This window comes from Helicoverpa armigera, chromosome 27 (assembly GCF_030705265.1).
Source record: "Helicoverpa armigera isolate CAAS_96S chromosome 27, ASM3070526v1, whole genome shotgun sequence".
In the NCBI taxonomy this organism is placed as follows: domain Eukaryota; kingdom Metazoa; phylum Arthropoda; class Insecta; order Lepidoptera; family Noctuidae; genus Helicoverpa; species Helicoverpa armigera.
The window spans coordinates 2,165,142-2,309,320 of NC_087146.1; the positions used below are offsets into that span (position 1 = coordinate 2,165,142).

At 36.5% G+C, this 144,179-nt stretch overlaps 4 protein-coding genes and 1 long non-coding RNA gene across 8 annotated transcripts in view; 1 reads left to right on the plus strand and 4 right to left on the minus strand.

The window, feature by feature from the left end:
- Positions 1-2,690: 2,690 nt before the first annotated feature.
- Pio (piopio) lies at positions 2,691-58,756 on the minus strand. The gene is made up of 10 exons (XM_021331108.3): positions 58,410-58,756; positions 23,986-24,063; positions 20,838-20,988; positions 18,128-18,269; positions 7,030-7,223; positions 6,548-6,626; positions 5,907-6,049; positions 4,863-5,019; positions 3,485-3,613; positions 2,691-2,987 (listed from the first exon to the last, which is right to left on the minus strand). Exons 2-10 carry the CDS (start codon positions 24,053-24,055, stop codon positions 2,790-2,792), a joined length of 1,263 nt encoding a protein of 420 aa, XP_021186783.3. The 5' UTR covers positions 24,056-24,063; positions 58,410-58,756; the 3' UTR covers positions 2,691-2,789.
- Positions 58,757-66,604: 7,848 nt separating this feature from the next.
- LOC110373761 (serine proteinase stubble) lies at positions 66,605-85,390 on the minus strand. Its single transcript, XM_064042129.1, has 7 exons — positions 84,733-85,390; positions 81,185-81,364; positions 69,663-69,840; positions 68,442-68,634; positions 67,852-67,956; positions 67,288-67,395; positions 66,605-66,784 (listed from the first exon to the last, which is right to left on the minus strand). Exons 1-7 carry the CDS (start codon positions 85,094-85,096, stop codon positions 66,605-66,607), a joined length of 1,308 nt encoding a protein of 435 aa, XP_063898199.1. The 5' UTR covers positions 85,097-85,390.
- A 13,436-nt stretch (positions 85,391-98,826) lies between these two features.
- LOC110373758 (uncharacterized) lies at positions 98,827-106,082 on the minus strand. Its single transcript, XM_064042152.1, has 9 exons — positions 105,867-106,082; positions 103,440-103,647; positions 102,524-102,854; positions 101,999-102,161; positions 101,441-101,580; positions 100,825-100,963; positions 100,061-100,282; positions 99,428-99,592; positions 98,827-98,967 (listed from the first exon to the last, which is right to left on the minus strand). Exons 1-9 carry the CDS (start codon positions 105,981-105,983, stop codon positions 98,842-98,844), a joined length of 1,611 nt encoding a protein of 536 aa, XP_063898222.1. The 5' UTR covers positions 105,984-106,082; the 3' UTR covers positions 98,827-98,841.
- A 991-nt stretch (positions 106,083-107,073) lies between these two features.
- The window catches only part of LOC110373784 (cullin-1), a 43,374-nt gene continuing 6,268 nt past the window's right edge, over positions 107,074-144,179 (minus strand). For 3 of the 4 annotated variants that reach the window (XM_049844411.2, XM_064042006.1, XM_064042007.1), the window contains exons 3-21: positions 132,130-132,218; positions 129,718-129,829; positions 129,115-129,210; positions 128,493-128,639; positions 127,724-127,870; positions 127,069-127,248; positions 126,024-126,158; positions 125,244-125,402; positions 122,729-122,858; positions 121,997-122,130; positions 120,881-120,988; positions 114,279-114,350; positions 113,826-113,978; positions 112,302-112,420; positions 111,447-111,567; positions 110,606-110,706; positions 108,641-108,746; positions 107,792-107,905; positions 107,074-107,200 (exon numbers count right to left, since the gene is read on the minus strand). In XM_049844411.2, coding sequence (XP_049700368.1) covers positions 107,120-107,200; positions 107,792-107,905; positions 108,641-108,746; positions 110,606-110,706; positions 111,447-111,567; positions 112,302-112,420; positions 113,826-113,978; positions 114,279-114,350; positions 120,881-120,988; positions 121,997-122,130; positions 122,729-122,858; positions 125,244-125,402; positions 126,024-126,158; positions 127,069-127,248; positions 127,724-127,870; positions 128,493-128,639; positions 129,115-129,210; positions 129,718-129,829; positions 132,130-132,218 — 2,304 coding nt within the window. In that variant the 3' untranslated portion in view covers positions 107,074-107,119. The remainder of the gene's footprint in view (positions 107,201-107,791; positions 107,906-108,640; positions 108,747-110,605; positions 110,707-111,446; positions 111,568-112,301; positions 112,421-113,825; positions 113,979-114,278; positions 114,351-120,880; positions 120,989-121,996; positions 122,131-122,728; positions 122,859-125,243; positions 125,403-126,023; positions 126,159-127,068; positions 127,249-127,723; positions 127,871-128,492; positions 128,640-129,114; positions 129,211-129,717; positions 129,830-132,129; positions 132,219-144,179) is intronic. The other variant, XM_064042008.1, reaches the window with a different exon arrangement.
- On the plus strand, positions 115,163-119,951 carry LOC126056352 (uncharacterized). The gene is made up of 2 exons (XR_007512002.2): positions 115,163-118,977; positions 119,066-119,951. It is a non-coding gene; the product is annotated as an uncharacterized LOC126056352 (long non-coding RNA).

Consider the following 144,179-nt stretch of genomic DNA (forward strand, 5'->3'; position numbering starts at 1 on the left):
ATCAAGTCAGTATATTGTTAAAAAAAATTCGTACACTGTCTTATCAGTCGGTATCGTTCCAGATCCCCATTGCATTAAACTAGTTACAAATTAATATAATAATTAGTCGAAAAGTAAACTAAAATAAACAAAAAAACAATGGGGAAGTATGAAACGTATATCGATTATTCGTTGTTACTAAACATACATACAAAAACCTATAAAAGAAGGTATTGTCCATTGAAGTTTTAGGTAATTGAAAAAACCGCCATCTAGTGACGAAAATATGTAACTAGAAAAACAGTTTTCAGTTTTGTTCCATAGACTTAGGTTTCTACTACCATTTGATAGATCGGCAATGCGTGACAGATAACATACGTTATAAGGCCAAAAAAAGGACACTAGAGGCCCGCAATATTTTGTAAACTGTTTTTAATGCTGTACAATAAAAAAACACTATTTAATACCGATTCTATAGTTGAGAAAAGCAACTCATATTTACTCTCACATGAAAAAGTCACTCAACTGATACATTTAATTTCTTCACTACACTAAAAATCACTCCATTGCCAATCTATCTTCTTCTATATCTATGTTTTTTTTCAATGGACAATAGCGACAGTAACAAGCAAATTAAAAGCAAAAATAAAATAGTAAAGATTACACATTAAAATAGCACCGATTGGACGGAATTACTGGCGGAAAATAAACTTAAAAATAACTTAAAAAATATGGCATCCATCTTGTCCAATTACGTTTAAAAAATTTCAATCCACGACTAGGTTAACTAAGTTTTTATTCTGCGGTTTCTATAAGCGATCCATCCGTGGTTAGAGATTGAAATTTGACATGTATGCTAATGTTATAGAGGCAAAAAAAATATTTTGTTTGTAATGGATAAACTCAAAAACTAGTGGATTGATTTCAAAAATTCTTTCACTGTTGGAAAGCTACACTCTTCCCGTGTAACATAGGTTATATTTTATCCCGGTATGGTAATTGATTCCCACGAGACGCGGGTGAAACCACGTGAAATCGGCTTGTAACTTATGTTGAATTTCGAACCACATCAAAGGAGGGGTCGGTTATAGAAATCCACATTTAATTAACTTATAAGTCAGTGAAATAAAATTTTCATTGAAAAGAACTAGCCCGTCACCTTTACAGAAAGATTAAGGCCTGTTAGAACTAGAAATTAATATTTTTATATAGAAACACTGGTACTCAGCTGTATCCGGTTAGACTGGAAGCCGACCCCAACATAGTTGGGAAAAGGCTAGGCGGATGATAGCGTAGAAAAATAGATAATAACGTTTTTATTTTATTGAATAAAATAATTCAATTATTTAATCTAGTTCTGAGTTTAGCCATAGTGCGCAGTATTTTTAATTTAAATTACACTTGAGGCCAAAGAAACTGAGTTCCTTTGAATATTTTTTTGAACCTTTTTAAAATTACAATATATTAAAATCTAGTTGAACAGGCCTTTAAAACACCCTAAGAAATGACCATTTGTCATCAATTTTAATCTAAATCTTTACGTAATGCAAGGCAACCAGTATATTACTTAAATTACATTGTTTTCACATAAAATATCGAATCACGACGCATACGAATAAAGGAATTATCACAAATTCGTTATTAATATAATTATAGGAAATGTGGTTTTAAAACGTTGAATTCGAATAAAATTAAATTCAATATAGAATAATATTTATTTTTAAATTGCGAAAAATAATATTATTTCTTCACTTTTTTATATTTTTTTATTAAGTCGCGTATTAAAACCACATTTTTTTTACACTATTGCTAGTTTTTTCGGAGTTTGATATTTGTTATTAAATAATTTTAATTGACACAGATGCACTCCTTTACAGTTTTTTTTAATGTAATGGTAAATTTAATACACGTGGTTAAACTAAAAAAATCTAAATACTAATATATGACTCACTCGTTGTGAAAATTGTCACAACTTAAAAAAAAATGAAAAAAATATTTACTCACTGTAATTCGATTTTCACCATCAAATTGGCATTTCGATTTCCAAATAATTTATATAAAAATATATCCTAATATTTAAATTTTTTATGCGAGATTTACTTAATAAAATGGCGATGAATTTCGAAAATAAAAACTTAAAATTTAAACACCTTTACTTTTAAAATTATTTAAAAAATTCGCTGTTTCTGAAACCAATGTCTTATTAAAAGATTCATTTTACATACATGTCCAATACTTAAATGGCACTGAGCTAAATGACATACACTGCAGTTCAAATTTTGCTTTTTTCTTTCTCAAATAAAAATCCGATAAGTAATTTAATAATTTGTAAATTGTTCAAATGAGAATACTCAAGTTTAAGCACTGCTTAAATCTTTTATCCTTTTACTTTATAATAGCGAAAAAAATACTTTTATTGCGAGTATTCAATCACTGGGTGAGTTGCACCATTTAACTATAACGATAACCAAACCATAACCAGCCGTATACTTGCCGCCCATTGGTCAAATCGGCGACTTGACAACTGAAAATGGTTCGTTTATCGTTATAGTTAAGCCTACGCGCATACTGCAGAGTAAACAGTCGGCCGACTGGTAGGAAAAACTAAAGTTTTTAGTCGGTTTGATACCGAGAAAATATCTGATCGTTGTTACGTGTATACTTCCATTCATCTTCATCCCGATTTATGAGTCCCAAGCCAACTATCGGCCGACCAAAATTAGTCGTTTGCGCTTACTCTTAAAAGGTGCAAATCTCCTTAAGTTTTAGAAGAAAATGGTGTACATCATTTGCAGTAAAAACCAACTAATTTAACTGGTATGTGAATACCCAGTGTTGGTGTATGGTCCACTGTACAAAGAGCTGCCAGTTCGCGAGTATGTCTTGGGGTTTCGTCTCCTAGCGAGGATATAGGCGATGGCAGCTATGACGCAAATCATCAGAATAACTCCAGCTATGCAGATGCCCATAGCGAAGTTTTTCTGGGATATGCAGATTTCGTCTTCTTTCTGAAAAGGGGAAAGTTATACATTAGTAGGCTTTCTATCATTGCTAACGATATAAAGAAAATCATCATGATCATCCTTCTACTCATACTCTAGTTCTAGTTTTATACCTCTATGTGGTCGGCACAGCATATCCTACTTCCATATTTCTGTCACAACATTCTTTTCAGCCATATTGTCTTTCACACAATCAATCTATCGATTCTTTGGTTGTATCTCTATAATTTAGGTACCTTCAAGTTTATGCTGAGGAAATTATTTATACTTTAGTGCAAATAGATATACATATAAATGGATTGCGGCAAATCTCTCATCATCACTCTAAGCAGTCTTAGCTATAGACAGATATGATAGTGAAAGAAATCTTTTTTTTTTAATATTCTCTTTTTTATTTTTGTTTTTCTACCTTGAGACCATTTCATGAAGCCATTTTTTCATCATATTAAAACATCCATACCATCAGAACATTTTTCAGTCGTAATAACACAACAACACTTCACCTTTTCGCTGGTAACCTCATCGTTATCAGGAGAGTCAGCTTCGTTGACGTACAGGCCTTTGAAGAGTTCCACCGTAGCTGGTGACCCTTCATCATCACGACGCACTCGCCTCTTGTGAGAGCACGGCTCCTGTGGATACAAAATATAAGAAATATTAAAGATCTGTTTCTGAAATTAACATGAATACAGTTTTATGACCACAAAATATAAGGCAGATGAGGATATTATGTTGATGAAATATGAATGAGACTTCGCGATTTTCGTGGCTGCGGCATTGTTTGAAAGAGTTACCGCGGCCCTGGCCAAGTTGGCTTTTAGTCAGTAAGAGTCTGATACTCCCTCACGCTGCGGCTGCACCCACAGCGGGAGGCTTCCAGACTTAAAGCTGTTTGTAATAGTTTCTTAAAACAAGGCTATTTCGGTCTGACTCGGAAAATCGAACCCAAGTTTTTTTTATACTTTTGTTCCTGAAATGTCATCAGTATTACGAAATTCTAGCGATATAGTACTAAATAGGTGTCATTTGCGTTTAAATTACTAATTACGTAGGTAATCGGCTGTCCGCAAAATTAGACCTTAAACAAGGCAAGTTTACAAAGATTACCAAGATATAAAACTGTCGGTAAACGACAAACGATTAGTCGGCAGTTCTAGCTACAAATTAACCGCATCCGCTACTAATTTGCGACAAAACGGCGGTATTTTTGTTGGAATTAAATAAATAACTACTTAAACTCTAAAATTGGAATCATTACCTAAGTTAATTATAAGATGAAAAATTCCTCACATGGATTAAAACCACCGACAGCGTTGTAATATATGGGACTGTTGAAAGTAATATCCATTCTTTTATTATAATGCAAAAGTAACTCTTGTCTAAATGTCGAGCTTTCAAGTCAAAACTACTGAATCAATTTAATGATATTGGTACACAGCTAGTCTAGAGCCTAAGACGAAGTTCTTCCCCTTTCACTGTTAGAGTTCTCCAAAAACTAAACTACTAAAACGATTTGATTTGAAATAATAAGTTTTTTTTGAACTGTTGAAACAGTGGTTGTAAAGCTACACTATATTTCCGAGCGACAAAGACTACATTCTAAATAGGTAGGGGCAACCGTTTACCCTATATACGAGCTTTTAACAATTCAAAATTAACATTAATTAACCTACTGTTTTTGTAGTACCTATAAGGAGCTCGTTTTCTTCTTCCTCCTGCCCTGTTCCCAATTTTATTTGGGGTCGGTGCAATATGTCATTCTCTTCCATTTTCCCCTGTCACTCGTCATACTGACACTCACTCCCACTAAGGAGCTCTTTTTATTGTACCTATATTCTGTGCAAATAAATAATTATTTCTTTACCATTCTGTAATACTCACACAATCAGTAGGATGCTTCAGATCGCACAGTTTGACCTCACACGTGTAATACACACTGGCGGTGTAAGGGAACTTGTGTGCCGGGAACGAGACGCGAGCCGTCTGCCTGTCGGAGGAGTACTGGAACTGTCCCATTATCTCGCCGTCTAGGGGGCAGCTGGGGAGAAGAAGTAGAATAGTGTTAGGGAGAAGTCAGAAGAAATACAAACAACTTGAATAAAAGATAAAAAGTTATTCAAAGTAGGCTAAAAATCAGCACTGTTGTAAGTAAGGACTTTACAAAAGACAGCCCCCAAAACGCCCGCTCTTCATCACTTCCTATGTGTTTATATTGAATACCTAATTATTTTATTAGCAGTTTCCTAGATATGTTGGAGTCTTCTTGTAAACCGACGTAGCTGAGTCCTTTTCAGTTCACGCCAGATAACTTTGGAATTCTGAAGTTAGCTATTTGAGACTAGTTGTCAGGCTTCCTACTGTCCCACTGCGTCTTATGTATAATTACATAGAGCAGCTATCGGTTTTTTAAAAAGCTGGGACAAACCATGTCTTTCGTCTATCAGTGTTACTTTGACAAACACCACGAGGCTCAGGATGTCTCCTATGCGTACATTGACTTACCCATCATCAGCTATGAGGCTCTGCTCGGCCCAGCCGAGGCCGTCCCTCACTGAGCACTCGGAGACCAGCAGACCGAACTGTCGCTGCTTCTCTAACGACACCACCAGGCTCAGGATGTCTCCTATGCGTACATTGACTTACCCATCATCAGCTATGAGGCTCTGCTCGGCCCAGCCGAGGCCGTCCCTCACTGAGCACTCGGAGACCAGCAGACCGAACTGTCGCTGCTTCTCTAACGAGACCACGAGGCTCAGGATGTCTCCTATGCGTACATTGACTTACCCATCATCAGCTATGAGGCTCTGCTCGGCCCAGCCGAGGCCGTCCCTCACTGAGCACTCGGAGACCAGCAGACCGAACTGTCGCTGCTTCTCTAGAGAGACCACGAGGCTCAGGATGTCTCCTATGCGTACATTGACTCACCCATCATCAGCTATGAGGCTCTGCTCGGCCCAGCCGAGGCCGTCCCTCACTGAGCACTCGGAGACCAGCAGACCGAACTGTCGCTGCTTCTCCAGAGAGACTACGAGGCTCAGGATGTCTCCTATGCGTACGTTTGATGCTACCTGGAATTTTAAATAGATAGATAGATTTTTTTGATAAATAATGATGGCGTCTTTGTTCATTGGGTCATTTTGTAAGCTTTTAGTGAGCTCATTAACAAATGTCTATGTATCTGTGGCCTATTGTAACTCGAGAATTTTTGGAAACCCCTTTGCAGAGAAAATCCTTATTCTCGAAACATTAAGAATTTATATTTTTACCCAACTGTCACCAGGGGATATTATTTTTTATTCATTTATGTAACCCTACTAATAAAGTGAAGGTGAGGAGTTTGTGTGGCATTTTGCTTGAACGAGATAATTTTACAAAAAACTTGACGAATTGAAAGTTTTTTTGATAATAGCCCATTTGTCTAGGACGGCTGTCGGCGCACCTCATCGAGCAACCGCGATGGATATAGGCTATGTATATCCGTATGTGCGAAGTAGCACCCTCGTAACGCGGATGATGATGTAGTTAAACATGTTTACTACAAAAACAAATATAGCAGTATTAGGTACCTGTTTATCTTCAGGGTCTCCCTTATAAATCTTCATAGATACGGAAGGTAACAGTCCTGAGTCTTCGTCGAATTCGTCACTGAAAAGCATACAGAACAGATTTCATTATACATAAATCATCTTCTCACGTTCTCCAATGATTATAAATCGGTGTTCGTTTAAGTCTCCCAAAATCTAGAGAATAACTGGACCGGCTTAATTTGATTTTTAAATATCTGTGTTTTAGAAGAAGTCCAGGGAATGATTAATTATAAATAATATGAGCCGGTAAGTTACAAATCAGTGACTTCATGCAGAGATTTCCCCAGCATCATCTTGTTCTTAAATCCAATAACTTAACGAACTTATTACTAGAACAATTTCCTTTCGCATGTATGCTGGAAGAAAAGTCTTTAGATATAAGTATTACCTCTGTAAATTCTTTCTTTTCTATCGTATGTCTTTATCATGTGTGTAGAAAAATTACTTGAACAAATGCATACCTGGTATGATCACTACTAAAATCATCAGCCAGCGAGTTAGTCAGCCGATCAGCGCGCGGCCGGTACAGATGGAAGTGCGTGAGATCCCGGCGGCGATACCTGCAGCGCACGTGGTACCCTCGACCCTGGCCCGTCACCAGGCGCAGGTGGGGCTGCACTATTATATTGTTGTAGTACTCTACTGTGCCGTCCTCCTGGGAACAAGAGAGAGAAAATGTTGACGAAGATTGATAAGAAGGACATCAAAAGAATATTAAGAACATAAGAGGATTTGGTTAAGTATATCAAGGGAAGGTTTGGCGTTTTGGGGGCTGTTTCTTTGTCTATCTTTTGTAAACTTTGAGGCTCAAATGTGCTATTTTGCAGCTAACTTTGATTTAAGATTTTGTGTTGCCGTCGACGCCACTATATTTCTGCAGCCGCCGGCAGCAGCACAACACTCAAGTATCGACACAGGTTGTGTCCCATTCTAAGGATCTATCCCACTATCTTGTTATGTTTATTAGGTACTAAAGACACACCAGCCCAAGTTCATAAACAAACATGAACGTCCGTTTTTCTTAAAACAACTCTTTACTTATTTTGAAAATTGAACGTAAACATTCATAATAAACATTTGTTTTAAGAAAACTGATGTTCATGTTGTGAGTGAACCTGGGTCTTATTTTAAAAACTATATTTGAAAAGTTTATGAATAAGTTCTATAACAATAGCGAAACAAATGCATAATTATAGTATAGTAGGCCATGGACTCATAGTATCAGTTTGACACACAGTTTGTTGCAATCTGTACACAGTTGCTACACTTGTGTCCACGATACTTTGGTAGTGTGACAAGAATATTTAGGGAAACTAAAGCTATTTATAGACTTTATTGACTGGTCCGAGTGTACGATTATTGATTATCAAACACGAAGATCCAACGATTGGCAGCTATTGAATAATTTCAAAATGTTGTAGGTACATGAGATTTGGGATTTAAGGAAAACGGTTATTATTAATTTTAACATGTGTAAACAGAAAGGTTTTTATCACGTTATTTACCACGTGAAAAATTGGTAGGATTAATAAAAACCGTTTTTCTTTTATAAATTTCAAAGCACACCGCCCACTCTTTCTATTTTCGTTTGAATACCTAACTCTTAAATTATATGGACCTACTTTAAGAAAAAGAACTTTAATTAGTTCCTTAACAAAAAAAAACTATAAAACCGTTAATAAAAACAAAAAACGATCCAAATTCGAAAACCACGATTCAAAATTCGAACATGAGCGTTCCTCAAAATCGTGCGCCCGCGCCGGCTGTCTGGTTGTAAGGGAAGTGACGTCATTTCCCCCTATTGTTGTGTCCCGGTGGGCTTGGTACCCAATGACCCTACCATACTTGGTATTTTATTTATGGTAATATTTTGAGTTCATTTTAAAAGAGGGTTAGTTTTTTTTTGCCGTGTCGCTTTGTCGGGAGATTGTATGCTATTTTTTTGTTTTAAATTGTTAACTTTGCAAATTAGTCTACAAAGACCTCATTTTCTCTGACATTTCCTATTTTAACTTCTCGTTAATTTTCAGCTTAAAACTCCCTTTAACCAGCCCTTTAAGTATTTCAATAAATACTAGGTATTTCAATAATAGAAGCTTTAAGTACCAAAATTATAAGTTACTTTTTATCCATGTGCGCGGACAATTACACAGGTCTCGGTATGCGGGTGAATGCGCGGGCGGAAGCTACTGCAAGTAAATATATTTCTAAAAGAGTTTTATTGTCTTGTTGTTGCAACCGTTTCAGTAATTCTGAAGATTAGTTGGTACATACCTAACAACCATACCTACTGAAATGTCAAGATTTGACGAAATATTAACAGCTAACATTAACTGTTAAACCGTATCTGTTATGTCGACAGAAGCATCGATAAATGCATTCACATCGCCACTTAGATCATTCAACAAATTGGAGAAGACATTGCTGTACTTATCTCATTAAAAGCCACGAGAGAGTCCGTAAAATACTCGTATGTACCTTTGTGTATGATAATACCAACCAGTGATATGTACCTATGCCCAAATACAATAAGACCGAAATTCGTCACCGTAGTCGAAGTATAGTCAAGTGTCCTCAACTCAACAACGCGATACCCCTATGTGTGACTGATTGTCACTTTCTGGCTTCTGACTACACGTAACGACTGCCAAAGATGTTCAAATGACAGTCGAGACCCGACCATTTAACGTGCCCCCCAAAAGGTTGCCTTAAGTTAAAGTTTTTGACAATATTGCCGTTTATTAAGTATGCGTGCGTAACGATGTATATGTCTGAGCGGGCTGTCATTAGTTGTTCGTTGACACATGTATGCCACTCATGGCGGTCTCAGTTGTTTAAATGATCTTAACCATTATGTCGAAGCTGTCGAGTGATTGCCGATTGTTGAAATTTTATCGATAAGTTTATATGGCAGTGTTCATTTTACTCATAATGAAATCTCAATGACTTTGCTTTTAACAACAGCCTACGTAATGTAATAATTTATCACTTATCCGCCAGCGGATTCAACCATGTGCTAAGGGAATTACTTCACGTACCTAGGTAAAAAGTAGCAGATAGCTTTCCTCGATAAATGGGCTATCTAACACTGAAAGACTTATTCAAATACCAGTAGTTCCTAGGATAAGTGCGTTATTTATAGCAATGTCAAATGTTTAATGACATAATTATAAACAACATTAGTCATTAACTGTCGTAGTCTTACGAACTCATGAGTTTGCCTTGAAATGAAACATTAAGCAGTTTTTTCACCTCTACCATGCTTGATAATATGAGTACATTGGTAAAAACTTAGTTTTACAAAAAAAACTATTATTAATATGGTAAAGAGTTTGTCTGTTTACTTGAACACGCTGACTTTAGGAACTACCTAATGATCCGATTTGAAAAATACTTTCAGTGTAAGATAACCCATTTCTTGAGGAAGACTTCTTATCCAGATATGCGAAGTAGTTCCCACGGGACATGGTCGAAACCATGAGGCGAAATCTAATTATCTAATCAAACAAAAACCAATAAAAAATGCAAAATCGCCAATCAAAAACAGAACGCGCGCTTTCAAATGTCAAAAATAATGACAGCTATAATTTGACATATCAATCTTTGACATTTCATTACGCAAGATACACAAATTACCACAGATGTTCTGCACATCGAATTATAAGCAAGCAGGTTCGTATGTTTAAAATGGCAGAGAAAGACCAGTAACCTTTGAAATGACCTTGCGGCTTGTCCGAAAGGCGTGAATGGACTATATAAGGAGTTGAATATACTTACATTACCGTGGGTTTTTAAAATGGCCGCGAGAGACGAATGTTTTGTTATATGGAAGTGTGACTCAACGGTGGTAAAAAGAAAATATAGCTTTATGAAAAAAAAAAACTATTTTTGTTTTTATTTTTGTGACGTAGGTAAATGTCGGCCCTGTATCTGATCTCTCTCCGGTGGTGTCGGATTGCCGTCCCACGCGCTATGAGAGTGACGGAATAGTGAGTGCACCTGTGTCTGCGCAAATGCTTGTGCACTATAATATGTCCTGCGCAGCTGGCCTATCTCCTTAGGGAGATCAATCGACGATCGCTCTGAACGCCAGTCATTTTCTCAATTTTTCAAAGTCTTAAATTAGCACATCACGACATGATCATTATAATTTAGTCTTAAACAATTTTCATATAGGTAACTATTACAGTAGGTAGGTAAGATGTTTATCAATACTTCTGCCTACACTCTAAACACAAACAGTCGTGAAGATACCACGTATTAAATCATATAATAGCACCTGTTTTTGGCAGGTCACCTCTCTACCAAAGAGGCGGTTGATTGCAAAACTACGTAAGATGGCCAACTGCAATTCTTTCAAAGTAATCCTTATGTAATTTTTGAAAGGCAAGATGGTAATATAATTATCGTGTATGCCTTATATGTATGTATTGGGTTATTATGATAATACTAGGTGTTACCCGCGGTTTTACCTGTGTCTCGAAGAAATATAGTTTAGGTAATATAGGTTATAGGTTTTGTGTGACTGTCCAAAAACTACTGAAACGATTCAAATGAAATTTGGTACACAGATAGTCTAGAGTCTGAGAAAGGATATAAGCATTTTTTTTTAATTAATCCAAGGGATGTAGTAGTTTCTTTGTGTAGCTAGTGAAACTTCGTTCGAAATCCAGCTAAACATAATTATAAACTACACCAAATGATTATAAGTACATTGATAACGAAAATTAATAACTGTATCCTACTAATCCTACTAATATTATAAATGTGAATGTTTGTGAGAATGTATGGATGTGTGTTAGGTATTCTTTCACGCAAAAACGGCTGGACCGATTTGGGTGATATTTGGTATGCAGATGATACCCTGGATTAACACATAGGCTACTTTTTATCAACACAGCACGCGGGTGAAGCCGCGAGCGGAAGCTAGTACTTAATATCTGTGGAAAGACAAAGACTTACAATAACAAAATAAACAGTATTAAATCAGATTTCTTTGCCTTTTTTTGTAACACCTCATACAATTAAAATCCTGCTTAAATTAAAGTTTTTTTTATACAGCTACTTCTTCGTACAAAGGTCATTTTTTGCGCTAAACGCTTCAAGCGTACATAGAGACATATAAAAATTATAATTATTTTTAATCTCAGCTTCACAAGGAAACAGAAATTAACAATAGATGCAAAATAACTACACAATAACTCTACAGCATTCATAGTTTAGATTTATCAGTAATCAGCTTGTTGGTTACTACAATCTCTTAAGAACTTAGATTGTATTATTCACTGGAGCCGACATAGGCAGTATTTGCGAAAATGTTTGCCAATTTAGGTAGCGAGTCAATGTAACAAAATAATGATGGCTCATAGGCTCATCATGATCAGTCTTTTTATCGTTTCTCTCACACAGAGAAGGATTGAGCGTTAACCACCACGCTTGCTCAATGTCCAGGTTTATAGCCTATAGTCCAGGTTTCCTCGAGATGTTTTCCTTCACTTTAATTAAACAGTCATTGGTGTCCAATATATACTTAGAAAGTACATTTTGGTCAGAAACGTTGATAGCATATTGGTCAGTAAAGTTGATATCTCACTCATGCGTTTTCGATCACATTATTATCTACCTAGGCACATCATGCAATTGACAAACCAACGCATATACTTGACACACAAGATGAGTGGTGTTTTCAAATCTTTGGCAATGGCGTCTCCGGTGATTACATTATCCAAGCTTATAATTATTCTACTATTTATAAGTTGTGACCGATGCGACCTCCGACTTTGTGTGGGCAGGCTGTACTTAGATATCGTGAATTATTCATTTAAATAAGAAAAATCTATGAAAAGATAGATATACATACCTACTAATATTGTAAGAACTGGAAAATGATTGACTTATCCTAACTTTTTTTAAATTGGAAAATCATCAAATTACCCCTCCGGCTGTGGGTTAGCAGCGTGAGGCAGTGTCAGACTCTTACTGACTAAAACCCATCATGTTCCTTCTTAAGCCCTTTATGTACCAGCGCCGCGGTACTCGCGCAAACAGTCCCGCAGCCCCGGCGGAACTTATCCTAACTTAGGATCGCGAGAAAGTTGAGAATCTGATTTTTTTTGACCGATTAAAATAAAAGTTAGGTACATAGATAGTCCAATGCCTCAGAAAGGGCAACAGCTACATTTTATCCGAATGCAGGAAGAAGCTCGCTTGGGACATAGGTGGATCCGCTGGCTAGACCGAAACTACAGCTAATAATTTGTTGTTTGTTGTGTCATTCAACTAAGTATACTTAATATGTTTACTTGTATGTATGTATGTCATGTAGGCGTCAACTATTAAGCACAGAGCATAAAATAATAATATAATCAGCTGCTGTTTCACAATATTCTAGCTCGTTTAGTGTCGGTTTCCATATGCGAAATGTCACATTTTTATTGCAATCTTTCTCTAAAAGGGTTTTTAGATCAATCGCTTTTTAATTTTGTCATTTCATCCCATTTTATTACCTACGCAGTAAAAAGTTTGAAGTGGTCAAAATTAACTGTAATGTGTCTAGCCTTTTTCGAAATATGTTGGAGTCTGCATTCAGTCTAACCGGATGCAGCGAACAGAGGAGTGCCGCTTGGGGCCACTGTTTGTCATCATCATCTCCCGTGTAGTCCCGAGCCTTTTCTCAACTATGTTGGCGTCGGCTTCCAGTCTAACCAGATGCAGCTGAGTACCAGTGCTTTACAAGAAGCGACTGCCTATCAGACCTCCTCAACCCAGTTACCCGGGCAACCCAATACTCCTTGGTAAGACTGGTTGTCAGACTTTCTGGCTTCTGCCTACCCTTAACAACTGTCAGAGATGTAGTCACAATTTTACGTGCCTTCCGAAACATGAAGGAACTGATTATAAAATTGCTATAAAATCCTGGGCTATCTGTACTTTACGCTTATGAACACTAAATTGGCTAAAACCTACTATCACTTCCGTGTAAAACCGATTCAAATTAATTATTGATTCGTTGTTAGTTATGTGCATAAATGCCAATTTGTATTCCTCACGATTTAGACATTTTGTTTTTGATTGCAGTTTTACAATTAATGTTTTATATGGTATGGTATAGAATCTCTTTACTCATTTTTATGGCCTTGTTAACAAAGTTATCTTCGTGTATTTTATTCTTCATACCTAGTTTACTGAAAAAAATACATTGATATCTAAATCAATTGGCCCATCATGATTGTTCCTCTGTCACGAAAAACTAAGTACTGACTGGATTTAAGGAAACTTGGCCGTTAATAAGATTTTATGTCAGAAAAACATACAGGCTACTTTTTATCCCTGTCCGGGAATTAGTTACCTCGGGACGCGGGTGAAACCGCTGGCGGAAGCTAATACCTATGGTTAGATAGTATATAAACTCATACATTACATAATTTTATCCAACGAGGCCTCTTGAGTTGATAATGAAAATAGCCTTCAGCCACCACTCGTTTTATTATATAATTTACATAAGAACTGCCTATATAAACATAATAAGTAGTATGTATTGACTGCCTGGAAGTTGGTGATTGATACACCCGTGCATCGGAGAGCACGTTAATGTCGGTCCTGCGCCTGATCTCTCTCCAGTTGTGTCGGATTGCCGTCCCATCGGGCTACGAGAGTGAAGGAATAGTGAGTGCACTTGTGTCTGCACAAATGCTCGTGCACTATAATATGTCCTGCGCAGCTGGCTGGTCTCCTTATATGACAAACGTACTCTTTTCTGACACATTTTTGTATGCGTTTCTTATTCTCACCTTCTTTTGTTTTCTCGTCATATTTTTGTTCAAACAACTCTGACATAGAATATTATTATCTTATTTCTATTTGTTTAGGTTCTAAATGTTTGCTTGTTTGAAGTAAGTATTTATATAACTTGTATGTTTGTTGGTTTGTTTAGGACACATTTTGTATGCTGTATCATCTATCATAAATTATAATGTAGTTATTTAATATTTTATTTTGCTCTTTAACTGCATTATGATTTGGTTACCTACATATTTAAAATCTAGATCTGTACTGAATTTGTGTGGGTTTTTATGCAAATGTAAATTTATTTAACACTAAAATTCTACTAATATTATAAACTAGCTGATCCCGCGAACTTCGTATCGTTTAAACCTTCCCTGGACCTCTATAAACATTTTAAAACCAAAATAAGCCAATTCGGTTCAGCCATTCTTGAGTTTTAGTGAGACTCACGAACAGCAATTCATTTTTATATATAAGATGAGGAAGTTTATGAGTATCATGTTAGACGCATTTGGTAAATCCAGAAAGGTTCCTTACTAGGTTTTTCAATCATGACAGTACTGACCCATAGATATTTTAACTCATCGCTGATAAACGTAATATTGTGCAACGAAGAAATCTATACTCTGCAATTAACTCTGGTAAATAAAAATAAACCTTAAAATATAAAAATAAAATGGAAATAAATAACTAACCATAAAAATAAAATTCCTCTAACTCCCATTACATTTATAAAACCAATCAATACTTCTATTACCTTCACTCACATAGCTTAGAACATCGTGATAATATTATTACTGAGCATAATGTTAATATCCTTACATAGTCGTGGTATTACCTCACTCACTGACGGAACTGATGATGTCATTCATGTATAGTATGCAGAACTAGTGTGTATGTAAGAGATAACTTACTGTGAACTTAAGTTAAACTTGAAAGATTGGTATGAGTGTTCGTTACTGTTTCATCCGGAAGAAACGATTTTGATCTTATGTAGGCTGTAACAAAGTGGTCATCTAGTAGTAAGTACAGTGGTACAAGCTAGTTTTCAATAATAGTTAAACCACTTCAATCTTTGCTTTGGTATTAGGATCTGAGATCTGATTTTCATCAACTCTTATTGCATCGAGAGTTTTTGAAATGGCTGGTTGTCAGGCTTTCTGGCTTCTGATTACCCGTAACGACTGTCAAAGATTTTTAAGTGACAGCCGAGATATGAAACAAAACGCGGAGGATTTCATTATTTCATAGATCACCCATCCATGTTCCGACCACGCCAAAAGTAGCTTAACCTTATAATCGATCGACCCATGGGGCTGTTACTTAGCCACGGGCTATTCAATACTTTAGAAACAATGTCTATAAAAAATATGAATATTTATACATTTATTCCATTTTTTTTGCTCTCAGTACTAAACAGACCTTGTGGTGATGCATCATACTTCATACATAAGAAATCAATAAGACGATATGCCTACGATAATTGTCTTTGTACATAAAAGAATATAAGTTTCCTGTTTGTTCGTAACGACCGTACACGATTTATCTATGCTTTTAATCACTAATACATGTTATGTACTTAAAGTTACGCAGCGTAAGTACACAATTTTGTGGACTATCAACAGTGAAAAATTGTTTTTGAAGCATTGAAATAATTTGCTTGCAATGGTTTCGTGTATTTATTTTATTTTCATGTACCTATTATATAATTCATTATTATTTCCAATGATAACCAAAAACTCGCATTCGCAATTGGCATTAGTAAACCTATACCTAGTTATACGAGTATAATAAAGAGGAAACAATTTTGGTTTGCTTGTACTCTAAAGACTTCGAAACTACTGAACCGATTTTTTCAATGTTGGAAAGCTAAGTATATTCTTCTCGAGTAATATAGACTATCGGTACGAACAGTAATTCCCACGCGGGTAATTTCGGAAAAACGGCTAGTAAATTATAAAATTAGGATAGGAATGGATCGCCTATTTAAATTGAAAATAGAAACTTATTTAGTACTTTTGGGTTCTTAACATCTTTTTATTTCAAAACACCATTAAGAAAAAGGCACAAAAAAGATACGTATTACCCAATAAAAATGCCGTTACAATGCAGCCTCACGCACAGATGTGTATCTTGCATTCACAAGTATAATGCGTTTAACACATCGCATGCAACGCCTTTCCTTGCTTACGTAATGTGTGACTAAGCAATTATATGTAGTTTTAGTTAAATAAAAACTACGCGTATAAGATGTTTGAGGAAAAGGTAAGAGTCTTAATTACAAACTTATAACACCCCGTCGTTTTTGCGTCGGGGGTTAAAAATAGGCTTTGACAACAGAGCGAACGCGAATTTATGTGATTGTGTGAGGTCAACAAAATAATGAAAAGAAATGTGTAAATTTACGATTTTAAGCTGTCAAAAAGTCTTCAAAAAGTAAATAGAGTAGGTATAAAGAAGTCTTATTGACTCTGATTTGCAACAGGGCATAGGGCAGGAGTATTTTGAACGAATTCTGTCTCTAGTCAAGCAAATCTATAGATACCTACATAGGTCATAGAAATACGCATAAAAACAGTATCATACTTACTATCCAAGTATATAAAATGCATACTTTAATTGCAAAGTACACCTACATTCATAACCCTATATTACCAGGCTACTGCACAATAAAACGGTAGCCATATAATATATTTTTCATGACAATGACATCAGTAATTATACAGCCAAGGTCTGTGTGGGATGCACCTGAAAGTGGCATACTGCAAACTTTTAGTCGGCCGACAGTTTGTTTGGGCTCATAAATCAGTCATCATCATCGCCCGAGCTTTTTTCCTGCTACATATGTTGGGGTCGGCTTCCAGTCTAACCGGATGCGGCTGAGTACCAGTGCTTTACAAGGAGCGACTACCTACCTGGATTCCTCAACCCAGTTACCCGGGCAAGCCCTTGGTAAGACTGGTTGTCAGACTTACTGGCTTCTGACTACCAAAGAGGTTCAAATGATAGCCGGGACCTACAGTTCGTCGTGCCCTTCGAAACACGGTCAGTTTCAGTCAGCTAAATACCTGATCTTTGTAATGTGCGTACTACCATTCATCTTCATACTGATTTATGAGCCCAAACAAACTATCGGCCGACTAAAAGTTTGCAGTGTGTCGGTATAAAGGTACGTGTGATACAGACAGAACAATGGGTTAGGGAGAATTGCAGTATGAAGTTAATATATACGTGTATGTAAATGATATAGTAGGAGTTGGTAGGACTTTTGAAGTTGGATTTGTAAAGTTTTTGTATGAGTAACCTAGTCTGATATTATAAAGAGGAAAAGTTTGTGAAAATACAAGGGGAACCTCAGGATCTAACAGAAAACCGACCAAGTGTTAGTCGGAATCGTGAATGAAGTTCATTATATTGTACCTATTTATTTTATTCTACTTTTCAGTTAAAGCCTCTATTCACATAAATACATTATCTGTGAAAGTTTTAACTGCCTATATGCGAAGTCATAGATTTAAGGTAACCCCTTTTTTCGTGGGAAATTGTCAACTGACCCCTTCCGCGTGAGGGAGTGTCAGACTCTTACAGGGAGTGTCTGACTTAAACTCACCATATTTCTTCTTGAGCCCTTTATACACAAGGGCTGCGGTAACTCACGCGAACAATCCCACAGCTCTGGTAGGTTTCAAAACTAAGGGGCTCAGAGTTCCCTTAGGCATGGAATTTGCAAATACCTACATATGGCTATCTTCAAAAACTAGCATAAATACTCACATTATCATTAGACATAGTATTGCACCCTCTCAGAGGGAGCGTGTAGTGCAGGTCCCCCTTCTCCGACACATACTCCCGGAGACAGGAGGAGTTGCTGCCCAGGCCTGCTGGGTACACGATGCCGTTGAACGTGTCGTATATACTGTGGGAAGAGAATTGAGTATTAGTAAATGGTTTTGGTAGGAGTCGTGGTAACCTAGTGGAGCCAACTTTTCTAATTACACTTGGGTTGTGGAATCCAAATGCCTTAAGGACCTTTCCAAACGACTTGTTGCGCTACACATGACTTCGACAAAGGATTGCCATTTGACATGGCGTGGCTGTCAGCCTTTTGGGCAGGGTCCCGGTTGGACAGCGACGAGGAATATTTTTTTGATGCTTTTTAGCTTTAGTGTAAATATCTCTATTTATATTATGATACTTTTATAAGCTAGGCATATGTATTTTTTGAGAACATCTTGGACTCTATTGAGTTAAGGTGAAGGAATACATGTTAAGGAAACCTGGCCTAAAATCGCTAGTCCGCCTTGAGAAATCCTGGAGTTTTTCTTCGATTATCGGTGGAGAATAGCCCCGCCCCGAATTTAGTGATCGTAACGTAAGCGTGACCACCGCGAGATCTTGAAATCGATTCCTGGGTCGGCCCAAAATCACATCACGGGTTTACCTATAGCAACTTTTTCAAAGCAGACCGGAGTGTGAAGCTATTTTAGTTATGTTTTAAAGTGTGTAAGTATGTCATTCATCTTTATTACCTCACAATAAAGCTAACCTCGATGAAACTAATTATACAGAAACATTATAAACCATGATTACCGACGAGTAAATTATTTATAATGAGGAACACACAATAGAAATATAATAACACTTCTAACATGCAAATGGTTAAATTTTGCAATAATTGTTATGAAATAATATAGCTGTTAGGAAACTGGGCTAGACTTAGGTATACTTACAATTAAAATATGTGGACTTTTAGGTGTATTAAAACAGTTTAACAGTTTGAAAAATATTTTTAAAAAGTGTAAAATAATATAATTGTACTTTATTATTACTTAACTAATGTTTCATAAACGACGTAGGGTTTTCGCATTTACATATATTTAATTGACGAGTGATGAACCGTATGGATGATCCGATTTTGATTATCTTTTTTCCATAAAACAGTATTATTTTTAAATAATAGGGTAAAGGCGGGATAGATGCCCCACTTTTTGAAATATGCTTATAATTTAATAAATATTGGTACTACATTAATAACACCTATGAATGTAACTAGTTTAATCCTTTATGTTTATTTGTGATTTGTCTTTTTGGACCTATATACTACACGTTTTGCAGATTTTAGCTTTTTGTAGACCTCAATTTTTGGGGATAGATGCCTACCCCTATGGATAGTTGCCCCACCTTGAAAATACTAGCGAGGATAGATGCCTACGGTGCGGGATAGATGCCCTTCATACTGTTTAAGCATATTATATTAATAATATTTATATATTTTTTGACTTTAATTTATTTGAAATGAAAAGTATTTTGCAGTTTTTAAAATCTTTTTATTCATTATCAGAATTATTAAATTTAACACAATAAAATTCTAAAAGTATTTGTTCAACAAAAATAATGTATTTTATATTTTAAACCCTTATTATAAAATATTAATTATTTAGTTTCAACATGCAAAATCATAAAAATCATTCTTTGTTAAAAACTAAAATAACACAATATACTTAACATAATAATATTTAACCGGACAGTGCTTTAAGTTTTCTACATCTCGAGCAAACATTTCTGAAAAGTGTACAGGTTTCACGTAACCAGCACTGACACATTACACATTGAATGCAGTCGGATTTAGACTTTGTTTGTTCATAGTTTTCAAAGCATTCTATGCAGTTATCTTTATTTGTATCTTTAGGCTCATCCTGTCCATCTCTTTTAGTCTTCTTCACCGGCAAACCTTTAGTTTTCTACTCTTTAACTTTGTTCTTAGGTGAATTGTCTTCATCTTCACTGTTTGAACTGTAAATCATTCGTAATCAATAAAAAGTGTAAATACCTATACATAAACACATGAAAATTAAAAAAAATATATGTTCAAAGCACTTATAATACATTCAGGGTACACGTGGTGTATGGAGGGATAGATGCCCCTAGGGGCACCTATACCGTAAAAAATCAGGGCAACTATCCTTTTTGACAGGGTCAGATGCCCTAGTATTTTTTTAAATAAATAAATACAATAGAGCAACTATTTACATCAAAATGTATACTTCATGAAACAATATACATACGTAATAAAAAAATTGATGGAATTAATATCTACTTATAAAGTTATACAACAGCAAATACTCACCTTTAAAAATTTTACGCTCGCTGTAAGTTCGCCGCGGAGATGAATTCACACACGAGCGAAACGCGACCTCACCCCTTGATGGCGCGTGGCTAATTTAGGTCCGGGGTGCTTGTGGCTTCTAGTTAAACGGTTGTTTCTTAATCACGAGCATGGGAAGTTAGGTTTTTTGAAAATGGGGCATCTATCCCACTGCGGCATCTATCCCGCCTTTACCCTAGTTATGTTTATGCTGAAATGAGTACCCAATATTAAAGTACCCAATCTTAACTCAAAACCTAGCATGAATCCTAAATCTCTCGAAGGACATGGTGAGCTTGTTAAAATAAAACTCTCAAAACTATCTCCGTTATCCCTCACCTATTCCTGCCGTGGCTACTGGACAGCGACACGGTGACATGCATGCTGTCCTTCTCGCAGGACACAGTGAGAGTGTCGAGAGGGGCGACGGAGCTCGGCCACGCTGTGGTGTCGGCTTCTGTCGCTGTGCCTACTGTTGTCGTTGCTAATTCTGTGGGCAATAGAATATTTATGTGAGTTAATTTTCGAGGCTTAAAAAATATTATTTTGAAACTAAAAATTTGGCTGAATTGAGAATAATAAACTGAAAAGGAAGAAATAAGTGTAGTAATAGGCTAGGTACGCATAGATTTCGATAATTGGATAGGCTGGTCATTATTATTTCTTCCTCTCTTTGCACAAAGTCCGAATCTAACGCGGACGAAGTTGCTGGCAGAAGCTAGTCTTTGATAATACGGTAACCAACAAAATTAAAACCAAATCATAAAACATAATTAAAGGGTTAAAAACTAACGAACTGGATTATAACACCAAATCACATACTATGTAACACTTACAAAAGTATTCAAATTTCAACTCTATCTGTAACGTTATAGAGTGCAATTTCACTTAGCAAAGAAAGTCATTATTTACGTAAATTATGATAGATACATAATAAGTGCGAAAGCAGAAAGCATGACAAATTATATGTGTATGTAATTGATATATGTAAGTTAAGTATATAAGAAATATAGTGCATAACGGATCTTATATGTAAGAGCGGAACTTATGTTTTTTACGGTTTTGTGGTGAAGAAAAACCGTAACATCATAGATTTTACGATTGAGGTTTAAGTTTCAAAATTTAATGTGCCTAGGCTTGTCGACGCTTCGCGTGACCAGAGGGCTGGCTTATTCTTTGGACAAAGAATTAGCATTGCCATTCAACGTGGCAATGCAGCCAGTCTTCTGGGCACGTTTCCGGAGGACAGTGATGCGGAGGAATACTTCGACGCCTGATCGATGCTCTTTTATATATGTTTTATGTTTATATATATATTGTATATAGTATTATATGCCTAGCCTTTCCCAACAATGTTGGGGTGGCTTCCAGTCTAACCGTATGCAGCAGTGTAAGTGTGCCAAATGGAGCTGACTGTCTAACTGACCTCCCCAACTCAGTTACCCGGGTACCCGATGGCAAGAATTAATAAATTTTATGGGGTCTGACTATCCGTTATGAAAGCCAAAGATGTTCAAATGACAGACGGGACCTACAGTTCAACATGCCATCCTAAACACGACAGAACTCGCCAAGAGAAGATAGTCACCCATCCATTTACAGCGATTTCCGGATTAAACTAAATAAAAACAAAAAACAAAAACGCGGAAGAAAATACCCACAAGTCTACATGTCGTTTAAGAATTATATTCTGGTCCTTCCTAAGGATAAAAGGACCAGTTTTTGCAAATCCTGCCACAATCCTGCAAATGTCAGGAAACACTTCTCTTAGGTTAGTTTCTAGTTCTTTATAAGGATCGTCTGTCCGTAGTAATGAAATTTTATTTATCCTGCTTTTTATAGTATACTGGAATCCGCGGTTTCATCCACGGAAAGAGAGTTTTTACGTACATGGATAAATAGCAGCCTATATGTTATTGAGATATACAAGCTATATTACATATATTTTTGCCAAGTTTCTTCAAATTATATTAAGTGGTTTTTGCTTAAAAGAGTAATACACACACATCCATACATTCTTACAAACTTTCGCATTTATAATTTGTATATTAGTAAGATACATCTATATTGCAATGAATTGCAAAGTGCATTGCACTCTCTAAAAAGTCTATAAAATATATCTCACATAAAACCATCTTCACACCAAACAATTCGCCTTAGAAGGCAAAACAAACACATAGGTATTACTGTCTCCCATAATACCGTCGCGTCGCGTTGGATGCGCCCGCGCAGGGTCAATGACCTCCCACCGGACAGCGACTTATACCAATAAATATAGCTTGGGTGACTTTTTATAATGTAAAGCTAAACTCAGTGGAATAATAGGAGAGACTTACCAGTGATATTTTTTCAGGCAATATATAGTCGTGATTGAATATTTTTTTGGCAGTCATATTGTTAAATGGGTCTTTGAATGGATTTTCCTGTCTCGTTTTGCGAGTTTTTTGTCCTGTAAGCTAGACATTTGTTCCTTTGTCCTGTAAGCTAGATTAGTTGGTCACGGCAGTTTTACTTATGTCTTGGGGAACTACCTTCTGTACCCGGATAAAATATAGCCTATGTCATAAAGAGATAGTGTAGCCTCTTAACAGTGAAATAAACAATAACTTTTAATACTGGATCAGCAGTTTTTAGGGTAGGTACAAACAAACCAACTTTTTCCTCTTTATAATATTAGTTAAGGTGAATGAAGAAGGCCTATATTGACGTCCTATGGCTGAGATGATGATGATGATGATGATGAATGAAGAATTGAGAACATCATCCTTTTTGCTAAGCTAAAGCTTTGTCACACAAAGAAATGAGTATTATTCATCATGTTTGCTCATCGGGTGTTGGCGTTTAAAAGTCCATTAAACTCAGGGTTTTCGCCATTTTTGTAAAGCTTATTTATAAGGATTTAAACTCCATATCTGTCAAAATGATTCGAGATAATGAATCGGACACCTATATGCAATACTAAAGATGTCATTAAGGCTTTGCCTGATATTACATTTATATTAAAGTATATTGTATTCATGAATGCTTTCGTATATGGCGGGTGGGTCCCGACCAGTTGTCATTTGAACATCTTTGGAAGTCGTTAAGGGTATAGTCTATGCACTTTCTAAGTATATATATTGGATACCAATGACTGTGTTTCGGAAGGCACTTGAAATTCTTTGGCAGCCGTTGCGGATAGTCATAAGGCCGAAAATCTGACAACCAGTCTTATCAAGAGCTGTCAAGTTGCCAGGGTAAATAGGACGATAAAGTTAGATATATGCAGTCGCTCTGTGTGACACACTGGTACTTAGCTGGATCCAATCAGACAGGAACTAGACAGCTGACCCCAACATAGTTGGGAAAAGGCTCGGAGGATGATGAGATGATGATGGTGCCAACATAGTTGGGAAAAGGCTCGGAGGATGATGAGATAACGATGGTGCCAACATTGTTGGAAAAGGCTCGGCAGACGATGATGGTGTTTCTGCTGTTAAATGCTTACCGGTGGAGGAGGGTAGCTGTTTGGAACGCGCGGTCGCCAGGAGCGCTGTCATTACCAGGAGTCGCCACATGATTCAGTCTGGAACAATACATGAAAAACATATTAGTCATATGAATATGCTATAAAATATATTACTTCTTTTCTTTTTACACTAACTGTATCTCTTTGCCATAACGGGCCTGCTGGACGAGATTTCTCATGAAATAAGCTGTGGCCCTGTACTATGTATTTGTTCTATTTTTCTTCTTGCCTGTTAGTATTCTATGTGTAACACTGTACATAGATAAAAACATTTGTTCATATTAGTTAATAAGTTATAAGTTATTGGTCCTTCGACAAACTCCATCGATGCTGACCAGCTCAAAATGTTGTGATAAAAATGGTTGTAATGTAAAGAAAGAAATCTAAGGACATAATCCCATATGAACTGGTTTGTGAGTCAACTCAAGAGGTAAATAAACTGTAAACATAAATAACAGTAATGGCCATTAAGACATGCAAAATTATTATTTTGAAAATGAACTAAATAGTCAGTCGAATAAAGTCGTGGCAACTATATCGCGCACCCGGATAAAAAGTAGTCTTTAGAAGTTCTCAGTCAATAAATGGGCTATCTAAAACTTAAAATCGGAAAAGAGTTTCCTGAGATAAGCGCGTTCAAGCAAAAAAAAATGAAAAAAAAAAACTGTTCAATTTAGTAACTATAGATAATAATAGCATTTTACTTAATATTATTTGTGAGATGACGGCAGACAGAAGTCGATGGAACAAGGATACCTGCTCTGCACTAACCCCAAATAAAATTGGAATAAGAGCAGGATGATGAGTTAAAAATAGCACCTATATTGTTTGTAAGTCATAGCTTTGTTTTTCTAATAACGAAACCTAAAGGATTAATTTCAATAATAACACCATAATATCACATAGAGAACTAGTTAACAACAATAGTTATATAACAAGGTCGGCTCGGCCCTTGCAACGTGGCGTGGGTGAAAGGACCCAGCCTTGTTCAATAAGGCGCGTATTTGGTCAACTTAGCTTTAACAATATAATGATTCTGTTTTGAACAGCTGTTTGTTAAAACTTAGCATATGATACACAGACTTAGTATAGTTTATGATATATAGCATGCTATGGTCGGGTATAGTTTTGCTACGTGTTTTAAAGTCCTCAGCCGCTTGACTGTTCGTGATAAAATTAAGAAAGATTCAATTGTTTTTCATGCAATTTTCACTGATATTTAGAGTGTCCAAAGACGAGAGGGAGTTTGAATACTATAATAATTTTAGGAGTTACCCTCGGAAGCTACTCAATCGATTTTGTTTTTTTTTTTACCAATAACAATAGACGTGCTATTTGGAAGTTTTTTAGGCTGTTAGATATTTTATTTGGGTACGGGAAGTAAATACAGTTTCACTGGGACACAACTCTACATAACCACTTATAAATACATAATGGTAAACACATTTCTTATTTTTAACCGACTTCCCAAAAGAAGGATTATATAGTTTTTTTAAATCAGTTTTTAACTTTTGACTAGGTATTACCACTGTCAAAGTTCTGATAAGAGATAAGGCTACAAATTAAGAGTGAAAGGCGCAAAACCTTGTCAACTACAGCTGTCACAGATTTATCAACTATCTACTTAAATATTCAGTTTATACCAAAATAACTCAGTTTTTTGGAGCTGTCTGTTGTTGAGGTAATACCTACATTTATAGCCAAAAATAATAGTTATGTCATATTATTATTTAATGTAAATTGTATATAATATGGAAAGCTTATTTCAGGGTGAAAAGAGCGAAGGACTTTGCTATAAAAATGGTAAAATTTCCAATTTGTTGTTATTTTTTTCCAAAAAAATTTTCAATTCATTTCCAAAGCAATATGACATTTCAACCACATTTAAATATAAGTACCTAAGTATTATCTAATTATTTATTTAACTATTTACGTATACAGGTGATGCGACAAGAAAAAAGAAGAACAAACCGTACAAAGACTGCTTATTTCTTAAAAAAATTCTTTCCGCAGGCTCTCTATGAGAGTGTTACAAGAAAAAGGGCTAGACAGAGTTTATGATCAATAGTTGGTCCTATGCCCAAAACATTACAAAATACATAATTCGAGCACTATGCAAAAACATCACGTTGTCAGTCAAGGACAATGAAACGGCAACAGAACGTGCGCGCACGCAATGTGCTTGCCAAAGTAAACGGACGATAGGTGTGGGTGCAAATCACATTTATCTTGGAGTATTTAGAGGTAGTTGCAGTTTCTAAGCAAAAATAGGGAATATAGATTTATTGGAATGGAAAATTAACTTATACTACTACATAAAAGTAACTGGCTCTCGCCCATGGTTTTACTTAGAGCATGGGTATGGGTGCAAATCAAATATATCTCGGGGTATTTAGAGTTAGTTGCAGTTTTAGAGCATGGATAGGCAAAAATATTTTTTTGAAAAGGACTATAAGTATGTAAGTTACTAGCTTTCGTCTCTGGATTTGCTTGGACGATAGGTGTGGGTGCAAGTCAAATTTATTTTGTGGTATTTACAGGTAAAGGTAGTTTCTGGGTATATGTAGATAGGGGAAAATAAACTTATTGAAAAGGAAAACATATTAGTTACTTAGCTTTCGCCCATGGTTTTACCTGAATTGAGAGGGACTAATTTCCGTATTCGGATAAAATATAGGCTATTATGTTATTCTTATGTATAAGCTATATTACTGTCAAGTTTCATCAAAATCCTTTGGGTAGTTTTTGCGTAAAAAAAATTCTACGGCTAGAAACTTTCGCGTTTATAATATTAACTTCTACATTTATTTATTAATTCAAGTTTCCTGTAAAATTCCTTTCGTACTCAAATTACTTTAAAAAATATAGATTTAGTTTATTGTAAAATATAATGTACAGATTTTAAGGTACATAACATTTTTGTACAAACATAAATAACTTGTTTCAAATATTAGTTGTTTAAACAATTGATATACAGTTTTGCAGCACATAATCTAACAAATACACATTAAGACAACACAAAAATTCCACTTCTATGTAAAAAACAAACACGCTTTAATTCCATATTTGACCGAAATGTTACAGTTTTACATAACCCCATTCACTGCACTTGTACAAATAATATAATATTGCATAAGTACCAAGTAAAAGTATTGTAATGTATGGGACAAATAAACGAACGGTTTGGCAATGAGCTACTTAGCTTTCTGGCTGTCACATAACTACAATACTGTAGAAAATACTCAGAAGTATTAGTGTTCAAATGGAAATGCACATACCTATGTATTTTTCTTGAAGTTATCGACAGAAAACTTGTCAAGTATCAAGTGGTAAAATCTTAACGTGTCGAGTTGACGACATGATAAATGTTAAAATTTTGAGTTTCACCATGTGGACCCATTCGTGGTGAGTTAAGTGTGTCGAGATGACGAATGACCAACGCAAAAAGAGGGGTGTTATATGTTTGACCGCTATGTGTGTTTGCGGCATTGTAGCTCTTGAAACGATAAACCGACTTGGATGAGGTTTCTGATATTCCAGCGGCCATTTATATCGCCTCAGCAACTTTTAAGTTATTAACTATCTTTTCAATTAAACGGTAGGAATCATAGATGGTTACATTCGTTCACTTATTAGTAAAAAACAAAAATTACTTTAAAAACTTAAAAAAGTAATAATAAAAAATGAAAAAAAAAAGAATAATGTTTTATTTGAAAAATGAAAAATGTTTTATTTGATAACAAGATTGGTTTTAACATTTTGTTATCAAATAAAACATTTTTCAAAAAATTTACTTTTAAAAAGTAATAATAATACGAAGAGCTGTATTTTTAGGGCCCGGGTATCTCTCAGTAGAGTATTATAGAGCAATGATAATTAAGGATGGTAACTAGACTGACATTGTAAGTCTTCGGTTTATACTTTGCGTGTATTGGTCCTTCTGACTACTAATCTGTATTATATCGATTCTAGTTACTAAGTGAAAAGTATTACGTGAGATTTAAGCTGCTCTGCTTAGGTTTGAAAAAAGAAGATTAACATTATGTCATATATGTCAAGCCATTCGCTCAGCTTATGTATGTAACAAGTTTTATGTAATTACAATTAATATAGGCTACCTTTTATCCGGGTGCGAAAAATGTAAGTGGAAATAAATAAATAAAAATTGTTATAAGTAGTTTACCAAATTTCGGTTCTGTAGTTTTGATGTGAGTGAGCGACAAATAGAGTAAGTAGCTTTTGCTTATATATAAGACTAGCTTTCGTCCGCGGCTTCCCCAGCGTAGAGTTCGGTTATATCGCGTTTCCAAGAGAATTCTTCAAAAGTCCGAGATAAAAACTATCCTATGTTCTTTCTCAAGGTCAACTCCATCTCTGTACCAAATTTTATTAAAATCAGTTCAGTGGTTTAGATGCGAAAGCGTAGGTAACAGACAGACGGACAGACAGACAGAGAATTATATCAAAATTGGGCCACAATTTCTCATTAAAAACAAATAGGAAATTACTATTTACCTAGCTGGTTTTCCTACTAGGCTTGTCAAACGAAATTTCGTTATCAGTACACTCCGTATTTGGTCCAAATACTTAAGCTACAGCTGTTACGTTAAGTAAGTAGTTTAAGTTAGTTTAAGTTGAACTAGGACACACTTGTGCCTATACGGATCACTTATTGCAACACGTTTTAGATCGATTTAAGTTAAGAGAATTTGTTCTGAGAGGTTTTAATAGCGGTTCCCTGTCTTATCTCATATCTTTTTTTTTTCAAATGCACTCATGCGAATTAAAAATTATAGTAGGTACCTATATTGTTTTTTGATTTTTGGATTGTTGACGTTTAAGATGATTAAGCCAAATTATACAGAATGCCATATAAAATGCAAGTATCGATGCAAGTTATATAAGTTTGTATGTCCTTTCCAAGTATATCTTGGACACCGCAATGACCGTGTTTCGGAAGGCATGATAAACTGTCATTTGAATATCTTTGGCAGTCGTTATGGATAGTCAGAAGCCAGAAAGCCTAATAACCAAGTCTTACCAAGGTATCACTCTACATAAAACACTGGTGCTTAAGCCACCCTCGACGTAGTTAGATCGGGTCATTGTAAAACACTGGTGCTAAATCGCTCTCAACATGGTTAGGAAAAGGCTAGGCAGATTACCAGCCAAATGAATTCTTTGGATATCTTCCAACCATTGCACAGTTTATGAAGAAACAATAGACTCTTAAACATTTCCTTTATTACGACCCAATATCTAAGAGCACACTGCAAACTTTTAGTCGGCCGATAGTTTGTTTGGGCTTATAAATCAGTGTGAAGATGAATGGTAGTATGCACATTACAAAGATCAGGTATTTGGCCGGTATCAGAAAGACTGAAAACATCAACTATAATCAAGATTTTACCTTATGCTGGCTGTTCTGCGCGGTGTCAATGGCGTCCCGTGGAGTTGCCACTTAATATTGGGATAAAATATAGCCTATAGATGTTACTATACTCTATCCACGGAAGTAAGAGCTAAAGGTAAAAGAGACACTTTTCACAAACCGACCGATGACAAAACGTCACATTTTTGTGTAAAATGTTCGCAGTATCTGTGATTTTGTCATCGGTCGGGTTATACCGCCATCTTGAAAAAGTGTCATTCTTTGTTTACCTTTTAGCTCTTGCTTCCGTGGATAGAGTATAGTAACATCTATAGGCTTTCTATAGGCTAGAGCTTTTTGAGTTTATCCATTACAACAAATAAAATATATTGAGTTTTGAAAAAAAAAAAACAAAGTTCCTCTTTACAATACTAAAATTGTCAACAATCGGTCAAATGTCGGCCGACTGTTTAGTTTGCAGTTTGCTGTCTCTAAGCTAACGACAAATAGAAATGACCTAACCCGCACATAGTTCTCTCTTTATCTTACTATTCTAGTTTAACTGTTGTGTGACAGAGACAGGGTTAGTGTTAAGTCTAAGCACGTGGTAAGTAACTTATATTTGTGCGTGTCTGTCTACAGTTATGAATAATATTGAAATGTTTGTTTGTTATGTTGTAAGAATGAGTTTTTATAAATATTATGGTCTACTAAATAAGTTAAGTATATGTACCTGTTAAAAAACCTTTAAACTAGGTAATGGATTTAAATTGGTCATTTTATGAAAAATTGCTTTTGATATTAGGCTATATTATAAGAAGTAAAAACTAAAACCGATTTCAATAATATGAATAAAAGCTCATAAGTCTGACAAATACTATACTAATGACAAAATACAACGCTGAAACACCTCAAAATCGGTCTTACCAAACTTGAGATAATCGCGCACAAACATACGTATGTACATTCAGATCAAAACAACAACAAGGTTTAGAAAACTGAAATAATCGAGACGACGCGACGGTACTGGGTGCTAATAATAGTACCTAAGTATTACAATATGCATTTATATCTAGACTCAGTCGCAGTGAATGTCCGAAGCTATGCAACGCTTGCATAAGAGCTTTGAGCTTTCTCCGCTTAAAGCTAAAATGACGTATTTGAGTGCGTACTGAGAGAGACCTTTATGTAGATTTGCACGCAGGTTACCACGTTTTGATTCTTATCTATAGCACGATTTTTTTTTGTATTGAGCCATAGCAATGTACGTATATATTTTATTCATCTATGCCTTAAAAATAATAAAATATTTACTACTAGCCGTTTTCCCGCGTTTCATCCGCGTCCCGTGGGAGCTACTGCCCGCACCGGGATAAAATATAGCCTATGTTACTCGCAGATAATATAGCTTTCTAATGGTGAAAGAATATTTAAAATCGGTCCAGTAGTTTTTGAGTTTATCCATTACAACCAAACAAACAAAGTTTTCCTCTTTTCAGTATAGATTGTTGATTTCTATATTTATTGATTTAAGTATTTACTATTGATTTTTAATTATTAAAAAATGGTTTCTGTACTATAATAAAGAGGAAATATAATTTTGTTTGTTTGTGCAAAAAAGGTTTCAAAACTACTGAACTGTTTTGAATAAATTATTTCCCTGTTGGAAAGCTACACTCTTCACATTTCACAATCATTTTTATTAAAACTTTTCAGTCTGATTTATGACCCCGAATGCACCATCGGCAGACTAATAGCAATGTGCTGTCAAACACCCGGGTATCGAACCTACACCAGTAATTAAAACCGTCACTTCTCCGGAAATAGGAACTGTCGATCAAGTGAAACGAAACGTGCTTAGAAATGTGATGCCTTCGTCACATCCGCCCCGTTATGTGTCTCCCGTGGGACTTGGGTAATGGTGACTTTCAATTTTATTATATTTAATAGGTTTCACTTTGTTTTTAGTTATCTGAGGCAAAAGAAAAGCAACTGTTAAATTTCAAGTTTTTTCATTTAGATCCTGCAGTCTAGCCAGCCTAAAAGAATCATTTGCCAAGCCTTTTCTCCAACTATGTTGGAGTCGGCTTCCAGCCTAACTAAATGGGCTTGAATATCAGTGTGCCACATGAAGCGACTGCCTATCCGGCCTAATCAACCCAGGTACCTCAGCAACTCGATACCCATTGGTAAGATTGGTTGCCAGACTCTTTGGCTTCGGACTACCCGTAAGGACTGCCAAAGATATTCAAATGACACCATCTCGATATTTAACGTGCCTTCTGTAACACCCTTTGACAAGATATAGCCACCCAAAGACAACACGTCATGGCAAGACGTAGGTAGTCACCCAAAGACTATAAACCATACCTACTCTATGTAGTCACCCATCCTGACACAGACTGCGTCAAACATTATAAACAGACCATCACAACTTAACGACGATGGGAAAACAGCAAAAAAATATTCAAGACGAACAATACAATAATACTTAATACTAAAACACAGAACAATAGTTAAAATCGTAGATTTAAAATTGATGTCTTCACGCTGCTTAGGCTCACAATGTCATGTTTTTGCTAACCAAGTAAAATTATACGTGTTGGATTGAACCCGGAACTCTTCAAGGTCCGTCAAGCGTGACATAAGATGTTCACTAATGATCGCTAGGTACACTCATATATTTATGTACAGTTTGAAGAATAACTTGGTATAAAGTCGTCGTGTCTATGTCGAAGCCAGCTGGTTAAAATAGCCATTCTATCAAGAGTAGAATAGTGCTGTTAAGTTAACGGCCTAGCTGTTTGATTGAACGGCTTTTTCAATAAGTCAAAACGCTAAACATACATATATTTGCTAATAGCTTCCGCCCTCGGCTTCGCCCGTGTAGAGTTCGGTAAATATCGCGTTTCCAAGAGAATTCTTCAAAAGTCCGGGATAAAAACTATCCTATGGTCTTTCTCAAGGTTAACTCTACCTGTGTACCAATTTTTTTTTTTTTCAATCAGTTCAATGGTTTAGACGTGAAAGCGTAACAGACAGACAGACAGAGTTACTTTCGCAGTTATAATATTAGTAGGGATAAAAAGGTGGAATCGTGAGGAAGCACTAGTCCATATTTGCATAAGCTTTTTCAACTGCTAAGAGTAAATGTAACACATTGGTAAAACCGACCATTTATTCAACATTTTGTTACAATATCAGTGACTATTGACAAGTAGGCCTTTTTATGTACTAGTCTAACGACACCTGCTGATAACAGCAAGGTGAGGTAACCAGTATGTAGGTTTAGAACTATTCTAAGGTCATTTGTATAGATACCGGCACGGATATTGGGCTCTCGGCGGAAGAGTGGGGATCGCTTTGCGCACTGTACGCATATGGCAATAAAGCAATAAATTGCTTCTGCGCAGGTGAAGGTCACGGCTCAATATCCCTGCCGATAACTATACTAAATGTAATGTTTTGTATATCAACGGTTCTTCAAACCATACAGACAGAATTATGTTGCTGGGGACTTTGTTCCACCACTTCTTCTTCCCAGCAAAAACACATAAGAATCGGTGAAGAGTGGGCGTTTTGGGGGCAAGTTTGACCTTCAAAAAGTGCTGATTTTCAGCCTACTTTGCGTTACTTTTTATCTTAACTTTTTATCTGTAAAGGCGAGATTTGAGAGGAAAATGAGTAAGCATCGCATCGGCTCGAGTCCACTGCTAGCACGTGTTCGCGAACAAAGGTTGCAATTTCGAGACATTTTATAAATGTTCCTGCCAAAGTTAGGTAATGCTTGAGTTAGAGCGAATAGACTAGAAGACACATTAGAGTGTTGCACACTGGTGGAATTACGCCATATAAACAACTGTCACCTATTGATAACAGCAAGGTAAGGTGAGCTAACCCACTATGTAGGTTTAGAACTATTCTAAGGTCATCTGTTCTAAATGTAATACGTGTTAGTAAAGCCTTCTAAAATTATTATGCGTAAAATGAACACGTTTTTCTAACAGCACGTATTACGAGATAATGTATTTTTGCAAAAGACTAGCCATTTTCCCGTGGCCTGCCATCACCTGCGTCCCGTGCGTACTCGCGCCCGTACCGGGATAAAAACTATGCTATGAAAGAGTGTAGCTTTGCAACAGTGGAAGGATTTTCCAAATCGTTTCAGTAGTTTCGGGCTCTCTCACGGTGCACACACAGTGGGAGGAGTCATTTTATGATTTCGCACCAGAAAAGGACTTTCGTAGGTAGGTACACTCACACATCTACATATCAAAATTTGTTCCTTTTCCTAACTGCCAAAGATATTCAATGACAGCCTAATCTAGTCCAAAAGTACCTACTATGCAATAACTTACTTCTACTTACTAAGTGGGTAAGGTATAGTTAAGTTGCGCAAGAGTTGAGTGTAACACTTTCGTTGATCTTAGCAGTACTCGTTTATTGAGATTAATTGCCTCTTAAGTACCAGTTATGTTGGTACACTTGTACATATGTTTTTTAAATGTAGGGCTATAAAAATAAGTACTTATGTAGGTGTTTGGACTTAGCTGTGTAGGTATGTAATTGAACCTGTTCTATAAAAAATATAAATGGACCATAAAGCATGTTTGAAGATGTTTATAAAATGTCCTGTTTTTATATTTTTTTTGCCATAGGACATAATTTTTTAAGTTAAGCCTTCCACGGGACACTATTTTTGCAAAATCTATACTTGTGGTTTAGTAAAAGCTCTCATTAAGTAATATCGTATAAAACAACCAAAAGGTTGCACCTACTTACTACCAAGTAATTAGATTAAATAGTCGTTATGTATTGTTCAAATACATGTTGTATTGAAATCCAATACTAACGTAATGGATTTTGCAAGCAAATCTAAAAAAAAACCCAAACCTTAACTCGTACCAATTCTTTAAGCAGTGTATTGATGCAACAAAATTACCAAAAGTAAAAAAAATATGCATCCAACCTGTTCTCTTCAGGTCATCTTACATCATTGAATAAAGAACCCTAACCCCTTACAAATAAAGTCCAATTTTATACTTGTAGATACAATGTTTTTTGCTAATACTTTCAATCTATAGTGCTGAATACAGAACATTGTAATGTAATGTCGTCTCGATACATAATTGTAGGAAAACGATTGCTAATGGTTACGTCATACATTGCTTTATCTGTCTCAAATGCGGGCGATTCTCTGTACATAAAGAGGCATTGTTTGAACTCGTGTATTTGTTGTTATTTATTTAGGTAGAACCATGCTGACTGTGTTTCGGAGGGCAGGATAATCAATAGGTCCATGCTGTCCTTTAAACATCATTGGCAGTCGTTATGTCATTAGTTGTAGCTGACTATCCGGTCAGGCAGTAAGTCTGACATCAGTCTTACCAAAAGACATTGGGTTGCTCGGGTTTCTGGGTTGAGGAGGTCAGACAGGCAGTCGTTCCTTGTAAAAGACTAATAATAATAATGGCAAATCATTAAATCACAGCTTCAGCTGTGGGTGCAGCGTGAGGGAGTGTCAGACTATTATTGACCAAAACCCACCTTTTTCCTTTCAAAATCAAGTTTAATTCCAGTCCTTTATACAACGAGAATTACCATACCATACCACCAAAACAATAAAAATAAAATTATATAATATAAATATTGTTATAATTGTTATAATCTTATTATCATTATTTTTTTAACGTGCTTGTTAGTGATCCTAAGTTGTCTGTTACTTTTTCAGTTTCTACCCGTGAGAATCTATAATTGGCTTACTATATCATATAGAATTGTTATCCCTTTGTTACAGCTGTTGATTCTCCTTCTAGTAAATAAATAAATAAATAAATAAATAAATAAAACATCATCTTACAGAAGCTCTTACCGGCTTAAATTAATCCCCTATATGGTCAAGCCAGGTCAACTGGTTCCCTCACTATGGTACGGAGAATTTCGTGTTTCACCTCAGGGTATATCTGACCTGTTTAATATGGTGTACTGTTATGAGTGGTCCAGGTTGGGAAGGTGAAATAATGTGGTAGTTTTTAAAAGAGAATTGGGTGTAAGAGTTTGTATTTACGGGTACATTATCTATAGGTTCTTATATTATAAATAGGAAACGTTTTTCAAATCGGTTCAGTAGTTTCAGAGCTTTTACAAAAAAAGTGTTTCCTTTTAATTATAAAAATTTGTGAATGTTAGAATTATTACGTAATCATATTATGTGTGTGTAAATTAAAACCTAGGATTTAAGTTTCATTGAGTTTCATTTGAGCTGCAATTTTTTTCTCAACTATCTAGAGGTAAAATAAACTAAAAAAATACCGCCAGTAAAATTAACATTTTAGTTTTCATACTAAAAAGTTTTAAATAAATAATTAACGGAACCAAAATCAAAAGAAATGTAAAGAATGCCCCACATAAATAGGAAATAGTATACTTACCTACATAAAAAAATACGATTAGACCAAACCAATCCGTTACAATTTCCTGTCTTCATGCTCACATTTCAAGATCAACAGACGTGCTATTAAGGCATGGCTACACTAACATTAAAACACCATTTAATGGGCTCGCCACACGCGAAGATATCCGATGTCGTTATTTCTATCAAAAGAAATATATCAGAAAGTTTACTTTGTAGTATGTGTAACAATTTTCATGTGGTAACTTGATTGGCTTGTTCAAACACACAAAGAGTTTGTGTACAACTATAAATATGATACTAGTATATAAGTATATAGATTTAAGTACATTGTCATACTAATTTAAAATGTAATTTTAGTTTTTTGCCTTTTCATGCAAGACTGCAATTCCAATTTTTTGCGTATTTTTTTCGAGTTCCTAAAAAATTAATGCATTATCATATCAGAAGGACAGGAAACACACAAGTTTTTGCCTACCCGTCTTACTGAGAATATGTAGTCATTGTATTTTACAGTCTGACACCAGTCTGACATCATGACATTGTCACTGACAATGTTAGATTCTAGTACCCCTGCAATATTCATGGCTATATAACTATACTCCATTTAAAATAACATTAGAAATTTAAGTAAAACTTTTTTACTGTTTGTTCAACCGATTTTGGCTTCTATTGCGTTAGTAGTATGATTAATGGCGGCTGCAGTAAATACTTGGTATTGTAACCACTATTTTGCTTTCAATTCCGTTCTTTTGTCTACGGAATAGAAGTCAAAATCGGTTGAACAAACAGTAAAAAAGTTTACTTAAATGTCTAATGTTATTTTGAATGGAGTATAGCTGTTTCCTAATACAACTACATACTTTCCGCACCCGGATAAAGAATAGCCAATGTCCTACTGTAACGACTGCCAAATATATAACTGGGACTGGGACTTAAACGATACCTTTTACAGACCTTTATAGATACTCATAGTAAGCGAAGTGGTACTTCTGCATATCTTTTTATAGTGTAGCGCAATGAAAAGTAATTCAAAAAGCTGCGACTGCGCCTATGTCGACGGCGTCTGGTATGTCGAGCACAAAAGTGTTAAGAAAGTTCCACTAAGAAATAATTATGTTAATAAATGTTCAGATATATTGTCGTATGAACTTAACTAAATTAATATCAGAATTGTAATGATGTTTCTACCTATATTTATACACAATTGACTTGATCTCGGTGTATGTCTCGGAGCGATTCCTTATTTCTTTCCCAATGTTTCCGCTGGTTTGCACCGACCGATAGATATATTGCGATTGACCACAGGTTATTTAGGACTGGGTCCCGATTGTGTACCAATAGGTGTACTGCAGGTCACAAAAATTTACAAACATTTAGTAATAAACCTTGTCGGAAAACTTAAATTCATTGGTTTTCTCATTTTTTTTCGGAATCGTGATTCTTCCACGTCTTAAAGTAAATCAACCCAACACTTGTATCCACGACAGTACAGGTCTTGCGACTGGTTGCCGGTTGCACAAGGTTGCGGTGACGTAACCATGTGTTTTCGGCAACCGTCCACCACGGTGCACCCAATCTCCTTTAATAGATCTCCTGTTGAGTAGACTCCGTTATAATTTTGATGTTCTTATTTTTTTGTTTTATCTTGTTATACAAGAGGGTTAACTGTATATTTTGAGGTAACTAGTTATATATATTTTTGGGTGGTTTCGTTTCTCTTGATTTGAGTCTATCTTCATCTACGATAACACTTTACTTGATATGTTTAACACTTTGAACTGTTTCTCTTTAAAAAATAAGGAGTAAAGTTAATCCAAGTTTGAACCAATGAAAATGAATGGTTATTATTCCTTTTTGACTACTTGGTGTAACTTTTTGACCCCTGGAGGGTAAAAACCTTATTATGTACGACTTGTTTTTGATTTTATAAGCTTGAATACTTAAATATCAGATAAGCAGAGAGTCTACAGCCTGAGAAAGGACATAGACAGAAAAGAATACTACTTCTTTTTACCCGACTGCCAAAGAAGGAGGGTAATGTTTTTCGAGTGTATGTAAGTATGTATGTATGTATGTATGTCTGTTCCTTTGTGACCTCCTGTAGCCTAAACGGCTTGATGGATTTTGATGTATGAGGTATCGTTAGATTTGTCTTGATTACGGGAGTGTCATAGGATACATTTTATCCTAAAAGTCCTACGGGATATTTTTTTCTAAATTTCCCTTTAAAAAAATATGTATGCGGTATCATTAGATTCATTTCAATCACGGGAGTAATAATTAATATAGGATACGTTTTTTCTCAAAATTCCCACGGGAACATGTTAATTCTGCGTCAACGCAAAGCAACTCATGCGTTAGCAAGCAAAAAGATAGGGCGTGGCCTGGCATGCGGCGCGCGGCGCGGTGCGGAGGGGGATATGCTCGAGTATACAGCCGATAATCATAAGTAACATCACTCGTAATCTAAAGCCAAATGTCGTCGAAATAATTTAAAATGGTACTTACATATACATAGTCTTCTACATCTACAACATTTTCGTTAAATAAAAACAGCTAAAAAGTTATAAATAAAAGAATTATTATTAAAAAAACAAAATACCCGACTGCACACTAAAAAAAGAGTAAAACAAGCCCCACAATAATATTGATCAATCAAATGCTAAATATTGATGGAAAGCATCGCAGGCGGGGACCACCTTGACCGCCACCAACGAAAATTCTGCTAAATGGTGCACAACCGAAATGACTATAAATAAGCCTCTGTTGGTCCCCGCCTGCGATGCTTTCCATCAATATTTAGCATTTGATTGATCAATATTATTGTGGGGCTTGTTTTACTCTTTTTTTAGTGTGCAGTCGGGTATTTTGTTTTTTTAATAATAATTCTTTTATTATCCAAGTACAGGAAGTTGTGGCTAAACAAATGCTCTAATGGAATTTTGAGAAGCATTTTGTATTTTACACGCATACAACACATTAACACCAAATCTTTCAAAAGTAAAGCAATAAGGTCAAAAAGTATTCAAAAAAACTTTTGAAAACCGGTACAAAAATCTACCCTGAGGGCGTTGTTAAAATTCCAAGGCGTACACATGATTTGTATGTCAATGTCACATTTAAGTAGAAGTTGTACCTATAGTTATCTGAACGATCTATTTCCTTGAAAACTGTGTCTAAGTTAGTAGGTAGAGATGGATCTTATCTAATGCGTCACTTGATACTTTTTAAGGTTTTATGGGATTTTTTCTTTCTCAGAGTATTACCATAAAACAAGTAATTTTATCTACTTACCTAACATAGGTAAAATACAAAATAAGTTTTGCCCCCTATTTGCCCTATGTTACGACCTAGGTAAAGTGTAGGTTAGAAAGTTAAATATAGGTAGGTACTGAAAGACTGATGATCCGTTTATAAAGGTGACCAATGATTTTGCGGTCGGCTAAGCACACAAAGTACCTATTTAGCCATAGTTTTTGGTTAACATAAGATAAGAACTAGGATAACTGGAATAAACAAGCAGTACTTAATATATCAATTTAATTACCTTACTTACCGTGCAATACCTTTAATTAGATTCTTACTATTGAGTCATAAATAAAGAAACTACAGCTAATTTATAAATAAATATAAATAAATAAAATAATTAATAACGATTAATACATAATATAGAATATTTATAATATAAATTAATAATATATAAATAAACGAATATAAATTTAATAAATAATATTAAGTAAAACGTAAATAAATCTACACAGAAATAATACCTACTCAAATATCTAAATATAATAAGATTTTCTACATTTAATTCAATATTAATATGTTTAAAAAGCGCTCTTCGTCCTCTCCTCTAAAAACTAACTTTGCTGTGCCCGACAGGGTCCATAATTGTTTCTTTTAATTTTACCCACCAGCCTGTACACATTATGGAATGCAATAAAGTTATTGAGTATTGAGTATTGAGTATAAGGTATTTGAGCTTGCGTATCAGTTCCATCTAGCCTCATTTATTTACTTTATTAGAAGAAACTTAACTTTATTAGAACTATTGAATGAATAAATAATATCAGTTCTAACACATGTTTTTTTTTCAATCTTACAAAGAAACACAGATAACCATTGGAGATCATCCTCTCAACAGCTACGTCTAAAACTACACCTGCTTCCTCAGAATTCCAAGCTATTCTGTACGTCAGACGTGTCTAACAAGAGCTGCTCGACAATGATACGCCATCTTTATAAAGAACGTGCCCATAAGAGGCGCATAACGGGTAACAGTACCGTTACACTTAGTGTTGTGTAATCACTCGCCGGTTATGCGTTGTGAGGAGAGAGGTTCGATTCCTGGGAGGTTATTTTTGGTTGTACTATTTGAAATTGGTCTATATTAAACCTTAAGTAACCTTGTCTATGTTAAGGCTTAATGGTTTAACCTCCACAGGGGTTCTAGAAGAAGAATAGTCATACACATAGAAATAGTAAATTGTAACTACTTTTCATATAATATTTAGGTTTTTAAGTTCTTTTAATTTTTAAGTTACTTTGATTTGTTTTTATTTATCAAGTAATAATTGTAAATTAAAGGCTTTTTTATTTTTTTTATTATGTGTTATGTAGTGGTAAACAGCCTTTTTACGTTAGCGGAATTTTCGGTGTTTTTGAAACAGAAATGATTTTTAACATCATTTTTGTACCGGGAGTTGTCAATTGTTTGCTGATTTGCGTATACTTTCTGGAATATTGGTTGGAAAGTAGTTTTAAAGCAACCAGTGTAAAGACGATTGAGGTAAGGCACCTGTCAGGTAAGTAACAATGTAGGTATTTTTTCTAGGATAGGTATGTATATGTAATTTCAAGGTAAACGAAAACCTCTTGAGGAAACCTGGATGTTGCCAGTTTTTTTCATGTTGATCGGAAATCCAATTAAACAGTCTGATATTTGTAGGATATTTTATCGCAGTAATGTGCACACTAACATTCATCCCCATACTGATTTAAGACCCCGATCAAACTATCAACCGAAACATTGGCACATTACATAAGCCGTGACATTTGCATCAATCAAGCATCGTGTTAGCACACACACACACACACACAGTCACAAATGAGTGCATTACAAGTGCAGAAGGTCAATATCGATGCACATCGCTGGGCAACCTATTGTTGACCATAACTAGTGCAAACTAGTTTATTTTGATGCCAAGTTACAATAATACTGGCGTTTAGACTGTAAGTCAAAGCGTGTAAATCGACTTCTGCTCTTCAATAAGATCATTCAGCTGCACTCAGGATATCAAGGAGGTTGGTCCTTCACCCACTGAGCTACCACGACTTTTCATCAGTCTAAATCTTATAAAATAACATTAATATGTAGGTATTTAGCGACACTTAAATCCGATTGGTCCTTGCTTGGCTTCCTTGTGGGCGTTCAGGCAACTATTTCTTAGAACTGTATAGATTGTACAATATTACCCCATTCGATTCATTCAGCTGGATTATCAAAGAAGTTTTCTACAGTCTCTCTCTAGTGAAAAAGTGCCTATGCAAATATTCAAACACACGTACAATTTAAGGCGAAATTGAGATATAGGTGTGTAAATATTAAACGACTGCCCAGATGTTGGCTAATTAATAGGCCTGTAGCTAATAACATGCGAAATAAATAATCCAACCTGATTCATCATTTACGGAACAGCCTCGATAACACCCACTTGACAAACCTCATACTACTTTTAATCTACAAGGTCGGGTAAACCAATTTTGCATTCTACCTATAGAAAACCACACTACCAATTCAGACGCAAAAAATCTCATCTCACTCTTATGGATTAGGTAATAGAGTCGAGAATCAAATGAGCTTGTAGTTAAAAAGGTGTAAAAGTAAGTTTGTTTTTAAGAAATGACTTTACATTGGCGGCCGAAACCCCATTGTTTTATGGGAATGTTATGAAACCTTTATTTTGTAATAAGAACTGCTTTTAAAAGCGGTTACAACCTCTTTTCAGAGTAAATGGATATAGCGAATGAATTATATAATAGGTATTATCTTGCTTGATGTATGATAAAATCTTTAATTGGTAGGTATTTTAAATACATCTATGGATTGTTATTCAATAAGGGTTATCTTATTATAATATCCAGCAGTGGACTGCGATAGGCTGATGATGATGATGATGATGATGATGAAGGGTTATCTATATATTATTGCTGGCTATTAGGCTGTCTAACTGGGCTATTTATATGCATTTCGTAACCACCAATGGTAGATTTCTACTCTTTCTACAGCCTAACTGTACCTAATAACTATAAAAAATAAGTCTGACAATATAGAAAAATCGGTTCAGACATACTATATTCTATATACTAATCGCGCACTTACATACATACATGTCAAACGGGAAACCCTTATTTTCAAAGTCGGGTTCTAAAGATTAACTACCTACCTATTTAATATTTCAAGTTTAATTGGCTATTTCGAAAGAGAATCGTTGCCAATAAAAAACTAACCTACTACTTGGCAAAATGTATCAAGATAGTATCAAAAAAGAGAAAAGAGCCCTGTCTGAGAGGCTTACCAAGGTCAAAGCAAGGATGGGTTGCATACGCAGAACTTGTTATAACCGGTTTCGCGGGTGGTCCGAAGTCTGAAAGCTGAGACTTTTATCAGTTTATAATTTCTCAGACTCATTCATCTGAAGAAGTTAGCTGTATGAATAAAAATTGACTAACATGTTATTCTGATGTAGGTAGGTCTAAGCTGTGCCACAGCTCAGTTTCATAAAAACCGTTCATCTCTTTTGCGTTGAAGTATAACAAAGCAGCCTACATGTTATTCTGATGTATAAGCTATGCTTGTGCCAAGTTCTATTAAAATCAGTTCAGAAGTTTTTACATTAAAGGAAAACCACGTCCCGTGGGAACTTCTCTACTCATCTGTATAAAAGTAGGTATATGTAGTCTTCCTTGATAAATGGGCTATGGCACTGACGGAACTTTTTCAAATAATACCAGGAGTTCCCGAGCTTAACACCTTCAAATAGATATGATGTGATGTTCATCTTTTATCCTTAACACGTCTTCTTTTCAAAGAATTACTTACCTATATACGTTAACATGGTTTCTGCAACCTTTTGAAATGCTAATCGGAAATATTGTTCATCATCCAACAATTGCGTCATGTCAAGGAACTGGTTTTCCCAATGAAATAAGATGACTATAACTATACATACAATACACACACATACAAGCGTAGCCATTCCGGTTTTTATGTAAAGGTTAGAATATCATTGAATAACTGGTTCAAAGATTTCATCAAATAACTTTGCCGTTTTGACATTGCCTACTAGTGACTGCATCATCATCCACCGAGCCTTTTCCCGGATGTAGCTGAGTACTGGTGCTTTACAAGGACCGACTGCCCTAACTGACCCCCTCAACCCAGTTACCCGGGCAACCCCTTGGTTAGACTGGTGTCAGACTTACTAGCTTCTGACTACGCGTAACGACTGCCAAGGATGTTCAATGACCGCCGGGACCTACAGTTTAACGTGCCATCCGAAACACAGTCATTGGTGTCTGTCGCTTCTTGTAAAACACTGGTACTCAGCTGCATCAGGTTAGACTGGTAGCCGACCCCAATATAGTTGGGAAAAAGCTACACAGATGATTATTTTTTCTCTGAAGTCCTAAATCGGACCCACTCATACTTGAAAGGTTGGTTCTTTACCCACCACGATTAGAAAAAAAAAACCAAAGTAATTTAAAAAAGACCCAAAAACCAGGAAAAAGACCACCAAAAATATTCAAGGTCTACCTCTTTAAAAACTAATTAAATATTCTGAACACTAATATATTTGAACTGAATGCTCTATGCGACCTCCGACTGCTGACCTTAACAACGTGGTAGCGTACTGTCAATTGTTACCTTTGCTTATGTAACGTTTAAGATGTAGGTGCTATTTGTAATGTGTGCTGTTTTTGTTGTTATTGATGATATAAACATTTTGCAGTAGCAAATATTATTTATTTTTGTGAGGTCTTTGCTGCACTTTGAAGTGAATTCGCGCTTTGGTAGAGCGATGTTTTATATTGCATTATGAACCGAATAAAAGTTTTATGTTACAATAAACACCCTATGCCATATTATCAAACTACATAGCTGTTGTCCGCAGTTTTGAAAGAACTACTTCTTGCACCCGGTCAAGAAGTTTATGCTTCAAGGCTTTCTTTACATGTGTACCTAAGTTTCATCAAAATACATTCGGTTGTTTTTGAGTGAAAGCCCAAGAAACATCTGCATACTGCACATAATATTAGTGTTATAAAATATAATTCTCTGGTCACAAATTATCTAAACTGTGCAATTAATAACTCATTTTAAATCTGCAGTAATAATACATACTTCATAACATTCATAAAACTGTCGGCTAGTATGAATGAAAACCCACTACAAGTTCCTATAAAATTTTGACATCTGAATCACAAAATGGCCTCCAATACCTGTCAATTGTTTTTCTACTTTATGTAATACACAAAGACAGACTTGTCACATTTAACATTGTAACGTAAAATATGACATAATGCAGTGACTTTGAAGATGATTTTGAAAAGATTTCTTCCTGTTTCACGACATTGAAAATAACGTAAATTATGTTCGGTCGTCTGCTGGTTAATTGCACGTATTTTTAAGTGGGTTACTTTGTTTTGATGTTTAGCAGTTTACTTGTCAATTGATATTAAGAGCGTGTACGCTCGGCGCGCGATGTCAACTTTAGGTAATTCAACGCAAAAAACCGCGCAGACTAGCGTCGCGGCTGTGTGCGTGCCTATCATACTTCACGTATAGTCACACAAACCATTTTGAACCTTTCGAGTGAAATTGGTAGAACAAAAAATATATTATTTAGTGAATAGTTAATAGCGGGAAAATAGTGTAAGTCTATGGATGTCTAAAATATAAAAGCATGAAAATAAGTCGTTAATACTTACACTCTTTTGCAAAAAAATTGGGCACCTATGAAAACCTTGGTTTTGAGGACTTTCTGTATATTACATACAATTTTCAACAGTACTAAATAGTCGACTGATGATTAATGACAATGTTAAGAGTTTCTGTATTTTAACCGATTTCAAAAAAAGAAAGGAGGAGGTTTCAATTAGATTGTTTTGTGATTGTTCTCAATTTGATTGTTCTCGATTTCTCAAAGACGCCTGGACCGATTTGAAAAATTGATTGTTAATATGAATGGTCCAGTCCATCCAGACCGAAAAATTGTGGTCAAATAACAACAATTGCCGGAAAGCCAAATATTGGTGAAGAGCTTGGGTTTACCATTGCAAATAAAGTTTTAAGTTATCTATCCTATATGCTTCAAAATTTGGGTACATCCAAAATGAAAAAAAAAAAAAATATAGCTCGATTGGTAACAGACATCTGCAATAAGTGATTTCTAGCCTAAGGAGTCCGCCATATTGGATTTAGACTCGCGACACATTTTTTTTCGAGTTATTCATAGCAAGCCCTTTCATTTGATACCCATATCGTAGGAATGCATTAAAACATTTTTTCTCCATCTTGGGTATACCGCCATATTGGATATAGAATCATACATTGTCATTAAAACTGAACATTCAAACAAAATTTCAACTCAATCGATAAAAAAATATGCTTCAAAATTGAGCTTTAAATAAAATAGTAATGTATCAAGATTTGTTGGTCGCGCTTGAAATGTACTCTATTCTCGGTATCCACGGCAGAGGTTATTCACCCTACGCGATGTGACGGAGCGACACGTCCTCTCTCTGTGAAGCCTTGCGGCGGTCTGGTTTGAGTTGACTCGCGTGCAGCGTTTTATAGTAGTTTTAAATAATTTATAAAAAATAAAACGAGAGATTAAATTATAATATAAAGTTTATGTTTTAAAGAAAGAGTTATATTACTATAGTAAATAATTGTTATATTAAATTAAGTAAGATAGATAGGTAAAAAAAGCATTTGAAATTCACAATTTTTCACATTGTTAAAATATTTTTTTCTGAAAGATAGAGACCTAAACCAAAAAATGTTTTCAACTAACTATAGGCATGGGGATTTCGTCTATGAGTAAAAAAATAAATATGATTAGATTTGCCACTGTTTTCACATGAATTTAAGCTTCGAAATAGACGCTGAACGGGAATTTTATAAAACATCTGTTACGTTATAGGGGTTTTAAGTATTTAAACTACACAAATTGAAATTTATGTTCAATTAACTATATAGACAGTGAAATTACCTTGCGTTATTAAAAAATAACATAGTTATAGGATAAGTAGTTACTGAGAAACAGTGGTTTGAAAAGTACCATTTTAGGCCAAATGGCGCGCGGTTGACGTACACGCTCTTAAAGATATGTACAGACTTAGCTTTGTGCAGTTTATCTTTTTATTTTTATAAAGCCTTACTTAGGTATATAGTAAAAAAGAACCGTTAATTATTGCATTAAAATAGACTTTTCTTCATCTTTAAAACAAGATAACACCATTAATCTTTCTTAAATAATAGCTTGTGTCAGCGGTTTCCGTCATGACCAAAGAAATTTTTCCCGCACGTGTATAAGAAGTCTCACTGTCGAAATAAATGGCCTATCTAAAATTGACTTAGAATTTTTCAAATCGGTCCAGTAGATCCTGAGATAACCGCGTTCAAGCAAACATATCAACTTTGTAATATTAGTATAATAATGTACATTCAAAGCATTTCAACCTGCCCCATTTATGTCAATGAAATGAATACTTAAATCAAAGACTGATTCCATTCACTAAGCAGACAAACCATTTGTCTATAATGTTTGCTCGCAAGGATTTGCCAAGTTATTGAAATAAGTCACGTTTTCGTTACTTATAAGGAAAATTTGAAAATCAATGAATTTATTCTTTGGTTGGTTTGAATATTTTGAATTCTAAGGTTATTTTGACTGTGAATCTTCACAGAAAAGTATGTATAATACTAATATATTTTTTAATAAGTCTTTCTGTCTATCTTGCAAAAATGTGTATTTTGTTTATTTTTTAATAAGTCTGTTTTTCTATCTAGCTTGCTAATACTACTGAATCAATATGAATGAAATTTAGTACACATACTTATGTACAGCCTGAGAAATTTATTTTTAACCAGAGAACGAGAAGAATAGATAGAGAGAGAGAGAGTGTGAGAAGGTAACTTTTAACCAGATTGCGAAAAATGGTTTTCTCGAAGCCGCTGGGAACAGCTGGTCTTCTTATACTCTACAATTTAAACACAATTCCACTTGATTTACCTCAAAAATCAAGCCTTCAAAGGACAAAATACATACCAAAAATCGTCTTTAACATACAGCCTACATCGCAACTCCCGCGCATATGAAATGACGTCACAATGACATCATGAGTTGTAGGCTTAACCTACACTGTGTCAATAGCTGTTTGTCAATTATGTGCGGGTGAATGAAGGTTTTTACCTTATTTGGGGTTAGATTTGGAAATAACATGACTTTGAAAAGACGACGACATTAATAAGATTAGGACTCTTTTACTACATTTTATGCAAATAAATGAAATTGTTATTAGTAAAAAAAGGAATACAGAAATATGTTTGTATGTCAAGCTTCCAGTGGTTTCACCCTCGTCCCAAGGGAACTACCTTCTCGGCGAATCCGGGTAAAAAGCAGTGGGCATTGGCTGATTCTCTGATACTCATAAATGGCTTCTGCGCAACGACTAGTGTAATGTTCTCTGTGTACAAAAAGTTTTGCGAGAACTACTTACTCATAGCTTCCGAGAAAATACATAGGTAGGTACCTAAAATACTAATTTAAGTAAACATTATGACCATATATAATGTATTTTTCTACCTGTAAAATGTTTGTAAGATATTTCCTTCGGAATTTGTTTCGGAGGGCAAAAGACTGTAGGTCCCGGTTGTCATTGAGCATCCTTTGCAATCGTTACGGGTAGTCAGAAGCCAGTAAGTCTGACACCAGTCTAGGGCAGTCAGATAGGGCAGTCGCTTCTTGTAAAACACTGGTAACCAGCTGAATCCGGTTAGACTGGAAGCCGACCCGAACTTAGTTCGGAAAAAGGCTCAGAAGATGATGAAAATGTTCGTAAGATCATTAATATAATAAATCACAAGCCTCCATGACTCAATATCCGATGATCCTTAATATTAATAAGTTTGCAGAAGAGTGACGATTACGACCGGCCTCGATTCGAGGACGAGCCGACCACGACACTAATACATCACACTTAACCCTTATATATAAGGCCATAAGGCTCAATTTATTAGTCACCAACTCCGTCAATAAGTTGGTTTTTGAGTGAACCTTATTGGGAGGAAATAAGGTTGAATTTTGCTTGGTTTTTGATGATAATGTGATTTGTAATGTTAATTTAGTGATGTATTGTTATATAATTGTATTGTGAAGCGAGATTTTCATTAGCGCCGTTAATAGGCTTCGAGATGGTAAGTTAGAAAAGCAATGCTTGGTTCGTTCAATACTAGTTAGTTAATGTTCACAAATCTATACCAATCCGTTCTGACTGAAAATGGGCTCATCTATTTTGAAAAGAGACCACCAAAATGGCAAATTATCATCAGTACACTTGACACCTTCATTTTAATCAGAATTGAATGTAAAAAAAAATCCTAGAGTGCTCCCTACGTTTCCAAAGTATGTACCTAATGGAAATAACAAATATGCAAATGGAACAGTATAAATATGTATATGTATTTTAGAAAATAACAAGAAAACTTACAACAATGACAGATCCGAGTTACGGACGACCATAGACCACACGAAGTCGCGTATATACTTCTTTCAGTACATATATCAGTCTAGTAGAAACATCGATATATATGTACTAAGAAGTATGTCAGTCAGTCAGCTTCTTCTTTTAGGTACAGGTAGGTATATCAAGGACAGTCAGCAAAACCCAGCGAGGTCCACCAAGGCCATAAATTGGTACATAAAAGGCTCCAGAAGGAACATGGTGGGTTTTAGTCAGTGAGAGTCTGACACTCCCTCACGCTGCAACAGCGGTAAACGTCGTTTGATCATTTCCCATAAAAAAAGGTATATACCTATTAACTAATTTTCTCTTCTTTCGCCATGTTTCAAAAAACGACGTTTTTATACCACTTAACGGATAACCAATGACTAATCTAACAGCCTATGTTTGTAGAACATGAGCGAATGTGGGCGCGTTAAGCAATATAGAGGTACATATGTATGTCGTGTATGCCCTTGTATCCACATATATGGTCCACGGGGGCATCTCAGATGGCCTGACGAGTAATTATAAGCGATTTCAACAGATTACGTGATGATTGCAAGCTGAGGTTCGAAGGTAAAACTTGTTTTTTGTAGGCAGATTTGTGGATAAAGTTATCGAAGTTACAATAGGCCAGGCTCTTGTGAATCAATGAAATATTGGTACGGCGAAAATAAATATTTGATTGTAAAATCTACGATAGACGATTTTGTTTATGGAAAAAAACTTTGTCGATGGTGAAAAAAGTGCTGAATTTGTCCCAGTAAAAATTACAATTACCTACATATAAGTTAAGAACAACTGCCAACGATGTTCAAATGACAGCCGAGACCCACTAATTTAACTGCCTTCTGAAACGCGGAGGAACTCGTCATGACGAGAGATGGTCACCCATCCTCATTAACGTTACGATCGATTGACCAGTTTGGATGTTACTTAGCCACGAGTCCCACTTATGGCTATTTAAAATCTATGCAGTGACAATTCTAATAAATATTCTTAACCAAACAAAGCATAGATATAAAGTTGAGTAACAATATTAATCGAATTGCTCGTTCTAACACAAGGTGATTCAGTAAGCAAGTCCTTCCATTTTAAGAATATCAAGATTATTTGCAAATATGTATGGAAGGATTAATGCATTTCGTAATATGTATGATGACATTCATTCTATTCGTACCTATGTACTATGTGATAGTTGGATATCGCGACTTCACCAACACCATTTTTAAGTACTTCAATCATCATCCCTTTTATTGTTCCACTGCAGGGCCTTTTCATGCCTTTTCTTATGCAGAGAGAGAATGAGCGTAAATCATAAGATCATCAATAGGTTTCAGACTAGTCATACTCAACGATGTTCTATTTCATTGTCATATATTGGTGTCTAACATAATCTGGAGAGTACATAGGTATAACTAAGAAAAGTCAATACATCAAATTGGTAATTAGATTTACTCAGAGGCACACTTATAGAAAGAAAGATAGAAAAACTATTTATTTTTACAAAATGATAGTGTTTTGTTCATAATTTTTTTGACTGCTGTAATGTCAATATTGGCGAACACAAAACCTCCAACTTTGTATGCCACAGCTGACCAACATTACATAAAGATGCAGAAATATTTAACACTAGCTAGCGCCCACGTTGAATACATAATACTTGCGTGTTTGTATGTTTGTCTGTTTGCCTTCCCAAGACACTTTGTTCACGTAGTGACATGAACCTTGGCGTATGACGTGTTTTTGAGTCAGAATAAAATTGGCTATACAAGACGAATATAATTTCCTTCCCTCTATTGTAAACGGATCCCTATTACTGAGACTGTGCGTCTGTCATCAAGCTGTCTTATGAACCGTGATAGTTAGACGATTATAATTTTCGAGTTTGATGGATTCCCTTGAGGAGGTCAGATAGGAGTCGCTCTACGTGGTAAACTAGCACTCCGGTTAGCCTTGAAACCGACCCCATATATACGGGATAATGCTGGGAAGGTGATGATGATACGTGAATCAGACGTGATTTTTGTTTGCTCGATTTATGAACGATATAACGGGACCCTGCGAGTTGGAAACCCCGAATTTGACTAGCTTTTTATAGTCAAAAGAAGCAGTGTCAGTCAAGTATAGGAGTTTTATTAAATATTTTATTGATACTTCCCTGCGCCATCATACGATATCCTGCTCATTAACATAGCATAACAGAGTCAAGCCCCTTTCTTTTTCAATCTAGATAACCATATGCCAAGTTTCGACAAAATGTTGCATAAAATATAAAACCTCTTTATTAAAAGTTGAAGTGGACCGTCAGTCCCAAGGTCCTGCGTGTTTTTATGTAAAACTGTTCGTAGGAGTGAAGCCCACGTTGTCATTAGAGGGGACTGGTGACGCGACGTTAAGCGTTTTAGTTACCGATAATTGCACGTTTAAGGCCGTTGTTTTATTAATGGAGATCTGGTTAGATGTTACTGTAGTGTATTTTGTTGGTTTGTGGGTTTGCAAGTGTAAAAATAATGCCAGGTTCAAGATAACCAGCATACAAACATGTAATGAGCAAGCGTGGTGACTAGCGCTCAATCCTTCTCCGTGTGAGAGGAGGCCGCAGCCCAGCAGTGGGACGATAAAAGGCTGATGATGATGCTGGTGTCAAGTTTGATATGCTTTTATTGTTTCAAAATTCCCTGGGAGCTGCAGTATTAAAATAGGGGTAATTATTATGTATAGCAAAATTCATAAAGTTATTGTCCTCAAAAATTTACTGCATTTTTTACTTAACCACTTTCAACTAGAGAGTCTATTATATTTAATGTACCATAACATTAATGATATTAAACATTTTTAATTGCAAAAGGCGTGGTTTAATTTGTACCTACCAGGTAATTAATTAATCACGCACGCAAAGATTTCAATTATGATTAACTAAATCATCCAATTAAACATATTAATATGCCCCGTAGCCATGTTAGAAAACTAAATGATTATTTTGCTTTTCATCATCCTATCATATCCCAATTTTATTTGTCGTCGGCACAGCATGTTTTCTCCTTCCATACTCTTCTATCTGCCGTCATATCACAAGTAACATTCTGTCTTACCATATTAATTTGCTTTTACTCGTCATAAAAAAACTAAAAAAAAGACAATTTTGAACATGCTTTCTTTACTCAGAAGCTATAGATACAGCAATAAAAACAACTTAAATGATTCTCTAGAAACTCCAAAAATATAATCGAAAAAGCAATTTCAATATCTATCAAATTGCCTATCTAAATCTTATAACAATCAATCAATTGATTCATTATAACTCTAAATATAGGAATACTCCTTATTAAGGTTTTCTCAATCAAGATAAAGCTATAAACTAATCGTTGTAATTAAAATCATCGATTAAGCTTTATATGATCTTTTGTTAGGTTCACTAACCTGACACTTAATTATCTAATAGTGTCTCTTGGTTTCCTATTAACTGTATGGTAACCTATTCTCTGCACTGTTTTTATTTTTATTTTTGCGGAGTTCTTCATCACACACTGGCCGTTTTCCCGCGGTTTCACCCGCATCCCGTGGGAACTACTGCCCGTACCTTGATGAAATATAGCCTATTTTATTCAGGGATAGTGTAGCTTGACAACAGTGAAATAATTTATCCAATTGGTTTAGTAGTTTCGGAGCTTTTAGGGTAAAAACAAAAAATGATTTATCTTTATTATATTAGTAGTACTAGCTTCCGCCCGCATCGAGTTCGGTAATATCGCGTTTCCAAGAGAACTCTTCAAAAGTCCGGAATAAAAACATTCCTATGTTCTTTCTCTAGGTCAACTCTGTCTCTGTACCAAATTTTATTATAATCAGTTCAGTGGCATAGACGTGAAAACTGAACAGACAGACAGACAGAGTTACTATCGCTTTTATAATATTAGCAGGAATAGACAAGTAATAGGTAACTAAGTATATTATGTATACTTCACAATATAATTCTACATAATATAAGTACATAGAATCTGTTTTGCAAAACACCCACATGCATACAGTTCATCTATTCACTTGTTTTTGTTCAATCTATAGGTAGTGTTGTTACGACATACGTGTAATATGGAGGCGGGTTGTTGCTGTTTTTTGTCTAATATTACAGTTTGAACAATGGTTTATCACTTTTCATTTCGAGGGAAGTAAAAGTAAGTAAGAAAGTGATATTATTGTAAGGTGTTTGTTTATTATGACTATGACTGCCGTCTCTGTTTTGAATAGAGTCCTTTGACTTTAAATATAGTCTGAGTATTAGGAACTATCTTCCAGCTGTGATTTTGACTGCATATCGAGAGAACTACTTTCCACATTGGGATAAAAAGAATTCACACATTATTCTGTTGCATAAGCTATATTACTGCCAAGTTTCATCAAAATCCATCCTATAATATTTCCGTGAAAGAGTGACAAACATCTTACAAACAATTATGTTTACTATATTAATGTAGGTGTGATAAAAAAAATCAAACATCCGAATAGAGAACCTCTTCCTTTTTGGGGAAGTCGGTTAAAAAGGGCCTCCATCACCAGTAATTTTATAACTTTAAACTATACCCACATTTAAGTGGTTAATGAATGTAACCCTCCCCGGCTGTCGCTCGTTCCTTATTTTGATCTTATATGAATTACTAGCTAACCTAACTAGGTTATCGTTTCTTTCAGTATTTTCCAAACTGTGTTTTACTGACATTGGGTATATTCTTCTTTTTTCAAAACTCTTTTACATACCTAACCTACACTACATATTTGAAGTCATTCTCAGTCAGTCCAGCATACCAATATACCCTTGCCCTTCAAGAACATCAAGTGAAGTGTAGCGCAACGGTGCGCGCGCGCAAGGCCACGCCCACTGCCCGCCGACGCACGCGTCACTGCCGGAACTCGGCGGTATGTAACTACCCTAAGATTTGTCATCCATTTGGTATTTTGCAGAATTAGTTGTGATGTTGGTTAAAATAGGTATTAAAGTTTGTCAGTATTCATATCAAGCCTTTTTACTGTATCATATCATATCGTTTATTGCATTCCATTATGTACATTAGGTTAAAAATATAAAATTATAGTAACAATTATGGACCCTGATGGGCACAGCAATATAATTAGAAGAGAGGAAGGCGTTTAATGTTAGATAGTAGTAATATACTGTTATCATACCTATACATTTACATTATCATAATCAGGCTTTTTAACCGACTTAAAAAAAGGAGGTTTTTAGTTTGACCTGTATGTATGTATATGTATTTGTACGCGATTATCTCACATTTGGATGAATCTATTTTGATGCAGTTTTCAGCATAGTATTTGTCACATTTAGAAGGTTTTACGGTAGGTATATTACTAAAGTTGCTTTGTTTTTTCTAAAAAAGTAACTAACTTTAGAAACTAGAAAGGTTGCCCCGGTAAATGGGCGAACTGAGGGGCTGAGGGGGTCAGATAGACAGTCGCTCCTTGTAAAACACTGGTACTCAGCTGCAGTAAGACTTGAAGCCTATCCCAATATACATAGTTGGGAAAAAGGCTTGGAGGATGATGTTTTATTGTAGGTAATCAAGTATTTTGTTTTCCAAAAGGGCTCCGTCAACAAAAAAGCTTGGGAACCACTCTAGATACATACTGCCATTTCCAAAAAATTGCACCCAATTTATTGACCATTAACAAAAAAACTAAGAATATGCCTAACCTCCTTTTTCTTTAATCAGATGAGTAGAGAGGTAATGTGTTGTCGCAACGCTTAGTTACGTGTTGTGTGTCTGTTACGAACTCTTGCGCACTTGTTACTGGCGTAGCCTGGGAATTCGATAAAATGCGCAAATTGTGGGTAAGTGGGGTTAAAATGAGATAGTGCTGTTGATAAAGAATTACAGATAGAAAAGAAACTGCGTTTGTGGAAGTTCCAAGTATTTTTTTGATACTCTTATATTACATACATAGACAAAAATGTATAAAAAAATTATACAACATTTTAGATTTTTTTCAATAGTTAAACCAAGATAAAAAAATGCTTTTGACTTGATTCTAGAAGTCAGTGGCGAAATATACATACATAGCAACATACTGCAGACACCGACTTCTAGAGTCAAAAGTTGTATTTTCTGAGTCAATGTTTTTTAATAATTCGTTATACTCAGAAACCAAAACGCTTTGTATTTTTAAATTTTAAGTAATTGCATCAAGTGCAGTAACTGTACAATGTATTAAGATCCGTTTTGCCAAATATCGAGTCGAAAATATCTTCTTCAATGAAAAAAATACAGTACTTTTTACAGAAAACTAACTTAGCAGTTTCAATTTGTTTTCTGAAGGAACTATCTGTCCTGCACCTGGATAAAAATACCCTGTATTTGACTGTCAATTTTCACCAAAATCTGTTCATTTGTAGTTCCCTCGGAACACGGGTGAAACCGAGAGGCACAGCTAGTCTTTTAGTCTGTGCCTAGAGAAAGCTTTCTTTGCTGATTGTCACAAGAGAAAAAAATAATACAATTATGGGATTGTTAAACAATAAAATTAACTTTCGAGAGATGAAACTTAACCAAAACTGATTGCAATCTAGCTGAGTAAGATATAACTACAATGAGCTTATAAAAAATGAAATCAAATCATGTGTTGAAATCATCTGCCTAGCCTTTTCTCAACTATGTTGGGGCCGGCTTCCGATCTAAAAGTATGTAGCTGAGTACCAGTGTGCCACATGGAGCGACTGCCTATCTGAACTCCTCAACCCAGTTACCCAGGCAAACCAATACCCCTTGGTAAGACTAGTTGTCAGACTTACTGGCTTCTGACTACCAGTAACGACTGCCAAAAATGTTCAAATGACAGCCGAGACCCATCAATATAACGTGCCTTCTAAATCTCGTATCTTCTTGTACACAAAAGACCATTATCATTTACCGAGCCTTTTCCCAACTATGTTGGGGTCGGCTTCCAGTCTAACCGCATGCAGTTGAGTACTAGTGTTTTACAGTTTTTACACAAAAGATATAAATAAGCGTTCTACCAGTGTTTTACAGGTTTTTCTTATACACAAAAGAAACCTAATAAAGACATTCAAACATTAACTTAAAGTTGCAACTAAGTTATCTTACCGATCGAGTGCTTGCTCCACTTAAACCTGTCTGCAATATTCGTAAAAGGCATTTATCATTACGACACAGCATGTTTTATTTACACTGATTGCTTTATAGTCAGGTTGGTAGAAGTTTTTTTTATATCTAATCTAACTAGCTCTTTGGTCTTAATATTAACGTAACATGACTGCCGTGGCCAAGGTTTTGGGTAACATTCCCGAATCGGGGTCCCTTTGGGGGTTTTAAGAAACTTTTACAAAGCAGCCCTAAGTCTGGAAGTTGGTGATTGATACACCCGTGCATCGGAGAGCACGTTAATGTCGGTCCTGTTTGTGATCTCTCTCCGGTCGTGTCGGATTATCGTCCCATCGCGCTATGAGAGTGACGGAATAGTGAGTGCACCTGTGTCCAAGCAAATGCTCGTGCACTATAATATGTCTTGGGCAGCTGGCTGATGTCCTTAGACAGAACAGCCATCGTGGCAGACTATTCTACACGCCACTATTATGATTATGTAATATGTAACATTTAAATTCAGTCTTTTTTCTGGAGGCAATCATCAAATGACTAATCCCGCTGAGGGTGCCGCGTGAGGGAGTGTCAGACTCTTACTGACTAAAACCCACCATGTTCCTTCTGGAGCCCTTTATGTACCAGGGCCGTGGTAACAATCCCGCAGCTCATTGAAACGAGGCTTATATAATTACATTATCTACTACAATTTAGCGAAGCATTACCCACTCACGCGCAGACGTCATTGATTTAAAACCAAACAAAGAAAACGATTGTTATAACCTCTACAGTACATTGATTATTTATTTTGTCGGTGAAATAATGATTGCATTCCTGTTTTGTGGTTGGTAGCGACCAAAATATGTTGGTATCGTGAAGTTGGTACAATATTTATTTTATTTAAAAAATTGCGGTTTAAGGAAAGGTCAAAGTTTGATGATTTTTGAATGATTTAAAAATCTGCGAAATCGAAGAGGAAAATGTCCTGGATAAACGCTAAGAAGAAGAAGAAGATAGTTAGGTTGTGGGTCTCTGTCTATCCTTTTCTCAAACTATGTTGGGGTAATCTTTCAGTCTATTCGCATCCAGGTGAATATGGCATACTCCAGTGTGCGACATGTAACGACTGCCTATCTGTCCTCCTCAAACCAGGTAAGTGTACTGGAGCAGTTATCAGAAACTAAAAGTCTAACAACCAGTTCTACCTAAGGATATCGGTCATATAAAACATAGGCAATTACAACTATCACTTTTTCAGAAAATACCGTAGGTAGAAGTTAGAATAGATTAAAAAAGGATAGCGAATTAAAACTTAATCATCACGCCATTTATAATATAACTGGCTGTTTTCCCGCAGTTTCACCCGGATTCTGTAGGAACTATTGCTCATACAGGGACAAAATATAGCCTTTGTTACTCGGGAAGAGTGTAGCTTTCCAACAGTGAAAGAAGTTTTCAGATCGGTTCAATAGTTTCAGAGCTTTTTGGGTAACAAGAAACAAATGTTTCCTCTTTAGGTATTATATTTATATAGATAACGTCATCGATATTTATATGAATTCGCTCTGTTATTCACAAGAATCATGTTTAAAATCTTATTAAAGAAACCAGTTTTTACTTTATTTTGTTTTTATTCATAGATATTAATGATTGTGCTTCTAGGTAGACATAATAAAAACAAATGAGAATAAGGATCTTAAAGTTAAAAAGGAGTAAAAATATTTTATTAGCTTTGTTCTGATAGGGGTGACTGATTTTCATACCTACACTAGAAGAAGGTAGGTATTATTTAAATAGGAAACCAGACTAGTTATAGCTGACCCAAAAAAGGAGGAGGTTCTCACAATTCGCATGTCTGTATTTTTCAATACCAATGAGCTAACATGAAAGGTTGGTGTTTTTGGAGTTGTTTCATGTAATTCTGACGTTCGAAAAGTGCTGGTTTTCAGCCTACTTTGAATAAACGATGTTTGATTTTGAGACATGATAATGTAGTAGAAGCCTAGGTAAGATTCTAGTATCTTATAGACCTGAATATTACGTCACCCATAGACAATACTAGGTAGGTACTCTACTCAGGTGTTATTTCGCTTTACTTTTGATTTTAATTCAATATACTTAGTTTTAGTTAAAAGATTTACGTGCCTACCTAGTGTGAATTTTTGAGGCGACGTGTTATAGATTAAATGTCATTTCTGATGTCATACAACTTTTGGTAAAATTTTCCTATGATTCATAAACTACCAGCTATCGTATATATTTTCCTTAACATTGTAACCTAACCTTAGTACAATTTGTGTAAGAATGTAACCCTTATACTGGTTGCTAGAACCGGTTGGTCCTCGTCAACCTTCAGCTACTCACAATGACCAGAACTATTACATTTTCGTAAATACTCATTTGTATACAAAACTCTATCAAACGAAGCTCGATTCTACAGAAAAAAATAATACGAAAGACAGTCGGGTATACCAATTTTATAGGACAGAAATTTTGGGCAGTCGAGTATACCAAACAAAACAGACTACGAAAATAGTAGGGTTAAGTTTCATTCTTATCGTAGTAAAAACTTTATTGATTATAGCAAAAAGTTAAGACAAAAACATGAATCAGTCATGCCATGCTCTGACCTTACGATTATATCAAGCCTTTTTTTTAACCAACAATTATCAATGGCCAGATGTTTCGTAAATTATCGATAAGTTACAATTCTTACCTTTAAAACGATTCGATCCCACACAAAACCTCCGAGGTTGTCACCTCATTAAAAAAAAAAACAATAAAAAATCACACAACACTGGTTTTGTACATGGACACTACCACATTCCACATGAAGAAAAAAAGAAAAAAAAAACAAATTCACATTATTCCAATTTTGAATTTGAGACACACGTTCGATTTTTACAAAATACGTTAGAAGAATGGTTAATTTTCAAATTGAGAATGTTGATTCGTGTTCGTTTTTTAAATTGTTCGTTGGCTGGCGCATTGCGGCCGCGCGTTTGACGTCGGGTGTTGCACTGACGGGCTGCGCGGGCGCAGAGCATTCGACCTTAGGCAAAAAGGTCTTATGATCGGTGTGGGCGATTTTAGACTTAATCGTTTGTATGTAAAAGGATATTAATTTTGGTTTCGTGATCAAATGTAATGGGAAGTGTAGATAGACGATAAAAATAAATAAATAAAATTCTTGGAGTCGCGTGACTGTGGACAATTGGAAATGAGCTTGAAGTGTTTTTAAAAATTATCGATTTTATGAAGTTAAATATTATTTAACTCAATATATTTTGTATATTTAATTTAATATTATATTATGGAAGAATGGAGAGCCTTCCTAAATACTTATATTTCGGTCGGCTTTAGTCTTAAATATGCTCAAAATTATAGAGTACATTTTAAATAGCTTAGAATACATACATTGCATAGAGCTAATTAAATAAATGTGTAAATTAGAAAAAAAATATTTTCATTATGATATTTTCATCTCAATACATGATCGTCGCACACTTTGATATCATTATTCTTCCCTGTCGTCGAAAAAAAAATCGTGTTAAGACTTTTTTATCCGACAAAAAATAAGGGATGTTTGTTATAAAAACGTGTGAATCTTTATAGTATTGTAAGCCTCTTTTCAAAGAAATGAACCGATTTAGCGTAAGTGTTTATATTGGAATCTAATGTATTTTGTGTAGACTTTTTTAATGAAAGTTTTCTTATATTTTCAGCAAAAATAATCATAGTAGAGCTTTTTAATAACAATCCCCTTTCAACCGACTTAAACAACCCAAAAATAAAATATTCAGACGAATTGAGAACCTACTCCTCTTTTAAAGTCGGTTAAAAAGAAGGAGATTCTCAATTCAAATGCTTAAATGTACTTTTTTATCACTTCCTACAAAACACATGTCCCTTTTGATCCACTTATTACCTGAGTATGGTTCAAAACAGGTGTCTATGACACCACCTGTCATTTTGAACTAGTGACGTTGTGATGTCATGTCATTCAATTGTCATTCATTCATTCATTCACTTCTATCACGATTGAGTAAGATGTTACTTTACTTGTACATATTAATTGGTAATTAATTAAATGGTAATATAAAAGTTTTGTAATACTCAGCAGCTGTGGTTAGAATTTATTTATTTGATAGAGTGATAGTGTGACTTTTTTCTTTGTAATACGGTAGTTCAATAATAGGTAGTGGTTGAGTATTATATCTTGACTACTAATATAATGATTAAGCTCAGTAATCTTGCTCTACTAGTTATTTATGCTTAATCGATTTATAAAAACAAGCAACACTCACTTTTGTAACGGCTCAATAAAAAGAAAAAAGTCTGCATTGATACCAAAAACATATTTTACATTCACCGACTTTCTTGAAAATCATTACTTTATATCATATGTATGTAAATAAAAATATACAATACATGGGTACTAGCCATTTTCCTGCGATTTCACCCACGTCTAGTGTCCGTACCCGGATAAAATATATCCTATGTTACTCAGGAAGAGTGTAGCTTTCCAACAGTGAAATAATTTTTATAATCGGTTTTGAAGTCTTCGAGCCAAAATCCTCTTTGTAATTTCTTGAGATTTCTTGCAAAATCTCAAGAAATTATAAAGAGGAACCATACTTACCATACTTAAATATAAACACACATATAACATATAGGACAAATGAAAGGACGCCAAAAGAGCGAATGCATCGCCGAGTCTCTTCGCGAAACATTAATCCTTTTTTTATTTGCTTCAGAACGAGTTTCGTAATAACTCCCACAAAGTTATATATGTATCTAATAACATTGCTTTACAAAAATCAACCTTAAAAGCATGACAATAGAAAACAAAATTAGCTAGCAGAATTATTTATGGGAATATAGGAATTTATAAATGGTCAAATAATAGAATCAGTTCAATAAGGTTACGAATCATTTGATGAACATGATTCTTACTACGTTTTGATTGTGATTCAAAATATTTCAATATGTAATAAAATTAATGCGAACAGCGGGCCGCAGAGGCGTATCTTTATATGGATTTTGTTCGTCTTTTTATTGCAATCTCGAGAACAAAATGTGTTGCTTTTATACAGTAACCTTAGCAAAATTGATATAAGCTTTTTTCTTTTTATTATCAACTGGCTTTTGCTTGCGGAGTGGTTTTTATTTTCGTAGCTTCTAGGAATTTTATAATTTGAGATCCTTCTATTCGCACACTACGTAAATACAATCAAATAGAAGAGAAAACTGACAAAAAATCACTCATACTGGATCATAAAACTTGAAATCGTATTTTTTTATTGGTTCATAAGTTTAAGAGCCACGGTTCCACAGATAGACACCTATAGTGCTCAAACTTATTATAACGCCTCTCTTTTTGCGTTAGAGACTAAAAGTAATTTAAATAAATAAAAAAAAAACAATAATGAGCCTGTCTTGACGATAAATGAATTATCATAATAATATTTTATGATCAATAAACGCATCACACTTATTTTCTATCAACATTAAATCTACCACAGAATCAATACAGGTTAAGTGATTTCAAAGATGGCATCACCTACACATACAGATATTGTTTTTCACTTAAACATTTTAATATATGCAGTTTCTTTGAATATAATGACGCGTAAACTTGATTCTCAAGGCAGTTGGCATTTACACTGATTGTCAATATACTAGTTTATAAAAATAGCTACTGATGGAACTCAGAAATAGGTTACTAGCTTTCGGCTGAGGTTTCAGTCGTATTCCGTGGGAAGAGCTCAATGCATCCAGAGAAAAGAAACGTATAGCCATCCTTGATAAATGGGCTATCTAAAACTGAGATATTTTTTTCAAATCGGATACATTCCGAGATTAAAGCGTTGAAACAAACAAAATCTTCAGCTTCATAATATTGGTATAGATTAGGATAATCACCTGCCTTGCTTTTTAAGTAAAATGTATTGCAGTCGGCTTTCAAAGCGATTAGCGATACGAACCTGATACACCTTGGTAAAACTGGCTGTCAGACTTTCTGGCTTCTTACTATATAACCATTGTCAAAGATTCAGAAATACTAGCTGGGAAAACCAGCCAAATCTGCTTTTAAAGGTAAGAAGGATATGACTGTGGCAAAATAGTCAGAATATCTACCTATTTCTTTAAGGAAAATCAATCGTTTTATTACTAGACTACATGAACTATCACATATACTATGACGCAATAACTCACCTCAATCTCGACAAGTTAATAGCAGATGCATTCAGATTGCAGTAACAGCAATTACTTGTAGATAACCTTCACTTACGTTACATTTATATATTTACATATAAAACCTGTTTGTACTTTTACAAATTGACGGCTTTTTCCATGACTTACAATACCTTTTTATGTCATTACCAGACCACGGGACTATGGCGAAAATGGGACCAAAGCCAAAACTGTTACTGTTACAGCCTTTTTATCGTCCCACTGCTGGGCTGCGGCCTCCTCTCACACGGAGAAGGATTGAGCATTAATCACCACGCTTGCTCTATGCGGGTTGGTGATTTCAGAGTTAATAGTAAAGGTTTCCTCAAAATGTTTTCCTTCACCTTTTTATCAGTCATTGGCGTCCAAGATATACTTAGGAAGTATATACGAGCTTAGAAAAGTTGCATAGGTACTTGCCTGAACTGGAATCGAACCCACACCCTCATACTCGAGAGGTTGGTTCTTCACCCACTAGCTAGGTCAACACGCTGCAGCCCTTTTAAGACAACTTTAATAATTGTACAGCTTTACAGTGGATTTCTATGTCCTATCAATCCGTAGATTATCGATTAGAGATTGAATTTTGATATAAGCTCCATATATTATGAAGTATTTTACACTATCTCTTATCGCTAAACAAAAGATAGATAGATAATAATCTGCAATTTATCAACACTTTTGTAGAACATGAAGATGTACTGAATAAAAGACATAAACGAGCGAGCATTTATTCAACAGTCACATCAAAATCTTTTGATGAAAATGTTCGTCAAAAAGATGAATCCAGTTTGTCAACGTTTGTCAACACTAATCTCTTGAACCAATAATTTGATACTGAACAAACCTTGAGATTATAACATTAAACAGCTAGTTAAGGCCGAATAAATTTTGATTTAATACGTCTTGATAAAGCTATATCCTTAACATTTTGGTGTCTGTCAATTTCGAAAAGATCACTTGCATAATAATAATTGATAATCCGATTAAACCAAATAAAGAAAAACAAATACATATAAAACTATGATTTATTAGAAGTCACTTTTATTTTAATTTTATTAAATAGGTAGCTTTTTTCATAGCCTTTGAAATTCAGTATGTTATAGCAACCTAACGTTTTTCCACGTTTTGAAGAAGATCCAAATATATTCAAATAAGACTTATTCTATGACCTTCTCCAAATTATAAACAAAATAAACTCACATTTGCATTACTATAAGTATAAGGAACGAACAATGTAAAATATAGTAAATAAAAAAAAATCTAATTCTAATTTTCACTTTTAGTTAGTTCTACTAATTCTGCTTAGACCTTTTCTTAGTAAAGGCGTTAACATAAAATTATACTGCCATCTATGTATAATGATCTACTTTTGATTCTTTACTTCTAAACGTTGAAGGCTTTCTATGTGCTCGTGGAATGAAAGCCTAGCTAGAAGCCTATACAGTTCATATTGGAAATCATAGATGGCGTTGTAAACGTTAGTGTATGAAAACTTATACTTACCAACTGATTTCGACTTCTTTTGCAAAATATGCTAATATGTTACATTTACAAAAATCTTTTCTGTAAACTAATATCATGATCGAATAAACGTTATAAAAAGAGAACCCCAGGGTTTTTGGGATATATGAAATTATTTTTATTTAATCCTCACATTATATTAACTCTAATCATACATAATATGAAGTTTCTGTCGAGTCTGGGTGTGTTTTTGGTCATCTCCTTTTCACAGATGATTTATTTCTTTTGCCGCCATAACAACAAATACTGAAAACTAGAATAAAATAATTATTTTCGGGAGCTCCCATACAACAAACGTCTTTTTTTTGCAAATTTTTGCTTGATATCAATAACGGCAACAGGTAGATGCTGATTTATAAATAATGGTAAGGAACCCTTGCACTCGCACTTGGCCGGTTTTTATGTTCCTTAATATAAATAATCTTTAAGATCAACATAAATTAAACATAAGCTATTTTTCTGATAGCTTCTACACCCTCATGGATTTCAGGCCGGTCTTTTGGCACCATCAAAGGTCTATCGTAATGAACCCATTGGTAAACATGTCATTGCTGTCGATTCTGGTTTTTTTTTTTATATGAAAAAGCCATCTCCTTTATCGAGTAAGTAAGGTATTCCAAGTTTCCGATGTCTGAATTGATGTTGTATGACGTTTTTTTTATATTTTTTTTAAATAAGAGAGTGCATAAGAGAGTTCATAGGAGGAGTACATAAGAGAGTACATAAGAGGGCACATAAGAGAGTACATAAGGCGGGTACATAAGGCGAGTACATAAGAGAGTAGACAAGGGGAGTACATAATACTGCGTAATAAACTGCTTAGTTTAGACTCGATGACTTTCAGTGATAGTGTAAGTTATAGTATATATATTTTTATATCATTCACAGTAATCACTAAGCTGTATTATAATTTACGTTTTTTATCAGAAAATAATTAAACAAAATTAAACTTCATATTTAAGAAACTTGGAACGATGCAATACGGGAAAATAACAAAAATCAAACCCAGTATTCGTACAAAAATTATTTTATTAACATACAAAAAAAAACATTAAATAAAAGACAATAGGTCTAAAAATAAATAGATTTAGTTTCTAATCACGTACTCCCTAAAATTAACAACAATTTGGACTGTATAGTCCTTTGCATCCTAATTTAGGACTTTTCGAGTATTTTATTACATTTACCTTTAGAGGTAATTTTACCCATTGAGGGTAAAAACCCTCGTCATATTTAGGTGATATTTATTACAATGATATTTCCGATAATCATATTTATCGGCTGTGATTATGTTTTCAGAATTATATATTGTTTCATCAAATTCAAAATTATTGAGATCGCAGTGGTATTATAAACTTAAAGTTCCTATTAATTCATATTAAAAGAAGGTATTTTACCTCTTATATTAAATAAATGATTCATCGTGGTATTTATTTTATTTACTCATCAAATAATGAAAAAGTATTTAGATATACTTGTTTATTATTTTAATTTTATTATATGTAATGATTTATTTCAATGAAATGATGTAGCATTTTAGCATTTAGGTTATTATTTATGATAAAAATAGCTGAGATGATTTGTGAGATATGGAAACAAAAATATGAAATAAATGTAAGGAAAGAAATAGAGAATGTACTCTACGTCAAACAACATATCCCGCGCAAGACGTCTTACTTATTTTGACTCTTTGATTCTATCATACATCAGTCACATTACATGTAACGACTGACTTTTCACGAACTTAAACCAAATAAAAAAACTACTTCTTTTCTACCCCCGAAAATCGATATGCTGGAAAAGTATATTACCTACTTGTGAGATGATGGTAGATAAAAGAGTATGGAACCTGGAGACAAATAAAATCGTATAATATATTTATTGTGGAAATAAAATGAATAATGACAGCTATATACGATAAAAAATGATTGCAAAGTAAACTTTGACAATGATGATGATAAATGATATAGCATGATGACAATGATGATATAGCGTGATGTTCTAAGAAAATGTTTGTAAGAGTGACAATAATGACAAATGAGTGTTTCGCGATAAAATATGTGATTTGAAAATAAAAGTGTGAAATGAAAATGATGATAATGAAATGATCAGGCGCATACAATTTTAATGATTGAATGAAAAAAATATAGATTTGAGAAAACGTATGGAATGGTGAAATGTGGTGACAAAAGAATGATGGCATGAATTTATGAAAAATATGAGTTCGAATGAATCCTCCATTAATGAATGGTTTGAAGAAGTGGTGGACTATACAATAAGATCAATGATCATAGGGTCAATGGAGACAATTGTAATGCCGGTCTAAAACGTGACATGATTTGTTCGAAAGTGTATTTAAATGAGTATATGAAAAAAAATGATGATTGATGGCAATGTTGACATTTTGATGACGATTTTAACATTTTGATGATAATATTACATGGTTTATGAAAATCCCAAAGTTTATTTACTTTGTGATTTTTTGGAAATTCTATCGGTGAAGATAAAAATCATGATGAAAAATGTAGGTATGTTATGATATGTATGGTATGATGAATGATGTGACGATGAGAATAATTGGGTGAAAAATTATGAGTATGTTTAAGTTTTTTGAGATGAATTGATTTGTTTCTACGCCTGGAAAAAGTTTTGAAAGGTCTTCAAAAACTATTAATTTGAAACCTTCGTTGTCTCATTTAAAAATAATTACGCATATGTATTTACATCTTATATATAAGTTATTTTGTTGTTTGTCTATTCAAGGCACACATTTTAGTCGACTCTGAGTATTTTTTTTTCACTTCGATGTTCTTCTCCGCGGTTCTGACTTTTATGGTTCGGTAACATTTAGCTGTGATAAAAGTTACTTAATATAAATTCTTGAATTTATCTGTTTGATGAAAAAGTTGGTCACAAAGACCATCGTGGACTTTACTTTTCAAAATTACTTGAAAATATTTCTGGACTTATCATTCTGCTTGCTCTTTAAGTTTTAAAATACTGAAACAATTTTGATGTACATTTGGACCTTCAGAAACCTCAAAAAGGCTCTATTTTATATCCATATTAAAAAATGTGAGAAAAGGCTCGGAGGATGGTGATGATGACTCAAGAACCGCGGTAACCAACAACTAATCATATACGAACTATCTAAGGGTTGACAAGTTTATCTATCCAGGGCACGAATTTCTGTATATTTGTATAGACTCCGGGCAAGTGCTCCCGGCCACAGCCGATGCCCCACGATACCAGCCCTATGAGGGTGCTTCGCCCTTCCAGCTTCATTGTGAGTGGGCCTCCGCTGTCGCCTTGACAGGAGTCTCGACCGCCCTGGAATTGGAAATAAGAGTGTTGATAGAGTAGGTGATATTAGTGTTTTAAATGGGAAAGTAACTAGGTTTGTCAGGCTTACAAACTAATGAACCGATTTAAATGAAAGGCTACAGTCTAGAGCCTGAAATTATATAAGGCTATTCTACTACGACTATCTAGGTGGAAGTAGTTTTCGCGGGATGTATAAAAAAAACAACGCAGGTTATAACGTGGCAAAAAAAACGACCTCCCTCATCCATCATAAGAAGTCGCCTATATACTATTCTAATTACTGTCAACTTTCATTTATCTTCAAAGTTTCAAAGGATTTCAGTCAGCCGTTTACGCGAGAAAACGTCAAAAACAGACATACGTGCACAAACATTCGCCTAAAGTCTGTGATCCAACATAAAACACAAGTATATACACAAGTAGTCGGCTAAAAATCAAATACTTACAAACACAATCTTCAGCGTCATTTTTAACCACTAAAATAACTAGAAGGTATGAAAAATCCTCACCTCTTTATACCCGGCACATAGGAAGACATCATGTATAGTCTCCCGTCTCCCGGCCGCGCGGAACCAACGCTGACAACGTTCATTCGGTATTACTTCTACATCTACCTCCTGAAAATAGTATTTATGAAGTACATAAGTCTTGACTATAGTCAAAATATACTTGAGGATAATTTTGGTAATGAGCACGAACGTGGATGGATATACATAGAGAAAGGGGACAACCAAAGAAACAATGGTTAGGTTTCGTAAAAGTCGATATGACTACAAATAATGTTACTAGATGACGGCAGATAGAAGAGTACGGAAGAAGAAAACATGCTGCGCCGACAACATGTACAGTTTCTACAGCCAAAAGTCTGCCTCCTCTAAAATGGAGGAAATTGCCATATGCAGTTTTACCAAACTCCGAGGAGGTGGTCGATAAGTAACACCAGCAGGGATCGGTAGATTCATCATAAGGTTAGGCAACGCTTGGTGTGTTCGGTGGCCGTGGACTCGCCACCATCTATTTTATGACAAGTTGATTCGTAAGATATGTTTTTGTGGGTCTCGGATGATAATTACCTGTAATACTGAAGGCACAGAACTCTGTCCATGTCTCGTTCTTCCCCAACCGGCAACAGTCGCCATTTTGCCTGCTAGCTTCATCTGTTTCTGTGGTAGACATACCTAGAAAGAAAAAGTTTTACAATTTAATATTACACATGATAATCAAATGTAGTGAGGAATGTTCTTTGAGAAAAAAGAACCACAAAAATAGGGTCCAAACTGCACAAATCTCTTGTTTTTGTTGAATATTTTACTCAGCTTCTGTCTTTTGATATCATTTGATTACTTAACTAGGGGAGACCCCTAAACTTGTTGTCTTAAAAACATTTTGCAGTTCCTTCCGAACTTAATGGCTGTTCGCTACAAGCATATCTCTCGCGCGGTCTACTGCTGATACCTTGAACGACTTCTGCGCAGACAATAAATCATTCCCAGAGGTACCATACCACAAAAGATGGGCAAAACATAGAAGTAGAAATCTAGGAAACTATTTATCCAGCTTCAGATACACAGCTCGATCTTCAGATGACCTCTGAAATTTTGCTTCTGGAGCTCTTCGTGTACCAGAGCAGCAATAACGATATCCTGTTCTATTATGTACCTACCGGCAGTATATGCTGCTTAAAGACGACAGTCCTGTCGAGCTGCACGAGCGCCACATCGTTCCTGAAGTCGGCCGGCTCGTACGACGGGTGTACCTCCTTGCGTTGTACCGCGAACTCTTCGTGAGAGTACCTCTCGCCTGAGTCCCGGACGTCCCACTCGCCCAGACGGACTCGGAGTTGGTTGTTTGGTGTGCTGGAAGGGGTTGGTGGTATTTATAGTATCTTTGTTAATCTAAAGTAAAATATAAAAAGGGGAAAATTACTTTGTTTGTTTGTAACTAAAGGTTCTTGGACTACAGAACCTATTTGAAAAGTTATGTCACTGATGGGAAGCTACATTACTCCCAGGTAAGGGGGTATAGGGTAAGTATATTTTATTAGGATGCAGAAAGTAGTAGTCCGGATTTGAGAGAAAAACCGTGCAAATTGGATTGTATGTTTACCCGACTGTCAAGAAGGGCTCTATGTTATTACATATACGTAAACAAACGTAATCTTGAAATGTATAGTCTAGTTTTTTTTTCAAATAATACTATTTTTTGTTTGAAGAGCTAAAATTTTAAACGAATACTGCGTCTGAGAAGTTACACGCACTTGAATTACTCCTACATAATGGAGCTAAAATAAAGTTTTAAAAGTAACTGTTTCTAATTAGTGAAGTCAAAGTTTATTTTTAACGAAACTACACGACCCGGTGGAGATGAGAAAGTGAACGATTATGGACAAAAAAATTGACTAGACTGAAATGTAGGTGAAGCTTCAGAGGTGAAAAACTTCTCAGAAATTAACGCTAATGACTACATTTTTTGCAACAAACTGTATTGAAGATACGGTGAATGGCGTTTGATAGATGCATTTTAGGAGTTAAGCCAAGTAACGGTCGATCCATCATAAGGTTAAGTAATGCTCGCAACGGTCAGACAGTTGTGTGACCGTGGATTTTATGACGAGTTCCTCCGGGTTTTGGAAGGCATTTAATAGTCCACCTATTGCATTCCTGTCATTTGAAAATCTTTAGTAGTCGTTACGGGAAGTCAGAAGCCAGAATATCTAACAACCAGTCTTAAAAAGGGGTATCGGATAAAAAAGTTCAAGAGGTCAGATAGGCAGTCGCTCCGTGGAAAACACTGGTACTCAGCGATTGGTGATTAGAGTGATGATTAGACTGGAAGCCGACCCTGCCTTAGGAAAAGCCTAGGCAAATAACAAAACAGCACTTACGTAGCAACACAATGAGCTGCAGTGATCACCCATCTATCAGATATAAGGGCGCCTCCACACGCCAGCTTCTTGCTCAGAAAACCAGACTTGATGAGAGCGGCTTGCCACGGGTGAGATCCGAAACCGGTTGAATGACCACCGACAATACGGTTGGAACGGGTGAAATGTTCTCCACAACCTGAAATAGCGTATAAAACTATGTTTTAGTAGCTGCAAATAAATACTTTGACTTTGACTTTTGACTTTGCAATTATAGTTTTTACCATGATCAACATCATCATCAAAATCGTCGTCAACATCGTAATCAAATCTTCATCATCAACAGTATCATCAAAATCGTACTTTGCCTTGCCATTCTCTTATTAAATTATTTGACAGAGCAGCATTTACTTTTTTTATTTTGTAATGTTATTCGCAATAGGTAACTGAATTCACATAATTGTAAAAAAAGGAAATGTAATATAAATAAAAAAATACAGTACATATAAATATACCTATATACACACCACAAAATTAAGAATCCATAAAATAAAAATGGGCACTCTATCAATAAAATAATTATGTATATTACATGTACTTAAGAAAATATATTATCTTTTTTTTATATGCTTGAAAAAATATTATCTATTTATTGCTGATATTTTTTGTTACATGCCTAAATACCTTTCAAAATATGCAAAAGTGGTTTGTGTTCAAATACGTTATCATAATTAAGATATTTGAAAAACCTAAATTATTTACAACTGCTCACTATATTTCATATCTAGACACACGGCAGTGTGTCCGCCAAGTTCGAGCAAAAAAGGCGACACACCGGCCGTGGGTTATATTACACGAACCATTTCGGGCCAAATTCGACCCCCCTGTAACTCAAAATCTATTTTATTTACGCATATCAAATTTCTAGTATCTGTTGAGACCCCCTCACTTATCTAAAATACAAAATTTCATTAATATACCTATTGTAGGTCTTGAGATATTGACGTCAGAAAATCGCTATTTTTACTATACACTGATTCACTTATTCACTGACTCACTCATCAAAAACCTAGACCACTTCCAATGGTCGTATTGACTTGAAATTTGGCATGGTGGTAGTTCTTTATGTCAAGGTAAAGGGAAAAATCTGAAAATGGCCAAGTGTGAGTCGGTTTCAAAATAATGAAGGTGTTTTATACCCGGTGTAAATTTATACCCCTAAGGAACTAAAACGAACTAAATTTATCTATATTTATATAATATATCTTCGAATGGTACAAAGGTTTGTATTTAGTAAAAGTAAAGTAAAAATCTGAAAACGGCCAAGTGTGAATCACTTTCGAAAATAACGAATGTGTAACTTTGATCCACGAACATAATATATGATAACATGTCATGTCAGTCAGTTGGTAAATCTAGTTCATTTCTTTGTAAGAAACATAGTGCATATTAAAAAATCTAAAAGATAGTATAAATGAGACATTTCTTTAACTAACTTCATCATAAGAAAAAAATAAAATAAACAACCTTACAAAAATAAATGAAATCCCACCCAAAACAAAAATGTGAAAGACTGCCAAGTTCGATAATATGGGAATGCTTCGCCTATAAAAGAAGTGAGATCTGAATAAGTACCAAGTTCCATACACATACCTCAGTTAAAAATAGTTACTTTTTAATGATGATTACTTGGCAAGTTTTAATAGAAAATTAAATACTTGATTCATTGCGTTTAGTAGGTTTATAATAGGGCTTTCAAATACCGGATTTTTTCAATTCCGGTATCAATACCGGTATTAGAAATTTCAATACCGTGATCACGTGATCACGGTATTGTCGGTCATGCAAATATTGCAATACTCCAGATAGCTCGTTTATGCGTCTTCGAAGTGCTTTTGCAAGATTTTGGCTTAAGTTATTAGCTCCATTAGCTTGACCATCTAACTTCGTCAACATAAATTTTTGCGCAATATCCGCTTTTAGTAAATTGGCATCCCGTTTACAAATCCTACTATAATATTATAAACGCGAAAGTTTGTATGTATGGATGTATGGATGTTTGTTACTCTTTCACGCAAAAACTACTGAATGGATTTTAATGAAACTTTACAATAATATAGCTTATACATCAGAATAACACATAGGCTACAATTTGTAAACATATTGTTCGAAATACTAAACCTGCGCAGACGAAGTCGCGGGCACCAGCTAGTTTCTAATACAGTTACTTTGACTACAGAAAGGCTGTTGTAAATATTTTTTAATACTGTCAAATCGAATTCGTCTAATTCGAAATCGGAGTTTAATTTAGATCGATTAAAACTTTTGAAACACAATCCTTTAGTTTCAAAAAGCGTCCAATCATAGCCCCGACACTATGACTAAAAATGAGATTGACTTCATCATGACGAACAAGAAGCACATAGTCTGAGACGTCTCCGTGATCAATAGGTTTAATACTGACTAAGAGACTTGTCCGAGGCTCTCTGAATATCAACTTCAAGGCCGAACGTTTCCGTCTGATGAAGGCCAGGCTCCGACCAACACTGCTCCAAACCATTTCAGGATCTGAAACGTTCCAGTCAAAGGAAAACCGATTTGCCGCCGTGGAAACCACAACAGACGTTAACCAGAACCACGAATATATGTTTCGGATCCTCAGGGAAGAAGGTTCGAGATTCTGTAATATGCAGCGTAAGCGCAAGAAATCAAAGCTTTTGGAAGAGACATTAGGGCTTATGAAGAAACGACGTGAAAACCCGCCTGTCACTTCGTCAGCTAAGCGGGCTCTAAAACAAGAACAAGCACGTACGATGCGACCTCCGGTGCTCCAATACTCTTGACATTGAAAGAGCAATTGAGCTGAATCGGGGATCAAAGGTGTTCGTACAATCTCTTGGAAGAAGCCACTTGACGAAGCTGACCACAACAAGTGGAGAAGTCATTTCTTCGGTGCCGGCAGTCCTTTCGGAAGTGGAAAACTTCTATGGCCGGTTATACGCATCGCATGCATCTAGACCTGATCCAGGAAAGGAGGATTCTAGAGCCACATTAACGCGCCATTTCACCGAAGACCTGCCAGAAGTCAGCAGTGGCAAAATCGAGATCACTCTGAGACAGCTCAAAAATGGAAAGGCCCTGGCGAGGATGGCATTACAACAGAGCTATTAAAAGCAGGAGGTAAGCCCGTACTGGGGGAGCTCCAGAAGCTTTTTAACGCGCGCCGTCCTGTTTGAAGGGAGAACTCCAGAGGCGTGGAGTAGGAATGTTGTCGTCCTGTTCTTCAAAAAGGGAGACAAAACCCTGCTGAAGAACTATCGACCCTCCCTCCTAAGCCACGTATATAAGCTGTTCTCAAGAGTGATCACGAACCGACTTGCGGGAAGACTCGACGAATTCCAACCACCGGAGCAGGCTGGGTTTCGGAGCGGATACGGCACCATAGACCACATCCACACGGTGCGGCAGATTGTACAGAAGACCGAAGAGTATAATCAGCCCCTGTGTCTAGCATTTGTGGTAGATTGGCGGAAAAAGGCTCGGAGGATGATGATGACATCTTACGAGTACCTACGTAGTTATTTATCTTATTTAATACTACTCTGATACTTATTACAACAAACCACAATAATTAAAATTATAAAAAGATTGTAATACCGTAATCACGGTATTGGCTCGTCAATACCGGTATTGACAAAAGACCAAAATATATCCGTGATCACGGTATTACGGGATCCCGTAATACCGGTATTGAAAGCCCTAGTTTATAACAAGGTGTATGAAAACTTGCCAAGTAACATCATTAAAAAGTAACTATTTTTAACTGAGGTATGTGTATGGAACTTGGTACTTATTCAGATCTCACTTCTTTTATAGGCGAAGCATTCCCATATTATCGAACTTGGCAGTCTTTCACATTTTTGTTTTGGGTGGGATTTTAATTACCCAAGTGACATCCATTTAAAAGTATTTTAAGCACGTAATCAGTATAAAAATGGCAAATATTTAGAAAGTCGGTAATAAAAGTACCTTTCATTTTTTTACTAATTAAAGAGTTTTCGATAATTGGCAATAAAATGCAGAACTTCACTAAATGGCTTGTTTTATCGCCCTTTCGAATATAATGTATAGGCATCGAAATAAATCATGTAATAAATTGATTCAAGGCCTTAGGGGTTATTTATTAAATTTCATTTTCTAGCTAGAGCGTCGTTATAAAATAATCTAAGAAAGTCATTTATAAACAAAAAGTTTCCCTATTTACATAAATACATACATAAAACCATATACACATAAATAATATACAACATACAACAAAATATTAAAATACAAATTATTACGTATACACAAACATACAAAAATAAAAGCGTGTGCTATACAGTGCTTAAATCATTTTGATAAACATGCAACGTCAATCAATAAAAGTCACTTTGTCCAAATGTCATTTTGATAAATATGATAAAAAATGACTATTTTTATTGAAACGTCAATATTATCAAATCGTCACAAAAGGTATTGTAATGCGTCAGTTAGTGACGTTTGACAATTGCGTCAAAGTCATTTTGATTTAAAGACAAAATGACTGAAATTTTGACGTTAACGGTGCGTGATGATTATGGAAACGCAGTGCAAATATAAAGCAGAAAAGAGATAGCAATAACGATGGTACTCAAGTTTGAAAAAAAAAAATATTGATCAACTATTTAATTGAAGTTAAAAAAAAGTTACTGTTCCACTAGTTCACTGACAGCAAGAACGTCTGTTTTCTTTAAAACAACTGCTTACTTCGAAACTAGAACGTGAAAATTCATAGTAAACAGAAAATTTTAAGAAGACTTGTTTATGCTGTTGGTAAACTTGGACTTTAATTTTTTGAAGAAAGAGATAAAACAATTGCTTAAGAAAAAGTTATATACTTGTTTATGCATTCCCTGTAAAATTAAATGATTTAATTAATTACTCATGAAAGCAAGGCTATTGCCAGTTTAAAACAAAACCTAGCTTGCTGAAAACCCCTTCAGTCACGTAAAATACACATTACACGTCTAAATCTTGAGTTCCATCGTCCAAAAATTTTTCAAGAAAAAAAGTACAAAAAAAATACAAAGCCTAGTTCACAAAATCTCACCCGGAAAACTAGGTCTCGACGGCTTATGGCTGGTATTAACTGGTACATAATCATCACCACCCTGAACATTATTTCCACCATTATAATCCGGCTTATAAAAATCATCCGGTTTCTGAGTACTGCCCTCATGGTACGACGGTTTAACATGGTAAAAATGGTTTTGGTTCCAACTCGGCCTTGTACCGGTTTCATCCAGTTCTGGGCGGTTCGAATCCGGTTTGTATGGCTTGGAGTCAGTGTATATGATAATGGGGTCCTCAAATTGGTTGTTTGTTTGGTAGTCGTAGTTTTCGTGTGGGAATGTTCCGATCAGTTCTATAAGGTCACCTGTTAGAAGTATTTGTGGTTTAGTTTTGTGTCATCATCATCATCTGATGATAGGCTGATGCCTATCGCAGTCCACTGCTGGACATAGGCCTCTCCAAGTGCACGCCACTGAGATCGATTTTCGGCTTCGGCTTAGTTTTGTGTGAAAATGTGTTTTTTTTTTTTTAGTTTGTTAAGGTGGGTTTGTGTGTTGTTCTCATGTTAAGATTACGCCTCGAACGTGAAAGGGCCTTAACGAATAATTTTTAACAACTTTCTTGTTACTAAAATCAAGGGATGTGCCGTTAATTTATAGATTTTTTGTCTTGTTAAAGCGGTTGAGCCAGTAGGCTCAACCGCTCTTGTGTATAAACGTATATACATCATGTTTGTCTCGGCCACTAATAAGCGCTCCCGAGCTTACGCATACTTTGAAATTAATCTACATAATTTTACCTACTTTTAGCAAAAAAATATTTTTGTACGAATACATTGTTTTTAGCTCCGAAAGAAATTGTAAAAGTCACAATATATATTTGCTCATTTCCTCGCCTACTTCTCAAGCGTCACTATCCATACAAACCGAAACACTTTAACACACTCTCTTTACACCTAGACTAGATTTCAAAGTCGAAAGTATCGAATTACCATGTCTTATAACATCAGTTAGCCGTCACTCCGTTCCGGACCAGCATCCAAGGCTGAGCCTGAGAAACTAAAGTGAAAATTGGTGAAAGCCGCAACCATTGGACCGGTAATACAATAGTGTGTTCGATCGGAGGAAATATATCATTATGTGGCGTTATGTAAGACTGGGGCGGCTTTTAAAGTCGGTTAAAATGGTGTAATGGAGATCAATAATGTTGAAAAATCAGCTTTTCTGACGGATTTCAGGTGGCCCCGGTACAGGGATGAGAAGGTTCTTTCCCAATGGGTTTGAAAAAGTCTAACTAGTTGCAGCTGAGTACCAGTGTTTGACATAAAGCGACTCCCTATTTGAAATCCTCAACCCGGGCAACCCTAAGACTCGTTGTCAAACTTTCTGAGTATTAACGTACCCCTCCAAAAAACGGAGGAACTCGTCATGAGATGGTCAAAGACGGATCGATCGCCCTAAACGTTGCATACCCTTACGATCGATCGATCTGTGCATCTGTTACGGAGCCACGAGCTTATGTATGTTCTTCATGAATAAATCCAGTGTCAGACTCTAACTGATTAAAACCCACCATGTTCCTTCTAGAGCCCTTTATGTACCAGGGTCGCCGCCACTCTTTCAAACAACCCCGTAGCAACACAAAACCTAAGCCTTAATCAAGGAAAATACACCCAAAAAATAAAGAAAACTAATTAACAAACCCAACAAATAAAGACTATTGCAACATCCATTGTGTATGAGTCATTCATTCAATGCGTTTTGAATATATTATCAACCAGCGATGATCGTGAAAGTGTGAAGCTACCGTTACGGCATACACGTGAATGTGTGTCTGTGTGTGTGTGTGTGTGTCTGTGTAAGTTGAAGCTACGGAAATAAATACGGGGAATTATCTTGTGCTGTGGAGCAATCAGTGCGTAAAGTTGTTAAGGTGTGGGTTAAGTTAGGAGCGGAGCGATTTTCGTTTCGAAAGAGGTGTTTTATTTTTTGGTCTCCTTTAATGGGAGTTAGATGACAATAAGATGTGTGTTGTTGCCATATTAACGTAACAGTCTTACATTTTTTATAGAATCCCAGAGTAGTTAAAATAAAATTGTTTTGCCAATTATCTCGTAATGCTCAAACGTTACTTAACTTGTTCTACTAACTATTTTTAGCTCAGTAATTTACATAAGTGTGACATAGTTAAAATAATATTTGAGCCGTTTTTTAATTCAGGAAATTCAAGAACAATGACTTGAGCAATATTATGAATTCGTTAAATATTCCAGATTTTTTAATTTTTAGGTACAAAAAGAAACTGTTTTATTTAGGGTAGGGTGGTAGCCAATGAACCACCAAAAGTTTGGAGATCTCTAGCGCGCTCGTTTTTACAGTCTAAGAAAATATTTTTGTCTCAAATGATAGGTTATTTAATAAGCTGCCAAATTGTGTTGAAATAAGTGGAAAACATTTGCTGTTGCCTAATTTATACATGTTTTTTTAAAACATGAGAAATGGTTCATAGCGTACTCCTAGGGGTACACAAAGAACCGGGGGGGTGGTACTAAATGAACCATGTGGTACACAATGAATCACGGTAATATAAAAAAACATTATTATTTGTTTTAAAGAAAAATAAATACACTATTTATAACTTTTTATAATTATTAAGTTTCGGGTTATACATACGTATAAGAACCAACAAATCAGCCTTAAAACTTAATTTTTAACAATAATTATGAACATCTTAAAAGTTACGCACACACTCTTTCCGGGAAAAAAGAAAAAACATTTTGTACTTGTATATTTATATTAATTAAAATGCTCTTAGCATTATAAAGTCGACGTGTTTTTATCACATTCAGACTTATGTTTTTTTATTGTCCAAATCACAAATTGTAACAATCAACATATTTTCTTTATGCTGTCTTCATGTTGGGTAGTAAGAAATTTACTTGCATCATAATGGGGCTCTAGTCTACAAGATGGATTGTTCCTGTACTTTGTTTGTGACATATCTTCGCACAAACACTTCGTCTGTCGCAATACTGGATAGAGAAGGTTGCAGTTTTTGCTGCTTTTCGAATGCTTAATCCCGACAAGTGTTTTTTCTATACCTCTTTGTGAAGTTTCCGCGGTGTGATACCCTTTTTTACGTGCTTTCCTCCCTACCGTGTTTCGCCCCATGCTGAAATAGACGAATAATGGTAATTAATTATAGGTACTCACATTAACACTTAGAGGTTAACTGTCTAATAATACTTCCCACCTCATCATATATCATACAAAGCACTAAGATGTGGTACACAATACACAATGAACCGTGGTTCATTGCTTACCCAGGATAAATGGTTCACAGCGTACCCACCCCCTCTTAGGAAATGTTAGGTCATGTTTTATACAAAAACCGTTGAGAATTAATTCCAAAAAATAGTCTCAGATAAGCCTAATGATCTACATTACACATACAATTCACACATAGTTAAGTAAGAGTTAGATTATTAAAGTAACAACAAAAAGAAACTCACCTTTTTTTGTCGTTTTTGCTTGAGTAGAAGACTAAGACGCGGCTCACAGGTGAGTATATCGCGACAGACCCACGGCGAATAGACCAAACTTCTTGACGTGGCAAGGGAGTCTCGACATAATTTTTGCGCGAGCTAGCAACGTTAGGTATGGCCGGTAGGTACTATGGTTCATAGTGTACACGCGGTTCATTGGCTACCACCCTACCCTACTTCACAATTTATACATATTGCAAAAAATGTTTAATAATATTCTTCTCAAAGAAAAACCGCTCTCGCTTCCGCTCCTAACTTACACAAACTAGAGAGAGTGTATCGTATATGAAGTTCTATTTCGTAACTCCGAACAATGTCACGCGTTTTGTCACCTAAGAACTGAGCAGACTTTGTGAAAATATGTCGCAATGTCAAAATGTGACCTCGAATGGTCGTGGTATTATGATCACATTAGGTGTAATAGTAGAGATTTTTTGTGGTAAAAGTACGCCGCAGTTTGTATATAACATGGTAACTTTTTCTTATATTGTAGTCTTTCATGTATGATTCAGCCCCAAAGTTATATTCATATTATCTTTCATATCCACTTTCATTTTCGCAGTCAGTGTCTTACTAACAATTAGTAAAGCAATTATATAAATGTATTATTAAAAGTAGTCAAGAGCCAGAATGTTTGACAACCCATCTTATCAACCGAGTAACTTTTATGAGGAGTAAGATAGGCAGTCGCTCCTTTTAAAACACTGGTACTCAGCTGCATCCAGTCAGACTGAAAGTTGATCCCAACATGGTCAACATGATCCCAACAAATAAACCAGACGGATGGTGAATCCTTCTAAATATATCTTGGACATCAATGTCTGATAAAAAGGTGAAGGAAAACATCTTGAGGAAACCTGGACTATAAAGTCTGAAATCACCAACCCGCATTGAGCAAGCGCGGTGATTAACGCTCAATCCTTCTCCGTGTGAGGAGGCCTGTGCCCAGCAGCGGGACGATAAAAAGGCTGTAACTAACAGTAACATAGTGAATCATATGACATTCAAACGTACAGTGTACTCTCTAATAGTCAAAAGTTTTGTCTATTTTCACCGGTTATTGATAAATCCTCTGATAACTTATCAACAACTTACCTGGACGATAAACTACAACTTTTGGTTTCAATTATTTCCGTCAGCAATATCTAGCAGATAGAATTAACTGTCAGATAACTAACTGAAACTCTACAAGTAACCAGTGTAACTTCGCCTTATACCAAACAAGAGAGAGTGTTTGCACTATGACGTGTTATTTCGTAACCAAAAACAATGTCATACTAGAACCAGTTTCGCCACTTCTACAAAACTGCTCATTCTTTGTTTAAAATAAATACATAATTGTGTGCTCGTCTTTTAATGATTTCACATAGTCATATAAAATGTTTGCAGCTTAAAAGTTAAGGAAAAAATTGTAGTAAATAACATGAGAAATCTACATAATATATGTATGTAATAACACATAGGAAGTGGCGAAGGGTGTGGATTTTTGGGGCTGTCTCATGCAATTCGGATTTTCGAAAAGTGCTGTTTTTCAGCCTACTTTGAATACACGATGTTTTAATTTAGTTTTGATCCTAATTTTATCCCATTCGAAAGAGCAATATTTACGGTGACTTGCACCGTTTAACTATAACGATAACTGAACCATTTTCAGTTGTCAAATCGTACCAATATGGACGGCAATTCCACGGCTGGTAATGGTTTGGTTATCGTTGTACTTAATTTCTTTCTATTTTTTTTTATTTCTCGACGTTGTGTGTTTGTCTGTTTATAAACGCACCTTTGGTACATGAGAACTTCCTAGTATTTTCAGAGCATTTTGTGCTTGATTCTTCTAAAGACCTCTCTAATTTTTATTTTGTCAGAAAATCGCTACCGCTTATAAACTAGGCCATAATAAAGAGTAGATCGTAGAGTCTGTGTCGTAATATTTATCTGTCACGTGCTTTTCCAAGTTCGAGGCGTAAACTTGACAATTCCAAGGATTTGGGAAAAATATTTTCTTTCTAAGTGAATGTTTGGAAATAGAAATTTGTTTTTTTTTTATCATTGGTTAGATATGATTATTGTGTGTTTGTCTGGATATGTTTATTTTGAGGAACCTGAAGATGTATAAGAGTTATTACAAAAAAGTTATAGGTTATAAACACGTTTAAAAAAAATTACAAACGTCTGAGTATTTTTTTTTTGTAATAACATAAATAAGTCTAATGTAAAGTTTCCGTTATATTTTAATGAATTGTCGATTTAACTACATATAGAAGGAATCGTATGTAGGTATCTACCCAGAGTTTAAACCACAAATTAATACAAAAGTTATTAACACACAAGAACTTTACAACACATGTAAGTTATTCACAAAAGTTAAACACAAAATTAAGTAAGACTCAATGACTACAATTTACACAAGATTCTCTATTTACTTATTAGACACAATTCCATAGCAAAGGGAAATACATTTCATGACATGCAAAAATCTCCAGAAATTACTAATCTATGTTTATTTAACACAAAGATTCAAAATTCCCCACTACAAGACAGAAATTGACTTTTCTACAAAACTATCTAACAGATTTTAAGTCACTTATCAAATGGTAAAACTGGTCATTTTGTAAAACTTTTGCCAAACGACGGTTCAGAACTTTGTACGAGTTGGTGAGTAGTAACCATATATTTTTAAATATGCGTTACATTACATATTATGTAGATTATTAAACCACCATATTTTGAATTCCTCGCTACACAGTCGAAGTATTCACCTAAAATGGCGGCTTGTAACCAACTTCGGACAACTCGTACCGTGTATGTGCAAAAGTGATTTCTGAGCATCACCGTTTCTGAACCGTCATGAAGTTTAGCACGAGCTATTTAGGTACTTTAACTTGAATATATGCAAAATTCAACTTACTAGCATTGTGCACAACAGGTGCCACCTCAGTCGGTCGCTCCGTCGTCTCCCGATCCACACAGCACGCCCAGATCATGCCGCCTGAGCATAGATCCAGGGGCTTACCACCGCCGAGCACGCAAGATATGCTGAGCCCGCAGGGGTACCGGGCACCGCGGTAGCGACAGGTTTGCGGTATCACTGGAATTTGAGAAAAAGTATGTTAGACACGTGAAATATATTGCAAAAAACATGGGAATGTTATAATGGCGTGATGAAATTATATAATAATAGTCTAGACTCTAGAGTCTGGGGAATTTGTTCCACCAATCCTTCTTCGCAGCAAAAACATAGGAAGTGGTGAAGGGTGGGCGTTTTAGGGGCTGTCTTTTGTAAATTTGACCTTCAAAAAGTGCAGATTTTCATCCTAATTTATAACTACCTATCTAAAAAAACATTAATAAAACATATAGATAACTTTAAATACTCTTTTATTATCATCGGCATACGTTTTTCCTAATTATGTTGAACGTGCTGAAAACGACTTCCTATCAGCCCTTACTAAATCGTAAGAATAATATCAGTCATTTCTACTGACCTACTAAAGGACTAAGACATATAATTTGTAGATGACTTGTGTTAAATAAATAGTAATGAATTTTCACAATAAGTTATGTCCAAATGTACCTTTTTTTGTTATTAGCGTATCTTGGACACCATTGACTTCTTAAAGCCAAGGAAATATGACGATGTAGAAATATAAGTATAGCTGAGGAAAACTTTTAGACTGAAATCGCACATTGCAAATCGCACAACCCTTAGTTAATCTGGTAATTAACGCTCATTCCGCGCATTTAGGAATGCAAATCGCTGACGACAATGATGTTTTTTATAACATTAAAAGAGGAACAGTCCAGATATGTACATCTGCCTATCCTTTTGCCAACTATGTTGGGGTCAGCTTCCAGAATGACAGGATGCAGCTGAGTATAAGACGAAGTAACTATTAAGGTAATCTGTGATACTCGTGTTTTGCAAAGAGCAACTGCCTATCTGAACTCCTCAACCCAGTCACCCGGGCAACCCAATACCCCTATATAAGACAGATTGTCATCCTCTCTGGCTTCAAACTGCTCGAAACGACTGCCAAAGATGTTCACATGACAGCAATACATAAAAATTAAAATTTCGCGTATTATGTTCTCATCAAAAAATCACTCACATATATCAAACGAAACTGAAACAATTCGTGTAAATATTACATAAAGACTATCACGCGATATTGAAATACAAAGATCGATCGCCGGTGAACGACCGAGCAATTTCTCTGCGCACGCGCCTTTTACTCTCATTGCGTGATTTAGATCAATGTTCGCATCAAACATTGCTTTGTGTTTGTGATATTGCTTATCTTTTGTCAAGAATTTTAAGTGGGTAAGTAGAGTAAAAGTGTTTTGATTTTAATTATGTTAGTTGGCCTTGGACTTCGACATTTTGTCTGAAAAATATCTCGGGATTAACATTTAGCTTATATCCTTGCTAGAAGTGCACAAACAAGACATACATTTATTTTTAAACTGAGTTTTATTTCTAACTCAAATGGAGTATAGACTTACAAAAACCTAGTAATGACAGATGGGTCAGTAATTACGATTATAGTATACATCTAGCGAGGAAGGAAACAATTATTCAGAATCTTGAGGAAAGTTGGTGCCAAATATATGATGAAAGGATTGTGTGACGATTTGTCCGGAAAGAATGTTACTTATGAGATGAGCCAATAGTAGAAGTATGGAGGAAGAAGACTAAAATAAAATTGCGATACGAGCAGAATGCCTCTCTGTGGATTTCAATAACCTATATATCTATGGATTTGCCAACTAGAGACAGATATTTAACTCCTTGTATGCCTTCAACAATAGAATATCAATTGTGTCTCGCATATACCTGCGTTCGGCATACCTAGCTATAACGGGTTAATAGCTAACGTAAAAATTCTACATTCTGTATCTCCAGTTGGCAAATCAACATATATAGGTAGGTTACTGAATTCGCAGTAAATATTAGCAACTTTGTCCAATCGGCAAAGTCATCAGTCGCTTAAATTGTTTCACACATCCCGTCTTTAATATCTATGGGAGAATTTTAATAAGTCTAGCTTTTACTACTAAGTAGTGTAAGTATTTATAAACTAAGACTGGTCTAAGCGACACTCTTAACAAGTTTAGAGAGGAAACGCTTAATATAGAACTAGCATAGATGTGGGACTGGGTTAGCAGTGCTAAAATGAGAAGCTCATTCTCCAAGCCTATGTTGGGGCTTCCAGTCTAACTGGATGTAGCTGAGTACCACTGTTTAACAAGGAGCGATTGCCTATCTAAGCTCCTCAACCCAGTTACCCGGGCAACCTTTGTGAGACCGGTAGTCAGACTTATTGGCTTCTGACTACCCTTAACGACTGCATAAGATGTTCAATGACAGCCGGGACCTACAGTTTCACGTGCCGTCCGAAACGCAATCGTTGTCTCCAAGATATACGTAAAAAAAAGTTGCATTGCATTGAAATGAGGAGCTTGTGGCTAAGTATAGTTCTTCCGAAACTTTTTGTCTTCACTGACCATTGCACAAATTGCTGCGCAGAAAACAATATGGAACACTTCTGTTTCACCACTACCCTAAGGTAGACTGGTAGAGAACGCCTAAGGCGTTAAGTCCGCCGTTGTACAATGTGCATAAAGTATTTTAAATAAATAAATAAACATGCGTGGATTCGTGTTCAGAATTTAGTTGTAGCACGAAATCGAGTTTTTTGAGTGCCGTATCATCATAAGGCGGTCCATGGATAAACTATCTACTCCTATGTACCTATGTCATAATGAAATCCTACGAAGTTCGGAATGCACGTTACATTGGTGTTTCCCGGCTGTCATTTGAATATCTTCGGCAGTTGTTACGGGTAGGCAAAATCCGGAGTCTGACATTCAGTCCTACTTAGGGGGTTCGGATTGCCCGGATAACTGGGTTGAGGAGGTTAGACAGGTAGTCGCTCCATGTAAAAGTTAGGTACTCAGCATCTTAACCTTATGATCGATCGACTCGTGCGGTTGTTACTTAGCCACGGACACCACTAGCCCTTGCACAGCTGAACAATGAGAAGGTGAAAAAGATCTTTTGATGATCGATTAGAAACTTTTTGTTAACAGGTCTTTTCAAATAGATGTATTTGAAAATACTATGTGCGCATGCGCGAGGCATTAAATAGCTAGAAGCAAAGTAATTAACAAACTTCAGACATTTTCAGTATGCTTCGGAGTTTTAACCAGAGCTTAATTTTACCATTAATAAAAATTGTTTCTTATCAAAAAACTTAGAGTTTAACCATATTATTATCTGAAAAATTTTCAGATTACAGAGCTTTTTTTAAGCAGCCGCTTTTGCTATCAATTGTTGTCAATTATGGAATCCATATATCTTTTCAAGTTATTTGCGTACGTAGTTTCATATTTCTAAAGCTAAGGTCTCGCACTATCAACACGAAAACTACAAGTAATAACTTTTAAAATACTCACTCTTTCCCAATAAATCCATAATAGAATCATCTTCTTGCGACGACCCATAGCCATTATGATACGATCCTTTTCTCCTGCCTAAAGCACCGAGTAATAATATATCTTTTTCCTGCTCGTTAACCGGCCTCCTTCGATCCGTCGGCAAATCAACGTCTTTCACATCCAAACTATCTTGTAAAGTCAAAACATCATTTTCATTACACAAAATACTATTAAAACAACTTAAAATAGCAAACGTGAATAAGAAAGTTCTAAAAAACATATTTTTGTGAACACCACGCGTTCTTCTGCGAGTCTTAAAATTTTTTTTTTGAACCTTTCCCGCCGAGCCATCGAGTCCGTTTTCGATTACACTTTTGCACATTTCACTGGTTTCTATTACACCTCATTTTTTTTTCGACCACTGTTTTTTTTTTATTTTTCACTATTATTTTTGTTTTTATGTTATTTTTTATTTAACTATATATTTTTATATAATATTAGCGTGAGACGTCTTGTCGCGGGAAGTTGTTTATCGGAAGTAAACTGCGTTCGCGTTGCGCTTCGTTCCTTTTCACTTTTCGTTGGAGTTCCTCGGGCGTGTTACATTTTCTTGACTACAATTAACCGTTCATATCTTAAAAATCTCTTTTATTTATTGTCGGCCATTATCGTTTATCATCTGTAAAATAAATGTAGTTATTAATTGGCAATTTCCCTACATGTTTAATAAGAAATTTTAAGTTTATTTTTTTATGCGGGACCCAATGTTTTTTTTTTGTTTTAAAATACAAAACAATAGCAGTAAGAGTGTTGTCTAGCATGTCTATGGCGTGCGTGACATAAAAATATAAGGTTCGTATATAATAATAGGTTACTATTTATGTTCGACTGTGTGAATTTAGTGAAAGAATATACTTAGAGCCAATTTCTTAAATCAGTGTTAATAACATCTGCAATTTTGACATTTAGGAATATGTACGGACTTAGTAGTTTAGATATTTTTAACGAACTTAAAAAAATAAGTTCTCAGTTTAATTTGAATGCATGTATGTTTGTGCGCAAGTATCTCACGATTCGCAGAACCGATTTTTTTAAAGTTTTCAGCGTAGTATTCATCAGACTAAGCAAAAAGTTTTAGTTAAGTAAATTATTGAAATCTATTTTTACACATTTTTAACATAATTCTAAAAAAGACCTTTATTAAAAAGATCACCAAAGTTTTACAGTTATATGGATTTCAGTTAACGGCTTTTTTGCTTCAGTAAAATTCTGTACTTTTAACAGTTATTTCACAGTCATTGTAATTACGAAATTAGATCGCATAATGATCGATTTTTTGTAAGAATAACAGAATTTTCAAATCACCGTTGTGGACTAACAAAAATATTAGTTTTTTTGTTTTGTTTTTTTAGATAAATTGTAACAAATGATTTTGGGAAGCGATCAAGACCATCCTATTTTTGGTGCTCTATATTTTTAACTGTTTATAATGACTACTTTTTAACTTATAAATAAATAGACATTCAACAGTTAACACTGGACAAAAATAGCAACATCTCGACTATAAGGCCTAACATTTCCATATTAAGTACTAGATAATGAGATACAAAAACGGTTTTAATGCGCATTCAAGTATCAAGATTGAGTGGTCACACTTGAACACTCATAAGACGCCGACTTTCGCCCGTAGCTTTCCAAAACATGACTTTAAATGGACGAAAAACGTCTTAAGTCAATACCTAACGAATAAATTTCGATTTTATATGTATTACTATAGTGTCTAAACTCATTTGACCGTTGTCCAGCGGTGACAAATCCCTCTGATTGATTTGGAATATTTTACATGATGCGATAATGTACTTTACGTTGTAGGTGTGAAGGTTGAAATTCCTTTGTGTTGAAGTCTGGGCGTAATTTGTACAAATAGACAAGTCTGCTTTCTTTACTAATGACATCTGTTAAGGTTAATTTCGTGGTATTGCATTATCTGTGGCTAATTCATTTTTGATAGGGCAACACAGAGTATTTACGGAAATTCGCGGGAATTGGGTCAATCATTACAATTTAAGGTTCTCTTTACAAATAAGGTAATTAAATTGAATTGTTTGTTGTTTCTTAAGAATTTATCTACGATTAATCTATTAAATTATGGGTAAATTGCAGAAAGTTGCCCGTTGGGCTTCATGAATAGTTATTAGGCAAGCCCTTCTATAGCTTGAAGCTGTAAATTGATTCTATTTATGGCCGTTCCCTATATATTAGTTATCTTTTGATTTGCTTATTAGAGATCGAATTTTGACATTACACACGTACAAGTTATGTCATTTCTATCTCCAGTAATCAAAACAACAGATAGTTACTAACTTAGATAGGGTATTGGGAACGGCTTTACATTATAACTAACTACACACGAACACTAATTATAAAAGGGTTTAAAGAAACAAGGTTTAAAAAAAAATGATTGAAAAATGCCATCACATCTCCCAATAAAAAAAAAAAATACAAACGGAAAAGTACGAACGAAATCGAGAGTGTATCGGAACGTGTTTGACAGCTCATCTTGGCGGCCATTTTCACTTTCATTGAGAATGGCGCGAAACCGCGTGAAATTAGGCGCCATATTAACACACGTAACTGCGCGATTATACAATGAAGTTCGCTTGTAGAATAAGAGCTAGCGACTGTCAGGTCTTAGTCTGTCTTCACTAATACATATAACACAGAGAAAACATGTTTTTGTTTGTGTGTTTCTTTTTACCCTAAAGCCTTGGAACACTCTTCTTCACTCTTTGTTGCTACACTCTTCCCGAGTAACATAGACTATATTTTTCATCCCGGAACGAGCAATAGTTCCTACGGGACGCGAGTGAACCAACGAGGCGTTCGGGTTCTTGGAGATATCTGTCAACGTTTTGTGGTATTACAAAAAAATATCCGTTCCAAAAAAGGCATGTAAGAGCGAATACAGCACTACTACGCGATACTTTCTTAGAATTTTCCGTTCTGGCACCTTTTTTTTAACGAGCAAAAATTATCGAAGGACCCCTCCCGTTGTGGGTTAGCAGCGGTGAGGGAGTGTCAGACTTTTTCTAACTAAAAATCCATCGTGTTCCGTCGCGTCGTAGGCCTTTTATGTACCAGTAACCTTTATATACCGGCAACTCTTTTCGGTCATTTTGTTCTCCACGGTAGATGCACAATTGCACACACAAAGTTTCAGGATTTTATAAAATAATGAAGGACTGGCATTCACTGGCTCTCGATCTACTAGGAAATGCATTAAAATAGCATTTAAAGTTAATTAATCGATCGCTTTCTGAATACGAAATGTGCGTAAGACGTAAATTAAGTATTTTTTGCGTTTGCATAACGTAATTCTACTGTATAGTGACTTGCTTTGCATATAAGTAGCAATTTGGTTATTTTCACACTCTTGCTCGTGCGGAAACTTTTTAATTGGGTAGTTCTTATTTAATTCTTGTTCCTATTTCTTACTGCATAATTTGCATTTATATTTAATCACATTGACATTGGTTTATCTTATAAAATTACCGTAATATTGTGTTTTAATTTTGTTTACAAATATACACAATTGAAAATTTTAAATAGTAAGGAAATCATTGCCTGTCACATTATTACGATTAAGAGTTGCTTTGTATTAGTTGTTAAAACCTAAACTGAACTAACATTTAAGGCAAACAAACTGATTTGTTTATAAGTTAACATAATTTTGTCTATATAACACTTCGTTAATTGCTTAGTAGTAAATTAATTTTATGTCAGTAGTTAATGAGTGAGTAATTTGAAAAGCATACTTATAATTTTTATGACTTCTGAAGTCATGATAATGAAAAAATAGTTATAAATTTCATTAAAAATTACTGCTTCGTTAAACAATAGCCACTGAAAAATATTTATTTCGTATATTTTGAACAGTTTTTTTTGAAAATGTATTTTTTGGTTTTCATAACCAAAATTACCAAAAAGGCCCTTATCTCGCAACGTCTGTCCGTCTGTCAATCCATTTCACACAAGACGGCCATGACAAAAGAATTAAGGCTAAAACTTCACCAGCATACTGTCACAAGATTCGCGTGAAACAGAACGTAACAACATTACGTATGCGCGCGCATCGCATTTCGTAACGTTGCTTGTTGTTTTAAAAAAATCAACTTTAAGATTTTGCAAATGGATTCTCTCAAGATGGCGGATGTACTCATGTGTCATTGTTGTGAGTTACGACAGAATAGACAGGGTTAGATTTCGTAACTTGTGTTTTAGAGAACAAAATGACTGGTGGATATGCTATAACCGACTGCGGGATTGTTCGAAAGAGTTACCGCGGACCTGGTACATAAAGGGCTTAAGAAGGAACATGGTGGGTTTTAGTCAGTAAGAGTCTGACACTCCCTTACGCTGCTAACCCACAGCGGGAGGAGTCATTTGATGATTTCCCATCAAAGAAGGAAAAAAGGTGCCATAACGGAAAATCGATTATTACTATATGTATGTCTCTTCCAGACCTCGGGACTATTAGAGCCCCGGATTTTTGTGAGGCGAACGTGGGGCCGAAGCCAACACGCTGAAGCCCTTTTGAGACAACTTTAATGACTGGCTTTACCCTTACACCCCTTTTTTGGACCCAATCATTTTTTGTAATACCAAAAACCGTTGACAGATGTCTCAAAGAACTCCAAAGTCTAGTTAGTTCACTTGTAACTGATCATTTTAGTCATATATTTGACCTAGAAGAAGGCGCCTGACCTACCAGCATTATGTCATCTCCGATCATTATTCATTTCTCCGTGGTTATGAAGAGAATGGTGATAGATGATGATAAATGTCATCTTCACTTGCATTCGTAACTAATATTATAAGTTGTCAGTTCGTTTGTTACGCTTTCACTGACGAACAGCTGAGCTGGTTATGTGAAAATTGATATGGAAGAGATGAGATAAGTCTCCAGGTTGTATACGATTAGAGATATTCTGGATAGAGGATTTTCAGTGTACCTGTTACCGCCTTTTTATCGTCCCACTGCTGGGAAAAGGCCTCCTCTCACACGGAGAAGGATTAAGCATTCGGGGTACCTTCTTGATAATAAAGTTTTCCGCGGAAAATATAAAGATAAGTGTGTAGAGTTTGTTTGAACGTGCTTTCCTCTGAAACTGACAGTTTTTTTAAAGTGGTTATGTTATTTCCTTATTTTTTTATAGATGTACCTACAAGAGAAAACTCAAAAGATCGAGAGGTGTGGAGACAAAATGGGGAAGCCTTTGCCCAGCAGTGGGACATTTTAGGCTCCGAGGAAAAAATACCTAAGTACACACAATTTTAACATTACGACCTTTACATACAATTTGATGCGTCGCAGTAAGTGAAACCGCGGTACACAACTAGTCTTCAAACACATAAACTTAGAAAGTAAAATGTAATATTTCGCAATTTAACCAGTAATAACTCGGAAGTTAAATCTCTAAGGAGCTCGTTAACTAGATGATAGTAAGGTTAACGGATTAACAGTCAGTTTGCGTGCAGATTAGATGTGAGGAGATTTGGGAATCGTGATAAGATTTCTAAAGTAAATTATGTAATTATGATGGTTATCTACAGTTTAAGAAAAAAACAAGAGAATTTGTTGTTTTGTCGTCTTAAAAAGTTTACTTGTTTACATGAACCCGATAAACTCAATAACTACTGGACTGGTTTGAATAATTCTTTCGGTTATACATTGCCCATCAGGTACCCATGTACCAACGAAGGCTCTATCTAGGCTACTTTTATCTGGACACGCTAAGTACTTCCCACGGCTTGCAGGGAAAAAAACTATTTGTAAAGAAAATTATAAAACGAACTATCTATATCGACTACTTTGAACTTGCTCTAAGTGAAGGTCTAAAATTAAAACCTACTGACCGATAAGTCTAGATACATATGTTAACTAGCGAGAAGGTGCTAATTGTGTCCTAGAAACGCAGATAACACCTATCACCTAAGTTTTCACGGGCCTTTTTAGCATTCAAGATCATGAAGCGTTATTATTAGATATTTATTATATTATTATTTTTTATTAAAGTAAACACGTAATATTTTTCAAAACCCAGTCAATACTGATTGTTAAGTTTTGCTTGTTATTTTATCAAGTTTTCTTTTACCTGTTCTGTCTGTAAAAATATAGTGAAAAAATATTTTTAGAATAACTAACAGAGAGATATGTAAATAGCATATGCTACATTAAAATAAATAAATAATTGATTTATAATTTGTGATTATCACACTTGTCATGAATGAAACGCTACTAAAAAAAATTGTCACGCACGCCAAAATAAAAACAAAATAAATAACTCACCATAAAATAAAATTTACGTAATAGAAAACAAACCTACTTCAATCTATCACAACAATTTAAATTTCGAACGCAGGTCCATTCTTTTAAAAGTGACAGCGTTTATTCTGCAAAGAGTTGTCAGTTTAACTTTTTTTTTGTAACCAAGGAGTTTTTAGTGTTTTTAAGAATTTTATTTAGTTCGAGTTTTTAGTATATAAATTATGATTTATTGCACGTGCAATAGTTTTTAGTTACTCCGCGATACTGTAAATTCTCACGAGAGACAGCCGCGTGGGGTGTTAAACATTTCGCTTTCATTCGTTTGTCAGACATTTGTATGTAAATGTTTCTTTAATTTATAGGCTAATGTCATGTAAGGTTTTATGAGTGGTTTTTAAGTTATGTAATGCGTTATTCTTAGTGAAATAAGGATGTTATTTTAATTTTAGTTTTGACTACAGTAGAGTGTATCTAAGCTCCTTAATATTATTTTATGCTGAAAAGTCTGTGTCTCACAATAAAAGGGCTGAATAAAGTATGAGATAGTTGTGAGGAGAAACATATTCTTGGGCAATTACCTACCTACGGTAAAATATCGTTATAAGGTACCGTGAAATACTTTTAGAAAGAGTTTACACCTAGAAGTTTTAAAAACAATCGTTAAAACTTAATTTTGACACACAATCAACATCAATCACTGCTTTCGCAAAAAATATTCAAATTCACTCATTATAATAAAAATATTGCCTAACCAAACCTCATTAGTTACATAACAACCTCCATGCTTGAAACCAAAACAAATGATTATTAAAAAAAAACAAGACCAGTGCTGCCAACATCAAGAGAGAGTTGAAAGTGGTAGCAAGTTTTACTTTTTTTATTTTTTACTCTTTATTTATTTTACTAACTTAGATACCTAGTTTGACATAGTCTTGAATAACTAGATCTTTTATGTAGAACGAAATTAGCATGTTGGTTGTTAATGAAAAGGCTGGTTTTATAACGGTACTATATGATTTATTTATCACTAGCTTTTTACCCGCGGTTTTTAGCGTCCAGTGGGAATTACAGCCCATACCTACTTGGATAAAATAAAGCGAAAGAATTTTGCTAATCGGTTCAATAGTTTTGGAGCCTTAACCTACAAAGACCTTTCTGTCCGTCTGTCTGTCACCACGCTGTATTTCAAGAACGGTATTAGCTAAATAGTTAAAATGTTCACAGAAGATGTATTTCTGTCGACGCTTTAACAAAAATTACTGAACAATATGATAAAATACCTACATTATTTTAAAAGATAAGGAACTCTTTCTGCGTAAGTCCGTATTTTATTTGCACTTAGCTGGGTTATAAGTATACCTTTGACATTTCACACATTGTTAACGTAATGCAGTCTATAGGTACTTAAACTTGAAACAACTTTAGAACAATAATAAAAACAAAAGACTGCCTTCCTTTCTCTTCACTTTTGTTACATAAGCAGCATTTCTTACTTAATGATACTAATATTAACAAAATTATAGCTTACCGCCCAAGGTAGACATTGACGGCCAAAATTATTGGCAATTTCATCTTAATATCATAGTAATTTAGTGTTGGATATGATTAATGTGATTTTAATCTGTTTATCGCAGTAGAAATCTTAAATAATATAAAAAAATTGAAAGAAACTTTGTTTAATGGGTAAATACTTATATTTTAAATTGTAAGACCCATCAAAAATTATGGATAGGTTTAGGTACATCTTCCTATAGGAATTACTTACTTTACGGCATAGATAAAAAGTAGCCTAAAGCCTTCTTCGACTGGTCTATCTAACACTGAATGCTGAAAAGCTTGTTTGTATGATTGAAAGCGGCAAAAAAATTGCACTATAGGTATAAGTAGGCCATTTATCTAGAAAGGCCTCATGTTTTATCCGTATAAGTAGGTATAGGCTACATTAATTTTTATCTAAAGAGAAGTGGTTCCGCGAGTGAATCCACGAGAAACAGTTAGTATCAGATAGGTACTTATAACAAACTACTGTTTTCTCCAAAGATCTAAGCAAAGACAGTTAAAAATAAACTCGGACTCTAAAACTTACAAATAGCCTTATTACCACAGAAATGGGTTTAAACCATAGATTACATCAAGTCGCTAGGCTTTGAAACGACCATAAATGTTTGATAAAAATCTTATATTTTGTTATCTTTAGAGAAAACAGTCATAAGGTACAAGTAATAGCTAGTTTGTAGTACACTAGTTGTTTCCCGCCGTTTCATTTGAGTCTAGTTGAAATTACTTTAAGTACCCGTCTCGGAGCTTTTAGGGTAGGTACACACAATTATTAAATTATTCAAAATAATAGTATATGGTGATTAATGCTCAATCCTTCTCCGTGTGAGAGGAGGCCGCAGCCCAGCGGTGGGACGATAAAAAGGCTGTAACTATACTTAACTGAAATAGTATATATGAGCTTTTATAAGCAGATAAGCAGGTTTGGAGTTCAAAGTGCAGTATTTATTACATAACAAAAGCTGAATTCACAACCTTGTATCTTCATCTATCTATATGTCAGCCTTTTCTGACAATGTTTGGCTGAAAAGTTTAGCGATAGATATTGTCTCGCGAAATAAAGCTAAAAACATATTTTTCCAAACATTTTATGTCATGGATTTCTGCAAAAAAACGCCGGATTCTATTATTTATCTCTAGCAACCGTTTTCTTTCACCTTGTCTCACAAAAGATATGAATGAAATGCAACAGTATGTAGCTAAGACAAGAATTTTAAGAGGGATTTCTGTATACGTGCAGAATAAACAATGAGATTGCAAGAGGAAGTTTTAACTGGCGCCAGTGAGCCACAGTTCTGTTGAAATCGCATAATTTTGGCATCTGTTCATCCGACTGCCAAGAGAGATTAGGTATATTTTTTAACACTTTTGCTTGTCGTAAATCTTTTTTAACCGACTGTCTAATGTTACGTTTTAAAAATCAGTTTTTCGAAAAGCAAGAAACAGTAGTAGGTAGGTATCTTATAGATATCTATTTATCTTTGGCCATGATCCAAAAATTTGATTAGAATCGTGCTACCACACCTAAATAATTTTGAATGCAATTTTTTTTTTCTCATAAATAACTATATACTAAACGAAAGATATTTTCACAGTATAAAATAATAATATAACCTGCATCTTCAAATTGTGCTATTATCTCTAAAATTATATGGTTTGATATCATGTGATAACTTTCAAAGTAATTTCAGTGTCAACTAGCCGTATAATGGTATAATCGACATCAAAATTATCAAAATTATCACTATTATCATTCGTCATAAAAATCCTTAGACCATTCAACCAACAGGAGGCACCATTGCCTTGCCTTACTTTCTAACAATGGTCCAATCATAGTCGGATGTTGTCAAGCTTAGGCGGTACATAGACCTACAATAATATTTTGCAATATTAGTATAGGTAACAATTAATGTTTTAATTGCTAAAAATCATTGCGCAAAATTCAATATCAAAATACCTACTGTGTACAGTCTACACAGTCAAATTTGGACAATACAGAATATTGCGCATATTTATTTAAGGTCTGGGAGAAGGACACCACCAGCCTTATGCTAATGTAATGTAATTTTTTTCGTAATGATATGATCGAAAATGCATGAGTCAGCTATCACTGTTTGTTGGCACCCAACGCTTGTAAACAGACAGATTGACACACATTTACTCATACAGCTTTGTATTGCAGTTCCAGTAGCTAAGATGATCTAAGATAATAACAGTGAATCGAGATAACGTCACTTGTTACTGCAACGTGTTACGTAACGAAGTTGCGGAGAAAGCAATCGTGACTTTGGCTGTAAAGCCTAGTGCATGCTGGGTTATCCTTGAATTATTCACTGGTAGGTCAGAAGGCAGTCGCTTCTTGTGAAATACTGGTACTCAGCTGCATCCGGTTAGGCTGGAAGCCGACCCCGACATAGTTCATAGGAGCCTGCAGAGGCCTATTTATTTATTTACAAAATTTTGTACACACACACATAATAAAGAAAGAAGACAGAAAAGAAAGAATTTACAAAGGTAATGCTTATTTCTAAAGAAATCTGTTCCAGCATACCTGCCTATTTGAAATAATAACATATGAATGCAATATAGGTACATAGGAATACCCTTATATGTTTACTTTATTTGTTTATACCAGGCCAACGCGTAGAAACTGCTGAACCTATTAGTCTTACTTATCTTTTGCTGTTAGGAAGCTACATAATCTTCGAGTAACATGGTCCTGGTATAAGAAGTCCTGGTATAACTTCCCCCGGGACGCGGGAAAAAGTTACCTACATTATATAAATATAATTTATTTCGGCACCATTATATCTTTGCCTTAGCAAGTTCCACAGTGAGCCGGATGTCACTTTCACCGCCAACCTATGCCGTAACATTACAAAATACACCGCACGCCCAAAACGTGCCAACATAACATACTTTATGTTATAATAACGTAGCATTCATAATAATATCATCATCACATTATCACGAGAAACAAGTCGTGATGGCCTAGTGGGTAAAGGACCAACCTCTCAAGTATGAGTGTGGGTTCGATTCTGGCAGCGAAGAGTATTTTTGAATGGCCTACGCAAATGTTCTGCAGATCTGGTATCGTCGTGTGACAGGTCGTTGAGCTCCCTAAGATATGGTTTGAGCTACACGACGACTGATGCATGCGTGCCGTCTGTTGGGACTGGTCAGCTCCAGCTTGATGTGGCTGTTTCCTCAAAAGGCCATTCCAGACCGCGTACATGGTGACACTCACACATAATTATTTGATTTATAACATGTTTGGACTTCTTTAAAAGAGACTATGACTATGAGTTTGTTTCGGCGTTTCTTCTCAGGGATCAGTCAGTTAGGAAATGCCGACCCCATCGTTCTTAAATTGACGTGTAAAAGTGATATAATGTCCAACTTGCAAAATAAACGATTTCATTTCATTTCAAGTCGTGGTAGCCTAGTGGGTAAAGAACTAACCTCTCAAGTATGAGTGTGGGTTCGATTCTAAGTCAGGCAAGTAACAATGCAACTTACCTTAGTTTGTATGTACTTTCTAAGTAGGTATATCTTGGACACCAATGATTGTTTCGGAGGGCACGATAGACTGTAGGTCCCGTCTATCATTTGAATAGCTTTGGCAGTCGTTACGGGTACCTAGTCAGAAGCCAGTTAGTCTGACAACCAGTCTTACAGAGGTATTGGGTTGCCCGGGTAACTGAGTTGAGGAGATCAGATAGGCAGTCGCTCCATGTGCTACACTGGTACTCAGCTACATCCAGTTAGACTGGAAGCCGACCCCAACATAATTACGAAAAGGCTAGGTAGATTATTAAACGAGAGTTAATTCAAGATCAAGTTGTTCAATCTTGACCTAACCTAAACCAAAATTTATTGACAGTGGAGAGAGTAAAAACTGGTTTCTAAAATTAATGTTTAACGACGGGTTTATGTTAACTAAGGAAAGATAACCCGGTTTGGAAGCTGTGTAATTGTGTTAACTTGTATGTAAATAATAAAGTCGATAGACAATGCCATCTGTTATTTATCAATGGAACTAACGGTATCTTACAAATATTATAATGTTGAAGAGTGTGTTTTGTACTAGTGGGCCAATTTGAAAACTTCTTTCAGTATTATGCAGCCCATGTATTGAGGAAGGCTGTACGGTATTTTGTCCGAGAGTGGGAACTGGAGTTTCCTGGAGACGAAGGTGGAAGCGCTTTAAACAACTTTCTCAGTCTTTCATGTGAACCAAATTTTATTTTAATGACTTCTCTAGTTTTAGTCAAACCACAACAGAAAGACAGGTTTTCGCATTTACTTATAATCATCATCATCATCATCTCAGCCATAAGACGTCCACTGCTGAACATACTTAGGCCTCCCTCTTAGATCTCCACAGATACCTGTTGGAGGCGACCTGCATCCAGCGTCTTCCGGACTTATAATACTGAAGTAAAGTTATTAAAAACAAAATACTCACGTCCCAATTCATCAAAAAACTTCGGTTTCAAAGCACCAGCCTCAAAACTCACTTCATCATCATACTTTTCAGTCACAGGCACCTCAATTTGAGTCACTCTTTCAAACTTTGTCACACTCGTATCACTATTAATGAAATTTTCAAAATCCGACACCGGTATAGCCGATTTAAATTTCAAATTCTTCAATTTACCGTTATCATCCATAACTGTCAAATCTTCATAGTTATTCACCACATCACTGTTTTTTCCGACACTTTTTATGATTTCAGAATTGAATTTATTTTCGTTTAAAAGTTTTTTAATGACCACATTATTATTTTTGTTGATTACATTTTTTGAATCGTGTAAATTTTCATTGACTATGTCTAGATCTATATCACAGATTATTTGACTGAAAACATTGATTAACAATAACACTTTTAAAGCCAACATTTTGTTTATAAAACTACCTAAAATATAAATTAAATTTGGCACTCTGATCTAATATTTTCAATCAATAATTAAGTCGATTGGCACAGAATCGAAAGTGAATTGAGCAGTGCTCTCACAGCGACTGACGAATTTTTTTATCTTCGAAGACAAGTTTAGTGAAATGGTTATATAATATTTTTGTGGTCAAGTGGGCACTCGTGCGCAGTAATTGTTCCTTGTAAGCTCGTTTATGTGTTAATGCTTTTGTACTTTCCTTCTTACAAGTTTATGTAATAACCGGCTTTGCCAATGAGTGTTCCTATGTACCTCTATTTGCATGAATTTTCTTAAAGTACTGCCTGCATCATCATCTGCCTAGCTTTTTCCCAACTATGTTAGGGTCGACTTCCAGTCTCACCGGATGCAGCTGAGTACCAGTGTTTTACAAGAAGCGATTGCCCTATCTGACCCCCTCAACCCAGTTACTCGGGCAACCCAAAACCTTTGTAAGACTGGTTGTCAGTATTTTTTACTTCTGACTACCCGTAACGACTGCCAAATATGTTCAAATGACAGCCAAATTTAGTTAGAGCCTACATAAATTAATGTTCTCGAAATTATGCAGCAGGGTTAACCAATAATTTCATAGCAATCTACATAAAAACTGATTGCTTATTTATCAAGTTAATTCTTAGTGCTAACAACACAGAAATCTTAATAATACCTACCTAAGTAATTGGATTAACTGTTTATATGTGTGGAGGCTTGTAAATAGCTATTTGATAATACCATAGTTATATATCATTCTTTTCTTTTGTTAGTCTGTAAGCCTTCTGTAAAATGTAATAAATAAATAAAATAACTGTGGTCAACAGCTTTCCCCATATCCATCTCAAACGTTTCAGCAGTTTTACTGAGAAAATACCACAAAAAACAAGTCAAAGGTTTTCATAAACTTTTATTCTTTAAATTACTTATTTCAGAAAAAAAAAATTAAAGTAAAAATTTATAAACTTACTATAGTAGGTTCTAAATTTTTTTACATTCCAGTTTTCATTTATTTACCAATGTAATACTAGTCTTAAACTATAGTTTGCTATACTTTACTATAGCTTACTGCAGCTCACTATAACATAGCTTGCAATAGCTTACCATAGCTTAAAATAGTCTACTATAGCTTACAATAGCTCACTAAAGCTTACTATAGCTTCCTATAGCTTCCTATAGCTTACTATAGCTTACAGTAGTTTACTATAGCTTACAGTAGTTTACTATAGTTTACTATAGCTCACTTTAGCTTACTATAGCTCACTATAGCTTCGTATAGCTTACTATAGCTTACTTTGTCTTAGTATAGCTATACTATAGTTTACTCTTAGCAGTCTTCAACAGTTTTCTCAAGTCTTTGCGTAATATCTTCCCGCTGGGTGACTTCGGTATCTGAGCCACGAACCGAACTCCACCTCGAAGATGTTTGGGATTTGATAGCTGAGAAGGAAAAAAAAACTATTATATGTATTTATATAACTGGCATGTAGTAGCCTTTATGTTACTCTTGTATGAGCTGTATTAATGCTATTTTTCATCTATTTATTTTCAGCAGTTTTAGTGTGAAAACCGAACAAATAATACTTTCATTTATACAAACTTCTGCATTTATACCTCTTATTTCGTGTAATTAGGTGTCAAATCTCACTGTGTGAAGTAACACAGTACATGACTTACATATTTTATTTGAAAAAAAAAAATGTTTTTTTAACACTAGCTATTCCCCACTACTTCCCGTTCCCGGATTTAAACTATTTTCTTTCCCAGGCTCTAAACTAATTATATATTTTTCGATATTTCATTTCAATCGGTTCAGTATTTTGGTCTGAACGTGACACAAGACACAAGGAGAGTATCTTTCGCGTGTAGAATTTATCTAACTTCACCACATAATACTGACCCTCTCAGCCACAAATTTCTTGACATCATCCTCAGTAACTCCCGGTTGAGCCACCACGAAGGCCAGAGGCACCTCCCCAGCCGACTTATCTTCAATGCCTATGACTGCTGCATCTTTTATACCTTCGTGCTGTAGGAGAACTGCTTCTAATTCTGCTGGGGGTACCTTGAAGAAGCGAAGTTTATCAAGTTCGTCAGTTATGATATGCCTTGGGGCTTGGTAAATATGGATTATAATTTTACAGGAAATGGTTGTTTATTCTTTCCTTAGCTAAAAATTATTTCAACAACAACATTATTTCAGCAACAGGTGTAATATAAATTAAGTCTAAGTAAAAAAACGCGTTTACTAAAAATATCACCGTGAAAGTAGAAGTGTTCGTGCACCTTTGGTTGAAACATGAAAGTATACCCGGACAGAAAAAAGCCTCTGAACCCGGGAAAAGAGTGGCTAAACAACAGTGAAATAAGCATTTCAAATTCTTTAAGCTTTTAAGCTTCAGTTTTTTTTTCAGAAAAAATATCCAAGATTTTAATATACCTACAAACTACTCAACTTAATACTAAGCTGAGTAGTTTGTATTTTTTAAATAACTTGTTTTGCTTAAATAACAAAACAATAAAAAATCCTCACCTGATACCCCTTATACTTAATAAGCTCTTTAAGCCTATCGACCACGAAGAAGTACCCGTCATCATCATAATACCCAATATCACCAGTCTTGTAAAACCCCTCGTCATCCAAGTCGGTACCCTTACTCTTGCCGACGTAGCCTTTCATGAGCAACCCACCCTTGGCACATATTTCTCCGGTCTGGTTTGGTCCTAGAGGCTTTCTTGTTTCTATGTCTACTACCTGAAGGAAAGTATGTGCTATAAAAATTATTTATACTCAAAGAAAGGAAAGATTACTTATGTACATTAATGAAAAATCAAAAGGCGAAAAATCATATATTCTGTTTTTCATTTGCAATAATCGTAAATTCAGTAACACGTAATTTTGCTGAAATTAAGATTAAAAATGTAGATCCAATGTATTATGACCAAATACCTTTAAGGTACTTTTTGAATGCTACTTAGCTGCCGACTGCAACTGACAACCGTACATGCCGCAATTACCTACATGAAATCGGCCGCAGCTGCACAACTGGTTTGTATGATGTATTTACGGGAAACCGTTTTGGATTGAAACGACACCAAAATAATAACATACACCTAAGCTTGCATGATTAAAGCTTATCATATGCAGGTTTAATTTTTCAAGCGTAGCTTAATATTATGCAGATGCCCTCAACTATCGACCGATTTCATGCAGTCGCTACAAGTGCGGTCAGCATCTAGCATACAAAGCACCTTTAAAAACGATAGAAAAAATACCAAAAACTCCAAAGAACAAACCTTTATCACAGTATTAGGGGACACAGTTCCAACGCTGCCCAGCTTGTGGACGTTAGGGTCGCGCACGCTGAACCTCAGCACTGCCAGCGTCAGCTCAGTGGACCCGTAGCCTTGGTATATTCCTTGTAAGTTGGGGAATCTGGAAGACAAGTATATAGACCTTGAGCAATCGTTAAATAGTCACCAGTGTCAGAAAACGATGATGATGATATCCTCCTAGCCGATTTATCTACGGCTAGCTACGGCGGCTGGTCTTATGTAAGAGGATTAGCAAACTGCGCAGGACATATTATAGTGCACGAGTGCGCAGACACAGGTGCACTAACTGTTCCTTCAGTCTCATAGCGCAATGAGACGGTAACCCGACACCACCGGAGAAAGATCGCAAGCAGGACTGACATTTTCGTGCTCTCCGATGCACGGGTGTATCAATCACCATCCTCCAGGCTCCGGGCTGCTTTGTGTAAGTTTCTAAAACCCACAAAGCTATTTCGGCCCGACCGGGAATCGTACTCGAAACCTCAGGTTCGGCAGTCCGGCATGATGACCATGGCGCCATCCTGGTCGTCTCGTTTAGATTAAAAGGCTAGGCACACGGAAAGTATACTGAACTTACTTCTCATGAACAGCTTTGATAGTATCCTTGTGCAATGGAGCTGCGCCTGAGTAGATCATCTTGACGGAGCTCAGATCATACTGAGTCTCCTTCTTGGTCACTGCCACTAAGACTGGTGGAACCACTGTCAGTTGCACTGCCTGGAATTAAGGATAGAAAAATCTATACTAATGTTATTAAGCTGAAGAGTTTGTTTTTTGCTTGAACGCACTAATCTCAGGAAGAGAGAAAGAAAGGAAGGTCCAATTTCAATGAAAAATTCTTTCAGTGTTAGATAGCTCATTTATCGAGGAAGGCTATAGGTATGCTACTTCTTATCCGGTTTCGTGCAGAGGTTCCCATGGAATACGGACGAAACCGCTGGCAAAAGCTAGTATAAAGATATATGTTTTACTAGGATTATGTAATAGACATATTGGTAAAGCTCTGGAATTTCGGTTATCCTCTGGAATTCTACGTTCATTAACTTTGTTTCGCAGAGGTTTCTCACACCGAATAGAATAATTTATAAGCCCCTAAATAGAGTAATAATAATTTAAAAGAGGATTGTTTCCTTACCCGATACTTCTCAATAGTCTTCAAATACAAGTCGACTTCGAACTTGGGAAGGTAGACCCCCGTTCTTCCCGTGATGAAGGCAGTCAGCGTCCCCACCAGCCCCATCACATGGTACCATGGGGTTATGGTGACAGTCATAGAGTTGGGGTCGTGTGATGCTGGCCTGCAGGTAAGAATTAATATTTTATTTAGATAACAGAATCATAGAGGAGTTAGTCGCTAAGCAGGTAATAGTTTTACGGATAAATGTTGACAGAAAATTACTTTTTAGGGGATTTAAATAAAATAAACTACATACAAACAACCAAATTGAGAACCTCCTCCCTTTTCGGGAAAAATAGCACCAATTTTGGTTTATGTTTGGGATCTTGGGCGCAGTTCTCGATTCCAGGGAAACTATTTACTGAACTATTGAATATATTGTTACTATATATTGTTTAAAAATGTTTTTGAGTGCTTTTATATATGAATAATTCACAAATATAATTATTTATATCGAAAAATAATAAAACTTTCAAAACTTACAAACAACAAGCAGTGATAACATTCAAATGTGTGGTCATCACTCCTTTCGGCAAGCCAGTGGTTCCCGAAGAGTACATGATGAAAAGCGTATCAGTCTGACCCTGGACTTCCACGGAATGAAACTGTCCATATTCTACGTTCTTCACAAAACCGTTACTTTCAAAAACCAAGTCGTTGTACATTGTGAAGCCATTTTGTTTTTCGGCGCCAAAAAGTATGATGTCCTTAACGAAGTTGAGGGATTTTAAGGTTTTCGAGTGGTTCTTGTACATAAGTGGAGAACAGATGATGTATTTTGGTTTTGATATGTTTGTTACGTGAATTATTTCGCCTGGAACAGAATATAAATTTTATAAGATTTTGTACATGAAGGAGAAGATCTTGGCTAAGTAAACCGTACGAGTCTATATATCATAAGGTCTATATATCATAAGATTAAGCGAAGCTTGGCACGGTCGGTCCATAGACCATCTGTTTCATAAGTTCCTCCGAGTTTCTGGAGGCACGTTAAATTGCTGGGTAGTCAGAAGCCAGAAAGTCTGATAACAAACCAGACTTATTAATGCGAACGATGTTGCCTGGGTAACTGGGCTGAGGTCAAATTAACAGTCGCTCCATATGGCACACATTATATAATTCCCTTATGTGGTCCGTTGTATACTTTCTTATGTAGTCCTGTATATACTTCCCGTGCATCGCAGAGCACACAGATGTCGTTCCTCCTGATCTCTCCCTGGACTTATCGGATTGTCGTCCCATCGGACTACGAAAGTGAAGAAAAGTAGTGAGTGCACTTGTGTCTGCGCAAATGGTTGTGCACTATAATATATCCTGCCCAGCTGGCTGATCCCCTTATCCTGAGCCTTAGTCCTGAGCAGCCGTGTATGACAGTCAGCTATAACGCCATTTATATTACCTTTTACATATCCAGTGCTAATAGTAGTTAAAACAGCCCCAGAGCAAGCTACTCCGATGACAGCTCCCCAGAACTCTTGTCTATTCTCTGACAATAGTCCAATGGTGTCTCCTTTTCTGACTCCCATACGATTGAGCGAGACTGCAAAGTTCATTGATTGCTGGATTATATCTGAGTAAGTTAGGCGTTCGTCTGTAGCTCCATTTATCTGAAAAGTAAAAGTAAAAAAATTCTGAGTCTTGACTTTTGTTTATTAAATACATCTTTGGCAGTCGTGGTAGTCTAGTGTGTAAAGAACCAACCTCTCAAGTATTATGAGTGTTGGTTCCTTTTCCAAGTCTAAAATGCAAATTTTCAAAGTTTGTATGTACTTTCTGAGTATACATATCTTGGACACCATGGCTGATCAAAGGGTGAAGGAAAACATATCAAGGAAACCTGGACTATATAGTCTGAAATCACCAACCCGCATTGAGCAAGCGTGGTGATTAATGCTCAATCCTTCTCCGTGTGAGAGGAGGCCTGTGCCCAGCAGTGGGAAGATAAACTGGATGCAAATTATATCTCAAGTAGGAAAATCCAAATTGCAGTGCAGCACAGCAAAAGTCAAGGTTTACCAGATATTCTGAAAACTTAATATCTTTCTCTTGATTTATAACTAAAGAAACAATTTGATAATGACTGTTATCAGATAATTTAATGTTTACGAACATTCTTATCAGTCATGTGTGGTGTAAATAGTTATTGTTACCTAATAGTGAATTAATGCTACTTATCTTTATTATGAAGGCGTTTCTAATTCATTTTTATGGGAAATCATCAAGTGACCAGTCTTACAAAGGGGTATTGGGTGCCCGGGTCACTGGGTTGAGGAGGTCAGATAGGCATTCGCTACTTGTAAAACTCTGGTACTCAGCTGAATCCGGTTAGACAGAAAGCCAACCCCAAAATAGTTGGGAAAATGATCGGGAGATGATGCTGATCAAGTGACCCACCACTGTGGGTGCAGCGTGAGGGTGTCAGACTCTTACTGACTAAAACCCATCATGTTCCTTTTAGAGCCCTTTATGTACCAGGGCAGCGGTAACTCTTTCGTGTAATCCCGCAGCACCGGCAGGCCCTGGCCCTTGTTAGCCCCGCTGGGAACTTCAAGTCGCCTGATAGATTGTTTGGGCTCATAAATCAGTATGACGATGAATGGTAGTACGCACATAACTAAGATCAGGTATTTAGCTGTATCAGACCGACTGAAAACTTTGATAAGAATTAAGATTTTCCTTTAAAAAAAAATCCAAACATCAGGTCAACTGTCGATCGACTGTTTGTTTAGTGTGCATTGTGTGGGTATTCTTACAACCGATGTTTTTTTTTACTTGCATGTTAAGCAACAAATTGACCCAGAGGATGGGTGACTGGCTATCTATGTCATAAGTCGAGTTCCTCCGTGTTTCGGAAGGCACGTTAAATTGTGGGTTGTCATTTGTGCATGTTTGGCAGTCTTGCCAGTTTTTTGCATTCTCTTTATTAATATTCTTCATTTTTTTCAGTAGGTAAGTACTTAGGTACTGTTCCCTGCAGTGTCACCCGTGCGTGTAACAGGGGAACATGTTCCCTTACTCGGACAAAATATAGCCTGTTAGTCGGGGATAGAGTAGTTTCCCAACAGTGAAATATCTTTTTTAAACCGGTCTAGTGGTTTCGGAACCTTTGGATTACAAGTACCTACCTAAACAAAAAAGAAATATCTCATCTTTATTATATTATTAAATAGCCATAGATTATCGCAAACTCTTATAACGATTTATACTTTTCCTTAAGTTATATAAATGACTTAAGGAAAATAAAGATAAATTGCAGTTTTAGATTACTTTGGTGTTGTGCACTGAATTTGGAATCTAGATACATTAAATTACATACATTTAAATTACCTACTCAAAATAATATTTATATTAGGTACGCTACAACTGCTACAAGAGATAAATATTACCTTAGTTCACTTGCATGAAATACTAAATTAATCTTATGTTATCAGTGTTAAACTATTTACCTCAACATGAAACTTAAACATATAGGCTAGGTAGTAGGCATCATAGAACTATTTACGAGTCATGATTTATTTACCCAACACACATAAACAATAGAAATTAAAATCTATCCTAGTAAAAAATCTAAAACTAAAATGCGTCAAAAATTCGTCCCCATCGCTGTCGACTGGGAGCGTGCCCAAGAGGCTGGCAGCATTACCTCGTTGGATGGCCATGCTGATCCTTTGTCCGAGGTAATAGCCAGCCTTTTGATCACGAGAAGTGTCAAGTTACGAGTTAGTACGCATTATATTATGAAGTTTTTCTATAATCAGCCTAGAAAGGAACTAGCTGTCACGGCTATTAACGAATACTTACTTAGATATAAACAATTTTAACTTACCATAGCAATTTTCTGTCTATGCGTCCACATTTGTTCCAAAATATAGTCTCCAAAGTTGATATTCGCCGGCACCACGACATTACGGGGTCCGTACACATAATTTGGGTTTCTTAACATTATATTATTTTACGTAAATATAAATAAAATTGTTTTGTACGCGCGCGCGCAACTGATACTCGGGCCAAACTGACACTTCGCGATAACAAGATAAGTAGGTATATGAAACTGTTTTGTAATTAAGTACCTCTATATGTTGCGTAGTTCAAAGTACGTATGTACAGTCAACTTCAGGTCAGTGGTAACAGTTTTATAGGAAAATCGTACTTATCACTATTGATTTAAGGTGCATGACAGTTACCACTGATGTGCAGTTTACTGTACCTATGCGATGTTATATACGGGTGTACAAATGTGCATAATATGTTTCTTCTGCAAACATTGGTTTGTAAATGTACTTACAGCAGTATTTTGTACTTAGGTAATCATAGGTACCTACATAAATCAAATCACCAATAAATAATACAAATAAGAAACATTAATTTTAAATGGCGATAAAATCAATTTACCGTGACCAATGGTTTCGATTCCTTCATTTTAATTCCTAGATACTTATTTCTCTAGCTAGCTAGAGGGAGCGATTTTTTTGTTAAGAATTATATTCATCAATGCCATAAAACGTTAAGGAGGTCTAGTGGGTAAAGAACTTAGGTACCACTCAAGTATTAGGTAGTGGGTCAGCGGGGCCGAGCAGGGCCAAGGCCTACCGGGGCTGCGGGATTGTTCGCGCGAGTTACCGCGGCCCTGGCGACGTTTTTTAGTCAATAAGAGTCTTACACTCCCTTACCACTGCTAACCCACAGCGGGAGGGGTCATTTGATGATTTTTGACGTCGTTAAAAAAAGCATTAAGGTATGGGTTCGATTCCAGGTCGGGCAAGTACCAAATGCAACTTTCCTTAGATTGTATGTACCTTCTAAGTATATCTTGGCATTCTTAACATCTTTGGCAGTCGTTAGGGGTAGTCAGAAGCCAGTCTTACCAGATAGGCAGTCGCTCCATATGACATACTGATACTAAGTTACTATTTAGACTGGAAGCCGACTCCTTGATGACTGGAACTCTTGAAACGCGGAGACAGCAGGTTGAGCAATTCCTTTTTATTTACTAATGTACATTGGGGTAGGGTAATAAAATGAAAGGTCACATATATTACATAATATTGTTTATATATCATTTATTACATAGTAGCGGCATCACGCGAGGTAGCTGTACGTGTCCTTCTCGCCCTCCGTGCGCTCCAAGTACTCCTTCTCGATTAGTATGTCGATGCATTTCTGCGAAATAAACGAAACACATTATTAATGCAAGCCTTGGTGGTTTACTGCGGATTTCAATAACCTATCTATCTATCTATGTTTTGTTATAAGAGACTGAATTTTACATAAAATATCAGCATAACCTTGATTATTTTAAAACCTAACTTTGATAATTACAAAAAAAAAACTCATGTAAGTGAATGTGTAAGTTGTCTTGAAAAAATAAAGTTATTTATCTCCAATCGCAAATTAAGAGATAGATAGGTAATAGAAATCCACGCTTAGTGGTAGAGCACCAGCCTCTCAAGTGTAGTGTGCGGGTTGATTTCCAGGTTAGGGAAAGTACCAAATGGTTTTATAAACTTTGCAAGGACTGAGTAAAAGCGAAGGAAAACATCTTGAAAAAACTGACTATAAAGTTAATTTGGCAGGTCCTGACATTAGAAGTCTTTACAGGTAGTCAAAAGCCAGAAAGTCTGACAATCAGATTTACCAACCGCCTGATAGCTTGGTTGACGAGATCAGATAGGCAGTAGCTTCATATGGCACACTGTATAAGCTGGAAACCGACCCCAACATACTAAGGAAACGGCTAGTCAGATAGTTTACCTTGATGACTGGAACTCTGGGCTTGAAACGCGAAGACAGCTGGTTGAGTACTTCCACGACTAAGTGCTGGTGTTTGAGAGTTTTGCGGGTCTTCATTATCCTCACTATGGCGGCCTGAAACAAACATTATTTGGTTAGTAACTACTCCTCGCACTCTGGACAAAAGGACAGTAAGCCTTCCTCGAGAAATGGACTATCTAACATTGGAATAATTTTTCAAATCGGCCTAGTATTTCCTAAGAGACAGTCTTCAAACAAATAAACACTTCTGCTTTATAATATTAATATAGATAATATAGACTAGCTGTTTTCAGTACCCGGATAAAATATTACCCAAATTATGCGTAGAGAGAGTAGGTTTCGATTTCTTCTTCAATTTCTTAATTTCATATTTATAGTATTTAACCTTTTCACCGCCACGCCATATCGGTATTCCTATGCCCTGTACGCCAAGCCCGAAAATCTTAATTAAATATCTACTAAAAAATACATAAAAGTAATGATTTAATAGGTTTATTTTGTATTTTTCTGCGACCTGTTTTTTGTCGAGTATAGCCGTCGTTGGCGCACAGGGCACGCTTGCTCATGTCGGCTATAGCCGACATTGGCGTTCAAAAGGTTAAAATAAAATAAATATTTTTTTTTACAAACAGACTTAGTTCAACATGTACAAATGAAAATAGCATTGCTTATTACAGTCTGGAAAAGGCTCAATTTGAGGCTTTCATATTATGGTAGTATAACCTATTTTATTCAGATTGTAGCTTTACAACAGTGAAAATATTTTTTAAATCAGTTCAATCTTTTAGGTAACAAACAAACAATCAAATGTTTCCTCTTGATAAGTACCTGTATGAGCATCTTCCTGTCCTCCTCAATATGTTTGTGCGTGGCTTCCTGTTCCACCTTCAGCTCGGTCTTCAGCGGGATGTTGATGTTCACGCGCAGCTTTTTGCTGACAAACAGAAATAAGCATTTAATACAGAATTATATCATTCTGATAAGTTTGTATAGTTGAAAGGAAGAAATGAAACTCTTAAGAAGCATATTGATATTGACGTCAACGAATGTTTCAATCTCGCTTCTTTACTTCAACAGACACTCGTAAAGGTGCGTCCACATCTGGCGAATGTGCCGCGAATGTGCAGCTCGCGAGCCGATTGCAACCCGCCCGCGCGCTGCTCGCGCGTGTCAGATTATGGTATATTTCTTGATTTTAACTATCTTTGTAAACGAACTTTAAATGTCAAATATTGAATATTTTTACTGTCTCTGTAAACGCACATGAAAACGAGGGTACCTTTATGTAATTGTTTTATGTTCATTAAATTTTATATCTAAAATCTTACATGTTTAATGATAAAATAAATATTAAAATTATCGTTATAAGTTTTAAATAACATTTGGTGTGTTTAAATTAGTTTATTTCAATTGTGAATTTAGTTATTTGTGTATAAAGCTTACTTGTCTGTGATTGGTCAATTGTGGCGGGATAGTATGACTGTTCGAAATTATGTTTTAAAATAGTCATGGCACTTTTCTGGTGGACGTTGAGGTGTAGACAACACACGAAAGTTAAGTATTCTTCCTGATTTATACTTTCTTACTATGATGTGATTATTGTGATTTTTATTGTAATTGTAGTTTATATGTATTATTGTGCTGATGTTTAAAATGTATAGTAATCTATCGTTTTATACATGTCTATAAGATATATTTATTCTCTACTTGTGTAGTTACCTTGGGTACCGTATGGAATTATTTCTTTATGATTTATATGATTTATGTTCCAATAGTTTATAACCATACAGACAGAATTGTGTTGCTGGGGAGTTTGTTCCACCACTTCTTCTTCCCAGCAAAAACACATAGGAAGTGGTGAAGGGTGGGCGTTTTGGGGGCTGTCTATTGTAAAATCCTGACGTTCTAAAAGTGCTGTTTTGCGGCCAAGTTTGAATAAATGATTTTTCATTTCGATTTGATTTTGATCATAGAAAATGTTTTATTTATTTTTTTATACCTTTATGTTTATTCATTGCTTCCTACACTTATTCTTGGGATTTCAATAAATAAATAATACATTAAATTGCTCTAAATTGTATCAAAATCTAACACGCGCGACCTAAGCGCCGCACGCGATCAGCGCGCAGGCGGCGCGCGATTGAGGGCGATTGAATCTGATTGATTGGCGATTTTATTTTGGAAATAATGGACAGGTTCCATAGAAGGCGTCCCCCCAACACCCGCATTTTGTCGCGTTACTTTCTAGATTATTCGTTATGACATTTGGTCCCCATGATGATGCCTAAAAGAAATTCTGTGAAGCGACGAAATTAAACTGAAATATTGATCGACAACTTCAAGCACCTTTCTGGTAGAGTTTTTTACATACTACGTATTTTAGTACTTAACTACCGTTTAGCGTTTTAAATACATTTTAATATGAACAAAAGAAGACATCTGAAGGCTTGCGGTATTGACCCTAATGATTGGGAGAGGCTTGCTTCAAATAGGTCATCTTGGCGCAAAAACATCTACCAAAATGTCAAGCTATTCGAAGCAAAAAGACTCGAGGCTTTAGACGAAAAGCGCCAATTACAAAAAGAGAGACCTAAGCCTTCGTACACCTACACTCTCAATGCTGCGGGTCAGTTGTACTGCAGCGCTTGCGACCGAGTCTTCAAATCAAAGCTCGGTTTAGCCAGTCACATCAGGGCTCACGCTAGGAGGTGAATTTGCCATGGGTCGCCGTTATCGAAATCGATAAGGAAGACTATATATATATATAATATGAACAAAGGTTTCAATACTTACTTCTTATAACCTACGTATAGATCGACGACGGACGACTCGGTGAGTTCCGACTCGTCGTCCTGACAAACCAACAGCTTGGCTTTCAACAGGATTTGTAGCACCTGTGAATAATAATATGTTATGTAAAAACAATAGCTGGTATAAAAACATAGGAAATATAAAAATATCAAGTATGTAGTAATAAACACAAGAAAAACATACTTTTCTAAATGTACAGTCAAAGTTCATTACAAAACCTTTCTAAGATGTCTAAGCATGGCTATGATAAGATACTTCATCATGGAATGCCCATGGCTATCTTCCGGCTCCATCATCAGATCAGTTCGACAGTACCATATTATTGTATAGTCAGTAGACTACATATAGCTGCCTATTTTTAGACGCTACGATCCTGGGTTGAGGTCAGATAGGCAGTCGCTCCTTGTAAACACTGGTACTCAGCAGCATAAGGTTAGACTGGAAGCCGACCCCACCAGGGTTGGGAAAAGGCTTCACAGAAGAAAAACAATAACCACGAGCCATATTTACATGATAATTAGATTTTTTTTAAATGCTATATTCACTGACGTCACGAGGGAAGTACTTTCCGCAGATGGATAGAAAATATAAATAATAATAAATCTTTATTTCTCAAGCAACAAGACTCAAAAATAGCAATGAGGTACTTAGCTTTGCCGTGGAAAGGTGAAAAATAAACTTTCACATAATATTACTAGATATGTACATTAAAAACTGGCCTATGATTAATGGGCTCTGCTATGAAGCACTGAACCATTTTCCCGAGATTAGCGTGAAAACAAATCTTTATGTAAAGATATAAAATATAATTGTATAAGTATACCTGTATAAGAAAGTCTCCCTTGATCCCGGTGTGCTGCTCGAGCTGACTGACCGTCCACGAGGTGTTGTCGTTGTACTGTAGCAGCACCGCCATTTGAAACGTGCTCGCTTGCAATGTGTATCTGCAATTATAAGTATAATAACAATAATTAATTGATATAAACAATACTCCTTGAGTAGGTACTTGGTCGTAGGTACTACAATCTTGATAAAATCAATACAAATATAATTTTAAATTACAAATTATATAAATACAAATAATAATACAATACAATAAATTACAAATCAATACAATTATTATTTAATTGATTACATAATGATAATAAGTCGTAGTGGCCTAGTGCCTAAAGAACCAACCTCTTAAGTGAGTGTGTGGGTTCGATTCTTAGTCAAGCAAGTACCAATACAACTTTTCTAAGTATATGTACTTTCTATGTATATCTTAGACACCAATATTTTGATTCTGAGAGCAAATCAAACTGTAGATCCCCGCTGGCATTTAACATGCTTAGCAGTCGTTACGGGTAGTCAGAAGCCAGTTTATGATAGCCATACTTACTGCGGCTAATCATGTTGCCCGAGTAACTGGTCTGAGGAGATCAGACAAGCAGTCGCTCCTTGTGGCACACTGGTACTCAGCTGCATCAAGTTAGACTGGAAGCCGACCCCAACATAGTTGGGAAAAGGCTCGGGAGATGATTTGAGTATTGGTTGTTGAGATGGCAGCAATAGTGCATCATAATAATATGTAAAAAATTCAACTGTTAGATGGATGGATAAACCGGACAGATTGGCAGCAATGCCTCAGTAATAAGGTCCCGTTTGACCCCCAAATATTATATGGTAAATAAAGTACCTGTTCTTAAAGCAGTTGGTGACGAGTTCCCCCTTGCTCATGTTGTAGAGCCAGTTGAGCTTGCGGCCCGAGTGCTGCGACGAGTAGAACGTCGTGAACCTGTGCACTGATCGCTCCAACTGGAAATATATTTAAATATAACATTAGCATATTATAAAAATAATTATTAAGAACTTTTAAATAGTTACGTCATATGAAAAAAAGTGCGGTTCCCACCTTCTTCCTCTCAAATCTCATCTTTAAAGGATCGAGAGTTTTCCCTGATTCGGAAGGCAAGATAAAATGGTGGGTCCAGACTGTCATTGAACATCTTTGGCAGTCGTTACGGGTATTCAGAAGCCAGTAAGTCTGACAACCAGTCTCACCAAGTGATATTGGGCTGTTCGCCACTGTCCGGGTAACTGGGTTAATAAGGTCAGATTTTCAGGATATTTTAATTATTTTGATATGGAAGTGGATGTGGAGCTGTTCCTCAGTGTTCCACGTGCGGATACGGCTATGTACTCACTTCAGTGGGCAGCTGGAAGCACGAGGACTGCTGGAAGGGCCAGGAGCCGGACGATAGCACCTGGATGCTGAAGTGGATGTGGAGCTGTTCCTCAGTGTTCCACGTGCGGATACGGCTATGTACTCACTTCAGTGGGCAGCTGGAAGCACGAGGACTGCTGGAAGGGCCAGGAGCCGGACGATAGCACCTGGATGCTGAAGTGGATGTGGAGCTGTTCCTCAGTGTTCCACGTGCGGATACGGCTATGTACTCACTTCAGTGGGCAGCTGGAAGCACGAGGACTGCTGGAAGGGCCAGGAGCCGGACGATAGCACCTGGATGCTGAAGTGGATGTGGAGCTGTTCCTCAGTGTTCCACGTGCGGATACGGCTATGTACTCACTTCAGTGGGCAGCTGGAAGCACGAGGACTGCTGGAAGGGCCAGGAGCCGGACGATAGCACCTGGATGCTGAAGTGGATGTGGAGCTGTTCCTCAGTGTTCCACGTGCGGATACGGCTATGTACTCACTTCAGTGGGCAGCTGGAAGCACGAGGACTGCTGGAAGGGCCAGGAGCCGGACGATAGCACCTGGATGCTGAAGTGGATGTGGAGCTGTTCCTCAGTGTTCCACGTGCGGATACGGCTATGTACTCACTTCAGTGGGCAGCTGGAAGCACGAGGACTGCTGGAAGGGCCAGGAGCCGGACGATAGCACCTGGATGCTGAAGTGGATGTGGAGCTGTTCCTCAGTGTTCCACGTGCGGATACGGCTATGTACTCACTTCAGTGGGCAGCTGGAAGCACGAGGACTGCTGGAAGGGCCAGGAGCCGGACGATAGCACCTGGATGCTGAAGTGGATGTGGAGCTGTTCCTCAGTGTTCCACGTGCGGATACGGCTATGTACTCACTTCAGTGGGCAGCTGGAAGCACGAGGACTGCTGGAAGGGCCAGGAGCCGGACGATAGCACCTGGATGCTGAAGTGGATGTGGAGCTGTTCCTCAGTGTTCCACGTGCGGATACGGCTATGTACTCACTTCAGTGGGCAGCTGGAAGCACGAGGACTGCTGGAAGGGCCAGGAGCCGGACGATAGCACCTGGATGCTGAAGTCGATATGTAGAGGCTGTTCTGAGCTGTTCGACATGTGTTTGCGGAAGTTCTCGTTCAGGTCTTTAGATACTCCTATGTCCTGGAATTTGAAGAGTTTTATGTTTATTTTGCAGTACTTCAGTAAATAAGTGTTAAAAAATACATTGGCATGTCAATAGTTTTGAATTTAAATGACGCGAATTAATTCCAGCCTTGAAATTGAAGCACGACACAAATCCAAGGATCAAAATATATTTTAATTTTTTTAAAGTCCACACGTTATTATGTCAATCTCTTTGTACAACAATCTGTGTCATACGTTTGAGTGTTCTGATAATTTTGCTGTGGCCTGCCACTAAGTTGGCGAAACCCATATCAGGCTTGTTGATTTGTTACAAACCTGGAACATTCTCTGTAGTTTGCTCGTATACTCGAATCCGCACGCTTGCTTCAGTTTTGAGATCATCGATGCCTGCAAACAAAAAATATAAGTACTTATAACTTTCGCGACTTATACAATCGAGACTTCAAACAAGAAAAAATATGTTACGCATCCCCTATTTTATAAATGCGCAATCCAATTATGCTTTCATGCTCAGCAGGCTAACCGATAGGGATGAAAGTCATTTAAAAAGATGATACCCTGGTGGCGGAATAATGAGTGTTCGGTGTTTAGTATTGTAAATAAGAATAATAAAAAAAAAAATGAATTGTAGATCTCTTAAATAACATGAGAAGTAAATTGTAATAGACAGTGTTGCTGGGAAGTTTGTTTTTCCCCGCTTCTTCTTTCCAGCCATAATACTAGGAAGTGGTGAAAGGGTATTTTTGGGGGTGATTTTTTTATTTTATTTTTTTTTATTTTTAGGAACAGCAAACAGTTACATTATATAAACTTACAAATAATATAACAATGACTTGTTGAGATCATAATGTAACCCACAACGCTATCCACAGGTAAACATAAAAATTTAGAACAGAAATTCTAATCGCTAGGAACATTAATAGCAGTACGCGTAACAAATAACAAATAGGGAGAGTATAGTAGTGTAAACATGACTTTTAGCAAAATATATTCATAAAAAGGAAAGAGGAGTTTAAAGATATGATGTCCTTTTTACACGGGTAAAACCGCAGTAAAGACACTTATAACCTAGCGACAAATAGGGTTGTTTCCTACTATTCATTTAGTTAAAAATAAATGAATGCACCGAAAGTTCATAAAACTAGAAACACGATAAGCTATATTATATTATTTATAACTGACCATATATTTTTTAATTCATTTATTTATTTTATTTATTTATTTATTTAATATTTCTGCACATTTTGTACAAGGGCGGACTTAACGCCTTAGGCGTTTTCTACCAGTCTACCTTTGGGTGGTGGAGAAATAGCAGTGGTAGGTGCAAAGATTATATATTATGACATTTAGTGTAAAAAAATAAATACTAATATATATTATACATAAACATACTATACATACATACTTAATACATACATATTACAATTGCCAAGAGAGACAAAATAAATTAAAAAAAATAATAATCTACGGTAGCGACTCTGCCAATTTCCTGTGGATGTGGTCGCGTAATTTCTTTTTGAATGTATAACGACTGTTAACCATCCTGATCTCAAGAGGTAACTCATTCCAGAGAAGAATAGATTTCACAAAGAAGGAAGAATGAACAATATCTGAACGGTGAGCAGGGCAATGAAGAAGACGATTATTAGAGGAGCGGAGATTTTTGTTGTGCTGTGAACACACATACTGAAAGTGGGAGGTTAAGTATGAAGGTGAAGACGGGGTATATAGTATAGAAAAAAGAGTAGTTAATGCCCTCATCACACGTCGTTGTCTTATCGGTAGCCATTTAAGTTGCGCTCGATAGGCTGACACATGATCGTACTTGCGGAGATTAAAAACGAATCGAATGCAATTGTTGAGAAGCCGGTCAAGTTTATTGAGCAGATCTGCATTCAGGTCGTAGTAGCAAACATCACCATAGTCGATTATGGGAAAGATTAAGGTTTGCATAAGCGTCGCCTTCACGTTAACCGGTAGAAAATTTTTCAAGCGATAGAGGAACCGCAACGTACCGGTCACTTTCTGACTGACAGCTGCAACCTGTGATTGCCAATTCAGCGTGGAGTCAAGGTGTAGGCCAAGATTTTTCACAGTGCAGCTGTACGGAATGTTGATACCATTAAAAACTAACGGTGGTAAGACAAGACCATCAACTTTGCTCATAGCTCTCGAGCCTCCAATAATAATGGCTTGACACTTGGTAGGGTTAACCTCCACCCCAAACCTGTCAGACCAATTCTTTACCACTTCTAAATCTGCGTTAATTTTGTCAAGTGTTTCCATTAAGTTAATAGCTTTGGTGTGACGGTAAAGCTGCAGGTCATCGGCATAGAGATGATACGAACACTGAAGTTCGAGAGTGAGAAGATTTATAAATATCGAGAATAGAAGAGGTGAGAGTATGCCGCCTTGTGGAACGCCAACATTCAAAGTCGACCAAGTTGATGAGCTTTCGTCCACCCGAACAGACTGCTGGCGATCCCGAAGATAAGAAGAAAACCAGTCTAATGCTTTAGAAGAGACCATCGAATGGGACAGGATAGATAGTAAGATATCATGACTGACGGTATTGAACGCATTCGAAAAGTCGACTAGAACCAACACTGTTAGGTTAGCGTCCTCCGCAGCCCGTCTAATATCGCCAGTCACTTTAAGGAGGGCAGAGGAAGTGCTGTGGCCCGGCCTAAACCCAGATTGAAGTGGGCTCATAAGTTTATTAGCATAAACAAAATTCGCAAATTGTTTATTAGCACAAGCCTCAAGCACTTTGGACAAGAATGGAAGAATAGAGATTGGGCGGAAATGACTGGGGAGAGTGGGGCTGGAAATTTTGGGAAGAGGTCGCACGTAAGCTTTTCGCCAAAGCAAAGGGAAAGTTCCAGAGTAGAGGGAATAGTTTACAATGTGAGTAATAACAGGAAGGATCGGGACAAGGATGGTAATAATCATTTGGCGATTGATGTTATCACATCCCATCGCTTTAGATTTAATGGATAGGATAATTCTTCTGATCTCTCCCTCATCGACTGGCTGAAAATTAAAAGGATTAATATCAGGACGCGTTAGACTTGCTATAAAGTTGAGAGTATCCTGTTTGGTTAAATAATCCAAATTGGACGATGTGCTAAATTGCTTATTTAAAGCATCTAAGGTAATGGAACTAGGTAGGTCTAAATTTCGCGATTTGCCAATACCCAGAGTCCTAAGGAACTTCCAGATATCAGCAGAAGTCGACGATGAGACATTGCTAAGTATATGGCGACGTTTAGCGTTGCGTATCATCAGATTACACCGATTCCTAGCAGCCTTATATAGAGCCCAGTTTTCATCCGTACGTTCCCTTTTAAACTTGCGAAACGCCCGGTCCCTCCTTCGCATGGCAATCTTGATAAGACTGGTCATCCAAGGTGCTGGTGGCCGTTTTATCCTTACCTTTTTAATTGGTGCATGGACATCGTACAGCTTGTTCACCAAGTTGTTAAAAATTGTGACCTTGTCATTTACAGAATCAGATGTCATCAAAGGTGTCCAATCAATATTGAAGGCGTCCTCAAGCAGCCGATCTACATCCATGCGTGAGAAACAACGCCTATGCAAAACCTTAATCTTGGGTTTAGGAGGTTTAAGGATATAGGAAAGGAAAATGAGGTCGTGATGAGAAAAGCCAGGAGCAAGATATTGACCGTGAGAGGAAATGAGGGATTGGTTGGAAATGATTATTAAATCCAGCCAGGAATCATCACCGATCGTGGAACGGTGAGTAGCCTGGAGAGGGAGTATTGTTAAGCAGGATGATTGTACAAGGTGCAGGAGTTTACGGGTACGAGGAGAGTTTGGGGCAAGGAGATTTGTGTTAAAATCGCCCATGATAATGTAATGTGCATACTCGGAACCCAGCGATTCTAAAACCGATTCAAAATCAGTGAAGTAGTCGACAGAAGGGGGGCAGTAGACAACACCAACGACAGCTTTGGCCCCCTTCACTGAAACCTCTAGAAAGAGATATTCAGCACTTACCAGAGGACCGGAAGAGCGAGCCAAAATCCTATAAGGAAAGTCTGATCGGAGGTAAATTGCCACGCCACCCCCTCTTCTCCCAAGCCGATCATTCCGAATAAGAACGAAGCCAGGAAGAGAGTACGAGGTGGACAAGAGATCTGGTTTAAGCCAGCTCTCAGAAATCAGGATGGCGTGAACATTAGTGTTAGTAAAGGTCACAAATAGTTCACTGTAGTGACTCGGGACACTTTGCGCATTGATGTGACATACATTAAAAACTTTATTTAATTGCTGAAATTGTGTTCTCAAAGTATCTCCGAGGGTATCAGGCAAAGAGCAGAAACTGTCATCGTTATCACCAGCATCCAAGGATTCATTAGCAGAGTGAAAACTATCACTAAAAGAATTCATAAAAGGCAAATTGTAAAAATAAAATAAATATTTATAAATATATAAAACTAAACAACTAAAACTAAAATAAAACTGTTTTTAACTATTTCAACACCACCCGCCAGCGAACACCACTAAATATTAATTCAGCAAAGAACAAAGAAAAAACATGAATAGCAAAACAGAACAAAAATAAAAAGAACCTGTCACTAAATTATCAAGGACAGCAATGACAAAAATCATAATATATAAAAAACAAAAACAAAAAAAAAAAAAAAGATACAAGGAACGTTTACAATATGGGATCGAAATAGATTAAAACTGTCTTCAATGAAAATGCTAAACAACAAAACGCACATAGTTTTGTCTGTGCATGCTTGACTTGACACATGACATGACTGACATGACATAGACATTTGTTTGACATTAAGTTTATAAGATAAATATTAGATTCTAAAAAAATAAATATTTACTTGTGAGGGTAAAACTAAGAATGGTATAAAATTCGTGAACTTAAGCTAAGAGAGAGACATGAAGTTACATTACACAAAATAAAATAACAAATTAATTAGCAAAAGGAAAGAAGATGTATAAATACACTAAGAGGAAATTTAAGGAAAAAGTAAGTATAACATAATAGTTACATAATAAAGTAAAGTACAGCTACTGAAATGCCAGTCGTCACATACCTAATGTATAATTTGTTTCAGGTCAACCCTTCGAAGATGCATCAGACTTCACCGGGTACTTTTCAAGAAGCGGTTTCAGTTCGTCCATTGCAGAAATCCTATGACGAGTGCCATCTGAAGTCCTGACAACTATTACACCATCCTGCGACCAACATGACCGCATTCCGAAATGCTGCCTGGCCTTGGTGAAGACGGACTGCCTAGTCTTGGTCAGGAACTCCTTAACTGAGATTTTCGTCCCCTTCAAACCAGTCTTCGCTTTCCAAATTGCAGACTTGACATCCAGACCAGAGAACCTCACAAGAATTGGCCTTGGGTGATCTTTACTGGGACTGCCAAGCCGATGTGCCACTTTTATATTAGAAACTGCAATGTCTTTGAGAGCCAATTTGCCATTGACTATGCTCATTATAGTGGCAGTGCAGTCCTCAGTGTTAGCTTCAGGAACTCCTTGGAAGATTAGAGCCTTCTTCCGGTGCTTCATCTCCAGGCCATCAATATGCAGAAGACACTCGGCGATTTGTTTCCTGAGCAATCCAAGGACACTGTAGATGAGCTCTCTAAATGCCCGGAACTCCTCTGCAATCTTAGCCACAGTATCTTTGGCGGGTCCTGCAGCCTGAATTTGTGCACCAAGTTCATCCATCTTCCGGGTGAAGTTCTCCTCAAGACTCTTTTGGATTGATAGGATCTCGGACAGCTGTGACATTCTTGTGTAATTTAACAATGTGCCTTGTGCTAAATTAATTCAGTGTTGTTTGGTGATGTGGCGGGTGGTGTATAAATGTGTATTCAATTATTACATTTACTACTGTAAGTACTAGCAAATACAGATGCAATAATATTTCAAAAAACAATTGTAAATACTATTAAATATTAATTTTAAAGGCTCAGAGAATCTGAGAAACGTTTAGACTTTTTGAACACCTACCCCCAAAAAATTTATGAAATTTTAATTTAGAGCCTATGACGTCACGCCATTAAAAACGACGAGAAGAGACCGATGACGTCATCCTTTCTATATTTGACAATGACAAGTATTTGACAGTGATAGATATATCGAAATAACCTCAGAATTAATGTTTTGTTTATTTGCTTCTGTGAAGTTCTGTGTGTTAATTGCATTTAAGTGATACAACTGCTAAAGAATTATGGAGAAAGGATTTATGAAAGCTAATAGTTCCAATCTGCCAAGAGTAGACTCTTTTACGGTCGCTCAATTCTTTGCCAATAACCAAGATTTTTATTCAGCGGAACGTGGATGAACAATTTATTTGGAGCACTAATGGTCGTATATCCACAGTCTCGCACAACACAAACCTCGTAGATATTCATTTAATTTAGTTTTTTGAAAAAGCATAAGTAAATGTTTTCGAACATGTTTCGAACGCTGACTCAAACATAACCTCAATATAAATATACACAAACTTTACGTTTCTTTGCACCGTTTCATTTTTCCGCGTACACAACTCACAAACATTTGAGGTATTTTATTTTTGTGCTAAATGTATAAAAATAATTTACATGTATAAAATATTTTAGTTTTTGTAGCTATTTTATTAAAATAAATTATTAAAATTAAGAAATTGATTAGTTATGTTTTAGTTTTTTTCTCGTTAGATGTGCTTTAAAATGTAAAGGAATGACATTAGATAATGACGTCAAAGTCACGTGATCTAGCGTTTTCTGAGCAATATTTTAAGAAAAATAGAAAAAGATGAAATACATAAAAAATAAAAAGATTTGAGACGAAAAATGAAAGAGAGGGTGATCTTAAAATTATTTAGAAGCTATCTAAACAGATTTCCGAAATTTGGAAACAACCCTAATACTAACCTCAGCGTCATCGCTAGCCGACATGTGCTGCACGAGACGCTTGGCGAGCATCTTGCTGTAGAACTTCTGGAACACGTCCTTGTCTTCTATGTATTTGAACACAACCATCTGCGGGAGAAGAGTATGCTATATTAATGTTTGTTCATGACGTTACTACTATACTCAGTACTATATTAGCATTCCATGTTATATGGTTGGTACATTTTTACAGCCTAGAATCGATACCCTATAAGGCACAGCTTAAAGAAGTTCAGAAGTAGCTTATCCAAACTAATATTATAAATGCGAAAGTAACTCTGTCTGTCTGTCTGTCTGTGTGTCTGTCTTTTCTTCACGCCTAAACTGCTGAACCGATTTGTGTGAAATTTGGTACAGACATAGTTTGAAACTTGAGAAAGGACATAGGATAGTTTTTATTTAAAAAAAAAAAAATCCGGACATATAGCGAAATCTATTGGTCAAATCAAAAATCTGCTGGTAGTCACTATTCCACGCGAACGAAGTTGCGGGCAAAAGCTAGTAATTTAATAATATTTAACAAACTATAGACTGTAAACGCACTGTGACGCATAAAAATGTTTCTCTTCGTCTACTTACTCTAGGGGCCATGTTCACAGACAATGTAAACGTCAGTTTTTTCATAAAACAACTGTTTCCTTTGAAACTTGGACGTGAAAATTCATAGCAAACAGTAGTTTTAAGAAGAAGTAATGTATTGTCGGTGATCTTAAAGTGTTAAAAGGCTTTTAAGTTTCCTCTTATGTCACTTTCAGGTACATAATATTGTACTTAATCTTGATAGCACATTATTCCTTATCCTTATAGATAATACTTATCCACTGCTTCTTTTCCCTGATGATGTCATCCTAGCCGATCATCGGCTACGGCGGCTGTTCTCATGTAAGGAGATCAGCCAACTGCGCAGGACCTATTATAGTGCACGAGCATTTGCTTGGACACAGGTGCACTCACTATTCCTTCACCCTCATAGCGCGATGGGACGACAATCCGACACCACCGGAGAGAGATTACAAGCAGGATCGACATTAACGTGGCTGCCTTTGTTAGGCAACTAACTTGTATCGTCACAAGGAAACGGCTAGGCGGATAACTTACGACTTGATTGAGCGTGTCTTCGAGCTCAGCCTCCTCGGGGTTCTTGCTGGACTTCTTGAGGAGCAGGTCGCAGTACTTCGCGAGGAGCTCCGGACTCTTGGATGAGGAGTTGGCTGCCTTTGTCACTGCATTACCTGGGAAGAGAAGGAATGTTGGGATTAGTAATTTATAAGTGAATTTATGTCGTATTAGCTTCCACCAGCGGTTTTGTTTCCCATACTTGGATAAAATATAGCCTTTGTCATAGATGCCATGTGCAGCTTCTTTGTACTGAATCAATTGGCCTGGTTAGACGATTTTCTAAATCAGTTCTACAGTTTTGGAGCCTTTAGCAGGGTACAAACATAAGAAAACTCATGTCATAAACCTGAGTATATAAGCGACCGAGTAATAAAATTTCAAGCATATAAGTAACCGGCTTACATTATATGTAATTATAAATTATAATTATTATAATATAATCCGGTTGCTTATATGCTTAACATTTTATTAATTGGTAATAATCGTTCTGTGTATACCAGCGAAGGCTAACGGTTATTTCGCCTTCTTTGAGTAAATAAAGTGACTCGTTCAGGTGAACGAAGTGACTTCTTAGAGAGAATTATGTGACTCCTGCGAGAGAACGAAGTGACTTCTCTGGTTGAAAGAATTGACTCCTTCGGGACTTGGGTAACAACGCTGACACAATCTAGTATGATAAAAATAATATATAGATATTTTCTTAATACTAACTGTTAATAAACCGTCCGCAAGCCTTGTCGAGCGCGGCCACGAAGCCGGAGTCGTTGTTGAAGGCGACCAGCACCAGTGCGTTGTACTTCTTGTGTACCTCCAGGATTGTTGATACGTATACTTTGGGGTCCTGAAGCAAAAATATACGTTTTATTATATAATGTGTGTGAAATTATGTACCTGACGGCGCCACCGTCATTGAGTGTCTTATATAAAGCAGCGCGTGACACGCGAGCAGCGACTCGGGCTGGAGGCCTTAAATTCTAGGCATCCACAGGGAAAAGTCCGGTAAAGCAGAACACGGCCTCCTAGGCTGAACTGCGAGATGCCATACCAAAGTTGCGGAGTGCACACCTCCCACGTGATAATTTATTTCTTTAAAATTAATGAGGGTTTTCTAAAATGGCGTCCACGAGGTGGCAGCACCGAGTCGTCAGGTCCAGGTAACTGTCAAAGTGCTTATCTTTACTATGAATAGTGAACGATTTTAGTGTTTTTTTTTATTTTATAATTAAAGCACTGCATTATTGTTTTACTATTGCGGTTGAGTAAATAAAAAAAACTAAATCATATTGTGTTAACAAATTTTTCAACAAGCTTTTCCTTAGTACCAGTGACTTTTGCACCCTCTCTCTTAGCTCAATTTTTAGTTCGGAAACCTTATTCTGACCGTAGTCCATAATAAAATCAATAACACTTCCAATATAACAGAATTTCAACATTTCGGCACCTACAATTCCATACTATTTGACAGCTGTTTGGACCAGACGCATACGTGGCGCCACCCTGTGGCAGAAAAAATTGAGAAGACCCTCATTGCAGTGACTAATATTGTGTTAATTGGAATAAACCAATTAATTGTGTGAAGACCCCTTTGTTTAACTTAACGACGTCGGAGCCTGACGCCGACATACCTATTTAATTATTTAACAGCGTATGTACACAGTTACACTAAGTATATTCTATTCTGTTCTATTATATTCTCACACACAGAATACAGACAAAAATAGAACAGATAGTGCAAAGGCACAGCTTATACATATTTTTTATTTACTAAAATTGTAGAGAGCATGTAGCTAACTGCAGCTTGCAATAACATTAGATTCATACTAATAATGAAAGAAATTTTACATAATTAAAATTTCCGCAATTAGTCAAAGCAAAAACCGATCCATCATAAGGTTAAGCAAGGCTTGGTGCTGTCGGACGGTGACCAAATGAATTCTACCTTTTTAGGAAGGCAAAATAAATTGGTGGGTATTATGAGTTTATAACAAGTGATCAGCGTAAGTACTGCTATTTGCAGAATTTTTTGTTTATCTATTTAACATGCACATACTTCTCTTGACTTACGATTCCTTAGGCACGATCGAATTTCTGACTCCATCATTACAATCTAAAATGACCCACATACGTTCGGCGAATTTTGTCGCTATCAAGTTACAGCCACTTTAGGAGATTTTCGAGAACTTTTTTCTTCATATACGTACAGTGTGTGCACACTCGCCGCACTTGTCGATGGCCTGCAGCCCCTGCGCGTGTATGTGGTGCTCAGTATACGTACAGTGTGTGCACACTCGCCGCACTTGTCGATGGCCTGCAGCCCCTGCGCGTGTATGTGGTGCTCAGTATACGTACAGTGTGTGCACACTCGCCGCACTTGTCGATGGCCTGCAGCCCTGCGCGTGTATGTGGTGCTCAGTATACGTACAGTGTGTGCACACTCGCCGCACTTGTCGATGGCCTGCAGCCCCTGCGCGTGTATGTGGTGCTCAGTATACGTACAGTGTGTGCACACTCGCCGCACTTGTCGATGGCCTGCAGCCCTGCGCGTGTATGTGGTGCTCAGTATACGTACAGTGTGTGCACTCGCCGCACTTGTCGATGGCCTGCAGCCCTGCGCGTGTATGTGGTGCTCAGTATACGTACAGTGTGTGCACACTCGCCGCACTTGTCGATGGCCTGCAGCCCTGCGCGTGTATGTGGTGCTCAGTATACGTACAGTGTGTGCACACTCGCCGCACTTGTCGATGGCCTGCAGCCCTGCGCGTGTATGTGGTGCTCAGTATACGTACAGTGTGTGCACACTCGCCGCACTTGTCGATGGCCTGCAGCCCTGCGCGTGTATGTGGTGCTCAGTATACGTACAGTGTGTGCACACTCGCCGCACTTGTCGATGGCCTGCAGCCCCTGCGCGTGTATGTGGTGCTCAGTATACGTACAGTGTGTGCACTCGCCGCACTTGTCGATGGCCTGCAGCCCTGCGCGTGTATGTGGTGCTCAGTATACGTACAGTGTGTGCACACTCGCCGCACTTGTCGATGGCCTGCAGCCCCTGCGCGTGTATGTGGTGCTCAGTATACGTACAGTGTGTGCACACTCGCCGCACTTGTCGATGGCCTGCAGCCCCTGCGCGTGTATGTGGTGCTCAGTATACGTACAGTGTGTGCACACTCGCCGCACTTGTCGATGGCCTGCAGCCCCTGCGCGTGTATGTGGTGCTCAGTATACGTACAGTGTGTGCACACTCGCCGCACTTGTCGATGGCCTGCAGCCCCTGCGCGTGTATGTGGTGCTCGAGCAGGCGCCGCAGCTCGCACAGGCCGTCGGGGATGCGCGCTACGAGGGCATACATACGCCCTAGGTCACTGTTCTTCTCGCCGTCTAGGAGTTTCTGTGAAGAAAGAAGGTCCATTTTAATGCGAAATACATGACGAAAAACTAAAAAAAAATATCCGGTATCCGAACACGGTGTTTCTCTCAACCCCCTGCTTCCGACGACCACAAAAGGTACTACTCAATTAAGGATCCACCTAACAACCGATCCCTAAAGTGGTGACCCCGACGTGATCGGAACACGCAACCTTCTGATACTTACCTACTTACTACTTTTATTGTTGTTACTTTAGGGATCAGTTGTTGGGTGGATCCCTAAAGGTACGAGACACCCGATACGCCTTTTTTAAATATGGCAAAAATCATCAAATGAAGACCCGCTGCGGGTTAACAACAGCGGTGAAGGAGTGCCAGACTTTTACTGACTAAAAATCTATCATGTTCCTTCGTATAGTTATCGGCGGCACAGATAATGAACTCTCGGCGGAAGAGTGGGGATCGCGATTGCGCACTGTACACTTAAGGCAATAAACCAATAAATCACTTCTACGCAGGTGAAGGTCAGGGCTCAATATCCTTGCCGATTATTATAGGCCTTTTATGTACCAGGGCCGCGGTAACTCTTTCGAACAATTCCGCAGCCCCGACGGGCCTGGTGGGCCCTGGGAACAGTACACACCTGGAACTCAGCATGGAAGATCTCGAGATGCTTCTCAATGAGCACGCGGTCGCAGGTCTTGGCGAGCCGCTCCATGGTGGTCTCGTGCAGGTACACCTGTACTCGCCGCTGCTCCTCTTGTAGGCGCTGCTCGGCCTACAGACAAACATACAGTTTTAATATGTGATTAACTAATAATTACTATAAATAACATCGGTTCATAGTCCTGGTGCCAAAGTCCAGACAAATAAGATAAATAACTAATAATAAACATTTTAGGGACACTGTGGATGCGGGTTCTAGAATACCGAGTCAAGTGGCAAACCTTTGGGGAGGCAACAGTCCATTAGTGGACGTCTTTCGGCTGACACGACGACTAACGAATATTGGGATACCTTTCTTTAATGGTCGGCTAACCCCGTAAGCTATGTTGTGGAAGTAAGGAAATGCTATAAGACAGCCAAGCCTTTTTTTAGGTCAAATACATACGGAAGGCATGACCAAAACGGTAAGTTACGACGTGTCAGGGAATCCGAACGGCTTGTTTGTGTAATACTAACTGATCGTTTGGTCACTCCCATTACTTGACCTACAAGAAGGCGTTACCTGACCTATCTGCCTTGTAGCATTCTCTGCTCATCTTTCCTTACTCCGTGGTTCAAGCGTAGCTACATAGTTGGGAAAAGTCTAGCCAGATCACCTACCTTGATCATATACTCGGTGACGGGATTGTTCCTGAGGAAGTCAGTGCTCTCCCTGGTGTAGAACCTCTCCGTGTCCTCGAGGAAGACAGCCTCGAAGGTGTCCTTGTACACCACGAGGTTCTGGCCGCGGGCCGATGTGTCATACCCATTCAGACCATAGAAAACTAGCGGAGACCCTCCCAGTTTCTTCGAGGAACACAACCATGACCAAGGGGTATCAGGTTGCCCGGGTAACTGGGTTGAGGAGGTCAGACAGGCAGTCGCTCCTTGTAAGACACTGGTACTCAGCTGCATCCAAGTTCAGGAGTAATGTAGCTGGAAGCCGACCCCAATATAGGGAAACGGCTAGGCAGGTGGCCTACCTTGATCATATACTCGGTGACGGGGTTGTTCCTGAGGAAGTCAGTGCTCTCCCTGGTGTAGAACCTCTCCGTGTCCTCGAGGAAGACAGCCTCGAAGGTGTCCTTGTACACCACGAGGTTCTGGCCGCGGGCCGATGTGTCATCCTCGTTTAGGCCTAAAGCTACGTAGCAGTTGATTACCTGGAAAGTGAAGGTGGTTGTGAGTTTTTGGAAACTTTTAGTTTTGACTAGCTTCCGCCAGAGGTTTCACCGCGTGGAAAATATATACTTTTGGCACTCGGATAAATAGTCAACATCTTATTCTGAACCTTGAAATTCAAATTCTTTAACCTGTAGATTACCACGTTCAAACAAACAAAAAATTCAGGAGTACATAAATATATTATTATTATATCCTTGCTATTAGGCCCAAGTTACCGGTAACAAAAACATTACTTTTCTTAAAACTACAGACGATTATGTTGTCGTTAAACTTAGCTCTTAAAAGACTTAATATCTTGAATTAAGCCCTTAACAATAATAATAGGGAGTGTATAACCAGTGTCTTGGACCCTGTGTATTTTTTAAAAATATTTCTTTGTAATTTATATTTGAAAATGTAAAGAATATGTTGTTAAATATATTTAAAATAAAAGGGAGTAAATAAGATACTCACGCCAGAAACAAGCCTCGTATTAATAGTTTCTCCATTACGTTCTCTCTCGATGAGCTTGAGCACGGCGTTCGTGACTTGCTTGTTGAGTCGCTGGAACAGATTGTCGCGCCACGTGACGAGAGCCAGCTGGTAGATCTCGTAGATACCCTGGGAAATAATATAGAAGACTTTATATAATAATGGATCTTTAAATTAAAGGAGCACAGGCCGATTAATAAGGTATAGTTGGTCGGTCCGTGGACGGGTGACCAATGTTACAACGAGTATTGGGACAATCGTTACGGGTATTCAAAAGCTTGAATGTCTGCCAAACAGCCTTAGCAAAGGCCAGATACAGCAGAGCAGTCGTTCCATGTAAAACCAAACTAACTCGGGTTAAGACTGGAAACCAACCCCAAAAAAGAGGTGGGAAAAACATAGGCAGGTGACGATGAATTTAATTTCATAAATTTTGTCCTTATTCAAACTGAATGGTGGCTAGGAACATAGTGCGAGTAGCTGGTGACATCAGTACCATTCACGGGGTTATGTGTATATACTCGCACCTGGGGTCGGAAGTAAGATGCAAATCGCCAAAAAGCTTGGCGAAGACCATATCTAACTTTTGAAAGGTCAAATTAGTTCATCGACTTAGACACAAATAAAATACTTTTCTATGTATCACATTTAGAAATGAATGCAGTACTTTTGTAGTCAATTGTATAATGCTATTTCAAACTATTGTTTACTTACAGTGAATTAGGTATATATATTTTTTACTAATAATTACCTTCCGTCCCTCCTCGCACTCGCGCTTGACCCAGTGCCTGTTGAGGTAGGCGCAGACGCCGTTCAACACCCGGGAAGAGAACTGGTACTCCTCCCACTGTTTAGTGTAGAACGCTAGCACATCTTCGCCCATTAGTTCGGCGCCATTCTGAAATAAGCATTATTTCTTTAAGTTCTATTTTTCGGATTTGGTTGGATTACTAAGACAATTTATTCTACTAGAACAAGGTACCATATAGTCTCCCACGCATTTTTTTAAGACCACAAACTACCGTCGTAGACCTACTCTACGCAACGGGATAAAAAGTCTATGAGTATAGTCAATAAATAGGCTCTCTAACACTGAATCAATTTTTCTAATTAGTAATTAGTCAGATTCAGGATGCAGCAAACAAACAAACACTTTTTTATACTGTGTATTACATTTCAAGTCAAATGCGCTAGTAGTGTTTTTCTCATTGTATTTCACTATTGTCTGAAGTTTAAATTAAATAGCTAACTAACATCGAAGAAATAAAGTTTCTCGACGATGGTGTCAAATGGCTAACTTCAGAAGTGCAAAGTTATTTGGCGCAATCTGTATTTATGGCCAAGTTACAACGTACCAGGAGCACAGAACATACCTGGAGTAAATTGATGAGATAGATCCTCAGAAATTCCTTCAGTCTCTTGTACAATTCGAGCCCGACCAATTGCGCGCCGCCTTGAACATGACCAGTCTGGAAACACAAACAAATAACGTTTTTGTAACATTACTTCTTGCTTATATTTTATTCTGATGTTTAAGGTATGTTACCGACAAGTTTCATTAAAATCCGTTCTTTGGGTCCCCATGTAGTAATAAATAGACACAAACAAACCCCCCCTTGTAAAAAATGGAATTTAAATTGTTGCAACGGGTCTTTTGTAGAAGACCTTTTATAATTCCATTACGATTACATATATCCCATAATCATTTTCCATTACGATTACATATCCGTAATCATGTTCCATTACGATTACGTATATCCCCTAATCATTTTCCATTACGACTACATATATCCCGTTATCATGTTCCATTACGATTACATGTCCTTAATCATGTTCCATTACGATTACACATACGCCATCATCATTTTCCATTACGATTACATACCCGTACTCATGTTCCATTACGATTACATTACCCAATATTCGAGTATAACAACATCTAGCTGTGATATCATCAGAAATTAAGACAAACGTACCTGTTTCTTGCCGCTATAGGCATTTCGTCCGCCATTGTTGTTGGCGGCGCGACCACTGGTTGTGCTGCTCGCGCTCTGGTGATGCACCGATGTGCAGTAGTTGTATACATGACTGTTTTAGGTCAGGAATTTATCGATTTTGGAGAAAACCAACTTTGTTTTACCCCAAATGGGTAGATAAATAGGTCAAAAATTAATTATATAATTTATCATTTTCATGCGAAAGCACCTTAGAATAAGGACTCTTTCGTTGATCATTATCAGCCTAGCCTTTTCCCAGGTCAGTTTGCGTCGGCTTCCAGTCTAACCAGATGCAGCTGAGTACCCATTTTACACGCTTTTTTTTACCCAGGCTTTGCAATACCCCTGGTAAGACTGGTTGACAGACTTTCTGGCTTTTGACTACCCGTAACGACTGCCAAAGGTGTTGAAATGATAGCCGTAACGTACAGTTTATCGTGCTTTCCGAAAAACTAGTTTCTTGAAGAACTCCATGCAATGAAGCAAAATGTATATACATTGCAAATGCAAATAATACATTTTGTTGTGAAAAATCTGTGACACAGCTTGCGTTTTCAAACAAATTGTGTAGAAAATAACCGTTAGGACAGCCAGCTCTATAAAAATATTGAATTTAACTAGTTGGAAAGTTCCGTATTGATATGATATAACACCCGTTAGTGGCATCAGCTTCCAACAACAGATGTATTGTAACTATTGTAAGGATATGAGGTGAGATCAATTAGTCACGTTCCTGCTATTGACAATTTCTTATCTATAGTCTATCAATACGTCTATATGTAGATATCAGATTGACCGATGCATGTTCTATACATATAAGAGAACTTTAATAATGAGTGTGGCCCATATACCTAAACGTGAAGTAACATTTTGGTGTATGATCCCAGATTTAAAAATAAATCTTATCCAATATGTACGGCTAAAAGTGGTCAAACCGATAACCCTTAGTAAGACTGGTTGTTAGACTGGCTCCTGGCTGAAATTGACGACTGGCAAAGATGTTCAAATGACAGCCGGGACCCATCATTTAAACGAGCCTTTCAAAACACGGCGGAACTCATCATGACAAGATGGTCACCTTTGCTTACTTAGGGTCCGTTCAGACAGACCGGCTCGGAAAGGAGAGCGAATTCTTAACACGTTGAAAATCGAGTACTTAGTATTTGTAGTAAGGTTTATTTTTGAAAGAGCACTGCTTTTGTCATTTTGAATGCTTGAAGGCGCTCGGTGTAAAATAAAAAGAGGAGCCGACCGGCTCCGATCGCGTTCTTTTTCTCGATCTTGCAGACGTTTGGCTCCGATTGCATGCTCTTTCAGCCGATCGGAGCCGATTCCGGTCTGTGTGAAAAGAAAAATGCGCGCAGATGCTCTCCGAGCCGGTCTATCTGAACCAACCCGTGGTCTTCCTTAGCCACGAGTTCCTCAAACCACGTGATACAAAAGCATAAACAAGGCCCATATCTATATCGTTAATAACAATTGGAATGGCGATATCAACACTACCAGCCAATAGGATAAACAGCAAGTATACGTCAGTTTGTTTGGTAAACAAACTCTTTTGTGCGCGGTAGAAGAGGTCCGGCTCTATAACGGTAGTTTAGTAGTTATTTTTTTGTTCTTGGTTTATTTTTGCGTCAAAAGGGGAAGTTTTTTTTCTTACGGTAGGTCTAAGCGTTTGAAGGTGTCTTATCGTCGATTTGACCAATGGGCGGTAAGTATATGCCTGGTTCTGGTTTGGTTATAGTTAAATAGTGTAACTGGGTCTAGGATTTAGTAAGGGCTGGAGGATAAATTGTGGGTCTTGGCTGTCATTTGTATATTTTTGGTAATCGTTTGACAACCAGTCTTCCCAAAGAAACCATCAGGTTGCCCGGGTATGAAGAAAAACTGGGTTGCAGAAAGCAGATATGCAGTCGCTCCATAAAGACACTGAATTCGGTTAGAATGGACCTCCATATGGCGAAAAGACTAGGATCCTAAAATGCTGGTCTCGAGCTATTTATTTTCGCACATGATAAGCTTACAATGCCATCTTTTTGACTGATAGAAATCTAACTCTTTATTGCGAAGAAAGCTTACAAAAAAAAATAATAAGGTCAGTAGGATTTTAGCGTTGTTCGACCTTAATCGATTCTGAAGTGGACAGAAGCATACTTTCGCTATTGTTTGAGACGTGGGTGAGCAGTGTATTTACCGAATAATATAACTCAAAGAAGGAAAGGGTGTTATGGCGAAGTTGGGACGCCATCAGAGACTCATCATCTCAAGACCTTTTTCCCAACTCTGTTGGGGTCGGCTTCCAGTCTAACAGGAGGACCGTCGTCTCTTGAAGATTTGAAGGATTATTGATTCTTCAATACATTTTACAGTATGTTTATTTGAAAAGGATACGTATACAGGTCCATATATCTCTTCTTTTCCATATGTTGCCTCTTGTAAACTTGTTCGATGCCCTCCTGTAGGTCGCCCCATATCTGCAACAATATACATATATACCCCATAATTATAGAGTTTTTGATACAATTATACATAGAGGTAAAGATATAAAATTAATTTATACAAGGAGTAACACAAAAAATTGAAAGAAAGCCTAAAAGGGGGAAAATGGTCCCTTATTTGAAACACTTAGGACCACTTTACAAATTACTTCCCATTTATATGCCAATACAATTTCACTGAAGTGAAATATATAATGTAATTAGGTAAACAGTTAAAGACTTAATAATGCGTTATATCATTTTCTTAAATATGTACCTATACGATTATTATAATCTGAAATCGCCAATCAAATGGTGGTCACTATCTAGAAATAGATAGATCCTCCTAAAATCATTTAAGAACAAAGAAACATATAATCAACTCATGTATTCAAAAGGCAGATTATATCTATTAAAAACACAACATAATCTGACCCAGATATCAAATTCGAAATTATCAAAAATCCTAAAACTCAAAATTATGAACACTTTTTGATAATCAAATCGCCATACTTTGGCATGCCGCCAGGTATCTCAAAATAAATCTTTCTTAAAATCCTTAACACCTTGAAAATAGAGTTCAATTTTGTATTAAAACTTAAGAGAAAGTTGATTGATCAGAATCGCGGAAATAAATTTTTATTTCGTCACACATTACTATGAGACTGGCTGCTAGCATGAAATAACAAAAGTAAATCAATATGGATGGTAACGTTAGTTAAGGTGCATCTACACGGTGCATGTAGCTGGAGCAAGTTAACATGCGCAAGTGACAAGAGCACACGGCTGGGGATTTTGCTTTGGTACATGCGAGTCGCTAAATTCGTAGGTACGTTTTTAAAATGCATGTGCCTAAACATACCAATTAAGTACCAATGCAACTTTTCTAAGTTTGTTTGTACTGTCATGCTGTCTAAGTATATATTAGACACCATTGACTGTGTTCCTGGCTGTCATTGAACATCCTTGGCAGTCGTTACTGGTAGTCAGAAGCCAGTAAGTCTGACGCCAGTCTAACCAAGGGGTATCGGGTTGCCCGGGTAACTGGGTTGAGGAGGTCAGATAGGCAGTCGCTTCTTGTAAACACTGGTACTCAGCTCAATCCGGTTAGACTGGAAGCCGACCCCAACATAGTTAGGAAAAGGCTCGGGAGATGTTGACATGCGCGAGTCGCTAGATCCGTACGTCTTTAAAATGCATGTAACCTGCGCATGTGCCTCAACATGCGCAGGTTAGCTACTTGCACCGTGTAGATGCACCCTAACTATGAGACTGGCTACCGTCATCATCCTCCGAGCCTTTTCCCAAACTATGTTGGGGTCGGCTTCCAGTCTAACCGGATTCAGCTGAGTACCAGTGCTTTACAAGAAGCGACTGCCTATCTGTCCTCCTCAACTCAGTAACCCGGGCAACCCGATACCCCTTGGTTAGACTGGTGTCAGACTTACTGGCTTCTGACTACCCGTAACGACTGCCAACCCGCGCCCTCATACTCGAGAGGTTGGTTCTTTGCGAAATAGGCCACCACGACTTTGTCAGTGACGGTAGCACTGGCTGCCGTCATGAAATAACAGACGTAAATCAATAACATGGATATTTACGTCAGTAAGGTAAACAATTGAAGAATGCAGGCCGATTTTATTTTTCCTGTAACGTCATTTATAGGTCTAGGTATTACCAAAGTGGGTTTCACTGTTGTGATCATTTTCTTTGTTTAGACTTTACGAGATCATCTATCCATACCTTCATTAACATTTCTTTGTTTGTAAATACCTCGAAACTACTGAAAAATTATTTCACTGTTGGAAAGCTAGACTATCCCCGAGTAACATAGGCTATATTTTGTCCGGATACGGAAAGAGGTTCTCCAGGGACGTGGGTGAAACCGTGGGGAAAGAGCTAGTTTTTACTAATACGAGAATTATAAAGCTAGAGTCTGTTTGATTGCTTAATCGCGGTTATTCTAACATCTATTGAGATTTTGGGATGTATTGAAAAAAAAAATACAGTGTTAGATAGCCCGTTTATAGAAGAAAGCTGTAGTAAAATTGCTGGAAACAGTAATAGTGGTTTACAGTCTTCACTTTTAAAAGCCAAAAATTGCTCTTTCACGTCGATTTTCGAATCAATAGGCATTTCAAATAATGCTCTTTACACAACAAGTTTTTGCAGCCATAAAAACGCGGTTCAGTTATGCGGCTTTCGAACGTTTGTCAAACCAATAGAAAACAGAAATGGTCCAAAATTGGGAGAAAGAGATGCAACTATACATGTTGTAAAGCACCATCCCTTTTTTGCACAGGTATCTGAAGCACTTCAAAATGCCATTAATGATGTCCTTGTGACGAATAACTACTGTGTTGAGGAAACGGTATATCATCTTCCTAGCCTTTTCTCAACTATGTTGGGGTCGGCTTCCAGACTAATCGGATGGGGGAGAGGACCAGTGCATATATATTTTACACGGAGCGACTGCCTATCCAACCTCAACAACCCAGTTACCTGAGCTATGCGATTCCTCTTATAAGAATGATTGTCATACCTTCTCGCTTCTGACTACCTGGAACTACTGCCAAAGATGTTCAGTTCAAACGCCATCCGGAATCCACAAATATAACGTGCCTTCCAAAAGACGCGAGTAACTCGTAATGACAAAGAATCTATGTATTAGATAGTAACTCATCCACGGACCGACTGATCTAAGCATTTCTTATCCTTATGATCGATCTATCCGTGTGACTGTTAATTAGCCAGGATAGCTTATTATTGGATTGTTTCCAGGGTCTCATTGTCGGTAATTTATCTTTGCTTCGCTTTCTATACCCAGCATCTATTAAATAAATTTTTCTGAGTTGCCCAGAGCTACCAAAACAGCAAAAACGGCCCTGATCTTAAGTACTATACAAACTTGTTACAAACATTATTTCTATTACGTACAGAATGCATCACTGTATGACGCATGATTAGTTCAGCGTTTTGATAGCAATGTGACGTAACTTGGCACGTTTATGATGATAGACCGCGTCCGGATCTAGACTGAGATGTTTTTAATTTCCTAGCACTTAGCAGAGATTTCTAATGAGTAGAATTGAATTTTTTACGATTTCACTTGGTAAATTGCGGTTTGTTGCCTCCCTAACCTCCTACCTAGTCTTACTTAGGGGCCCGAGTAACTGGGTTGAGGAGGTCAGATAGGTAGTCGCTCCTTGTAAAACACTGGTACTCAGCTGCATCCGGTTAGACTGGAAGCCGACCCCAACATAGTTGGGAGAAGGCTCGGAAGATGGAGATGACTTTTGTTACACGTAAGTTTTTGTTTTTGGGGCGCATAAAAATGTTGACTACTTTTCTAAAAACCAGTTCAGCTGTTCTACTATCAAGCCTAGCCAGAGAAACTCGATTTTTTTTTTTGAAATTTTCGTTGTGCATAACATTTTTATCAAACTGCACAACATCAGCTGAGAAACGAAACAACAAACATTGCAACAACAGAATAGATACGCATATATTTTTATCAGACACGCGTGTAGCATCCACTACGTCATCGGCAGACAGCTAGACGATGACACGAGATATTCGTAGCGTCTGACGTCAGAACAGTGTGATGCACAGTTTGTAATAATAAACACAAGTTTTCGATCAGATTACGCAGGATATTACGACGGTATTTTCTGAAACGGTGCTACATTCAAGTGGGTATTACATTTGTTGTTTCAATTTTATGCATTTCACTTTTGTTTAGATTAGATTAGTATGTAAAAGGCGAACAGTTCTCGCCAAACTTTTTGTCGTTAAGAAATATTGCGCGAGTCGATGCGCAGATACCAATTTTAAGTGCCATCGGTTGGCGGAGGTATTAGATAGATGAGGAATGCCTTAATTTTTCGCAAAATGAACACAACCACCCACACCGTGGGCTGCAGGATTATTTGAAAAAAGTAACACGGCCCCAGGACAAAAGAGCTCTAGAAGAACCAAAGGGTCATGAAACTCCCCTCTCCTTTATTGAATGCTGAATAATTTTACTAAAACCTATCAAAATAACTTCATTTTTGTCCATCTAAAATCGACACCCAACCCCACTAGACTTCAACAAAAAAAAGCAGTCTAACCCACAACGGTATAGAAACAAAAACGCATTAACCACAGCTGCTACATCCCGTAAGGTTTACGAACTGGTTCCGTACGGGTGGGCTTGCAATCTGTCACTGTTTACGCATTACGGTACTTGCGATAGAATGCGGTATTCTAAATCTGTACCTATAGTTTGTTTGCTAGAACGCCTAAAGAACTTCCTTATTCTTCTTAATCTAGATTTCGATCTTTTGAACATGTTACTTTTTAAAAGAGTGTCTATGGAGTTTCTTGCCGGCTCTTCTCCTTGAGACCAACTTTTTGGAATCGTGCAACTAGTGTGACGTTTCATAGGAGCCTGCAAAGCCCTATTTGAAATAAATAAGTTAAGACTTAACCGATTTGAAAAATTGTTTCAGTGCTACGATAATGATTATATCTCTGTATTATTATCATTCATTGGTTTTAATATCACGGTAATTAAATCTTATTTTTGTAGGTATCTTGATTCCTTTATCAGCTTTATTTCAGATGCCAATGACCCGAAATATAATATTTATTACGTCAAACAAAGGTCTTATTTTGCGTTCTAAGAAGGTAGACTATTACTTTTATATTTAAGCTAGAATTTATTTTTATATTATGAGAGAAAACATACATAAAAAATACCTTCTCATTCTTTAGTTTAAAATACCCCTGTCTTACCCTTAGAAATGTACAACATTTCTAGTATTAAAAACAGCATTCAATTGAAAAAAAAAAACAAGTATTAGTCTTCAACTGACCTTAAATAAAAACTCTTTACCTACTAGTTCTTGAACAAACTATCTAATTGCGAATCTGTGGCTTCTAAACTCAAACAAAGAAAAAAAATGATTATCAAGCCTTTTGCTAGATTTGACCTTGACTCGTTTAGTTAGAGGGGTCAAGGTCAGATTCAAGGTCAAGGTCAGATAGGTTTTAGGGTTACTGTTCGAACAAGGTCGGGGGCATTCTTTTGCCTAAGTTTTTAGACAGCCTTGGCAAATATTGTCTGGGTTTAAAACAATACAAAGTTGTTTTGCTTGAGAAACCTTATAGATGGTATGATAATTTGTTGTACTTGTACAAAACTATCTATCTATACTATTATTTAACAGCTGAAAAGATTGTGTTTGTTTAAAGGTCCGAATCTCAGAACCTACTGGCCTGATTTGAAAAATTCTTTCACTGTTAGATAGCTCATTTATGGAGGAAGGCTATAGGCTACTTTTTACCCGGGTGTGAGGAGTAGTTGCAACTGGTTGTAGGTAATTAATCACAACTAAACTAACTTCTGTTGAAGAATTGGTCTTCCTAAATTAATGCATAATAAGTATTGAGATATGTAGATAACCAAGATAAGTATTCTATGTTTTAATCAACGTTATTAATATTCTAGATTTACATAATTAAATTGAAGTGTTTCAACTTTAAAAACAAACTTTCACATAGCAAGATATTTATCTATTCGCTAATACGAATTAATAGAACTTCAGATTACATACACAAATTCGACTTCCTCAACATATTTTTAGCCATCAATAAATCAACAATCAGTCAAATGTAGGCCAGCAGTTTCCGAGTTACGAAACCCCAAACGTACATACACAGTTTTTCTTGATATTCGCAACTAGCTTCCGCCCGCGGCTTCGCCCGCGTAGAGTTCGGTTATATCGCGTTTCCGAGAGAAATCTTCAAAAGTCCGGGATAAAAACTATCCTATGTTCTTTCTCAAGGTCAACTTTATCTCTGTACCAAATTTTATTAAAATCAGTTCAGTGGTTTAGACGTCAAAGTGTAACAGACAGACAGACAGACATAGTTACTTTCGCATTTATAATATTATTTGTAGGCATAAAGACAGACAAGTAAGACATGTGTAACTTAACATACAATATGGTGCTAATTTAGATGTTGACCTACTTTTTTCTAAGTCGGTTAAATAACTGTTATGTCAGTAAAAATGCAGTCTGGTTGGCGTTTGTTGAATTGACAATTAACATAAAAATCTTGAACTGTGTGAATTTCTTTTTAATTGATGATGACGCCATTTCAGTTTCTCATTGTAAATAAGAATAAGCGATCAAGTTGAAGTCGGACTCACACACGTTATAAGCGTAAAACGAGCAAAAATCACGCCTATTGTATGTAAGGGAGATCCTTAAAACATTTATTTTATTTTAGTTCAGAGTATTTTTTTATTGAAGAGGCAACAATACATTATCTACGAACACTTGAACTGTTTAACTATCACTGAGCATAAGATACAGCCTGGTCACAGAAAGTCAGCAAAGCCTTAGTAATAGAGTCCCTTTTCATACAATAGGTACCGAATCCTAAAAATTGCATAATTTGCGCTGTGCCTGCATGCTGTGCCGACCACACATAAAATTGGCATAATGATGAGTATAGCTGTCGACATAAATATTTTATATACTAGAGATTACTCTATTTCATATAATTTTACGAGTGCATCTGACCACCCGTCGTAATCTTTTAACACCCACGGAAAGAGTGAGGCTAGTTTATTTTTAGTTCAGGGCCGTATTTACCATCAAACGTTTATGATTCAAACACTTATTTATGTTTTACTTTTATCCTCTAGAAATCTATACAGCTCAGGTATGCATGCAACGGAAATTCGAAAAAGTTTTCGAGCTATAAAAAAAAAACTATTTATCATATATTTCAACTGCAAAAATTATAGATCTTCCGTCTATTTAGGAACATTAAGAAAAGAGTTGTACATGCATTATGATTCGAAATCAAATTAAAAAAATATACCTATATGCCTTTGACTTTTAGCACTGGCTCTCGTTATGGTCAAGTTTTCCACTATGTGACCTCAGCGACATTTTCCTTATGTTGCAATCACTCCGTGATTACCAGTCAAATCAGTGCAGTCCTTAGGTTAGGGCTTAGAGAGTTACTTTATATTAGTACTAGCTTCCGCCAGCGGCTTCGCCCGCGTGGTGTGATGATAAAAAGTAGCTTATGTGTTAATCCAGGGTATCACCTATCTACATACCAAATTTCAATCAAATCGGTCCAGCCGTTTTCACGTGATTGAATAACAAACATACATCCATACATTCTCACAAACTTTCACATTTATAATATAAGTAGGATTTGAGGGTTTTCACAACCATTTCGACATTTTCCGGTAATGTCAGTAGCAATTTTCTTTTTATCTTTCTAAGTATCGAACACATCAACACACCCCAAAAGTATCTATTCTAATATAATCCCACCAAAAACATTAAATGTAAAAAAAGCCAATCCTCTACGCAATTCCTCCACCGTAAAATGTTTTGAGATCGCATAGAAGCCAAGTCCTGTTCAATTTTATTTGTAATAATAAATCAATATTTTGTGACCATATCAATAGTTTCGTTCACTTTACAATAATATTGACTTGGCCATGAGCACAATAAACTACAAATATAATACAGCATATCTTGGAGAGGTGAAAGTCAATCATGAAGTTTAATGTCACAGAATTAAATACTTTTAGTTTTTTCAATTGTTACTAAATGACCGACAGTCAGTATCATCCAAAATCATGAACTGCACATTTACTATGGCGCATGTTTGGTCCATGGTGATCTCTAATTCCAATCAGTCCAATCGTAAAATCATGTCCATATAGAATGTATCAATTCAATGGTATTTACACATTATTTCAGGGAGCGACTATTAACTTGTGCTCATGGCCAAGACAATATTATTGTAATGTGAACAAAACTATTGATATAGTCACAAAATATTGATTTATTATTACAAATAAAATTGAACAGGACTTGGCTTCTATGCGATCTCAAAACATTTTACGGTGGAGGAATTGCGTAGAGGATTGGCTTTTTTTACATTTAATGTTTTTGGTGGGATCTAATTTATTTTTTGTAGGTCTCCTTCTTCTCTAAGTGTATAACAAATTAAATTAACTTACATGCAACTAACTAAATATATAACAAACTAAATATGTACACCTAAACTAGCACGTAAACAACATTTTTTTTAAATAAATTAAACAATTTCGAAATTGTCGAATTTTTAATCGAATATCTTTTAGAATAAAAGAGATTTATTTCAGAGGTAGATGGCGCTATCACATGAAATTGTTTTTTTTTTTAACTAAAAACCGTAGCGCGATTTAGACCAGGACAACGCCATCTATCGAGCGAGCATGCAGTATTTATCGCACTGCATTAATATGAAAGATTTTATCATTATTCATTTTATTTTAACCTAGCTTTTTTATTCATATGTATGTATATTTAATACATAATAACAATATACCACACTACGTAACAATAAAACAAATAGTAACATTTTGTACATAAATAAATAACAAAGTTATCAATGCAGTCAAAATTCATACACAATGTTCTTGAAAAACCGCAAATATAAATTTGTTTCCTATTTTTTTATTAAGTTTTAAGGTTTTTATAATTTTCCCTTTATATGTAGCTAATAACCTATCTTGGTGCCAAATTTGAAGGTTCTAAGTTTGCTAGAAGTACCTTAGACTTTTGATGATCGGTCAGTGAGTGAGTCAGTGACAAAATGGTGTAACTTTGATCGCTCATAACTCGTAAACTATTTATTCAAATTTCTTGTAATTTTGGGACTGAGCTTATTCTAATACTTACTCTTGGTCATCGAAAACCTAAACTCCTAGCTTTGTTCACATGGAAGATACAGGGGGCTGAAATAGCCGCGAAACGCTTCGAGAAAAGATGGTACGGCCGTGCCCGCTTTGCTCGAGTCTTGGCTGGGGCACTGCCGTGCCCTCAGATAAAGAGAAAACATTTTTGTTTCTTAAATCGTGCCCCAAAGTCTCCGAAACTACTGAACGGTTATGAAAAATTCTTCGTAGTTGGAAAGCTACACTCTTTCCGAATAACACAGGCTACATTTTATCCCGGTACGAGCAGTAGTTCCCACGGGACGCGGATGAAACCGCGGGAAAACGGCTAGTAGAGAATATTTTTAATATAACTATGCTCCTAACATGTCTGATGACAGCCAGTTTAACGAATGTAGTCTAAAAACCTACATTCAGTTAGTTTACACCAGTTTACCGTTAGCTCTGACGAGATATATGACGACAGCTGTTTAGCATAAAAATAACAACGTAACTAAAGTTACTGACTGGCTAATTAACATCTACATATGTATATTAAACTAGCTTCCGCCCGCGGCTTCGCACGCGTAGAGTTCGGACATCGAGTTTCCAGAATTTTCTTTGCTATAAACCTCACGGAGCCCAAGACCTTTCCAACGAATGCAAAACCGTGGAAATCGGTTCGTACATTCTAAGGTTATAGCGTCAGGGAGGAAAACCCGACTTATTTTTATATAATAGATTAGAATGGTTAAAAATGATCTTATGATGAAGAAGTATGATGGTACAGAGACCAACGGTCTGTAGCTCACTTACGGCTGTCCCAGTAAGTATCTTTAATATAATTATCTTTAATTTGATTAGTAGAGATAAAATTTTGAAATTAGCCCCACACAAGTTGAATACCTGTCTCTGGTAAGGAAAACAACAGATGAATATGGGAACGGTCGTTAATCCTACCAGGTAAAAACAGTATTATTCAGATATGGGCTTTAAGTATTCCCCTTCAGCTACACTTTGTAACATGAACTGCCAAGCGGTCTGATGACCAGTCTGCTAAATTATGTTGCCTGAATACACAATGTAAACGTATTACAAAATACATACAATTTACATATCGTACATACATTGATGTAAATCATACGTACAGTAAATACTACAACGCGGAATCGAACTCACGACCCTGATGGTAGAAGGTAGACTGGCTAAGCAGCTACGTCATTGTTGCTGTCCTAGTCAAAATTTGGCGAATTTTTACTTTCAAATGGAAATGTTCGACAAAAATTGGTACTTTCGAATTTGATTCTTGGACATGAAAGCTATTATGCTCTTACATAAAGACGGCTGAAATGATTATAGTGTAATTTGGTATGCAGATGCCTTAAATCCTAACGAACATCTGTACATGAGTGAAACCTGATAAAACTGCTCGTATCTAGCCATATTAAAAGATCTAAACAGAAACATCATCATCATCAGCCTTTATATCGTCCCACTGCTGGGCTGCAGCCTCCTCTCACACGGAGAAGGATTGAGCGTTAATCACCACGCTTGCTCAATGCGGGTTGGTGATATCAGACTGTAGTCCATGTTTCCTCGAGATTTGACGCTTTCTCTTAATTTCTGCGGTCTCAAATCGATCGGTTACAGCTAGTGGTAACTATACGATATTCTGATTCGATTGAATAATAGATGAACGAGTATTTATAACTTTTAAATCGATAGCTTTTATCAATGTATAAGACATGGTTGTGACGGAAATAAGAGTTTACATATAAAAGTAACTCGATTAAGTAATCAGACATACGTTAGTTTACCTAATATCACGCCTGTTCTTTCCGAAGGATTGGGCTGAAATACCCTTCAAATAAACGGGAGAATATTGTCCTCAGACTGGCCAAAATCAAAGCTATTTTGAAATAAATTAAAAGCTTAAAATCGAACCCTCTTTGGACCACTATACGTAACCAATAAGGCCCTTATTCACATCAAATAATCCCTCTCGCTGTTGGTGCAGCGTGAGGGAGGCCTCAGACTCTTACTGACTAAAACCCACCATGTTCCTTCTTGTGCCCTTTGTGTACCACAGGGCCGCGGTAACTCTTTCAAACAACCCCACAGCAACCAATAAGGCCCTCCCTACTTTTGATTCCTTCTATGCCGCTAATTATGAAAAACAATGGAAAATCAATTGTGTCTCGCGTATATCTGCGCTCCAGCATACAACTGGTTAAGCCATTGAAGTCTTCTTCTTATCGAGTGAGCTGCAGGTTTAATAACCTAACAAGCCCTGGTGTCAGAGTTTTCTCAAATCCGCCTGACGGCCTCTGACGCGGAATTGTAACAACGACTGCTACTGAGTACTAAAATGAGTGATTGAACTTACCCATCTTAACAAAACAACGAAAAAAAAAATCTTTTGTTTTAGAAAATCATAGTTACGTCAAAAATGATGAAATAGAAAACCGTTACGAATACCATATTATTGTCAATGTAGGTCGATTGTAACAATAGACAGTAATGCTTGTACATTAATTAATGAATTAACGACTCTATTTTTAGGAAGATAAAGATGTAATTCCTTTGTGTTGTTGTTGCTAATTAGCTATGTTGATTAGGTTGAATATAGGCTATGTTTGTATAGAAATAAGGGTTAAGGTTCTGTCAATAACTGTTGTATTGATTTACATTATAGTAATAAGATCGATAAATTAATGTGCAACTTAATTAGGTACTGTTAAGTTTGAATGAAGTGATTACGAAACAAAATTCATCATCATCTGCCTAGCTTTTTCTGAAATAAGTATGTTGGGGTCGGCTTCCAGTCTAAGCGAATCCAGCTGAGTACCAGTATTTTATATGAAGCGACTGCTTATCTGACCTCCTCAACCCATTTATTTGTTAGTATTTCAGTATTATCCCAGTATTTCCCCACTATTTATTGATGTTATTTTACATACAAACCTTCCTCTTTAATCACTCTATCTCTATTAAAAAAACCGCATGAAAATCGGTTGCGTAGTATTGAAGATTTAAGCGTACACAGGGTCAGAAAAAGCGACTTTGTTTTATACTATGTTCGATTCGGAACGGCTATCAGTAGAAGTCTGACACTCCCTCCCACTGCGCCCACAGTAGGAGGAAAATGAGTAAAAAGTTTCAAACACACGTGACTTTATTTAAAAGGTTTCATTTGCCTTGCCAAAGAATGTTACTGCCATAAATTGAACTTAGTTAAGGTA

Coding starts and splice junctions, on each gene's coding strand:
- Pio (XM_021331108.3), bottom strand. CDS start 24,055: ATGTGGCGACTCCTGGTAATGACAGCGCTCCTGGCGACCGCGCGTTCC. Junction 20,989..23,985: donor ACAGCTACCCTCCTCCACCG/GTAAGCATTTAA, acceptor TATTGCCCACAG/AATTAGCAACGACAACAGTA. Junction 6,050..6,547: donor GAGACCCTGAAGATAAACAG/GTACCTAATACT, acceptor TTAAAATTCCAG/GTAGCATCAAACGTACGCAT.
- LOC110373761 (XM_064042129.1), bottom strand. CDS start 85,096: ATGTGCAAAAGTGTAATCGAAAACGGACTCGATGGCTCGGCGGGAAAG. Junction 68,635..69,662: donor GCAGCTCATTGTGTTGCTAC/GTAAGTGCTGTT, acceptor AACCCCTTCCAG/CACACCAAACAACCAACTCC. Junction 67,396..67,851: donor CTGTGCCTTCAGTATTACAG/GTAATTATCATC, acceptor TACTATTTTCAG/GAGGTAGATGTAGAAGTAAT.
- LOC110373758 (XM_064042152.1), bottom strand. CDS start 105,983: ATGTTAAGAAACCCAAATTATGTGTACGGACCCCGTAATGTCGTGGTG. Junction 99,593..100,060: donor TTAAGTATAAGGGGTATCAG/GTGAGGATTTTT, acceptor CGCTTCTTCAAG/GTACCCCCAGCAGAATTAGA. Junction 98,968..99,427: donor AGAAATTTGTGGCTGAGAGG/GTCAGTATTATG, acceptor TTTCCTTCTCAG/CTATCAAATCCCAAACATCT.